A 121896-nucleotide genomic window follows, 5' to 3' on the forward strand; every position below is an offset into this window, starting at 1 on the left:
CTATCTTCTTCCTCTCCTCTTCCTCACTTATTTTTCAGACATACTTTTATCCATGAATAAAAAATGCTTGATCCATTTCCTAATATTATGCTAATTATTATTAATTTTGACTGACTATCTGACTGAAGAACTGACTGAAGACTGAAATGATGTTAAAATATTCATATTCTTTCTCTGGGCTGTCCACAGAGTTGTCCATGTTAGCAACCCCTAGAGACTGACCGATCAGATCGGGAGCTTCCTAATCGGGCCGATTATTAGCTTATCGGTAGTGATCTGCATCGGCCGATTTTTCCTTCATCCGCCGATGTAATGCACCGATCACCCAATATCATGAAACTAATTGTTGAAGCTTAACAAGTATTCATTTATTGGTATATTTCTTTCTTTAAATCAAGCGAAATTTAGCAAAAGAACAAGCTTTGTAGGCGATAAACATATATAAAATCAAACCGTGATTCAGGCACGCAGCTGAGATAATCAGGTAATTTCCCGCATGCATACTTCCGGGTTACACACGTGCGCCAGTGTCAGATTGGAGAGAGCTACGGGCCGCGTGCAAAACTCAACACTTCCGGGTTACACACGTGCGTGTCAGCTACGGGCCGCGTGCAAAACTCAACACTTCCGGGTTACACACGTGCGTGTCAGCTACGGGCCGTGTGCAAAACTCAATACTGACTTGAACGTAAACTGTAAACACAATATTAAAATGGGGCGATCGAATGATTCGACGGACTCGGATATCAGGGGAAAAGGTAAATTGAACTTAGAATAATCATGGTCAAATTAAGTATTGTAAATGAGCACGCGAGTGTAGTTTTGTGCTCAGAGCATACATAATTATGGTAATACTTTATGCACAACTACAAGTACCCTTTCAACATACAGGTGAAATTTACTCATGGCGATGGCAGCCATTGTTTACAATTGGGGAATTGGTAATCGGTGATCGGTGATCGAATCGGCAGATCAAAGAGGGAATTGATCGGCCAATCGGCCGATTCAGATAGGGACCTGATCGGTCAGACACTAGCAACCCCATTCCACTCCTCAGCCTTTGACTTTTGCAATGTCACTTTTACATCTGTTCCATCTAGCTTGATCCAAAACCTGCCAGTTGGATTATTCTTGACTACCTCCGTATTACACTAACACATAGGTAGGCACCCGACTGTGTAATCATGGCTAGTGTTGCCTTAGTATCAGCCTTGGTATATTAAGTCTTTCAGCGAACACCAAACTATGCTTACAGACATGATTGTACGTGAATGCTTGACAGGTGCAAGTCACCTGTTCTTTATTTACTGTCAACTCATGTAGGCCTTTTTTGCATTGCTTAGCTGCAACAAGCCACTGTTTACCACTTTCTAACGTTGGTTTCATCTGCAGAGCTTCTTTCTTATTTAAGAGGTCTAGACCTTCACTGTACACGATGTCTGCAATGGTTGAGTTTAAACCAACAGATCTGGTTAACTCATTTTTCAAGTCAAACAAAAACTTGTGATGACCCTGTTGATTTGGCCCCCCCAATACTTTTCTTGCCCTCCCCCCCCAGTTTGCCCCCTCCAGTTTTGAGGCAGCCCCCCCAATTGCGTAAATTTCTGCTTTTTGCGGCAATTTTGCGCAAAACGACACAACGACTTCTCATACCATCCCCACGTCCACTTATTCTTCGTACTTCCCTCGATTTGTTTCACAATTGTCGCTATGATTGACAACTCTGAATGACACCATTTTCCTGATGACGCTATTTCACAACTGCTTGTGGAAGCTGTTATACATTGCTTGGTGTGCGACCTACTGTTTTGTTTTTGTTTTTATTCAGTTTATTGTACGTCTCTATATCATAAAATGAGCTTCGCCATGTCCGGAACCACTAGCGAACTTTCTAAAAATACCTCGCCGATGAGGATTTTTTTGGCATCTGAAAGGATACTTTTTCGGGCTTTATTATGGAATCAGAGGTCAGACCTTACCCCCACCCCCAAATTTTATTTCAAATTCACATTGAAGTCAAAGACGACAAATTTTGAGGCCAAAAAGCCGGATTTCATGTCTGCATATAATCATACAAATAGTTCAATCATGCTGCACCAATTTTGGACGTGGGCAGGAATTAATTACAATTGAGTTGGGTAACAGTTGATCATAATGGTCACAGGACTTAGTTTTACAGGTTCTAGTTTGACAGGTCTTAAGATTACAGGTCTTATGTTTACAAGATATTTTTTCAAATGTGAAAAACCTCAAAGTCCTATTCTTTACCGTTGCACCACAGTGCCCTAATGGTTTAACTCCTGTCAACATTACACTAGTGTTTTGCATACATATTTGCACAGAAACAAGCTGTAAATATGTGTTCATTGTCAACAAATTTTTAGTTAGGAAAAGGGTCGTGTTGATATCCATCAAAGAAAATGCATATTTCACCTTAGTTCGCCCACTCTTGGAGTACTCATCTTCAGTTTGGGACCCCCATACACAGGATCTTATTAACAAATTAGAAAAAATTCAACGCAGAGTCGCAAGGTTTGTCGTCAATGACTACTCCAGACACAGCAGTGTTACTGAAATTCTCACCAACCTTCAATGGAACTCACTCAAGAACAGAAGGACAGTAAGCAGATTATCAGTTCTCCAGAAGTCAAGACAAAACCTCCTCGCCCTGCCGGTGAATGACCTCCTTCTGCCGGTCCGACGTCTGTCACGGCACCAACATCCCAACTGCTATCAACTCATCACATCTAACAAGAACTGTCACAAATACAGTTTTTTCCCCAAACAGTCAAAGATTGGAACTCACTTCCCTACTCAGTAACCACCATAGAAGACACCAAGCAATTTAAAACAGCCGTCATAAGCCACCTCAACCAACAAGACTAGTTAATTTCATGCGCACACCTCATCCTGCGTGTATGACTCCACCAGGAGTGTTATGCAGTATATATTCAGATTCAGATTCAGATTCAGATAACAATGAATCATGTGTCATTTCATTATTAGTATAATTTCTATACACATCAGCAAATTTGTGTAATATGTGACATAACTGATAAACTGTTTTAGTTCTTGTCAAAATTGCTAGGACTTTTTATATTTATTTTAAAATACAAGTTCAAGATATTTACCTGCACAATCTGAAGATCCAAAACCTTGCCAGACCCCAGGTCCATCATGGTGTAGGTTCCATACTTGGCGCAATGTCCGGGGCTATCAGCCCATCCATCCCCACCAAGTATAAGCGGCTCACCCTTGGCTAAAAGCTCTTCTATCAGCTCCAGCTGATACTTCCTCCATGTGTTGATGACAGCTGGTTGTAGATACCTGGACTGGTGATTGTGAAATGTGTATGGTGTAATTGTTGAAATCCTCATGTTCTTTAATGTTCTGAAAAATTTTGCAGGGCTTTTTCACCTGCAAAAAGTGTCCCAGATGAAGGGAGCAAATTTCCAGCTGGCACATCTCCAACACAAGGTTGTGAATCCCAGCTTCTCTCTTTTGCGCTGTAGTCGCACGTTGCCTTCACCCTTATCATTGACCCAAAGGATCTTGGCTGCAAGATACTAACGTTGCAGCGTCTATCACATTTACCACACGTCCTAAACAAATCCATCAGTTAGTCCTGGTAAACAATATACTTTGGCTGTTGCAGAGGGTCATCATTTTCCCTATTTGGAAAAGAGAGCAAGAGAAAGAAAAATAAATAAATGTAATTTGACAATTATATAACCCTCACACATTACCTTTACAACACACTCCTGAAATTTATTTATTGAAATTATACAAAGAAAAGCATACTTGAAATATGAAAGCCCTACAGCGATTGCCACATGAATACAGTGGAAAACAAATTTATTGATGTTTTTTATGGTGCCAAACAAAGGTATTTTTACTGCATCCTGTTAACACAGGTTAATGGGTTTCCACTTTATTTTTGCCCTTATTTTGTGTTGGATATACTAAGACATTTGCACGCAACAATTTCCAATGTCCAACTTTTTTTTAGCACAAAGTAAAGATTAATTTTGGCATTTGATGGACAAGTGCACTGCATGTAAAAGTCTGCAATTTCTTCCCACAAAGCATTTTATTTTGTCATGATAGATCCAAAGTTAAAATGAAATCACAACTCACACATAGGTTCTTCTACTTCCACTTCATCATCCAAGTTGTCATCTTCCCAATTCAAGTCAATCTGATGGTTCCCATTCACTGTCCCCTGCTATTACTTAATACCTCATCTTCATCATCAATTGCATCATCATTGTTGTCTTCTTCAACAGCTTCTGACAAATACATAGCTTCATTGATGACATTGACTCCACCTGGTGAACATTGCTGTGCTTCGGTTTCCATAGACATGGTCGATGTTGGTGGTGATGGTTGTAGATCTTGTTGTGGGGGAATAGCATGCAACAAAACTGGAGTCAAATGCTTGATTGCTGGCATTGGTTTTGGATCTTCTTGTTGTGGGGGATTAGCTTGTGATGACACAGTAGGCACACGCTTGATGAATGACTCTCCAAACTGTATAGCTGTAAAACACAAATATTACACTATAATTCGCACTTCAGATCATGCTTGCGTGTTGGTGTGGTGTTGGGTGGGTTTTGCGAGGATGTGTACATACAATCATTACATTTACATATAATTTATGTTGAACTCAACTTGACAATTGTGCATACATTGTAAAATGCAATATTTATTGCTCTGGAGTAAATAGGCATAACTTGTAACATTTTGTGGTATAAAGGGTGTCTTTCTAAGAAGCGTGGGAGCTTTCTTATTAGCATTAGAAGACTGCTTGCATCTAGATAGGATAATGAAGGCTTTCAGATTGGTTTGTGGTTGGGCTTTGAGGCTTGTTATCTTCACCTAGAGCATTCCTTCATTGCATCAAGCTTTAATCATGGATTTATTGATGATGTGTAATTGCTTAAAAAATATATTATGGTGATAGAACACTGCTCCTCCATCTTTGAAAAGAATGGTGAATCGCTTACCTCTGAAAGGCTTCAACTTACGCCTATGCCAGCTAGAAAGTTCTCAAAAGGGCCCATCACCCCACTAGCCTCGCACCCATGCTCCTCAAAGGCCTTCACAAATGTCCTGATCAGTCGTTGTGTTCCTGACTCTCCTTTGCTGGATCTAAATCCCTTTGCCATGGTGCCGCTAATTATGTAATGCCGTCCACAGTAAAGGTTGTTTACCTCTAGTTTTTTGCTGTTGCTCAGGAGACAAAGATGCCCAATTGTCCACTGCTTTAGGTACGTGCTCCTGGCGGGCAGCTTCCAGCAATTGACAAAACTTCGTGTTGACAATACATCGATCTGTCATCATATTTTTGAAGGAAGACACGATCTTGGATTTGTTCAAAGTTCTATCTTCATGATCAAGAACTCCTGAGATGTCTGACACTATATTATCAAGGGTATCATCGTATTCTGCCATATCTTGTAACCCCAACACAAAGGTACTAGATTCAGTGCAAACAATAAATGTTCCAAAGTGATCTCCTCGCTTGGATGTGCCATGTGGCATCTTCACTGTGGAGGAGCTCATCTAGAATTTGAATCTGTGAAAGGGTCCTCCCTCGTATCAACACCTGTGTTACCCATGTGTACTTGGGTAGACGCTCAGCTTCCATGCAACCGAGTTCTGATACATAGGGCCTATCAATTATTCACTAGTTTAAACTTGGGATCTTTATCAAAGTGAAATGAAACTATACCATTGCGTCCATCTTCCATTTGCATTTGAGCATGGTGGTATCGAATATGGGAAACAGCACTTGGACCGGTCTGAAAGATTTTCCCACAACATTTGAAAGTTAAAACACGATTGTTAAATTCACCTATTTTTCTACCTGTCAAAGATTTGAGGTGAAAAGATTTTTCTTGAAAAACCCCCTTCATGTTTTGTTGATTCTCTCACCTTTGTTGTTTTGGTTCGCAATTAAACTTGTGCACTAGTAGTCCGTTTAGCCAATCCAGTGAAGCCTCTTGGGGTGGTACACTGTAATCAATTACTAGATGAACCTCTACAAACTTGGGCTGTTCTGGTTCTGACACAGGTTTGGGTTCTTTCGCTTTTTACAGTCTTCTTCTGATCTTTTTCTGGTTCCATTTCACTTACACAGGTGAAAAAGGACCAGGTAGCTATCCCAACTATGGTTGCAGGTAATTAATAATAACTTAATTCTGGTGTGGAAAGAACTGGAGAATATACTGTATGCCCTTCCATTCAACGACAATGACACAGCCGGATACACAGTACAGTATAATTATAGTATTAGTACACTTTACAGATAATACACAAAATACTTCCTATGTGTGTAAGTCATAGAAGTTGGCAACCCTAGCATTTTAGTACATTGTGTGCATTACTAGCAACACCGGCCCCAACGCAGCCGCCCAATATGTACCCAGGAGGGTGAAAGTGCATAGGAACAATGCCGGGAACTATGTCACACTATTGTTCGACTAAGGCTACATCATTTTTAACGCATGCGTGTTCGTCAATACAGCTTTAGTCTCCTCCACCTTCGCAACACGGCACGTGGAGTGACTGGAATCACACTGACGGCGGAGGAGAATACTAACTGGTCAGACAATTTAATTCTATATTCATATAATACCTGAACAACCACCGTCATTTGATCGATTTACTACAGAATATATTGTATACACAAAATATAATTTTAAAATTGTAAACCTGTTGAGTGTTGACTTATATATTTGTGTACTAAAGTATAAGGACACGTGAATAAAATCATGTAGAAGACAAAATGGCCGCTAATCCGCCTATTGTCTAGACTTAGACTACATCTTCCGGTTTGTTATGTAATACTAGGATGCCTATCCCTTTGTATCGATCCCTGATGCACCCTGCCAGTACACTTAGCCTTTTAGAGGTATGGAGGATCGCACAATAGGATGGCGCTGCACAAATTGGTTGAATTAAGGCTTTTGAATTTGGCGGGTTTTACCCATATTGAATAGTGAATACTAGTACTGCCCTCCTATTGTGTATGTCATACTTCGAAAAGGCTAATAGTACTGCATACATGTGCAATGCGCATACAGTTAACAGTATACAAAAACCATCATGATCATGTCCACCATTTTCTCCACCGCAAACAAATGAATCAAGATTACAAGTACTTGTTTATGCTACCTGATAGCTGATGGTTGGTCCTCCTCTTGTTGCATTTTGCCACATGCCTTCAGTCCGGAACTTACATACTTCACCGTTTCTTTACACCAGTCGCAGTAGGCAATCCCTGGCTGATCAATCTTTTTGATACACATGCTCAATAAATGCTTGTTTCACATCGTCGCCACGATTGACAACTCTGAACGACGCCATTTTCCTGATGACGTCATTTCACAACTCCTAGATAAAGTAACAGTGGTAAGAAGTCAAGTAGGCCTATACTTTATCAATTATTAATAAATCATTTTACCTGCAGCAGTCATTTCTGTCCCGTGTTGTGTACCAATATCAAGTCCTTTCAACCGATCAAGGTTGTTAAGCTATGGGTAATCTGAAAATGGTTGGTGATGCTTGGCTAGAGCGTGTACAGACCGGAATAGGTGACCCAGCTGGCTTCTCTGTTCCTCTGTAAACTTGGCTATCATGCGGTCAGCTGGCTGTCTCGAGTCCACCACACTGCTGCTCGCAGCATCCGCTGCATCTTGCTCCTGCAAATGTGCTGTGCTTGTTGCATGCGTATTTTACCAGACCGATGTAGGCTCTTAACACCAGTTGTGGCATATGCTGATGTTAAATCGGCTAGCTTAAACTTGTTCAGCTTGCACGTCTTGCAAAATATTTTCCCTTCTTCTCCATTATATTCAAGGCACGGGCGGCCACGACTCCATGAATGTTGAAATGTACGTACTCTTTTGTTCTAATCGTAATTACGATCATTAGCTGTTTTAGCTCTTTCGGCTGCTGAAGCTTCATCATTATCACCAGCGCCGCTGCGCCCACCAAAAAACGTGTTAATGGATAGTTACCTCGACATTTTCCACTGCATCAGAACAGCTCATACACATGTGCAAGCCCACTTCCCAGCAACAACGTTGTGACAACGTTTTACCATACCAATCTATCGCTGTTCCAAAGGCGCGGTTCAAAAAAAGTGTATCATGTATGACGGCAATGTTCAGTGGATATGGATATTTCAACTTGCGGGGAAATCCCATGCTCACAGGCCAAAGGTCAACATGATAATAAAACAACAAAGCCACAGTACTACTGTATAAGTGGTAATTTTCGTGAGGGTTTTATTTTCGCAAATTTCGCGATTAGAGCTTCAACCGCGAAAATAACACCTCGCGAATGTATGCAATAATGTATTGCAAGTATAGGGAAGGACTGGGCAATCGCTAAAATAACATTCGCGAAAATGTGTCTCTCACTCCAAATCGTGAAAATTACCACTTACAGTAGTTTGGACTGAAAGAAGGCCACACAGCGCACACGCGATTCCTAACTAAGTATGTGGGGATGCGGTCATTTGAAACTTGGAAAGCTTTGAGGAATACGAAGACCAGACGGAACTGGAAAGCAATGTGATTTTTCGTAAGCTTTTAAAATAAAATATCGGGAGTTCAGAACTAAATCTTTTTGTATTTTAATACTGCACGAAGGTGAAAAAAGTGTGGGCGTCCGACGGATAACCTGCAGTGAATTTCTGGTCATCCGACGGCAAATCTGGGCGTCAGGCCGCCCGGATTACTACTTAATTTGTACACTGTTCTAGAAGCTGTTATACTTGCTTGGTGCACGACTCACTGGTTTTTTTTATTTTGATTCAGTTTATTGTACGTCTCTATATCATAAAATGAGCTTCGACATGTCCAGAACCACTAGTGAACTTTCTAAAAATACCTCGCCGATGAGGATTTGTTAGGCATCTGATAGGATACTTTTTCGGGCTTTAGCATGGAATCAGAGGTCAGACCTTACCCCCCCCCCAATTTTATTTCAAATTCACATTGAACTCAAAGACCACAAATTCTGAGGCTAAAAAGCCGTATTTCTGGCAAATACTGGAAAATTCTCATGCTTGCATATAATCAAATCATAACAAATAATATAATGCAGCACCAATTTTGGACGTGGGCAGGAATTAACAATTGAGTTGGTTAACAGTTGATCATAATGGTCATAGGTTTTAGTTTAACAGGTTCTAGTTTTACAAGTCTTACAAAATGTAGGTTAACAGGTCTTATGTTTACAAGTTTCTTTTTCAAATGTGAAAAACCTCAATTTCCCATTTTACTGTATGAAGTGTTGTATTGAACAATAAAGTGATGCTTGTACTTTCAGTCTTAGTCAAGTTGTACTTTCAAAATACTGCTTCTGTTTGTCCAACAGTAAGTAACATAGGCAATTCCATCCATACATCTGTCGGTGTCGAGCCCTTCACTTTACAAGTAGCTGTTATGCCGAGGTTTAGTTTTACAGGTCTTAATTTTACAAGTCTAGTATGATTTTAAAATATAGTATTTATTGCCATGTAGCATTCATTGCCATAACAATGAATATTCCATAAAATGAGGCATTTTTACAATCCATTCTAAGAATACCAAAAAACAAGAACAGTGAAATATAAATTATGCACTTTGGACTTTCTCACATTCCGAGGAGAAATATATATAATATATTATTTTATGGACTCAACCATGTATTTCTGTTTTATGCAATCAAGGAATTGGTTTCAGAGAAGATGGAATCCACATTGTCATGAAAATTGTGGGATTATCACTTTCCCCTCCATGAGTGACACATAGAAAGTAAGAATAGTCAAGTCATGGAATTCTTTGTATACAATACTAGCAAACAATCACATCCCATTAATAATATTTTAACATTGCTCTGCCTCGTAATGTTGTCACCCTTTATTACATCATAAATAAATACAGGTTTAGAAACAGTAGATTGGTCATCCCAAAGACAAGAAATTGGGTTTGTTTTATTTGATATTTCTTTGTAATGTTTATGTATCTGTGAAATTGGAAGGAAAAATAATTCAAAATCATTTTTATTTTTTGATTTGAAATTGTCTGTTCAAAGACCTGATCAAGTTTGTAGCTGTAAAAATGATCAAAATTAATTCATTATGTAGCAGTTCATGCTTAATGCTCTGCATGCAAGCCATAGCTAGGCTTCACTATAAAAAGTCCATGTTTCAAGATATTTTATCCAAACATCAAGAGCCATCTCGAGAACCACTGAACCAATACTCGGCTTGTTTGTGCTCATTTTAATGCATTTTCCATGCTGATTCCAAATATGGTCATAGAAAATTTTTGATTTTTTAAAGAAAATTTGAAACTTGTCTTCTGCAGTTGACACACATGGCATTAGCCTTGTGATCTATGGGCAAGCTATGAAACAACTTTTTATGACCTCACCAGGGTGCAACATGCCCCAGTTTGGCTCTAAAATGCAAAATCCCTGAATTACTTCCCGGGTTGCAGCTATGCAATGTTGTAAGGTGCTCTCCGGTATTAGTAAATATAACCAAAATGTGCCTAATGTATCATGTGTAAATGAAAATATTTGTATGTTAAAATATTCTGCTTGAAATTAGCTTTAAAATGATGTACGAGGGGGTATCCAAAAGTTTTTGACATCACGCAGAAGTGAAAGAGCTATACCAATAAAATTTTGTCAGTGTAATCACTGGTCCTTATGTACATTATGGTCCAAAAATGGTCACATAAGTATGTTTACTTTCTTCACAAGTGGCGCTAGATGGGAAGTAGGTGCATAACCTTTTCATGATAAGATCCTCCACTTTCTTGAGTTTTTTCACTGTGGCGATCATCCGTAGTTTATGGATGTCCACTTCTTGGCTCATCTGTGAGGGACATGTGGCCAGTTTGGAAATTCCTTTTTCAAAAAGCAATAGTGCCATATGATGGGCAATCATCACCGTAGATTGCTTTCATTTCATCATAGATTTTCTGAGCATTGTAGGCCTAACCCTTCAAAATGCAAGAAATTAAAATCACGCTGGGTGCCTCAATTTTCACCATATTGCAGGTTATGCACCTACTTCCTATCTAGCACCACCTGTAAAGAAAGTAAACATACTTATGAGACCATTTTTGGACCATAATGTACATAAGGACCAGTGATTACACTGACAAAATTTCATCGGTATAGCTCTTTCACTTCTGGGTGATGTCAAAAACTTTTGGATACCCCCTCGTATATCATGTCTATAGTACTTGACATTTAAGTAGTGAAAAATCAATAAAACAGTCAATAAATCCTTTGTTTCCTATTGTTTATTGTTAAGTTCAATGGAGCATATCTCAATAGTGGCACTGGCGACATCCGGGCTCAGTTGTGGAGGATGGTCACATATTGTACCAAAATGAGTATACAAAATCTGTATTCATTTGATTTCCAATACAGTTCCCAAAATATTTTTTTAAACTGTTTAGATGTTTGTCATGTATTTGGGACACTGAGAAAATGATGTGTATTTGAATGTTTGATAATTTCAGTGTTATGAAATGACTTAATTATGTTACAAATGTGACACAGTAAATGAAAAGAAGGAAGTCACAGGTTCATATAGTAAAATGTATAAGAACATCATATTTTATTAAATCTCAATTTGACATATTGTAGCAAACGAGTAAACAAAATCTGTATTTACTTAATAAAGATTTCCATTACAGTTCCCAAAACATTCTCAACAATGTTGAGATGTTTGTCATGTTTTATGGACACTTGGGAAAGTGTTGTGTTGAGTGTTGTTAAAAAATGATTTGAATTATGTTTACATATGTGATGCGATCAAGCAAAATCAGTCAGAACTCGGAATAATAAATTTTCAGTTTCTTATAGGTTTGTAAAAAGCATTTACAAATCTGAATTTTGCAGGAAAACGCATTGAAATTGAACAACCAGTTTCAAAGATATGAGCAATAAGAGTTTCCAAAACAGGAGGAAACAAAAGGAAACATCATATATATGACAGTCTATCCAACCAGTCCAAATTAAAGGAGACAATTTTGACAATTTATTTATTGTCAATATCACATTAATTTGCCCAGTAACCATGCATACAATATTGGGTTATTCCAGTTGAAATCCATTCACCCCTATAGAAGATACCCCCATTAAATGACTAGCAGTCAAGTTAGCTCAATCGATAAGGCGTTCGACTATGGTGCGAGAGGTTGCGAGTTCGAACCCTGGCGGTGCCTATTACGCCTCGTGGAAAAATTGAGTTAGCTTGAAATTCCGTGGACAAGGAACTCACTGCTAATTTGTCTCGTTGTAACCGTGCATCTAAACTCGGGAGCTGATCCTGGTTGCGATGGTTATTTGTGGAATGTCTAGGGTGTGCGCTCTTGAAGCAGCAAAGTCCCTAAAATGTTGTTTAATGGTTTATGGAATGATGTGGGGCCATAGTGGTCAGCGACAACCTGTAAAGTGTGCTGAGGCTTGTGGATCAATGTCTAGGCGTTGTGCCTCAAAGCGTAGCGCACTATAAATCACTGCGCTTTTTTTTTTTTTTTTTTTTTTTTTTTTTTTTTTAAATCTCTCATACAGGTGTAGATTTCAAATGGAACAACTTATTCAGTTAACTCTATTTGAAATGCATACTCCATGTGGAAGATTAAGGTAATGCCTTCTTTAGGAGGTGAATGGATTTCAAGTGAAATAGCCCATTGCTGAAATTCTTACTTCCCTATATAGTCTTTGACAATTATTTTTGCTCCCTATTTAACATGTATTGCTGTATAAATTAGCCTTTGGCCTGATTGGATTAGACCGTGACATTAATATGAATTAGTAATCTCAAATAATGAGATCAAAAGAGTATTGTCACTATTGTGCATTTGTAATATCAATGATTGTTCAATTTTTGATGAACAAATATTTTTGTCTTTGAAGAACATGCAGTTTAATAAAAATATGTACTTTATACATGATGTGTGGAGGTTTCCTTCTGTTGATGTTGGTGTGTGTGGGTGGGCCACTTAATAATAGTGAACATAACAAAAAAAGTCCCCACTAGTGAATGGTCATAACTTCATGCACAAGCAAAAATTTAATATCAATGTTTGGAAAATGGTGCTGGCTGCAGTACTATACCACACTTGTGTGAAATGATATTGGAATGATAGGAAATTCACGATTGAATGAAATATGTGATTCAAGAAGTTGCAGCATCATTTACTTTGTGAGAGGATACATATCGTTGTGAGTTTGGCAGACAGCCAAATCTGTATTTGGCTTTCGATAAATTCATGGATATTTTTGAATTAGCAAACAAGAGATCAATGCTTAAGGGGCAGCATATGAATTTTTTAAATGGTAAAAAATCATATACGGTACCCTCAAAATTGATTGATCCCTTGTTTCTCTAATTAAACAAATTCATGTGTAGCATAAATTAAAAAAAACCAAAAAACGAATCCAGATTCACCTGTTTGTCAACCATGCCCAATGCTCTCCAAATTGAAAAGACAACAATCAAAACCTCTTATTAATTGATGACACACACTTCTTGCCATTCACTTCAGGTGTGTGGAACATGTAGGCTACACAATTTCATGCTGCATAATCATTTTCAAATTACACCAAATCTAAGTTTATTCATTTATTTGTTTATCTCCATTTGTTTTCAAGTGTGGTATCATACTATAAGTAACACAATTCTCTAAACATTCATCAGTTTTATTGCTTTATTAATTGTGTTATGAATACTTTAATCTAGTGCAAACTTTTCCTTTTGATGTATTTGTGTACTACACAATACATGCACAACCAAATCACTTTCACAGAACCCCTAAACAAGTTTTACCAAAACAAATGTTTTCTTAAGGCAATTGGCATAAATGTGTACCATTTTTGGACTGAATTTACAATCATTTTGAAAAACTGCAAGTGCATCATGATCAGAAGAAAAAACACCTTTCAATTTTCAGCCCCAATGGTTACCAAAACAAACCCATTTTCTTTTTGATCATGCATTTTCCCCCTCCCCTTGCTCCAGTGCAAGACCTTTTTGTTATCAATGTGATCAAGTAAAGTAGCTTGTCATTAGCAAGTAAACTCTGAATTGATAGAGAACAAAAAGAAGAAATCCAAACCAAAAGAAAATTAAAAGTGTGTGGTCCCATTGCAACACATGGTGTTGTTAACCTCACATGGAGGCACATCACCCAAACATTCTTATTCCAAGTTTTGAGTTCAATTATTGCTCCAGCTGTTTGGAATCTAGAAGCAAAAATGTTTATTTCAGATTCATGATAACCACCACACTTGCATTTTTTTGTCCATACTGCCAAAATGAAACACTATTTCAGACCTTAAATTTGACCGGGTTGAGAAAAAAAATCTTCTAATCTAATACCCAAATCGGCATTTTGAATGCGAATTCTATTATAAACTGTTTGGGACCATGATAACTGGACCATGTAGTTTAGCTCCTATTAGTCCATTTCAATCCCTTGAGTTGATATTAATTCACATTGCAGTATTTCAGTTGAAATCCATACACCCCCATGGAGGACATGCTCTTGATCTCCCACACACGGAGTATGAATTTCAAATGAGGTTACCTTAATGGGTGACGCCATTTGAAATCTATACCACTTATGTTGGATATAAAAACATCTTTCATAGAGGGTGTACGGATTTCAACTGGAAATTGAATAACCCCCTTTGACAGCCGAATGGTTTTTTTTTCTGTACTGTGTAACAATACAATAGCTCAAGCACAGCTCAAGACCATGATGCACATTGTTTCTAATCCTAGTATTAAATTGGAATCATAAAACTAATCAACTGGACTCACTTTTATTTTGAGAGGTTACGGTATCGCACCTTATCTAAGACAACGTAACCTCTCAAGATAATAGTGAGTCCAGTTGATTAGTTTTATGATTCCAATTTAAAATTTATTATATCTGGATGAATGACAACCTTCATAAACATATCATCCTAGCACATTATCAGAACAACTAAGAATTTCTTCTCAAAACATTAATGCATTGCAAAATTTCATCTTTGAAAAACTGAGTAGAAGCTCCTGAAAACAATTTGCCAAATGACTTTGGCAATTTTCTAATCAGTCTCACTGATTTTTAACTCTTGATTTATTCCAAAGAACAGGCTATTCCAGTTGAAACTGATACAGCCCCTATGGAAGAAGTGACCTTAATCTTCCACACATTCAAACTTTATTTCTCCTGTATGTTTGTTCCCAGAGAAGGAAGTAGGAGAAATAGGATTTGCAACTACTTGCTTCAATGTAACTAAACCATTTTCACCCTGGTGTGGCAGTGACGTCAAGGCATTGGCAGCTGTTTTGTGCACACATCTATGCAGCGTCTTTCAAAGTGTGCATGTATACGCCAGCGCTTTTGACTTGACACTAGCGATTTGTAGCTGCGCCCAATGAAACAGGAACTGATGTCACTGCCACATCATGGTAGACTTACAATCAGAGTTTGAGTTTATATGTCTTGTCAATTACCAATAAACAATCAATTCAGGTAGAAGCTCCAGATATGAAAGCATTTTTCAATGGTGTCATTGCATTAGTTGCTTGTAATCCAAGACTCCTCACCAACACAACAGCTTGATTATCAGTAGAATATAAGCGCTTGAGTCCATCTACGGCTGCCATGATTGGGATGATATGACGCTGTCTGGAACTCTCATATTCCAACAGGTGATGTAAACTTCCTGTAGGTAGGCAGGGAAAATAAATGGACTGAGGTTTGGAATGATTCAGTGTTTTGATAGGATGCTTGATAGAAGAACATGTTTCATCAAGACTTGCGATCAAGCTTACAATTGATTTACTAAAGGTTTACAAGCTGTATCAAAATTATTTGTACCCATCAATTTTGATGTTTATTGGAAAGCCTGCCTCTTCCAAATGCAACACTGGATACTCTTGAAATGTCCAGAATGTTTAGTTTATGACTTGTTATACAATTAATCTACAAATTATTTGGATCTTATGTTGAATTTACAATCATTTCGATACAGCTTGTACATGTGGTATATCAACTGTAAGATTGATTGCAAGGTCTGTAAAATGCATCTGCAAGTAGTATGCATCAATAGGTAATGGAAGCAGGAGCCATAACAAAGTGACACAGTTATGCTGCTGTGTAATTCCAATCTGTTTACATTGCCTTGTAAGTGCCATAACTGACAATATTTCTAAAGGGGGGCAAAATTGCAAAATTGTCCTGCTGATCTGATATCAAAATTACTTTGTAGGGACAAATTTGCAATTTCAATGCTAAATTTGGTCAATTATTTTATGAGAGTATTTCGAGCCGAGGAAGCAATCCCAGTCAGTACACCACTGGGCTTGTCGTAACATGGTTGACCTCAATTATTATCGAGCGCTAAAAGAATGTCCACAACTAGACAATTGTACCTATTAATTAACCTTACCATGTTGTTAAGTTGCATAATAGATGAATAGATTCATCAGGTTTGAAGGTAAATAAATATGTACTCTTTCAAACAAAACCAAAATTTACTTACTAGTTGCTTAATGCTTTTCGACTATGAAACCGTCAGAACATTGAGTGACAATTGTACACTCTCTGTGGTCAGGATTCATCCCACTAGAAGTGATCAGCAATCAATATTCTGATGATTCTTTTCAACCATGAAAAGCAAAACCGTTAAACTAGTGAGTAAATTTTGGTTTTGTTTACAAGAATTGATGTATTTTTTTTATGTATGAGTGATATTTACGACATCTATCACCTTACCTAGATCTTTACCAAGCTTCGCAGCTTCAACAAGTTTATCTGCAAGACATTCTACATCACCAAATCCCAAGTTGATTCCCTGGCCAGCTAGTGGATGGATACGGTGGGCTGCATCTCTGAAAGGGACAACAAGAAATCATCAAACTATCTCTGAAAGTGTAATAGTTTACTCCTAAATTTTACTATCAGCAGCATTTTGACAACCATTAAGGCAAGTGGGATGGCAAGGGCCATACTTTTCAATTTTAGCCATTTGATTAAACAACTGCAGTGTACTTCAGTCCTGCTGACTACAGACCATAGGTTGCCCATGCCTGGTCTAAGTACACAACACAATAGCGCCCCTGCCTGTGATTTGAACATGCAACCCTCTGATTATGAGTCCGACCCATATCACTGTATCCTCCTTATATTTAGGACAGGATTGTCTTGTGTTTAATAAAATGTCCACATTAAAATGACTAGTATGGATAACATTTTAACCCTATGAGCACTACATGTACTGCCTAAATTATTGGCCTCTAAGAACTATTTTGATTGGTTTCAAATATCATATATTGAGCAAATCAGATTTATAACGGTTATAATAATCAGTGGGACTGAAGTGGATTTAACTGAAAATTGCTGAGATCTAAAAGCTGTATTTTCATTGGTTACCTAAATGATTACCTCATGTAATTACCCAATCAGGGGCTCTGTAAGAAATGCAATGCAAAAGTGCACATACATGTAGGGTTAACCATCTCAGCCTTCTAACATAGTGGCTAGTGACACATCTATAAGCAACTTACCCAATGAGTGCTAGTCTTGGTTTAACATAATGCATCGCATGACCTAATGCTAACGGAAAGCGCCCTCTACTGCCAGGATCAATACTAATCACACTTGGTGGTAGTTGTCGTACAGAGGAGCCTTCTGGGGAAATTGTTGAGAGGATACCTTGAAAAAACTGGCTTATGCTGTCAATGGTTGGGTCATGGTGGCTATTGTCCCACTGTAAAGCAAGCAAAGAAATCAGAGAATAATAGTGCTATAGCTACAAAAACAAAAAGTTCATAGAAATTAAATTTCCTTGAGATTAAGCAATCAAATGTTGGAAGTACGAATTTGCTAAGTTAACATTGAGCTTTCTTACTAATACTATAATATATTAAATGTATAGTAAGAAACCTGAGCAAGGTTTACCAACTTTATATGGGAAAACGTAAACTCAAAAGAGACATGATCAACTGGGGAAATAAAGTAAAAAAATGCAGAGGATAGCCCAAAATTACCAATTCTAAAGCATGCAGAGGCTAAATGTCAATTGAACAAGCATATAACAAGTAAGTACACTAGGTGATAAAAAAACCCTTTGAGGGTTGATCGGTTGGGCTTTTTTTTTTAGGCTAAAATTACCCTAAAATTTCTTCAAAACCTGACAAAAATGTGAAACATTTTCAGCCAAAATTAATAATTTTTGGCCCAAAACGGCTAATTTTACATGATTTTAGCAATCATTTTTTTCGTTGCCTAATGGTGCAATAATTCTGCCTAACTCATTTGTATGTTGCTTTAATTCATCATCAAAGTGAATACGTCAGAATTTGGTTACTGGTTCATGCTTGGTTTGCACACCTGTTAGCAACCATTAGTGTGAACCAGTTGACTTAGCAAAGATTGATTTTGATATCACACTACAACAGCAAAGATTTGTGGTGAAGTTTAAATCTGCCTAACTGTATGATCTAGTTAACAGTGTTTAAAAGTTACTTAACTTTACATATATTGTGGTCACTTCACATTTTGCCTAACTCTACCCTCCAACATGCTGGTACAATAAGCTAGAAAACAACGGGGACCAAGAGCCAAGTAACACTAAGTGCATTGAAACAAAATTAATGACGACTGCACACCTGAGGATATAATCAGACTCAACCAATAATAAACCAAAAAGTCCATACTGGATACATCTAATCAACCCTCATAGACAAACCCTACACACACGCCCCTACACTTATGTATCGTTAATAACACAACATTTCGTCCGAAACCATAGGACATCATCAGGTGACTGAATTAGGTTGATTGGTAATGTGAGACCTAATTCAGTCAGCTGATGATGTCCGATGGTTTCGGACGAAACATCGTGTTAATGAAACGTAAGTTCCAGTATTTGATTTATTTCTGTACTCTAGATTTACCAACTGGATGAATAATCTACACCAAGACATATGTGTATATATATATGTAAACTTACAAATGCATTGTTGATCTCTTCCACAAACTCTTCATCTGTCAATTGCATCAAACCTTTGGCTTTGTCAGTTGTAATGGACCACACAAGTGAACTCTGAGTATCACTGAGCTGCAAAAACGGTAACAAGATTTTATACATGTAAGTACATTGTTCTTTTTTCAAAGCATAATACTGGTTCCCGATTACACATAAACAACTGAAACATATATACTACCACATAAACAAGACCAAATTGGCTAGGATATGTTCCTAAAAGTTTATGAAGTTAGGCCTTGCTGTCCAAGAGAGCTTTATGAATTTATCTTTTGACATATACCTTAGTGAAGGAAGCTGCAAACGAATGTATTTTTTAAAAACGTTACTTAAACGTAAAATAAGGATACAAAATAAAGAATGCTATGAAACTTACCGGGAGCATAGCAATTGGGCCTGTTGGAAGGAAACGCTGCCAGGCGACATTATTTTCCGAAGGCTATATTGATGGAAAGAAGAAAAGGAAAAGACTTATTGAAGCAAATAGTCGGCACTTTGTTACATTGAATGACATACATGTTTTTGCCAAGTAACGCTTATAATTTCAGCTTATATTGCAACATATATTACGACACCATCACAGCATCTTTGTTCAGCATAGTGTTTACACTCATCCGCTCACTTGAAAGCAGAGGCTGTGAATCTAGCCTCCTCTGACAGCGGTCGGTGAACACGCATCAAATCACAAACACAACATCAGTTTGGAACCATAAGATCAGAGAAGCCTTGGTGATCAAGTGATTACATCGCACTGCTCATTAGAGACACTGAAAAAGTAACTTTTTAAGCTTATGTCAATATGACATGAGTCCAATATCAGTCCACATACTGCTAAAAACACTACTTTATTTCTAAAATATTCTTGTGAACATACCTCTGATAGATGAAGTGTAGCAACGACACCACTCTGTCCATACTCCCATCCCAACACATCTATACCACACATCTTTCTTATAGAGGAGTTAGCCCCATCAGCCGCTATTAATAACCTAGCCTTTACACACTCTCCATTATGGAGTTCTACTTCTGCCCAATTTGCCTCATCAACAACATTCTGCTGTGGTATATGTACATTTGTCACTAATGTTTCATACTCCACACGAACATTACTTGAGAGTTTTTCAAGCTGTGTTGACAGAGCCTCTATGGTGACATTGTTTTCAACAATGTATGCCAGGTATTCAGACAGATCATCATTATTCATTGTAATGACTGCATCTGAGCATGCATCCCAGACTTGCATACGACAAAATGGTTTCACTCTCTGCTTCACCATTTCTTCCCAAGCACCAACACCTGCACAATATGGATAAAAATAAAATCACTTAGGATATTTTTCACACTAGTTCATTTTATTGCAGTGTGTCATGATCAGGTTTTGTTTGTTTCAAGGCCGTAATGCTCACTCTGTTGTGATAGCCACATTTTATTTTAACTATTCATTTTCTTGTGGGTCAACCTTTTTTGCCACAAAATGATGGCTATGCACAAGTCTTGCTATGCACATGTTCCTTATTTTGTTCTTTAGGCAGCACACAATTTGGTGTGAATTTGCCACCTAAACAATTTCAAATTTCATTGCTGACAGTCAAAGTTTATAAAGTGGTTTTCAGAGCTGCTAAAAGTTTCAAAAATACATATTTTTCCCATGGTCATAAGGATTCAGAAAAAGTACTTACAGTTTATTCATAACCTCCATGTATTATGCCATTATGTATATGCTAATCAAATTGCTTGTTAAGTTGTTACAAACATGAAATAACTTTGCATCAGTTAAACATATATGTTGGGTGCTCTAACCATTTTGCTTTTGACTTGTGATTTACCTCTAATCATTACACAGAATTGCATGTCAGATTTCTGCACAATTAGTACTTACTGTCCAATAGATCAACTGCACCAGGATTAAGAGCACACACTCTGTTACTGTAATGTTCTGGGAGTTTTCCCATTTCAGGCTTGGCAGCACCTTCTAGCAAAAGGATTTTATGGTTTTGAAGACTTGGTTCTTGACCTGTATCAATTGTAATCAAATTAAAGAAAGATTACAAGTTAAAATCAACACAGTATTGTGACCTGTGGGTCAACCCATAGTGCCAGGTAAGACCATGGTCCAAAACCCTGGCATGTTGACAATTGACCCAGATGATTAAGAAAGGTTTATGAACAATATAAAAGCACCAAAAATAATTTAAAAAAATAAAAAACAACATTTGATATACTGGACTACCCAATGTTTAAGCCTATACCGGTATTTGACACATAAATGTAATTTATGTATGTAGTTTAACAAGCTGTTACAAAGTGATATATCTGCAATAAATGCCTAATCAATTTTCCATTGTTCCAGGGTCAGAATTTCGGCTTGAATCAGAGAATCGATTCTCGCAAAGATTCTCGTAAACAGATTTGCGTGAATCAAAGTTGATTCTCGCAAATGTTTGTAGTTTACACAGAAGTTGATTTGCGAGAATCAAATGATTCGTGCAAATGTATTCGGCAAGAATCAAGATTGATTCTCGCATTGTGAAACGAAATTCTGACCCTGTTGTTCATTGAAGTCATTGCAATTGAGACACAATGGGCTATTTCATTTAAAATCCACACTCCCCTGTTGAAGATTTTGGAATTTATATCTTCCACAAGGGGAGTATGAATTTCAAATGGAATGAACACATTAGCAGCTCTATTTGAAACTCACCCTCCTTCAGTGGAAGATTCATGTTGAATCTTAGAGGGTGTATGAAATTCAAATGGTGCTGCATGTGTTATTTCATTTGAGAGTCATACTCCCCCTGTGGAAGATATTTCCAAAATCTTCCATAGGGGGAGTGTGGATTTTAAGTGGAATAGCCCAATACAGGGTATTTTAAATGTTATAGTATTTACAGACCTATAATATTAATATTCATTTATAAAATGGTCTGAATAGAGGAAATAAAGGTTAAAATCATTCAAAATAATGTAGTTTCTGTTCTGTACGCAACAAATACCCACTGAACTACATAAAACACTCCATTGGGCATTGCTTTACTCTAGAACTCTAGCTTTGAATTTGCACACGATAGTTACGCATTCGATGCTAGAGTGCTTTGCTATGGTTTTTCGGTTGGACAGCGGTGCAATTATTTGCACCGGAGGTTATTTATTCTATTAATGTTGAAATTTGGATGAAAGTTATTTTGATGAGTCAACTGTATCTTTTGACTTTGCCTATTTTGGATAGTCTAAAATTTTGCTGAAGTGTCATTTTTAGCAACATTTTTAATGCAATCGCCTGTCGTGATCGGCTGTGTTTACTTCTGAACTTCCATTGCTGTACACCGTGTCATGCTTCAGCGAATCTGACTAGATTTTGAATGCAATGGTCTCTAGCCTAGGCTAGAATGTGAAGCTATCGGTGAGCAAATTCTTGGCTAGACTTCTCGAGCAAGCGTTGCTATTTTGAAAAACTGGGGGAAAAACTTACCCAATGCACATGCCATTGCGCGCCCTGCCATGCCACCTCCAGCGATAACAACATCATAGAGCTCACTTGATTCTCCATTATACACAGGCCTTCCCTGATAACGCCTACTACTACTGCAAAGACATCTCACATCTACTTTTGGTGTGAAATTTGATTTAAGCTTACTTGATGAGAGTTTGTTGATGCACTGAAACACAGATTTACACCGTTTAAGGGTTGATACAACCGCAACCTGCATTTTCAAAACCTTTAAAAGGTTCTATGAAGTTGTTTAAGTGTTAACTTGGAATTTTACACAATTGATTTAGCATGAAAATCGCTTATTTTTCAAGATTATTTACTAATAATTGATGGCCTACGAGCTGATTAAGTGACAGGCTGTATTTAACCGATACGGTGTTTTTAAACAAGAATTCATTTTAGTAAATCAATCAAATTTGCATTTTTGCATTCATATTTCATGGATTCAGAAAATAATAAATACTAGTTTATAATACTAATATAATACTAAAAAAATATTGTGAATTATAAAAAAAAATGATATTTAGCCTTCATTTATTAACGAGAGTTAGTGAAAGATTACAGTATAGTAACACTGTGGAGAAGAGTTGTGGAAACAAACAAATTTAGCAGACGACAAAATGGCTGACGAGGAAGAAATTCGTCGTGTAGTTGGGTTGTTAAATGGCCTAGCAAAACGAGAATACTATGGCAACAAAGACATAAGCGATGACTTCCTAAAGACCGAATTATACCCAGACGATAGTGAAGAAGATTTCAGTGTCCGGCTCACAAAATGCAAGAATTTACTAAAGGTACTGTGTAGCCTAACTAATCATGTATGAATTAGACACAGTCTCAGACTTTCAAGGTACATATTTCGAGGTGCATAACAAACACCAAATTGGTGTCATAACAAACACCAAATTGGTGTCGATGACCTGACATGCATGCATTCTTTTGTCGAGAGTTCACATGGTCTTTCAATTTGTGCCGAGTGTCCTTGGCAGACTTGACTATGCTTCAGTGGTCATGAAAGGATTCAATAGATAACCTCTGCCCCACTAATCCCCAGCTATTGTCTGAAATTACACCTCGGAAGATATATTATAACAACTCAGTCCCTCAAATGATAGTCATATAACGACCAAAAGATAAATGACTGACTATCATTGAGGACTGAGTTCCATAGTCTAGTAATGAATAGTATTACTATTAGTACTACTGAGTAGGATTAATGAATGAACGCAGTTGCAGCTTTCAATAGTGTGATATGTTTTTGCGTACACTGCACGATCATGACGAAGTACGCCAGCGTGTGCGACTGTGCGTGAGTAACGCGGAAGTGAATCCAACCATACCAACGCACTTGTGATTGGTTAGCATTGTATCCAAGGCCAGGGGCCAGGGCATGAAGGGCAAGGTCGTGTGTTCGCGTTGTAGTTTGTTAACTTTTTATCCTGTACATACGCTATTCAAGTGGAGCATGTTGTGCGCTTCTAAGTTGTATGCTTCTGGGGCAGAACATGTAAAATCTTTTCAAAACCCAACTTGCAAAAAAAAACACCAGGTGTTGTTTTAATTTTGTGATATTATGTAGAATTTACCTGTATAAATCAAGTTTGATAACAATTTTCTCCATACAGTATTTTGCCTGGCAGACCAACAGAGTGTGTACCAAATGTAAACAAAAGTATTCTTTATCTTAATGTTTCCTCTGATACATTTCAGAGTATTGCATCTGCTGATATGGATTTTAACCAGTTGGAAGCTTTCTTGACATCGCACACAAGGAAAAAGGAAGGGGGAATTACAAAAAATCAAGCAACAGCATTCAGTAAATTTTGGAAAAGCAACAAAGTCAAAATTCATGAGAGTATGGTGGCAAAGGTAAGAAATGTCCACTTTTGGGCATTTTATCCAATATATACTTATCTGACTGCTCTTTGTTTCACTTGTTTCAATGTTATTATGGATATTTGCCTGTTATTTTCTAGAAGAGCCTAATCAACCTATTTACTTTTACTGGGCCAGGTGAATTTTAACCTCCTCTGTAGCAAAGAGTGATTCAGGACTAGGTCATACATGGTAGACTGAATGGTTGGGGTTTGGAGCTGAGTTAGGGTTTGTCTAGATGGGATGGTTGAAGTGGGAGGCTAAGTGTGGGCATGTGTTTTACAGAGACCCTACATTTATTTGAGAGCTTTGGAATCTTTTTCGAATCCTTTCCCTGTTTTCTTTTAATTGCTTTTTTGGCCATCTTTGTTCTTGAGCTCTGCAGTGGCAGGGGGGCAATGTGCCCCAGGCACCACCCTTAGGCTAAGGTGAGCACCAAATTGTCCAATTCAGCATCAAGTCAACATTTTCAGCACAAAATCAATTGAAAGAACATTTTAAGACCGATATTCAACTTCTAGTAACCAAAATTAATTGTTTTAGGTATTAGGGGAGGGGCATTATGTATCCTTAGCCCTGGGCGCCACACTCACCCCTACGCCACTGCCCGCGTCTAAGATATTCTCGGGGGAGCTCTGGACTAGGTTACAATTGTAGCCCTATGGTGAATCCAGGCTTGGTAATTAAACAATCATGGACAATAAAATTGACTATGACATTCAGTTCTATTTTTCATTGCATTCTTGATTCAGAATACTTGGGGGAATACACTGAAGAGTCTTAGTTGGAGGATTGATATAAAGAGCCAAGCTAAACATATAGACCAACTCAATACACCAACTGCCATTGTGGAGTTACAAATAGCTGAAAGTCAGGCCTCTGACAAGGTAGGATATGTACATCATTTTTGTTTTGTTATACAGTGGAATATATTGTACTTGTAAGATGAGATTGTAATGGTGAATTGACCATTCTTTTAAGGCCAGAGTAATGGAGGACACATTCGTTCACGCCCGAATTTGAGATTTCTTGATATTTATCAACACTAAGATGTATTATTTCACTTGAAACTGACAAAAATACAACTTCCTAATATTTACTCGTATTTTTGCTTGATTTATCTCACTCCTTTCAACTCTAAAATGTCACATGGCTCAAGACAGCTTAGTAAATTGGCGGGAAATAATGAGTCAGAAATGCGTGAATCGCGAAATATTGTGATTACGCTCGCTTAATTCGGCGTCGGCGTGGCCGTGGCGCAACTCTCTGCGTATGTCCGACGCAGTCAAGGCGCATTCGGTATGTTGTTAACGCCAGCAAATGTGATGTAAACAAAACAAAAATTTGCAGTGAAAAAGCCACTTAGATTTTTTAATTATTTTGGATTTTGGCGCACTAAAAGCAGACATTATAGATTCATTGGTGCAAAAAGATGCATATTTAGACCATGCACCAGATACAGCTTTTACAAGCGTGAAAGTCTTACCGCTTTTAAAATATAAGGACGTTTTGTGCATAATTTTGACATTTTTTTACTAAAACGTCGATTTCTCAGAGTTCATTTTTGACAATATTGCACAATTTTTGTGACAAGATAACTCGAAAAATATGCAAGCAAAAGGTAAACATTTTGCACTATCGTTTAGAGCACATCAAAGTCTAGGGAAGGTTTTCTCATTTTTTCAAAATATTTGTTTTAAACAAAAATATACACCATTATGTGCAATTTTTAGCTTAATAGAGTGACAAAATAGTTTTTTTCACATGTTTTTTGCAATATTTTGAAAAATAAGACAAATTTCAAAAAAATAAAAAAACCTTCCCTAAGTTCATGTCTCTTCTCCATGAAAAACTAACCAAAAAGTTTTTACTCCGAACGGATTTTTTTTAACTTGTCACAAAAAAATTGGGGTAAAAAAGTGCATTTTTGTGATTTTTTCAAAAACTTGAGATTTTTGAACAAATCTGACGTCACCATGGGATTCCTTGAATCATTTCCTTTCCAAAAATGTATAGTTTTATATACTTTCGACATACAATTAAAAAATAATGATGCTCGAAAAGGTCCATGTTCTCTCCCATTACTCTGCCCTTAAACAGTAATACTGATCTATCCCGATATGAAGTAATAACTGTACATTAATTATGCATTCCCTTCCCTATGTTTTAGATCACCATTTGATATGAATATTGCCCCAGTGACATATTTTAGTTTACTTATCTTGGAGCATGATATGCTTCTGCATACAGTCCAACATGAATTGAATCTTACCACCCATGACAGGTTGTCAATGAGATCCATGGTATCAATATCACCCATCAATTTTGTTTGCTCTGTCAGGTGTAACAATTCAAAGGTTTCTGGAGAGAAAGTCCTATCTACAATAGCTGCCTTATATATATTTTGACAATTTCTGCATTCTATATTGTATATATCTAAAAATATGACACCTGGCAGCTATTGTAAATAGGACCTTCTTGTCCTAAACTCTAGCTTTGTGCAACTATCTTGTACATGTAAATATACTAACATCATTTTTTTCTTCTATTTTTTTTTGTTCTTTTACAGGAAGCCGATGTTGTAAGGTTTGAAATGGATGAAGAAAAACTAGTTCAAGTTACCCAAAGTTTGAATGAAATAGAAGAAAGACTGGCTGCTTACACTAAATAAAGACAAAACCATTCCTCATTATTCAATTGCATTGCAATTGAAATATGTGATGTGATCAAGCTAAATGAGTCCGATGTCGATCAAAATCAAAATTTAGTTTTCAATTTAATTACATGGGCCATTCTCAGAGCTTTATTTTGCTGAAAACCCCATTAATAATTAGACTTACAGTTACAGACTTACAATATTCCGGACATCTGACTCACTTTGGATGATCACATCACATATTTTGTTTTATTTACCGTACTATTTTTGTATACTGATGGAAGAGAAAATTAGGAAAAGTTGTAGAATTAAATGAAAGAATAACCAAAAGTGGGACAAAATAAAGTCTATAACCATACATACTACTATCTACTAAACTATGATCTGGGTGCCTCCCCTGGACCAATTGTGGACAACCCCGGTGGACAAGCAACACATAGACCACTTCCAACTGAACAACCCTAAGGGTTAATGGAATGGGCTATTCCAATTGAAATCTATACACCTTCTATGGATGATATTACCTTAAATCTTCCACACTGGGAGTGTGATGTAAGTTTCAAACAAGGATTACCTGAATGGATGACTCTATTTGAAATCCTAAAGCTCTGTGTGGGAGATTAAGGTCATGGCTTGCATATGGAGTATATAGATTTTAACTGGAATACTAGTAGCCAAATGTACATTTGAAATTTAGAGATTTTAGAGAGCTATGTAATTAATACATAGCAGCTATACTTTGTGTGGCTGGGTACGGTAGTATGGCATTGTATTTTTGTAATTAAAGAAATTATGAACTGAGAAGATTGTATTATGTAGAACACAAATTTATAATATTTTCATTCCATGTAAGTTTTAAAGGAACTTGTTTACACACATTAATACATTAATATGTGTTCAATTTACTTTAAAAAGTTGTAATTGCTTATTTTAAAAGTGGTGATTGGTACCATAGGAGACATACATAATAGCAATTGAATGAGAGTAGTTTTGTACCTCCGAACCTACCTGACTCACTCACTATTAATATTTAAAAAGTCTCCTAGTAACACTGAATCTGGTTTTCTAATAAAGAAATACTAACTTTGAATGCTTACATCCAAATCTTAAGACTTGTATTGTAAACACCTGTTATAAATGATTCATGTTTTAGTGAGAACCTGCTATGTAAAAATAGCAATTAATTGAACATAATGGAGACTTCAACTGAGCTGCATAATGAGAGAAAGAACTAAAATAGCTGCAACTGAGCTACATAATAAGAGTAAAAATGTCTCCATGCGTTTATTTTGCGGGGGGATTTGGGGGCGGGAGCCCCCGGAGTAAAACCAGGGGGCAGCAAAAAAGAAAGGATGGCAGAAGAACTATGGTCGTGTGTCTTGAGCTCGCCACCAAAAAAAGGTGGCGACGTTACATTTTGCCAAAGTCGACTCAAAACAAATGATGATATCTCTGTCAAGCAAGAAGTTATTGTCATGCTTGTGGTCTCATTTTATTGCTAAATAAAATGCACTTTCAACCCTGTAAAAAGAAATACTTGAACTTTTTTAATACTGACACTGTGCTTCATAGAATTGAGAATGGGCAGGGTGGCGGTGGTGGGGGATGTGGTGGTGGGGGATGTGGTACACACAAACTCTATGGGATTGGTATTTTTAGTGCGTAATCTGCTTCTGTAAAGGCTGTAAATTTCATTTGGACTCTATTTAGCATCTAAAAGACTCATGGCCTTACAGCTAAACAATTCTACTAATTGTTTTTAATCATTTATGATTGGTTTAGTCTAGAAAATGCAAACTTTTTCATACAAAACTACCTGTTGTCATATTAAACACTGTAGTAAGTAATGCAGATGTCTTCAAAATCTAAAAGTTACTGTAAAATTTTAATTACTTATCCTATCATAGTCAAAGTATAGATTTTCTGAAGGGAAATTTGACGAGGAATCTAAATATGGACATATTTTCTCTGTATAGGTTAGGGGGAAATGTTTAGGTTTAAAATATGTTGAATTGTAAAAAAATCTAACATACCTTGGGACACCCTATATTCCGAGATTACCAAACAGCTGTGATTTTAGTTTCTTCCAAAGTCAGTTGGCTCTCCATATCCTCTAACCAAATGAATGTTGTTTACTTCCAGTTTATTACTGTAAGTTGGTAATAAGCAATGCATTGAGTGACCCATTTTTATCAAAATCTTTTTTATTCCACCCTGTATAACTTGCAGGTCACCCTGTATAATGAGTTGAAATGTATATATTTGAATTGCTTATGCCTTCAGCTTTTCAAAAATGTATACTATTGCTAGTTTAGGGGTGATGATTGTCGAGATAATCTAATTAGAAACCCGGTTGGTGTAAAAATTCATAATATTTGTCATGTAACGCTAAGGGTGGCGAGTTCAGGACACACGGCCCTATTAAAGAAAGGTGTAAAAATTTTGAAAAAAATGAGACTATACATCAAATTTTCTTTGCTTTTAGGTCGGTTTCACCTAAAATCCCTTTTTTAATCTCTTCTTTTTTTTGTTGCTCTTCACTTTTTCAATCTATCGAAAACGAAATGGGTCAGCCTTTTCGGGCTGTTGATGAAAGGGGCGACAAAATTGACCTTTTCTGCAGCCCCCCGGGGGATAAGCGGTCACGGTACGCAACTGGTCTCATTCTTTATTATTTATCATGATATTATTACAGTATATGATTATTGCAAAGATTTTTTTATGCCTTACATATCAAGGAGATTATTTAGGAATTTGATTTTCCCCATTTTTTTTATAAGAGATCTCACTGCAAATGGGTAAAACATCATGGACAGTTAATAAGCAAATGTGTAACCTTTTTACATTGAAATAATTTTACAAATAAACTATTGTAATCTATTGTAATGAATTGTCTATACATTGTATTTGATTCACTGGTAATTCAGATCACTTTTGAATGATAACATCACCTCCTAGTACCAGTCCTGGCACTGAAATATATCTGGAGGCCCATCTGGAGGGTTAATGAAAGTAGACCATATCTGTAATAGCTGCCCTATACTACATGTGACAAAGTCTGCATTCTACATTGTACACATCTAAAAAATATGACACATGGCAGCAATCATGGCAGATTGGGCTATCTTGCATATATTTTTCATGAAAACAAAAAAAGAGAGAGGGGGAGAGAGAGGGATAGAGGGAGAGAGAGAAGGGGAGGAAAGAGAGAGAGAGGAGAGATGAAAAGTTGAGTAGGGAAAGAGAAATACAGACAACAGAGGAGAAATGAGTTAAAAGAAGAGGAAAAAGGAGACTAGATCTATTTTGAAAAATGGCGTTCCAACTGGCAAGTTTGTGTAAAAAGGTTGGCAACCAGCTTGTGAAATTGAGTATGCTGAACTCGAATCTGTTGTCTGCCAAGCAGTATTTTGAACTGACCCTCAAAGAGACCCTAAAATAACCCCATAGGATCATATAGGGGGCAAAAATTAATTTATTCCAATAACACTTTCAAACATCAAATTATTCTTCAGGCCCCAGGATCCTAGAAATGTAAAGTTTGTGCATACAACCTATTAAGAATTTATTTGGCACAAAAGGTCTAAGGTCGATTTGCTAATAATGTGCATGGGTCAAAAGTCAAAGTTGCTCCAAGTTTCCTAAAAATTAAGGCAAATTGTTCTCCTAGCTAAGAGGTTTCAGGAAAAGAATAGTTTGCACAACATTCAACATTGTGTATCTGTGATATCTAGTTACATGTAGTATGTTACAACCCAAAGTGTTAAAAGATGTAGGGCAATTGTAATCATCTATCATCTGAATTTCTCATCGCAGATAGCAAAACTTCTTTTCCTAAAACGCTTGAATTTGAGTAAAAGTTTGCCTCCATTTTAATTTTTCACCCCTGTACAACATGCAAATTGACCTTGGACTTGTTGAGCCTCATGGCATAGCTTGTTAACTATACAGGGTGTCCCAGAACCAATTACTGCAGGGTCGGATCCAGGAATTTTTGATAAAGGGGGCGCCTTTTGGTCGACGAAGAAAAAAATGTGTTAAAGGGGGTTACCCCCTCGAAAACTCAACGGTTTTGGCCCATTGTTTGCTGTTCATGGCCGAATTTGTTCCTTTTTTTTTAATTTCTTACAATTTTTGTATTTTTACGTTACCGGCGCCCTTTGCTAGTAAAAAAAATAGAGGGGGCGCGCGCCGGCTGCGCCCCCCCCTAAATCCGCCCCTGTACTGGGTGAATGAATTTGGACACAAGTTGAGAAATAGATATTGGAATCAAGAAATTTAAAAAGTGCCTACTATCCTTGCGGCAAAATTCACCTTTTCTCTAGCCTCCTAGGACCGGCCTAGTTAGGCCACTTTTAAATGCATCGTGTCGGAGAAATTATATCAATTTAGATTCATCGTACCAACAAATATTCACTTTGGAGAAATTAGTTTTTATACAGGCCTAGTAAATTGCGTTAAAGATACTCATGTTGGATGAATAGGTAGGCCTAGGTATGAAAATTGTCCGGTAGAATTATAGCAGTCATCATAAAATTATAATAATACTATCATAGGCTTATTCATAAGTGCGCTTTGCCACACAATGCGTTCGGTCATCGCGGCTGTGTAGGCCTACTCTAGACCCGCTCTAGACGTAGTAGTTTATTTCGAGAAATTGAGCCTTTTTGATACTTTGTACTTTATTTGCTATGTATTTAAAAAAATATAAATACAAGGAAAGAAAATCGTAAGAAAGTTGTAAACCCAACTGCATTATTTTATAGATTTTATTTCACTAGTCACTCGTGTTTTCTCTTTTTTCCTTTTTTTTTTTTGGTCTATTTTAGGTGCATTATTTTGTGCCGATATGCGTTTGTGAATTTTATAAAGTTCATTTTGATGCCTTATGCTGTTTTCATACTTTTTGTCGCTTGCCGCGCCGCTTTGCCGCTCTGAAGATGATTTTGCTTCACTGCGCAGTCGCACCAGAAACGCTAGCGGGCGGCAAGCCGATATATCGACCACTCCGCCGCTTTGCCCAAGCGGCAGCACAGCTGGGAGTTGAATTCAAGTCAACTCGGAGCAGTGCCGCTCTGGTCGGAGAACAAAAATACGATACGCTCATTCGTGTGCCGCTCCGCTTGCAGACAAGTGCCACGAGCGGCATGACGCTTCATCACGCCGCTTGTACTTCTCTGCATGCGGAGCGGCATGACTATGAAAGGCAATGTTGCCGCTCAGCACCGCTCCAAAATCGTATTTTGTTCTCATACGTCAGAGCGGCCGCTCTGAGTTGACTTGAATTCAACTCCCAGCGGTGCTGCCGCCGCGGCAAAGCGGTGGAGTGATCGATATATCGGCTTGCCTAGGAGGGTGGGCTTGCCGCTGGTCACCGCTAGCGTTTCTGGTGCGACTGCGCAGTAAAGCTAAATCATCATAGCGGCAAGCGACAGGAAAGTATGAAACCAGTATTACGTTTGGTGTGACTGCGCAGTGAAGCAAAATCGTCGTCAGAGCGGCAAGAAAGTATGCAACCAGCATATTATGGTCAATATCTCAAAAAATAGGCAAATATCAAAAATATTTGTTATGATGTACCAAATAAAAATTTTCTTCATAATCATTGTTTTACACCAAATCTGTATTTTACATTAAAGGAGGATTTCGTGATCCTAGGCATCCTCTTTTTATGACATTTTCAGTTGATATCTACGAAAAAAAGCTTATTCCCAAAATTTCAGTTGATTCTGATTTTGCGTTTGTAAGTTATGCATGATTATGTGTATTACACTGCTCCATAGGCCACTGTTGTAATTTCGTTATGGTATACCAGAACGAAATTCAAATTTGACGATATTTTTGCTAAACGAATTAATCTGCAAGAAATATTTGGCACATAAGCAAAATGTAGCCAGAGGTTTCCAGTGGTATAAAAATCTCAACCTTTTTTGAGAAAAGTGGGGGATGAGACTGTGGATCACGAAGTGCCCTTTTAAGATTGCTGTTTGCCTTTAAAAGAATGTATTGCATAAATAATTACAAAGTTATGACACTTTTACTGCATGCATATCTGAGAGAACACAGCTGAAAATTGCGTTAGCAAACACTATATGAGAATAATTTAAACATTTTTGCTTAACAACTTAAGGTTGTGATGAGATGGAAAGGTGGAAAAAGAAATTGTTGCTACACTCTTAAAATGAATTCCTCACAAATGAATAGAATCTATTCAAATTTGACAAGTATGGCTATTCCGAGGGGGATATAACCGAATCTTTTCAAAATGACAAGGCAATCTATTCAAATTGAATCCAAATGAATCGGATGACATGGAAAACAAAAACGATTCCCGGGCGGATCGCTTTTTCTACTTGTTCGGAAACTTATGTTTATTTTATGAATCCGATATTCTCATCAAAATTACAAGAAACTCCTCAAATTTGATCAGATTTCTTTGTAATTTTTAAAAACTGAATAGGTTCTTCTCAAAAATGACAAAACAAAATCTAATTTGAATAGTTTGTCTTCCGATGGGGATATCAGAATCAGCTGAGAATCTTTTGAAAATGAATTGGGTAATCTTGTCAAATGAGTTTGGGATCTTGTTAATTTGAATCTAGATACTTGTTAATATAAAACAGAAACTATAAGATTGATGGTTCAAAGTGATAATATACCTAATCAAAATGAACAGTATTTAATCATATATCTCATCTGAACGATCAAAAATGAATGCGTATCCATGGATATAAAAAATGAATAGTGTGAAGTTAGAGTGTATACTCCCGGGGTATACTGTAGCAAGTCTGAGCCTCGTGTCAAGACATTTTCTGGATGAGTCACCTTTAAGTGATAGATGAGGCTACCGTTTTCAAATTGATAGACCGATCTTGTCACATGACTAGACTTTGACGGAAGTTGTGAAGGGGAAGTTCCCAAACGTGACTAGGAGTAAATAACCTGCGGCGCGTAATTACCAAACCTGCGAGTTGGTGGCCCAATTGGGCGAATTCCGGGGGCAAATTTGGAAGATTTTTCCTGCGACTTTATATAGAAACCAATGGTTAAAAAAGCGAAATTGTGCATGACTTGGCTCCTGCGACTGTCGATAGTTTCCTTCGGATAGGGAGCAAATTTGGGCCGTTTCCGATTATATGATGAAGAAACGAGTTCGGACTGAAAATGTTTGGCAATTAATCATGGTGATTCACGGCTTAATGCTCTGCGTGCTAGCCATGCGCTTCAACGGAAAAAGTTGAAGTTTTGAAATATTTTCTCAAAATATCAAGAGCTATCTTAAGAACTACTGAACCAATGCTAGGCTTATTTGTACTCATTTTAATGCATTTTTCATGCTGATTCCAAATATGGTCATGAAAATTTACATTTCTGAAATCTTTGAATTTTTAAATTTTTTTTGAAACTGTCGTCTGCAGTCGACACCCGCGTGAAGAGAGTTAATGGTTTGATCACATATCCCCGGTTTTTTTCTAGGACAAAATTGTTCATGTTGTTATTGAAAAGTGAAATGAATAGAAACAGGTCAACAACTCATAATGAATTGTGAAACCGAATTTAAGCAATTATTGTTACAGTAAAATTTACGAAGCGTAACACATTGCTGTCGGATCGAGATACATTACTCAAAGCCCACTTCAAGATGGGTAAAAAGAAAAAACGTAATCGAGCTGAAGAAAACGAGCCTGGAAAATCTCCTGATCCGTTTCTAGGAGTCGTGGAAAACAACGATATGGAAACTGCACAATTTATGATGAAAAGCCGAAAAAGTCTGGCCAGAAGGTTAAGTTGCATGAGGGATGCATTTGCTCAAGCTATTCACGACAACCATCTGGGTAAGTATGTTGTACTGTTTTGCTATATAGGCCTTTACAATTATTTTGTAGTTCATTCAAAGTAGGCCTAGGCCTAAACATATAGGGTACCTGCAGGTAATATGGGACCATTCCCTTGCAGAAATAACTATATCAAATTCATATCAAATATGTATCAAAACTGTATCAAATCCTGATTTGATACAGTTTTGATATAGTTTCAGTATATCAAAACTGTATCAAATTGTTTTTGATATGAATTTGATAGTATCAAATCTATATCAAAGTGTATCAAATTGGACTTTGAAATTTTTTTTGTATCAAAATCATATCAAATTGTATCAAATTGGACTTTGACAATTTTTTCTGTATCAAAATCATATCAAATTGTATCAAATTGGACTTTGATAAAAAATTTCTGTATCAAAATCATATCAAATTGGACTTTGAAAAAAATTTCTGTATCAAAATCATATCAAATTGGACTTTGAAAAAAATTTCTGTATCAAAATCATATCAAATTGGACTTAGAACATTTTGTTACATAAATTGCTATATCAAAATTGTATCAAATTGGACTTTGAATATTTTGCTATAGAAATGACAATATCAAAATGTATCAAATTGAACTTTGAAAATTGTGTTACTGAAATGGCTATCAAACTAGTTTTTTTTACATTAAACATTGATGAGCATGCACAGGGATTTGGACATTAAATTATAAACATTAAAGCATGGAAGTGTGTTTATCGTCCCACACAGGCATGGGGGAAATGCCCCCAGTCGAACTCTTCCCCTACTGTTCCCCCAGTAAAACCCTGAAATTACAAAACTTTCCATTTTTGATGTAATTTTGCCAAAAAAATAATAAAATAAAACACACAAAAAAAAACACCAAAAAAAACAAGGAATATACATGCATGAACATAAAGGATTTGATTGGTAAACAATGAACAGCTATCTTTTTTTTTTTTTTTTAGAATTAATTCTTTTATTTCTATCTATGCCAAACAAATGTCTTCATTTTTTATTTTTTTCTTCTGGATTTTTTCAACCTACCAACCCCCCCCCATTTTTTTAAATACAAAAAGGTCTAATTAATTTTATTTTACTTTATTTTTGTTTCATTTTATTTATTTACTATTTTTATTATTTATTTTATTTCATGATATTTTTTGTTGTTTAATGCGCTCTTTTTTTGGTTTGGAATTCTTTTGTTTCTCTTTATACAAAATAATTTCTTCAGTATTTTTTTTCCTTCCGTTATCATAAATTTCATTTTTTTTTGTTTATTTTCATTTATTTATTTATTCTTTTTTTGTTTATGTTTAATGCTCTTTTTTTCGAATTCTTTTTATTTCTAAAAAATTTAATAAAAAATCATTTTTATTCTGATTTTTTTGAACAGAATTGCTCCCCACCCCCACACACTTTTTTTAATACACAAAAAATAATAGTAAAAAAAAAAAAATTAATTTAAAAAATGCAACCATTTATTTATATTGTTATTATTTTTTTGGTTTTTAAAAGCTCTTCTTTTTTTATTCAAAGGTTTTAATGCATTTTTTATATTGCCCCCCTTTTTTTGGGGGAGGTGCTTACTAATATTGAATTATCCCATCTTGCAGCCCCTGAGAATCTTTTTCTCTGACATTGCTGATTACTCTACAAGTATTCCTTCCCATATGACCAGAAAACTCTGATGTAGCTAACCATCCCCTTTTAAAGGAATTTTTTTGTACAGTTTTTAAAATGGCAGCCAGTATGAAATAAACGGTTACAGAGCTCTGCAAAACTTTTCGAAAATAATAATTGTTATGGAGGTAATTTCCACATCAAAAGTCACTGTGTTAGTTTCTATGGCCATTGTGCATTTATTCTCAAACAACCATGACAACTGAGAGCTGTTATTGGAACTTGGAAGGAAGATCGAGCTAGATCAACATCGATGTAAGATGTAAGCTTAAACATGTTAAAACACATGAACATGTGCATACAGCTACAGTCATCACACAGACGTACAATGCAGTCACATTGCAGTGGTGCTACGATACTACACTTCTGCTCATCAAGGTCAGCAGTCGCGGCACAGTGTTGATCGACATTTTGATTACGGTAATTTTAAATAATGATAATTTAATATACATATTTAAATTATATAAATTCAGGGACAGGGACATGTCTTTTGCAGGAGAGCATTGAATCCCGGTGGGTTCAGTCTTCACTGACAATGTGTACGCATGATGGTTCCAATTAGGGGTACTTTTCAAGAAATGTCCATGAATTTTCGAGGACAAAATTGTTCACGATTGTCCAAATTAGGGGTGTTTTGGAGCAAAATTGTCCTTGAAATGAAAAATAGGGTATATTTCTTGGACTTTCGTCTGTGTTTTACCGCTACAGTTTTTGTTATTGTCCTCATTTCCCCATGAAATAGGGGTAAAAATTCAAAAGCGTCCTTAAATGGTAAAAATAGAGGTATTTATTTCGAAAAAATGTCCTTGATTCCTCGTGATAAGGGGGTGAAATGAAAATGCGTCCTCAAAATGATAAAAATAGGGGAGGTATTTGAGGGCAAATTGTCCTTGATTTCGCGCAAAATAGGGGGTAAAATTGCTGCAAATGTCCTTGATTCCCCGTGAAATAGGGGTCATTTTCAAATCCTGGAACGGTCATACGTCCTACCTTTAAATACAAACTGAACCCACCGGGCATTGAATAGCTCTTCTGGAGCTTTAAGCAGGGCCTCAATTTCATGCCAATTTGCGAGAATCAAAAACATACAAGTCGCTTCAGAATCAGACTTTACTGCATGAGAAGCTGATTCTCGCAAATGAGAATCATCATATTATTTACTCTGTATAAAACCGGGAATTGATTAACATGATAAGCACACAAACGTGCTTTGTCTTGACTTTGTCTTTCATGTGATATAAAAGGGGCTAGGATGTACCACTGGGCGTTAAAATCATGCAAAAAAGTATAAATTCAAGAAATATTGATGTCACTGTGGAGCAAATCACACATTAAACAAGGCTGTCAACTTTTTGGAATTGCTTGGCGTGAGACAGCCGTACCAGGATTTGCCGACTACAATGTTCATTTTGACCAGTGATTATTTGAGCCACAGCAGCCCTAGAATATGTACATGTAGGGGGGGGGGGGGTTGTATGGAGTGAGGCCGTGAGAAAGTGACCCAATGCGTGAGAGTTGACAGCCCTGCATTAAATGGCTTTAATAATAATAATTGCTTTAAAAATAATAAAGGCAAAAAAATGCTATGTGCATGGTCTGCAATTGAGATGCTCTTTTTAGAATAATGAGTAGGGTCAGTCCATCTCAAATCACCTAGTTTTCACAAAAGGTTCGCTGGTCACCCTCTCAGGTTTTGTTTAAAATCACTTATATCATAGCCCTACATGTATGTGCCAAATGAACACATTTCAAATAGTAGGTCTAAACGAAAAAAAAAAAAAAGGGGGGGTCTGACCCAATTTTTAATAGGCCGGTTCTCGGAAACGACAAGGAGTAGAGACCTACCGTTTGAAATGTGTCCTTTGGGCACATAGGGCTATGGTATAAGTGATTTTAAACAAAATCTTAGATGGTGACCAGTCAACCCATTTGGTGATTTGAGAGGGACTGACCCAGTAAAATGACTGTCTCTCCACGAACCAAAAGGCCAACACTTATGATAAGAGACTAGATTGTCAAATACCATTTTAATTTTAATTATTTTTTTTTCATACAGGTTCTGTGATATGCAACCATGAAGTTCCATACCTGTCGCAACACCAAACACCAACATATAAATCACTATACTGTAGTCTGGAGGATTACCAAAGGTGCGGTATTTAAAAACCGCTTTATCAAAATTTTGAATCTGAAGAAAATTCTTTTAATTTTCTCATAAATCCCAGTGAAATTTTAAGTCTGATATACTTACCGTTCTACGTCCACTGTGATTCTGTGAAACACATTTTGCTTCTAAATATTAAAACCACTACTGCTAGTGCAATTTAGCTTTTAAAAAGTCAAAACTTAAAGGAAGGGACATGGTAAAATATTTTGTATTCTTATTTCTATACAGTGTACATATTGAGCCTTTACAAAAAAAATGTACCATTAAAATTATTGTTTCCAAATTTTGAGTTGCTTAAGCTTGTTCGCGCAGTTTTGATGAGAAGCAAAACGTGTGTTTAACAATGCCTCACAGGATATGCAGAATATTGCAGATTATGCACTAAACGAAATTTATCTCAGGCGATAAATTTTAGTATTACCGTACTTAATGTTAACGAGTAAAATATGAGCTTTATGCCAATACCAAAAATCTCTGTTTTTATATAAAAATTAAGGGGAAAAAAGGGGGAGGGGTTAAGTTAAGACAGTACTCTACATGTATGTTTGTATCCTTCTCTGGCGGACTCTAAAAGTGATGTGGAAATACCTGGCTAACCATAGACCCTTGATGATTATGAATTTCTCGCCGACACAAAATATTTTTTCAGTTGTTTTGGAAAACGGCCAGATGTGTAAGTGGCAATAAAATATAAATTTTGTTAATTTTTAAGTTAAACTAATTCGTAATTTTATGTACAATTTTCTTTCAGTTGCTGCTGAAATTGGACCCAAGCACTGCAAACTACAATGGGACATGAATGATGATAGAATACATTTACCAGCCCTGCAAAACAGTGACGAAGATAGATATGCAAAAAATAAATGCCTCCAATTGATGACAAAACATGAAAAACATAAATTTAAAGACTGTTTTTCTCACAGTCTTAATTGTGGAAAATGGATTCATCAGATTCAGAACTTTTCATTAGGGATGCCGTTTCTTAATAAGGAATATGAGTGACAAACTTTAAGACTATTTTTCCCACAATCATGAAAATATGGGTACATGTATATCATGAAGATCGGGGCCACAATGTCGAGTTAAAAACATGAAAATGGACTGGACTACCTATTGTCAATGCTGTTTAAATCGCAAATGCATTTTAAGTTGTGTAGACTGAACACTGTATCACTGACATTGGTTTTAAATGAGTTTTGTCAGATATGAGGGGTCAGACTCCAGCCCCAGTCATGCAACTTATATTCAGAAAGATTTTATTTAATGGTTAATTTGAATAAACCAAGATGTCATGTATATTACAGAGAGCTGATACATAATTTATGTTTGCAGTACCGTATTTAATTTATTCAATTCTGTAAGTGCAGCAGGGTATAATGTATGATGTTATTGCCGTAATCACAATCTATTTTTTATATAATTTTGATACAGATTTTGATAGGGCCCCAAGGAAGATCAGCGTTTCATTGATGGGGTTACACTGCTTCAAGAAAGTATAAATAGATGCATTAGTTTTTGATACACTTGGAATACATCCTGTTATCATATGATATCAGCTAGTATCAAAATATAGTGTATCAAAAAAAAACTGGCTGTTGAACAATCAAGTGTATCAAATCGTATCAAAATCTTTTAATTGTATCAAATTCTTTCAAGTGTATCAAATCGTATCAAAATTGTGCAAGTGTATCAAATCGTATCAAAATCTTTCCAGTGTATCAAATTGTATCAAAATCTTTCAAGTGTATCAAATTGTATCAAATTCTTTCAAGTGTATCAAATCGTATCAAAATTTTGCAAGTGTATCAAATCGTATCAAAATCTTTCAAGTGTATCAAATTGTATCAAAATCTTTCAAGTGTATCAAATCGTATCAAATTTTTGCAAGTATCAAACTGTATCAAAATCTTGAAAGTGTATCAAATTGTATCAAAGTTGATATGATTTGATACAATTTGATACTTTTTGATATGTTTTGATACAATTTGATATATTTTGATACAATTTGATATATTTTGATACATTTTTGATATATATCAAAAACGTCCCAATTTGATACACTTTCGATACAGTACTTTTTGATACAATTTGATACAATTTTGATACTATCAAAACTATATCAAATTTCTGCCAGGGTTAAGGACGTTTAGCTTATGTGCATAAAAACTATAGAAGATATGCCCAAAAGAGATTGTTATGATGAACAACCTGTCCTTTAAGATTAATAAAACAGGCAATGTTATCTTGTTTTTATGTTTGTTTGACGCTATGACGTCAAAATGCGTCATCGTCAAGTGTCCCATATTACCTGCATGTGCAGGTAATATGGGACACTGTGTTATCTCTATGGTGAAAATCAAAATGTTCAGAAAATCACTCTTTTGTTCTAAAAACATTTTTGTTACATGATTTTGAATGTTAAATGCAAATTTCAACAAGAAAATTCAATTTTCTAAATAGTTTTGCTTTTCGCATTGACAATGCACACAATTTCCTATGTGTCCCATATTACCTGCACCCATTCAGTTGAAAATCAGAGAAAATAATCATTTATAAAAGGAAAGTGCCACTTTTCAGTTGAATTTTACCTGCTGATAAGCTTAACCCATCACCTAAAGATTATAAAAAGTGACAAATGCACCCTCAGTACCAGAGTATTTGGATACACAATCATAAAATGTGGCGTCATTGATTTTATATCAGGCCAAAAAAACGACGTAAATTTTTGGGCAATTTCACTCTTTTTGGCATTGATTTCCAAGAGTTTGATACACAGACTCCAAAACTGCATTTCTAGAAGTAGGCATATCACCTCAAAAATAATCGCAGCAGAAACACGTTATTTAATGTTCCTACATTATTGAGCTGTATTAAAGCATCAAAAATCAAAAAACAGAATTGAAATCGGTCAATGCATTGTGATGTAGCGTCAATTTAAAGATGCTCGTAGATGGAATGAAATCCTGCCACAAATGGCTGTAATGACAAAATTGGCACATTTCGAGATTTTGAAGGTATATTTAGACGCTTGCTTGAAAAAGCAGCATTAATTTAAATATCACATGTTAAATTCCTATCTTTCCTGACTTCGTTACAGAAAACAAAATTAAAAAATCTATCTTTGAATAATCATAATAAATTAACCAAATATACTATTTTAGCAATTTCGCCAATCTGCAGACAAATTAAATCTCAAAAAATGACTAAGTTCAGCTAATTAATATGCAAAATTGATGCCAATAGAAAACCGTACATGATATAAAGGTGCGGTTTTTTTTGCACACATATGTATACAACGTTCTTTCAATTGATAACAAAAAATACACAAAAAGTAATTAATTATGCAAATTAGGTAATTACAGCTAATTAAGTATTTATGCTATTATTATGCAAATTAGGCATGAGTAATTTTAGGTTTTTTCAATATTTAATGAACGTCTGTTCATTCATCATAATTTTTAAAGTATGATCCTGTTATGAGGTTGAATAAATGAACTGCAGTTAATTATTTAAAAACAATACAAAAAAATAAAAAGTTTGACATTTTGACGGTGTCTAGAATATAATTTTAATTTTTACTGTAAACATGGTATGTGTCACCATTACTCAAAGCCAAGTCCGAAAATTAAAAATTAAAATTCAGTTGCAATGAGACTTTAAATTAACATTTTGTCATCTGGATTAACATGGGAGGACAATCGGAAAAGTGAACAGCAATTTTACTGTACCTCGTATACAAAAATAGTATGGCCTTGGACACACACAATGGCTTAGAGCTATTGCGGTTTGGAAAATTACTCCCTAAAAAACACATTGATTAATGTTTTGCTTCAACTGGTTTTAGGGAAGTGTTTCATTTGTTGTCGACGGAATTAATTTACATGCTAAGAAAGATTAGTATTTCAGCTAAATGGTGGTAGTTCCTTTACTTCAATAGGCCTATATTTACTGATTTATGAGCGATTTTCAAAAATCCATAAAAACAGGCAGTAGCTCTTAAACAAAACAATTTTAATTTTGGAGGAACCGATGTTAGCCTCGGAAAGGCTTCACACATCATATATTAAAAATTTAAACAATTTGGATAAATGAAGCATATGAAAAAATTCATTTATCGACATGGATGTTTTCTAAAATTGGCCAAATTTGAATCGCGCCATTTTCAATTCACTGTTATGCTTGCATGCACAGTGTAGCAGAATTATTGTGCAGCCACTGTGACATACCTACTAGAAGCACAATTGATGTCTCTAAACACTTAACAAATCAACTTAAAGTGTGTACCTTCTCTAAGCTACTTTTTGTTAAAATGAAAACAGGTGTCCCATATTACCTGCTGTCCCATATTACCTGCAGCTACCCTACATGTAATTCAGGAAGAAAGGTGGAACTAGAGTCAATAGATTCTGAGTACAAGCCGCCGGCAGTAAATATAACATTAATGGGTCAATTTTGACCAATTTCAAAATTTGACCTTTGACCCTTAAACTTTGACCGTCACCATTGACTTTTTGTTTTGTCTCACTAAGGTCTATCATATACAGCATTCAGATTTGCCATACCTTGCTGTTTGAAATTTTACACATTTTGACCTTTTGACCCCAAGTACAAAGAGGTCACCATTGACTTTTTGTTTTGTCTCACTAAGGTCTATCATATGCAGCACTCAGATTTGCCATACCTCGTTGTTTCAAATTGTACACATTTTGACCTTTTGACCCCAAAGTAAGCATTGTACAAAGAGGTCACCATTGACTTTTTGTTTTGTCTCACTAAGGTCTATCATATGCAGCACTCAGATTTGCCATACCTCGTTGTTTCAAATTATACACATTTTGACCTTTTGACCCCAAAGTCAACATTGTACAAAGATGTCACCATTGACTTTTTATTTTGTCTCACTAAGGTCTATCATATACAGCACTCAGATTTGATATACCTCATTGTTTGAAATTTTACACATTTTGACCTTTTAACCCCAAAGTAAACATTGTACAAGGAGGTCACCATTGACTTTTTGTTTTGTCTCACTAAGGTCTATCATATGCAGCACTATAACTTGACATATCTTATTGTTCAAATTTAGTTTGTATTGCATACGGGGTCAAAGGTCAAGCAATGGTCAAGCTGTGAACACCCTGAATGCCCATGCCACTAGTGACCAACATGTATTAATTAGAGCTTCGGCGCATTTTGTTTGTAGAAGAAGAGGCAGATTGCCAGAAAGAAAGAAAGAAAGAATTAGCGTAAAACAGAACAAGCCGACTTTGTCGTCGGCTTGTAATATGCGGATTTAGTACGGCTGGTTTTATTGGATTCAAACTTTGGTACCAATCAAAGCACGCAGAAAGAGTGACTTGACCGTAGGCCTAATCTAATCTAATCTGCATATCTCTTGGGGAGAATTGCCAACCATGACACATAGATTTTGGTAATGGCCACTGGGCTCCTGGGTATTAGGTGTGTTTACGGTAGCCTACTTTTGAATGTAACTTACAAGCGAGCCAGCAATTAAATTATGCTACAAGCGAGTGTGTGTCCACACGATTTTTATTGTGAGTATAATGTGTAAAACCGATAGAAAACAGTAAATATGACAAATCAAAGCCAATCATGTGATTGTCTTTGTATATGTATTATACTATACAAATGTCCAACAACGAATGTTCCTCAAAATTTGCAAAATACCCTTTTCCTCTAATCTCCCCCACATAACATCTTACCCGAATAATAGTTGATGTATAGGTCAAGTTTCTAGGGGCTAACCTGACAAAGGTCGACATGAGACCCCTAAACTGCCCCTAAACATGCTTGCCTTTGATGTAGTGGAAACCAAGTAGGTTACAAGCTAATAGACTTCCGTTATGACATAATGACATTATACGGACTTTATTTTTGGTTATTAAGGTAAGCAGCTATTTTAAACTGTTGCGATTTGATAGTTCACATCATCTTGAGAATGGTAGTGAGCTTTGGCAAAAATTGCATTGATCATTTCATAGTGAGCGTGTAGAAGAATTTAAATATCACAGATATACTTGAGTTATGTTGTAAAGAGGGCTGAAACAACAACACTTTTGTAAAACGTACATAACTCATTAACAACAATAAATCAAGCACGTTTTCAAAGTATATGATTTGTAGAATTAACTTTTGCAAAACATCAAAGTGTTATTTTTCAATAATATATTGATTAAGATAATGAAAATCGATATATTGGCTGCTTCGAAGTTCGGCCAATAGTACCGCGTCTACCTTTTAATATATTATTATGCAGTCGAAATCATGTCTGTATTCAAACTGTGTTGTATTTTTTTTCTTATAAAGTAAATTTTTCTGTGATTGTGGACAATTACATCAAAAAGCAAATAGGGCCTACATTTACACCTATTTAACCATCCAGGCGATTCAATACTGACATCAAATATGGGTAACAATCATTTGAATAAAGCTTGTAATAGATTTAGCCTGTTTATGAAGGCTAAACATGCTAAATGGAGACATAATTACCCAATTTACCTGTTTTGAATAACAGATTAATATAAGGCCCGCTGCATACTTTTGATTGGACGTAGAATATTTCTTTGCAACATGTCTTACTAATGCCCTACCCCGGATCTACGCCTATGACCTTAATATTTTAATCTCTTATACTCATACAATCCATGGGAATAAAGGTATGATTTTTACTATAAGAAAGCAAAAATTATAGGTCTGTAATATTCTATAGCAAGAAATATACAAATTGGAAAATAGTATACGAGGAAAATGTTATCAACTAACAATCCATATGAAAACTAGGAAATCATGCTTTCCATGTACAGCAGGGTTTTTTTTTGTACAACAAGTGACTTACTTACCAATGTCTTTTGTTGCTAAACTTGATTAGAAGAAATCCTTCTGTAAGAATATTCTTTTGAAATAGCAATTTGGTTGAAATTTGTTGCCAAAAATTATGTATAAATGTTTTAATTCCACCACATAAATTCTTCTGATCATACTTGCCGCCATTAACATGTGGCAAACTGCAGCCTGTAAGCCTTTACGTACAGCATGTAACCTCATAGTCTGTATGAAGTCTTAAAAAACCTTTTTTTTTTTTAGATAGGCATTTGCCTGACATATCAGAGTGTTTTATTGCCATTACTGTTCTGTTTCACTTTACAAGTAGGCAAATATATTTTTGCAAAAATATGTAATACAAATACACGAATATTTAATAATTATCAACAAGTATCCGGAATTCTTACACAGAAAGATATTATTAAGCATTATACTCGTTATTCCAATTCAATTAAATACAATCAAATTAAGTTTTTCAATCAAACCGAAAATGTCTCCAAAGAATGAAAATATCCAACCAAGTTCCTCACTATTGAGGGACTTGCAATTACCCCCGCCCTTATACCACGGGTAGAAAAGGGGACCTCAATTCTACCAAAGAGTTCCCTCAGGATATAAAGGAACTCTGCTATTTTTGTCTTCCTGATATATCAACAGCATTGGGTGGGCGGGTGGGATACATTTTTCCAACCTTTCTGGTGTGACAGACAAAAACCAATGATGCCAAAAACTGACAAAAAACGAGAGCTAACCAATACAATCAATCAATGCTGTATCTAGGCAACTCCTTTACAAATAGCTCGCAACACCCTCACCAGGGGCCCAAGTCCCAAAAGCCCCAGGATAATATGCATAACTGGGGACTTAGCAATGAGGATTAGAATAAAAACCCAAAGATTTAGGTTTGCATGACTGCTCTTAAGAGCCCTTAACTGGCCTTGCTTGACTAACCCTAGCATTCCTGGCCAAAATGACCCAAAATCTATTTGAGCAATAATCATGATAAAAAATAAGTCTTAAAAAGATTCATAAATTCACTTTTTCAAACCTTATTGCTCATAGATAAAATAATGGGACACAACAAAAAATTACTATTTGAGATAGGCATTTGCCTGACACACCAGAGTGTTTTATTGCCATTACTGTTCTGTTTCACTTTATAAGTAGGCAAATATGAAGAATATGAAGAATATGTAATACAAATACAGGAATCTTAAATAATTATCAACAAGCATCCGGAATTCTTACACAGAAAGATATTATAAAGCATTATACTTGTTATTCCAATTCATATTAAATACAATCAAATTATGTTTTTCAATCAAACCGAAAATTTCTCCAAAGAATAAAAATATCCAACCAAGTTCCTCACTCTTGAGGGACTTGCAATTACCCCGCCCCTTCTCCTCCTCTTCACCCTCCCCTCCCCCTCCCCAAGCCTATCCTGGTGGAAACTTTAGCGCCTTGGGGTGCCTGTTAAAGAATACTAAGGCTTGCCCCAACCTTTCTCTGAACTTAATGTTGCCCATGTTGTCTGACATATGGATACCATCCCTTCTAAATGGATCAAATCTTGAAGGCAACTGGCGTGAGGAGATTCAATCCCCATAGATAATGAACATTTGTCATCCCTTTGATAAATTGCTTGATTCTTACATGACAATACAACTTCATGCATAATGCAAATTAAGCAAATTCTCATGCCAATCTGGCAACAATAGCATTATGAGCCCAAATTAAAGATGTTATTAGACATAAATTCCGCCAACATTGGGTGTAATGAATAAAGCAATTAAAAGATAAGAGACCCACATAGCACCCAAATGGGCTATTTGTAAGTGCAAATTCCATATGAGTGTCGCTCCGTGGCAAAAACAGAATACTTTGCTCTGGTAGTCCCAGGCGGCTGAAACCGGCTGTGAAGGAGACTATGTGCACTAGATAACTTTCTTATAATTAAGTTCGTTTTTGAGCATAATAAAGAATGTCTTGCATATATATGCAACTTGGTAAAATGTATACTCGTAGCCCAATCTTGTACTTCATAGCACCCAGTTTCGTTTGTGGTTTCCAAAGTCTGTCAAAAACTCCATATCCACTTTTAAGGAGTCTCTCAAGACTCAGTTATTTATGCATTAATTGTCTTTTTATTCCATTGTTTCTTGTGTTTCCAAGCGCATCGTTCTTGATGTGCTTAATGCTTAATTCGAGTGATGTCCTCGAACTGTGATGGCTTTCCACAACTTCCTGTCCTCCATTACTGTCTTGAAGTCTGCTGCCTCCAGTCCAGTGTCGTCGTCCAGAATGTCAGTGTAGGTCAGAGCAGGTCTTCCAGGTTTCCGCCTCCCATGCTTGGGTTTCCAATAAACCATTTTTGATGCGGGCTCCTCACTTCTGGAACAGTGGCCAGCAAACCGGGTTCTTCTTTCCCTGATCTCGTGGCTTATTTTTGGAAGATCTCCATATAGGTCTGCATTTGACATAAGTTCCTTCCAATGCACAATCAAAACAGTTCTTAGCATGCGGGTATAACAGCCATGCCATCCAGACCCTTTGCAAGTTTAGGGACGATGGTCCATGCTTCGCATCCATAAAGCAGCACCGACTCCACTGTTGCAGCAAAGATTCGATGTTTGAAACTCCTGGTAAGGGCACGGTGGCTCAGTGGTTACGGCCTTGGACTCATAATCCGAGAGCTTGCTCGACGTGCGTGGGTTCGATTCCCCGTCCCACCACCGTGTTGCGCCCTTGGGCAAGGCGCTTTACCTCGCTTGTCTCACCCTACCCAGGTGCAATGGGAAGCTGTTAGGGGTAGTCACAGTCGTTGTACTGATGGACCCTGCGCCACTTGTAGGCTGCAAACGTGGTTCCGACATATTCTAATGACGGCGGAATAAATGTAAAGCGCTTTGAGGCTGTTTACGGCATAAAGCGCTATATAAATATCTACATTTTTTTTATTTATTTTTTTTGGTAAGAGTTGACCTCCAGATTTTCTTAAGTTTACTGCCCGCCCTCCATGCTGCTGCTTCACGTAACTTTACATCCCTTTCTGTGCTTTTCATCCAAGCGCCTAGGTATTTGGAATCATCGACCTCCTCTAGAACTACACCCTCATGTCTTGTGATGCTTTCTCTCCTGTTATTGTATGTAGGACATATACTTTGTTTTAAACTTCCATTCATCTTCAGGCCCACTTTAGCAGCTGAAGTCTCCACTCTATGAAGCAGTTCTTGTGCTTTATTTCCTCAGACAACAGTGCAATGTCGTCAGCAAAATCAAAGTCTGTCACCACGACTGGGCCAACTCTCCTGCTTCGCCTCTTTTCCAGATGGAATCCTAGCTCCTCTTCATTGCCATCAATAGTTATTCTCAGTGCAAAGTTGAGGACAATCACAAACAGGTATGGGGCAAGGGTATCCCCTTGAAATATTCCTGCTGAGATTTCAAACAATTCTGTCTCGCCATCTGGTGATATTTGGCTATTGTGTTTTGGTACATTTCGCCAATAGCTGCAACAATAAGTTCCGGGATACCGTAAGCATGGAGTATCTTCAACATCTTGCCTCTATGGATGGTGTCGAAAGCTTTCTTGAAGTCGATGAATGTTATTATCGCTGGCAGGTTATGCGCCTTTACCTCTTCAATCAGCCTACATAGTGCAAGGATGTGTCCAACAGTCGTTCTACCAACTATCCATTCTGATTTGTTCTTAGATGCTTGTCAATTTCTGGTCTGATCCTATTAAGTATCATTCTGTTGTAGGTTTGGGCTACAATGGAGGTTAGACTGATACCGCGATAGTTGCTTCCTGAATTAAGATCTCCTGTTTTGGGGATAGGAACAATATTAAGTACAATGTCATCTAGGTCGCATCTCTTCAGCACTTCTGGAGGTATGTTGTCCTCTCCACAGCTCTTTCCCTCAACCAAAGATGCTTTAGCATCTTCATATTATTCTTTGTCAAATGGCCCCACTTTAATATCAAGCTCGTCTAAAATTGGCGTTATTTCTTCTTCCTCCTCATCAATGTCAGGAGGGCTTCTGAGAAGGCCTTTGAAGTGGTTGTACCAATTGGCAACCCTTCAACTGACCTGAACTGCATGCCTTTCTACCAGTGATGTCGTTGATCAGTTTCCAACTTTCACCATGTTTGGAGTTGACATGCGTTCTTTCACCCTCCTGTAACTTGCCATTTAGATCTGCCTCGATAACTTTGTTGTATGCATCAAGGTTTTTCTTCGCCTTCTTGTACTCCTCTCTTTTACAATCAGTAGTGTCCAGTTGATACACCTCATACATCTCCCTGATATGGTCTCTTGCCTTTATGACTGTTGGATCACGAGAAAAGTTTGCCCTTCGAGATCGCTTCTTTGCAGGGATGATCTTCTCAGCTGTTTCTTTATTGGCAGCGATTAATCGGCTATATTTATCCGTGGCTGTTTCCTCTATGTCTGCAAGGATTTCAAACCTGGTGTGTCTTATTCTTGCCTACACTATTCTGTGATCGGAGCCCACACCAGCAAAGGGTTTGTGTGCCTCAGCGTTCTGCAGACAGTGCCTCCATTTTCTTCGTATGTGTATATAGTCTAGTTGGTATTTATTCCCTCCTCGGCTTGCAAATGTCCATAATTTTCCAGCTTTCTTACGAAACTGTGTGTTCGCAATTATGAGATTCTTCTCTGATGCTAGTTCCACAAGGTACTTTCCGTTTCTGTTAGTGGTGTCGTGGTATGTAAATTTAGCGTCTTCCAGTCCAACTCTAGCATTGAAATCAACCATTACTATCAAGAGGTTATGAGCTGGGATGGATTCAGTGGCTCTCCTCATACTATCGTAGTGATTCTTTACTATGTCTTCATCAGCTACGTTGGTTGGGCAATATCGTTGACAGTTGTTGCTGGGATACCCTGGAAGTTTGCAATAAGAATTCTGTTGTTATGTGATCTTATACTGGCTGAATTTTTAGCATTTTTGTTCAGTAGGATTCCAACCCCTCCAATTGCAGCTCCCACATCGTTCTTAGTTCTTTGTAATCAGTGTCCTGCCCAGTATGTTTGCGTATCTAATTGGTTCATCGTGAATAATACGATGCTCTTGTAATTCCCGATGCTTCCACATTGTACTCGATGAGATTAGAAAGAAGCTCCTCTCTACACTGCTGTTCTTGAATTGTCCGTACATTCATTGTGGAAATTGAGATGACTTTCTTGCAATTTACAAGGTTTCTCCTCCTGCAGGCACCTTCATCAGACTTGTCCCTTCCATCGGGATTTCGAGGCAAGGCGTCATGTGATCTTTGCAAATCGATGTCTGCACCAGGAGATGTTAAGACTGAATTAGGGACTTTAACCCTAGTGTACTTTTGGTTCGCCATCATAGTTTTGCGATTGCTGAGCTGTTCTTGATGTAGATGCGTTATATAAATGCTTGTAATGTATGTATGTATGTGGTTTCAAAATATTGCAAATGAACATTGGTTCTTTCAAATATGAGACGCAAAAACCCAAATCTAGTACAAACAATCATTATATTTATACAGATATAGCAAACTTTCCATGGCAGAGACCGGGGGCAGAGATTGGACCCAAGATAAATTATATGTAAATTCAGGGTTAGTCCGCCATCGCGTGATGGTGTCATGTCTGTGTCTGCATATCTACGTCCCATCTACCAGTCTATATCTTGAAGGCTTGTTAATTGTTTATTATTATCCCGCCTCAGAGCCATTCCATGTCAACTCCTGGGATGCGCACCGCAGCACCTCTTCAATTTTTTTCTTTTTGTGTGTGGTGGTAGATATTGATGAGAAAGTAAAATCCTGTTGTCCAAGAACATATTTTCAACATACCTAAAGTTGATGGTGGGGCAAATTGTCTGACATTGGTTTTCAGGGGGTCAAAATGTACAAAAAATGTACTATTGGAGTTTTGCATGGGTAATATCTCAGCTAAAATTATCCTAATTGACTCCATATTGGATAAGAGTAATGTCCTACCAAAGGGTTCCGACTGGCAAAAAAATGGACAAAAAATTATTTTTACTTTTGGAGTTCTGACCCCCCGATGTTGGTCCTGGATGGACAAAGTTGCATTTTGAGGGCCCTATATCTTTTAAAGTAAAGGATTTACAAGTTTTCTGATGCCAGATTTGAACTCTACACAATTAAGTACCCCAGGATACATACTTTTCAAAGTTGTAGGGGGTTCTCTTTATACATTATGGACCTCCAAACATCGTCTTTCGCGTTGCGACACATTTTTTACGCTGATCCCCCTAAATTTCAAATTGATGCCACGGGAAAACGAAATAGCGTATGAAGCTCAAATTTTCAGGATTTTACTTTCTCATCAATATCTACCACCAAACAGAAAAAGAAAAAATTGAAGAGGTGCTGCGGTGCACATCCCAGGAGTTGACATGGAATGGCTCCTCATAGTTTCGAAGTAAGTACATGGCGACTGCTTTTGATTAAGATATGAAACTAATTACGATGGCGCGGGCGAACAGCATCAACATTAAATGTTTCATTTCAGATCTCCATCATGGGCCCCCATTGGCCTCAAACTAGTTGTTTCTACTTTAAAAGACTAACTTTGTGGAATATCGTAATGAACTTGTGTTGAACAATGTTGAATCAAGTGACTGAAAAGGTTCATCAGGTCTGTTGATTAAACAGCTAATTAAAGTTCTCTGCCAAGACCAAAGGAAAAACTTACGTTTTTCTGCTGACAGTTTCGCCAGAAACCTTCTGGCTTTCTCAAAGCGATTGATGTTGGAGACCAACGTTGGAGACCAACGTTGGAGACCAACGTTGGAGACCAACGTTGGAGACCAACGTTGGAGCCCAACGTTGGAGACCAACGTTGGAGACCAACGTTGGAGACCAACGTTGGAGACCAACGTTGGAGACAGGAGTACTTCCGGTAAAACAATAACATCTGGCCGGGATTCCCGCTCCAAGCAGATGGATCAATAACAACATCAATCGCTTTGAGAAAGCCAGAAGGTTTCTGGCGAAACTGTCAGCAGAAAAACGTAAGTTTTTCCTTTGGTCTTGGCAAAGAACTTTAATTAGCTAAATGTTGAATCAAGTTATTTGGATTATTATCATGATTATAATTCTGTTTCAACTGGACCTACTGTTTTAGATGGCTACAGTATACGGGACAGTATCACGTCATGTCCACGACGCATCATCAGGCCTACTGATCTTGAATTAGCTCTGTATTCTTGACATACACGGGAGTCGTCGAGGAATTTTCCTGATAGAAACTCCTGATGGTTGATTCGTAACTCTTGGACAAGTTGTAGCCTGAGTCCCCCTCCACGATTCAAAGTTGGTTTTGTTGAACATGTTAACTCGAGTTTACTAAACATCTCCCCAGACCTGATCAACACACTCATTATTTCTGTTTATGGTCTGTTTTGAACACTTAGACTAAAACGTATGAAGAAGGCAAAATAACAAGTTATAGGCCTATTTCTTTTCAGAGATGCTGCAACTCTTACTGGAAGGTAATCTGACAATGGGTGGCGCTCTTTTTCACGCGATTGATCAGAATTCCGTCACTGCTGTTGAAATGATCTGTAAAAAACTTCAGTCATCTAAGGTAAGCAGGGGGACTGTTAGCTATTAAAGAAGGCAATTTTTGGACAATCAATAACCATTGGTGCATTGATATAACAATTTAATTGGTGCATTGATATAACAATTCACAACCAAAAATACCAGACTATGGGGTGGAAAGTGGCAGCTCTTATTCAAGTAATATTAATTTTTTATTGCAAGCATCATTCAGAGGTTTATGCAGTTACCGTGATAAGTCGAATGAAGATGTCTTGCATGAGATGAGATGAGAACTCATAATGTCGTGTTTTTCCGTTGCTGTGTCCACCGTTGTGATGGTAACGGCGGCCATATTGGATTTTTTCATGCTTATAGTTATTCAGGTATTTTTTGGAAACACCAAATAATGAACTAACATGAAAGCAACTGTAGTCGACAGTTAAAAACATTATCTTCGGCAGTTCAGAGCCCTTTTTAATGTTTTTTGATGTGTTTGAATGAAAACGATTAATTATGCTAATTTTGTCAGAATTGGAGGGGAATTCCAAGAATCTAGAATTTTTTAGATCTATTAAAAATACACCTTCAAGTTCCTAATAAGGTTTAAGTCATTTGGACTGACAATGGTTGAGAAATCCTGGAATTCCTGATAAAATGACAATTTCGAGATAAACGCATTTTAAAAATTACAATAGCCAGGTGAGTTATTGTAAATATGAATTTTTTGAGGCAAAATTCATTAAAATTCATAAATGTATAACAATAAAGTAAATTAATGTGAAGTTTCCTACTGACGTTATGATTGTAGACCTAATTGCCAGGTTAACATTTTGCTAGTAATTCTTTTACATATCACAGCTTGAAAAACAGTAAAGTACATTAAAATTGAATTGCATATTTAAGAATAGGATACGAAAGAATGTTTTTTCTCGACACCTTGTTCACTTCAAAAAGTTGTAAATTTGCAATGCAAAATCCGATTGTAATGGGGTAAACATTATTTTAAAGCCAAAACTCTAGTTAAAAAACTTAGTTGACTATTTTTGTTAATTTTTTTGGTTAAGGCCTCTGGTATGAACGTTTGGACAGTATTTTTGTGGGACATGAGAGCTCATCAGACTAGAGATATCGAATTGAGTTCTAAATACGAGGAGTTTTTATGCACATTTAATCCTCAGTTCAACTCGATGCTTTATACCTCTTTTAGCTTGCAATGAAAACTGCTCTGAATGCATTTGCTGATGATGATGAGTTTCCACGGTACACTACACCACTTCTGTTTGCATCCTGTCATAACCAAAGGGACATTGTCCAGGTAGGCTATTATACTAAACTAGGCGATTACCCGTATTTGGCGGTTCTCGGCTGTTGCGATTACCTGGCTGTTGCAATCATACGCAAGACGCTATACCCATACCACAGTTTATACTAAGTTGACCTCAGAAATGACCTTCCAAAATTTAGCTCTAAAAGGCGACTGTACCTACCAAGTTTCATGCCCATACGACAGTTTTTACTAATTAGACCTCATAACCCCTGGTGACACCGAAATGACCTTTCCAAAATTTGACTCTTAATGTTGACTGTGACCACCAAGTTTCATTCCCATACAACAGTTTTTACTCATTTGACCTCAGTTGACCCCTGGTGACCTGAGGGTGAAATGACCTTCCCAGACAGTTTTTACTAATTTTACCTCAGATGAACACTGGTGACCCCAGAATGACCTTCCACAATTCTGGCTCTAAATGTTGATTGTATCTACCAAGATTCATGCCCATAAGACAGTTTTTACTTATTTGACCTCAGATGACCCCTGGATGACCTCGGGTGACCTTGACCCACTAAAGACAACAATTAAAACTTGTTCTGTTACGGTCAAGATGCACCCACCCACCAAGTTTGAGAAACGTGCATCCCCTAGTCTCCTAGAAAATAGGCGGACAGACAGACATATGGACAGATAGACATTGGGATATAGATCAGGATCTGTGTAGGCCTATAGATTAATATTAAATCCCAATTAAAGCATTACAAAATTTCGATAGATTGATTGATTGATTGATTGATTGATTGATTGATCGATCGATTGATTGATTGATTGATTGATTGATTGATTGATTGATCGATCGATTGATTGAATTTTAATTGTGTATTTTTTAGATATTGATGGAATTCGGAGCAGAATTTCCGAGCGTCGATGCAATGATTTCAAGGGCTGGCGAGCCCCATTATGATTGCGCCCTAGCACGATTACACTATTACCAAGCGATCTCCAGTGAGGCATATTTGCTAGCAACGGAGGATCCTATGGAATCGGCATTCCATGCGGGAAAATTAATCCGGGCTTTTGAAATAGGTCAGGTGACTTCATTCAGTAAACAATATCGACATATTCAGGAAAATTTGGATATATTCCTATCAAAACTGTTGACGAAGGTTGACGGCACGAAGGAAATCAAGTTGTTGTTGTGTCATGGAGGCTTTAACAAAAGTAGGCGACAACAGAAAAGGACAATTAAGATATCAGAAGAGCCTAATAGCTATTTAGAATCAGAGTTAGCCAGTACTTTACCAAGAAGAATACAAGATGCTATCAAGTTGAATTACAAGCAGGTGAGTTGTATTCTATTAGTCCTATCCATTAATTAAACCCCATGCATCATAGAGCTATTTAGAATCTGAGTTAGCCAGTACTCTACCAAGACGAATACAAGATGCTATCAAGTTGAATTACAAGCAGGTGAGTCTTGTATTGGATACGATTAATCCTATCCATGAATAAAACAACATGCATCATAGAGCTATTCAAGTTGAAATCCATACACCCCTATGGAAGACATGTCCTTATCTCCGCAGGGGGTGCAGATTTCAAATGAAATTTGAAATCACACCCCCTGTGTGGAAGATTAAGATCACGTCTTTTGTAGGGGGTGTATGGATTTCAACTGGAATAGCCCATGTGTATATGGATAAACAAATCCCCCCTTTGGACACTCAACACTATAAGTTTGAAGCAATAATTTATACAAAACTTGTTAAAGAATTGCTTCAACGTGGGCTTTCATTTAACCCAGTTTCGGATTTTTACACCCCTATCAAGTTGAATTACAAGCAGGTGAGCGCTGTATTTGATTCCAGTCCTATCCGTACATAAAACAACATGCATCATAGAGCTATTACAGTTGAAATCCATACACCCCTATCAAGTTGAATTACAAGCAGGTGAGCGCTGTATTCGATTAGTCCTATCCGTACATAAAACAACATGCATCATAGAGCTATTACAGTTGAAATCCATACACCCCTATCAAGTTGAATTACAAGCAGGTGAGCGTTGTATTGGATTCCAGTCCTATCCGTACATAAAACAACATGCATCATAGAGCTATTACAGTTGAAATCCATACACCCCTATCAAGTTGAATTACAAGCAGGTGAGCGCTGTATTTGATTCCAGTCCTATCCGTACATAAAACAACATGCATCATAGAGCTATTACAGTTGAAATCCATACACCCCTATGGAAGACATGTCCTTATCTCCGCAGGGGGTGCAGATTTCAAATTAAATTTGAAATCACACTCCCTGTGTGGAAGATTAAGATCACGTCTTTTGTAGGGGGTCTCTCTTGGGTCTGTCCCGTCTTGTCCTGTCTTGTATTGTTCAGTCTGTCCATACCCCATTAATTTATTTGGCACAATATATTTGATTCCGATCTTGTCCAAATTATCTTTATGTGAAGGAATCATACGCTTCTCCTTTCATTCAGCTTTGTGTCAAAATATGTGATTTATTATATATTTTTTTATTATTGTACTTTTGATTATCTGATTTAATGATTCCGTTCAATTAAATTTCATTTATTCTTATTTCGGCCACATGATATCATCATTGTAGTACATATTAATATTGTAGCGTAAGTTAAATGTCCATCTTGTTCAGATTGGGTGCCACAAGCTTCACGGTCTGCGTCTTTGCGGCATCCACATCTCTTCACTTCTCACAATAGCCCATGTGTATATGGATAAACAAATCCCCCTTTGGACACTCAACACTATAAGTTTGAAGCAATAATTTATACAAAACTTGTCCAAGAATGGCTTCAACGTGGGCTTTCATTTAACCCATTTTCGGATTTTTCATACTAAAATTGGTACACAATAATAGGGCAAAAATGGTCTACCAAATGGCTTCAATTAATTGGGCCTTCAGTTTGCAAATGTTTTTCAAATCTAAGGGGAACTTCCCTCTAAGACATCCCTTTTTCGCTTCTGCTTTGGACACCCAACACTATATCTTTAAAGCACATCCCCCCTCAGACACCCCTACTGCCCCCCGCAAGGTCCCCTAGAGAATTTATGCGTTACAACTTACAAACGAATCGATATTCGGCAGTTTGTTAAACACATTACGGTATGATATTTTATGTTTAAAAACTTAATTACAATGCGTCTTGTTGTAGTTTTTAGTGAACCCTAATTGTCAGCAGTATATTCTGAGTCGGTGGTATCGTGGAAGGACGAGCTGGCTGAATCTATCCAGAAAAGCCTTCGCCATCTGGACAATACTGGTTATTATCTTCAAACCAATCTTATGTCTTCTTTACATCTTGGTTCCAATGAAATGGGTTCAAGGCAATCTAAAGGCACCGTAAGTAGCATGTGAACGTGTGAGGGATTCTTATATTTAGATTTGGGTTCCTATGCTCCTTTTGCGTCAATGGTGATGACAATTGGCAGAGCTTTTAAAGTTGATACACCCATTGTCCACATTATACATGCAGTGTTTAGTATTTTTAAAAACACGTGCCAACAGATTGCGTTTAGCACGTGCCAACAGATTAACCACGTTTATTTCTAAGCACACCCTTTTATGGATGACAAAAGGTTGAAATTGAAATTATTTAAACAGTTAAATTTGGTTAGAATTCCAGATCTGATTACAAAATTGATTAGCCCAATTCAAGCAAGACAATAAACTAGCTTGAAAAGGTGACATGTGTCCTTCTGGCGTCTTCGAGGCAGTTTCGTCACTACGTTTCAATATTAATGTCCATTTGTTACAGGTACGTACGATTCTTATTGCACGTTACATCTCGCGCTTGGTTCGTGTTCCTTTTGCTTGAGTCCACCTTATCGGCGATAATCAGAGACCACGAGATTGAAAAGAATTACGAAGGATTGCCACAGATTGCCAAGTACATCCAATACGCAGCCGGCCCACCTGGGTACCTAACTATAGCTATCTATATCATGATTATAGGTAAGTAAATTAACAGATTGCCAAGTACATCCAATACGCAGCCGGCCCACCTGGGTACCGAACTATAGCTATCTATATCATGATTATAGGTAAGTAAATTAACAGATTGCCAAGTACATCCAATACGCAGCCGACCCACCTGGGTACTTAACTATAGCTATCTATATCATGATTATAGGTAAGTAAATTAACAGATTGCCAAGTACATCCAATACGCAGCCGGCCCACCTGGGTACCTAACTATAGCTATCTATATCATGATTATAGGTAAGTAAATTAACAGATTGCCAAGTACGTCCAATACGCAGCCGGCCCACATGGGTACCCAACTATAGCTAAAATCCCAAGATCCAACCTGGTCAGCCACCAGAGGTCATTCCTTCCATCGCTCTACCTGGTCCAATTATCTCTAACCAGAATCGGCTGAGCTTCAAACGGGAGGTTAACAACTATCTTGGCGCCAACCCATCAGCGCTATCATACCGATAGCAGCTGTTAATGCCTTGCATAGTTTAGACATAAAAAAAAAAAAAAAAATACGCAGCCGGCCCACCTGGCTACCTAACTATAGCTATCTATATCATGATTATAGGTAAGTAAATTAACAGATTGCCAAATACGTCCAATACGTAGCCGGCCCACCTGGTTACCTAACTATAGCTATCTATATCATGATTATAGGTAAGTAAATTAACAGATTGCCAAGTACATCCAATACGCAGCCGGCCCACCTGGCTACCTAACTATAGCTATCTATATCATGATTATAGGTAAGTAAATTAACAGATTGCCAAGTACGTCCAATACGTAGCCGGCCCACCTGGTTACCTAACTATAGCTATCTATATCATGATTATAGGTAAGTAAATTAACAGATTGCCAAGTACATCCAATACGCAGCCGGCCCACCTGGCTACCTAACTATAGCTATCTATATCATGATTATAGGTAAGTAAATTAACAGATTGCCAATTACGTCCAATACGCAGCCGGCCCACCTGGCTACGTAACTATAGCTATCTATATCATGATTATAGGTAAGTAAATTAACAGATTGCCAAATACGTCCAATACGTAGCCGGCCCACCTGGTTACCTAACTATAGCTATCTATATCATGATTATAGGTAAGTAAATTAACAGATTGCCAAGTACATCCAATACGCAGCCGGCCCACCTGGCTATCTAACTATAGCTATCTATACTGCGCCAATAAAATATCCTTACACTCGGAAAATTAATCACAATTTCAAAACTGAACAATATTGGGGTTAATTTGTTTTTTTAATAGATGCACTATCTAATTCTGCACATTATGACACCACATTGAATCCAATGTGACCTCAAGAAGTAAAGTTACAAGCTTTGAATAGACGAAGGTCCAGTTTTAAAAGTAACAAACTGGCCTATACAAGGTGCAAAAAGATTCCAACAAGCGCAACAAAGAGACAACACAGTTTCTTCAATGAAGCGTTATTTAAAGCAGTTTTTATTTCAGTTTTTGCTTCCCTGTACTTTTAGTAACTTTTATTTGTCAGTTCTTTTGTTTCAGTTTTCTTTTGTTCCTTTTGTTTCAAATTAAAGCCAAGTGCATAAATTAGCCATTCACCACTCTCAAACCAGATGTCTAGTCTGTGGAGTTTTGAATAGGCCAGTTTGTCACTTTTAAAACTGGACCTTCGTCTAATCAAATGCTTGTAACTTTGCTTCTTGAAGTCACATTGGATTCAATGTGGTGTCATAATGTGCAGGATTAAGTAGTGCATCTATTAAAAATAATAAATTTATCCAAATATTGTTCAGTTTTGAAATTGTGATTATTTTTCCAAGTGTAAGGATACTTTATTGGCGCAGTATATATCATGATTATAGGTAAGTAAATTAACAGATTGCCAAATACGTCCAATACGCAGACGGCCCACCTGGCTATCTAACTATAGCTATCTATATCATGATTATAGGTAAGTAAATTGTGACCATATTATAGTGGATTCTAAACATTATAATTTTTTAATAAGTTTTTTGATACCATGGGCAAAGGCAAATGTGGGTACCCAGTACTTCACTTTGATCATTAATTGTCGTCAGAAGTCATTAGTTTCTCCGGTTTAATTAAGTATAAAGAGAGGGGCGCGGCCTCTGTACAGTTTCCTATCAGGACATCGGTCAATGTGCATGTGAGACATTAAATATTAAATGCGAGGATCACAGAGGATACATGCCTGAGAAAATATATTAAATACAGAAGTGAAGCTCAGGTAAACTGGCAATATAATAAGATAATTTTGTGAGATTTTGAGTAAGTTTCGTTAACTTTGTAATATTTTCAGTAATGTTCAGGTAATTGCCATGAGCAATTTTATTCATTATTTTGACTTTACCAAAAACAAAAAGAAAAAAAGGGCAACAGTCGTGTAATGAATCGTCACAGATGAAGGATAGGATTACTTCAAATGGAGTTGTCATCGATACCCAGTCGGTATTCGGTACTGGTTAACTTATTTTCAAGAGCCAACAGTCTATGACCTTTAAATAGCTAATGGGATGGGAAATCTACGCTATTATATGGAATTGGCAAACTAATCTGGAAGGATCGAGGAGACACTTTAAAGCCACAATGTACGTTCTTTTCAAATGAAATCTATTTTTTGGCATAGGCCTCTTTGTAATGTTTACGCATGTCCCAAAATACCATCTGATTGGAATCATCCAAATTCGATGTGTTTGTACTAGGACAACAGAGCAATTAGATAATTTCGTAATTGCGACATTACTTCTCCCTATAATAGAGATCCACGTAAACGGCCAAGCTAGCAAGCGGGCTTTCTTTCATTAATAAGAAATCGTACATTATGGCTTTAAGATAGTATCCCATGGTCTGTGTCTTTAAAATTAGCACACCATTAGAAATTTCAGTGACAGACATTAAGTGATTTGGCTTTCTCGGTCAGTGTCGTGAGCAAGATAAAGCGTTCAGATTAAGTTATAGCAAGATATAACCTGACGTCTTTGCATGTATTGCAACCAATGGGTATAATATATATCTGTGGATGCGACAGACATCACGTTTCTTCGCAGCGATTTCAGTTCTCGACCTTGAATTTCAGCTCAAGTGACTAGCTTTGTTCTAATTCTCCAGGTTTGTTTGCAAGACGCTGAGGCCAATTTTAGCCGCTGCGAAAGACGGAAAATCGCCCGCAAAGACGCAGTGGCGTACCGGGCAAAATAGACGCACATTGCAAATTATTTTTGTTATTTTATCCTGGTATTTCGAGCCGGGGGAACTTGCCTCTGCCCCCAATCGGTCCACCACTGAAAAGACGACGAACATTTCCTGGCCGTTAAGTGCGTTTTCCAGTAGTACAATATACGATACAAACCAGTATAACGTTGAACGGTTGCGTGCGTTCCCTCACCAGAAACGGCAGGCCTGTACTAAACATGTTTTTAGCCTTAATTAATATTTAACCTGCCATTTGCCTGAAATATAGCCAAAATACTTCAATTAGGCAGGCTAATTATAGCCTGTATAATTTACACATTTTAGCAGGCTCTGCTCATTAACCTGCAGATTTGTAACCTGTTAAATTAACCTGCAAATCAATGGCAATCTGCCCTTAGCCTGAAAATTAGCCTAATTATTAAAACAAGTTAGCTATATGCCTGCACTAGCTTGAACCAATTACATAGATAAACGTAGCTAAATTAGTACGTTGCCGTTTCATTGTAAATCGCAGATTGAAAAACCCGTTACGAAATGAAGCGACCTAACAACAGCCCCAAATACTATGGTAACTGAATTTACTTTAGCACTTATTAATATAAATATATTTTAAATGAATTTCATAATTAGCAAAGTATTTACTGCATAATAAAGGCAACGCAATCCTAAATCTAGCATATTAGTCCCGTCTACCATTGTTTATCTTTCCGTTGTCTCAATTTTGTATCCTTTGAAGTTTTTCCTCTATGGAAATCAAAGCGAACCAAAAATCTCAATGGGAATAAACTAACGCAAAAACGTCGAACTATTATGCTGTCCTTAAATCAGCAAAAGTTCGATGCAAACTAGTACGTTTTGTATTGAAAAGAAAAACTGACACTTCAGAAATCATCTATAGATTTCAAGACACATGCAAATGATATTTAAAACATAAAGGTTGGTTCCATTTTATGTTTAGACCCAGATTGCTCAATGACAATAATATAATATTAGCTGTATTTAAGTATATCAAATGTAAAATTGATAGTTATACCGGCACATGACAGCACATACCCTAGGGTTTGTGTTTACAGGCTTGCTGGGGAAGTGGGAATATATTATATGAGATAAAATAAAGTGTCGGTGACTACTACATGATGACAGCGTTTTAAACGATTTGAACAAAAATTCACATTTGTAATAATAACTACTGTCAAAGCAACTGCCAAAAATAGAATAGCAAGATGACACATTGTATATAAACAAATTTAAGAAATGATATTCTGTGTAGAAATATTATATTGGATGAGTTGGAATTATATTATATCACATAAAAAATGAATACCTGCCGTGGTTCAATGCATCGTAGCAAACGACACTTTGTGGGTAATGCAAAGTAAGAAAAGAATCAGGTTAAATTAAAAGCACCTTCTTTCAAAAAAGACAAGATATGGGTTTAAATAAAAACGCGGAGATACGTGCAGGCTTCACCACACTTTACAGGTTGTCGCTGACCATTACGGTCCCATATCGTTTAATCCATAAACCATTAAACAATACAACATAGGTGCGCACACCCTAGACATTTCCACAATTGGTTACTTAAAGCCATATTATAACATTTGCTGAGGAAGACGCCCTCACTGAATTTTTAAAATTCCCTTTCTTACACGATTAAATTGTACTTTATTAAACCAATATACCCTGCAAAAATCAAGACTCTAGGTGCTGTAGTTTTGTCAAAATCCGAGATTTTGAATAAAACACCGGAACCGGCGCTTTATTATTACGATGGAATTATTATTCGAACGCATACACGATGTTCATAACACACATGCGTACACGGCGTGCGGTACGGTGATATACACAACAAAGGGTCGTACCACAACATGACCGAAGGAGTGATACGTATTGGCGACATGTGCGCTGGTAGTAAATTCCAATTTTCTTTGCTTTGCCGTATTTGGTCGGCTCAAAAATAAAAGGGGATATATCTGACAGTAAAAGCTAACATTTTATGGCAAAGAAATGCCAATCTATTTTGTTTGAAAATTTTATAATATTGCTTTAAATAAACTGGTAATATCAGGGACATGGTTCCTTTAGGAACTATATGCTGTCAAGAAGAATCGAAAACTTCAAAGGGGCATAGATATAGCGTAACGAGCCTTATACGTATACGTTGAGATTGGACACTTACAAATTGATGCAACTTTTAAAGGAAAGATCGGATAATTGCTTTTTTTTTCTTGTACAGGAATGACTTGGAGGGAAATCAAAGAGCTTTGGTGGATTGGTCCTCGTCAATATGTGCAAGACTGGTTCAATTGGGTGGATATTTTCCAACTAATCTGCTACTGGACATCTATTATATTGAATATCGTCTCCTTTGCTGTGCGTATGCCTTTATGAATTTAATAATACTTCACAAAATAATGTACTGCAGAATTACATCTACAAGCATTTGACAGGTTGAATCATATATCATGGACTCGAGTCCCGGCCGCTCAATGAGTAAGACACTTAATCTCGATTGATACTCTCCACTCATGTGTATAAATGGGTAGCGGTATATAATTGCTGGGAAGGTAAACAGACTCCACGCCCACCCACAGTAACATCACACGGCAGTGGGAACGGTAGCTCACGGATCGGTAGCGGGCCTACTGAAAGAGTAGTGGGTATGCGGGTTGCAACGGACAACTGTGGACTCAGGACACCCGGGGGACACCCAAATCTACTCTGCCTTACCCAGTGGCATCACCAGGAATTTGGGAGGAAAAGTGAATTTCAGGGGAGGCAAAATCAACCAATTACCACAAAAATGGAAATTTGTGTGATTTTGGGTCAAAAGTGTGTGGGTGTGGGTGTGTGTGTGGGGGGGGGGTCAAACTGGGGAGGGTGCAAGAAAAATATTGGGGGGTCTTCTTGCCCCTTGCCCCACCGTAGAGCCGTCACTGGACCCATCATACACTATAGCGTTTTGCCCCAAATGTAACATTGTGTTTTCTTTTTTGAAACTAGACCTTATACGAAAAGCAACGGCAACAAAGTGGCGATACCATTTTCACTAATCCAGTAAATGAAAGTATCCAGTATCCAGTAAATGGATCGTATCGACCAAGGTAAAGTTATATTATTCATAATTACAAACAGTTTAGCCAAGATTATTCCCCATAATTTTGCCTCAGCATGTCTTGAATAAAAAAAATCAAAATTGAACTTGAATAGCCTTGATGTATGTATACCGCCTAAGAGCTGTGCAATAATTATGAACGGGAGGGGGATAAAAATGGCAACCATATTTGTTGGCAGTCCGAAAGGGGGAGGAGCAAGCAATTTGCAGGCCGAGAGGGGAGAGCAATTTCTGGCACACATTTATGGGGTACCATTTAAATATTACAGAAACGTTTCAAATATGCAAAATTCCCTGCTCGCTATGCTCGCATCATAATCTAGACCATTTTAAGTTTGCAAATTGGGAATCCAAAAACTTGGCATGTGCTGTGCAAAGGGGAGGGGGGGGGGAGTGGGCAAGCAATTTTTGGCAGGCTGATGGGAGAAGCAATTTTCACTTGCAATGCGTCGCAGCTGTTAAAAAACTGGTGAAATCGACCATCAAAGTCAATTACCAGAATCTAATTTTGAGGTTTAGCGCAAAGCAGAACACATACAGGCTGAGTCAAAAAGAAGTAAACTCATGTTTGAGGGGCTGTAACTCAAGATCTGCAAGGAATCTGCTAAAAATGAAAATACCACTGGAAAGAGCAAATTCTACACGTCTAAATAAAAAAGGAATTGTCGCAATTGCAGACAGCAAACTCGAGTTATACTCATTTAAATACAAGCACCCATTTTTGTAGCTGCACACGGTTTCACTTCCCAAGTAGGGGCATACCTGTTATATTGATTGGTAAGGCGCGATATTCAAATGCAAATAAAATTCTGTGGCAGGTGTGGTTTCGATCAATAATTCCTACATGTTAAAGGGCTCTTTTCAATATGAATTTTACCTCATTGCACTACATTATAATAAAACGGGCCAAATGACAACATGGCACCACAATTTACCGCACGGGAGCGCACGTTTCTGTCGACGAAGTATCATGAAACTAAGAGTCCCACTGAAGTTCAGCGTCTTTTTCGTCTCCAATTTCCTACAGCTAACCGGGTTTCATGTAAGGTAGCAGTATATAAAAGTGTGAACAAGCTCAATGTGCATGGGACACTAAGGAACAGACAGCCGGAAGCTTCAGGCAGACCACGAACTGCTAGATCACAAGTGACCATTGCTAGAGTTAGACATGCGTTACAGCACGACCAAAGATCAGCTCAATCCTTTACCCAACATTCCCCAATCAAGCTTCTGCTGGATCGTTCGTAAAGACTTGAATTGGTATCCCTACAAACTATAGTACCGTAATGGACTTTGTTGAATATTAATTAAAAGCAAAAGTTGTCTTTTCAACAATAAATCCTGTTAGCACTTTGCCGATTCGTCGAGATTGAAATGGATGAAAATCAATCAGCCGTGTGCAGCTACAAAAATGGGCGGTTGTATTCAAATGAGTATAACTTTAGTTTGCTGTGAGCAATTTCAACAATTCTTTTTTTTATTTAGACGTATAGAATTTGCTCTTTCCAGTGGTATTTTTATTTTTAGCAGATTCTTTGCAGATCTCGAGTTGCAGCCCCTCAAACATGAGTTTACTTCTTTTTGACTCAGCCTGTACGTAGGCATAAACGCAAAGTCGCAATATTTGACAGGCTCGGTTAAATCGCAGCCTAAATTCGGACTCAAAAGCATGGGTCCATGTCAAAATTGAGTAACGCAATAGATGGAAACCAAAGGAAGTCATGTATAAACAACAGAATGAGGGCAGCACAGAGGAAACCTATGGAATTGTTTCTGGAATTGATATTCTCGGCACTATCATGTATATATAAATTTCCTTTTAACCATTTCAAATATTGGTTTTTAACTTTCAACCTTCACAGAGACATGACAACAGAACCCTTTAATGTAAGCATCATAAATCTTAATCACAGCAACAAAACGCAACATTTGCATCTTTTGTTGGACTGGAACACTTACGATACACTCTTCATATCAGAAGCAACCTTTGCCATTGCTACAGTGCTGACATTCCTTGCTGTACTCCATGATGCGGTAATACTAAGTTTTGTCGGCCCTCTGCTAGTGTCGTTCGTTGGGATGATAGCTGATATTGCCAGGTTTCTACTCATCTTTGTATTTGTCTGGGTGTCATTTGGTATTGGCTTCACACAATTGTATCAAACATTTACAGAATTGGAGGAGGCAACGTGCCAAGGACCAGACTGTCAATTACCGCCTTTTGCTAAGTAAGTACTTCCAATCTGAGTGACTAGTGAATGGTATTTGACCATTGAGGTAGCGCGAAACAAAAAGCGCACCGAAAAGCACACTACCTTATTGGCTAGAAACCAATCACTTATTGCTCAGCGACGGAGTATAAATTCAACTTAAGTACTAATTGCACTTAAACTAAACTCTAGATCACCTCACTGAATTATTGTGTCACGGAACATTAAATGGTAGGCATAGGCCTACTATCCCGATGCACAGTGGCATCGCCCCGATATCTTCATGGCAGAAATCTCCATGATGGTAGGTCGAATCCACTAGTTCTTCAACAGCCACGCATGGACATTTTGTTCCGACCTGTTTAATAGTTTTGAGACTATTGGCCGAGGGACCTCCGACTACGGCTATTGACTATAGCCTGGTCACTGACCTCGGTAGATGTCAGTGAGCCTGGTACGTCATCTGCTTTAGACTACCTCCACCAGTGATCTAAACTGCGCTGCTAGTACCGTGTTGTGAGTGTTGACGAATGAGGGCAGCAGTCATTTTTATTTGTTCTGCACATATAAAATCTGAATTGTTGTCAGTTTTTAATTTCAAAAGGCACGGTTGAAATTCAATACGCCCACTTAAGATTATCATGTTCTTTCAACACATATATTCAAGTGCAAGCCTCCCAGCAAACATAAAACGTTTTCGACATTATTCGCAAAAGGTTATAAAAGGTTGTCAGAAAACGTTTAAATGTCGGGTTATGTAAAGGGTATATTAAGGGATGGGTTTATATGTGTGTAAATGGAGGAGAAATGGGAGGATTTTGGCATGTTTGCTGTGATTGTTTGCCTAGCAATATTGATCACAAGTACACAATTGATGGTGCATATCAAGGACCAAACTCTATAGTTTTATATTTGAGCACGATCACTTCTGTAAGGTCATGGGAAATTATGTAAATCGGCTTTTATATTTGATGTTGCATATCGGCTCACGCACTTTATTTTTGTACCCAGTATTTCACAAAGTCCCTGTACTCTGATGACCCTATGACTTTTTGCTGGTATGTAGAGCACTTTAAACAATTAATTATAGTACTTACCTCCTACTTTAGGAACATGCGTATGTCTTTATGTATGTCGACCATGTCAACAACCCAGTGTAGTTTTACATGGTTGGAAAAGTCTATTTCCTTTCGCTATTTTGCCAATCATAATTCATAAATTGTCCAACTTTTTTGACAAAAAAGAGTTTTACAACTATTCCGCCAGCAAGGAAACACAAATTTATGTGTATCCAGTGCGTCCTTTACGTTTAAATAGTTCAGTTTATTGTCAAGTTGTGCCTCTATACGCCATATTTACGGAATTGATGATACGAGCTGATACGGAATTTTGAACCCAAATTTCTTGAAATATACATTACCTTTTTTAACTTCTCGCCACGAAATTGGATTCATAAGAAGGTCAAATACAAGCCTTCCATTATGGCTGGTATCATCATCTCGATTGGTGTCTTGTGTTAGTATTATTCCATATTTTGCTGGTAGAAGTTCAATGAAACCCTCCATAATTCACGACTACTGTCACTTGTGTTATAAACTCGATGTGTTTACTATATTGTCGCTCGGGTCCGCGACTAATCGCAGGGACCAGTCTATCATTAGCTATTCTATACACTTTTCAATAGCCTTATTGTGATGTGTGGGAGTTTTAAAAGCCGAGCCATGAACAAAATATAATGCGAGCACCGGGGGCATCAACTTTAGAGGTGACGGTATGTGCCTGTCAATATATGCCCCTCTTTTGAAGCCGACTATACCCGATGACCAGGCACCTTCAGTTTTCAAAATATTATACCCAATGACCCCTTTTTCATTTTGATTGTACATAATTGACCCTTTTTTTTATAAAAAAAAACCCCAACGTTTTGTACTGATATGCGCCTACTTCGCGACGCTTGTACAAAATGTAGGCACACATACCCATCAATTCTAAAGTTGAGTGCCCCGGGGCGAGCGCATACTGCGGGCCAATGAACAATGAGATAGTGGCTTTTCTGATATCACTTTGAGGAACTGTTGAAGTATAAATCAGCCAACGAGTAGGTGTGTCCAAATTGCACATCTTGAATTGAGACCAAGACATGCTGTTATTTCAATTGTTATATCGTTCCGGTTGGTTTATTACCTACCATTGCCTACGAGATGCAGTTCTAAGGTGACAGAGGGACAGGTCTGCAATTCGATTCCACAACCATTCATACCTTTCATCTGTTTTATTGTATTATCGTGCGAATTGCTCCGTGGTACCTTACGGGTACCTGAATTTTATTTGAATGAAGATGACTCTGTCATGCTCGACGTCATATTGCATAATTTCTATACAGTATATGCAATAAACCAACCAGAACAGTATAACAATTGAAATAATAGGCAGTTCTAAGATAGGTTAAGAAGAATATAACGTCATTCTGTATTATTATTCAAGGTTGTAACGTGTGTCTATGCTGTCATGCAGGCCTACCTGGCAACCGACACACCCCCGGTACAAACAGATGAAATTTGTAGAAAAGCGTGATTATGACAAAAAACATTAAAAAATGATACTTTGAGGTATTGTTTTTTTAATTTTTGTATGGCAGATCATACATACACATGTGCTGAGGTCAAAAAGGTAAAAATTTTGTTTTTGACCCCTGAGTCACCTGTCATTCCAAACAACCCCTTAAGAGTATAAAACGTTTTTATAACCTTACAAAACATTTTTTGATAATCTACTGCTCAGCAAACAAAAATGTTTTACAGAAAACGTTTAAATGTCAGGTTATATAAAAGGTATAAAAACGTTTTAATAACATTCCAAAAACATTCTTGAAAACTTGATACAAAACATTCTAAACAGAATGTTATTTTGGGAGTTGAAAAAATATTTTGCGAAAAATGTTTGCCCAAAATATTTGCAATAACGTTTAAAAAACGTTTTGATGACCTTTATATAACCCGACATTTAAATGTTATTAAAAGGTTTTGAAAAAAACATTTTAAGAACATTTCTGTGTTTGCTGGGTTAAAATATTTTAACATAATGTTATTTAGGTATTGACAAAATATTTGGCAACAATGTTTGCAAAATAGTTTAAAATAACATTTTTGAAAACATTAAAAAATATTGTTGTAGTGTGTTTTCATACAAAACGTTTTAAAACGTTATCATGACCTTTATATAACCCGACATTTTAATGTTATTAAAACGTTTTTACCTAAACCAAAAGCCAAAATATAACTTATTTAAAACGTTTTTAAAACGTTTTTGTGTTTGCTAGGCTTACAATTGGTTTCTTTATAAGCAAAAACAGGGACTCTTTATATCCAAAGATCTATCGTCTGAATATCAAATAACAGATACACCACTTTACGCTAGTGCACAACACGGCTGCCCAATTCCCCTGGCCCACATAGAAAGGACACGAGCGCGAGCGGTTACTTCAAATTATCGCATAATGTAGATTTTCATGCAAAATCAGCCCGATGGTGATCGTGACCTTCATACATTTTACGAGTCAAGACCGGTCTTAATTGTTTATTAGATTTACGTTCAGCTGTGCAATGTTCATTTAAAGACGCTACTTATCGTTCGATTTCGGTGTCCAAGCATGACAAACCACGGTGGTGAATTTACCATATCGTTAATATGCACGTGCAATCTGAGTCGGTACTCTAAGCTCTCTAAAAATTATAATACTTGTGTAATCATTATACTTTGTTTCAGCCTAGCAAGTACCATGCGAGCCCTGTTCTGGTCACTGTTTGATCTCATGGATTTGGATACTTTAGACAGTAGGCATGAGAACATGTTCTTCACAGAAACGGTTGGAATCATTTTATATGGAGTATATATGATTATAGCATTTATCATTATGCTTAATGCGTTGATTGCTATGATGAATAACACATACAACAGGGTCGAAGTAAGTTACAATGTAATGAATGATAATATAATGCTTACTTACTTTTGTATATATTTATACATCCAAAATATCTAATATTATTGGAATGTATCAATCCACCATGTGATCCTTTTTGTGATTTTTGTTTAACGTCTAACGAAGAGGGAGGTGTGGGTAGTTCGCTATAAAACGCCCGATGTCTATGATTTTGGTACCAGTGGATATCATATGGGCCTGCTCTTTCCCAGAGGATGATTTAAGCACTTCCCAGCAAGTCTTGCGGTTAGCACAGCTGTGTGAGTGAACATGACACCACTGCCGCCCACTGCATACACACGTGCATGGTTAAATTTGAATTTGGACAGATATAGTTACAGTAAAAACACCTTCAAAAAGTTGGTCGATTTCACATTTTATGTTATCTACAGAAGGTGTGAATTATCCTTCATGCATACATCACTTTAGATCTGAAATCGACCAAGTAATAATGACACACGGGCAATTCTAAAACAACATCTTTTGCACAGAGTTCAATGGGATTTGAAAAGTAAAGTGGCAGTTGAAACTCTAGTGATAACACTTTTACAGTGCATGATGGGGCTTCCTTAAATCATCCTCTGGCTCTTTCCATGATATCAAAAAAGTACATGCATCTAGATTGATGTAACAAACTCACGATGACACTACATTGTATATGATGGTGGGAGGGAGTCATCATTTTGAAGTTGGACGGCCTACTATAATTAAAGACAAAGATAAAAAGACTAGTTTGCGTCTGACGTCACTGTCAATCAAATTCTCTACGATCCTTGATTGGCTAATAGCGCGTATAAGGAAGGTCGATTCATCTGGCTGGTGCCGATCGGAGAAAAGGAATAGCAGTGAATGGCTAAAATTACGTACTCTTACAAGGCAAAAAGCAACTTTTTTAGGCATTGTGGACATGGTGCCTTCGGTTAAGAAAGTTTCCTACTATTAAGACCTAACTTTTGAGATGGTTTGTATGTTTGATGGTGCAAAATTAACAATAAGGCGCCCGGTTTTACCGCCGTGTTCAGCAACTCATATCATCATGACACTTGTAAACAAACCGTGCTCGGAGTTTGATTGACAGATGACGTCAGACGCAAACTAGTCTTTTTATATAAAATTGTAAATTCATACGTAGTGGTATAATTTAAATTAGAAGAATTTTTTGACTTCAACACTACTTAAAATTTGATCGCTTACCAGGAGCGCTTTCACAGTACCAACTGCGTCCTCAGCCGGATGTTATGGCTCTGATGGTTTATGGCTTGTTGACAACCTTCGATGACGTCACAATAGAAGAAGATGACGTCAAAAGTGATTGCCTTCGGCTTGTTAGACAGTTTGAAAAAACATCACTCAAACTCGCTCGGTTCAAGAATCATTTACGATTTAACCTGACGTGCTTTAATAATCGTGTGACACCAAAATATCTTCGTCTGCAGACCCCGGAAGTAAAAGGATTTCGTGCGAGAAATATCATCCAAAAAGCACAAAGATCTTTACTCAACGAGCGGATACGGCAAAATAATTTTACTTTGGATATTTTGAAGCAAAAACATCAAGAATTAGAAACCAAATTACGCGGTTTATCACCGGAAACAGCATGGTTGAGAGTCTCGGAGTTCATCGCCCATGCGCAGAAGCGAGAACATGACTTGGTAAAGGATCGCCAAATTCGGAAGTTTGGACGGTTAAAAACAGAGAAAGAGAACGCCGATAATTTGGGTAAAGACGGTTTTACAGCGGATAAGAGGAATAAAGACAAGTGGGTGGTGAATTTGTCATCTAGGAAGCTTACGCAACCGGAAGTTAATGTGTTAGAACGCGGTCTTAACTTCGCGGTAAGTCCAGAAAGTTTGCCCATCAATGACATTGTAGTTGCCACTGAAAGTGCATGTAAACAAATTGCAAACGATAAAGCGGCTGAATTACGTGCTCGTGTTGTGAACATTGCAAAAATGCTAAACCCCCGGTAAGCAATATCAATAAGGCAGAGCGATCGGCGGTTGAATCTTTAAAGAAAGACACAAGCATCCAAATCTTGCCAGCTGATAAGGGAAGAGCAACTGTTGTGATAGACAATTCAGTGTATGAAGAGAAAGCTTTAGCTCTACTGCAAGATGAAAGTGTCTATGAGACTCTGAAAAAAGACCCCACTCAGAAATTTCAAAGCAGACTTATCAAGTTGTTGAAAGAACTCAAAGAAACAGGTGCGATAACTAGCAAGACATATTGGGACTTATATCCTACCGTAGCTGATGTTCCCAGATTTTATGGTCTCATAAAGATACATAAAGCCGAGGCACCGTTAAGACCCATCGTGTCAAGCATCGGTGCTGTGACCTATAATCTTGCGAGATTTGTTGCGGACATTATATCACCCTTGATAGGAAAAACGGAACATCACATCGTTAATTCTCAGGCCTTTGTTAACCAGATCAAAGACTTAAAAGTAGAGCCTGATGAGTCCATAGTGTCCTTTGACGTGTCGGCATTGTTCACTTCTATCCCGGTGAAAGAAGCTCTCGTCGTCGTTCGCAGTTTGTTGGAAAATGACGAAACCTGGAAAGTAGGGACAGCGGAAGATCTAGAGGTGGACGATATCATCAATCTCTTGAACTTTTGCTTGAGCACGACATATTTTGTGTTCAGAGAGAAATACTACCAACAGAAGGATGGATGCGCAATGGGCAGTCCTTGCAGTCCGCTGGTGGCCAACGCGTATATGGAGTATTTTGAAAAGCGAGCTTTGTCATCCGCTCCTCATCCACCACGCATGTGGGTTCGCTATGTCGACGACACATTCTGCGTTATAAAAACTTCGCACGTGGATGAATTTACAGATCACATAAATTCGCAAGATAATAACATTAAGTTCACCAGAGAGGAAGAGGAAGACGGGCAACTTCCTTTCCTAGACACTCTGATCGTGCAGGCTAGCGATGGCAGTGTGAAGGTCAAGATCTTTAGAAAACCAACTCACACTGACCAGTATTTAAGTTTCGATTCCCACCACCCACTAGAGCACAAACTAAGTGTGATCAAGACATTGCTTTATAGGAGTGAAATTGTTACGGATCCGGAGGATAGAGCTGAGAAATTGAACACGTAAAAGGAGCGCTCCGAAACTGCGGTTATCGCGACTGGACCTTTTTCAGAGCCCAGGAGAAGCGTGAAAAATCAGCTTCACAGGACGAACCGGATAGTGAAACTTCCAAGGGGTTCACAATAACTTTACCTTATTTGGAAGGAACTTCGGAGCAGCTTCGCCGAGCATTCAAAACAGCAGGTGTTCCCACAGCCTTTAAACCATACCGCACACTCCGGCAAACACTTGTGTCACCGAAAGATAAAGTAGACAAATTAAAACAGTCAGGGACCGTCTACGAAATCTCCTGTTCAGACTGTGATGCTATGTACATTGGTGAAACAGGTAGAAAGTTGGAAAAACGGCTATCTGAACATAAATCAAAGGCTGCCGGTTCCAAATCTGCTGTACATGAGCATATTTCCAGGAGCAAAAACACCCATCAAATAGACTGGGAAAACGTAAATGTGCTGGAAAAAGAACCCAAAGAATTTTCCAGAAGGGTCCTAGAAGCCATTCACATCAGGAAAAAAGGACCCAACTTGAACAGAGACACTGGACTGGATTTAGATCCAGTTTGGGACAACCTACTCATACCCAAGACCACCAGGGGGACGAGGACAACACCTTTGACGTCATCTTCTTCTAGTGTGACGTCATCGAAGGTTGTCAACAAGCCATAAACCATCAGAGCCATAACATCCGGCTGAGGACGCAGTTGGTACTGTGAAAGCGCTCCCGGTAAGCGATCAAATTTTAAGTAGTGTTGAAGTCAAAAAATTCTTCTAATTTTAGTCTTTTTATCTTTGTCTTTCATTATATACCACCGGGTAAAGGTGGTAGGGTCAAATTGTCGCTGAATAAGCGCAAAGGATGGCCAACAATTACCACGAGCCGTTTGGCGGTTTGTTTGAGCGTTTTACGGCGACAAGGGCACCTTCTTTGTTAGACGAGGGTTAATAGTGTACCATGATGATGCAGGGGGGTCATCATTTTGAAGTTGCACGGTCTACTATACCACCGGGTAAGATGGTAGGGTCAAATGGTCGCTGAATAAGCGCAAAGGATGGCCAACAATTACCACGAGCCGTTTGGCGGTTTGTTTGAGCGTTTTACGGCGACAAGAACACACTCCTTTTGTTAGATGAGGGTTAATAATAGGCTATACGTAACCATATGGTGAAGGGGTAGATGTATGAGCATAAATGACTTGATAGCATCTGTTTGTCGGAAATATTAGAAGGCATTGGACCGTAAATGGCATGAATTAGCGATTCTTATTCAATGGGTGCGTCTTGTAAAGTGGATCATAGTGGATACCGGCTGCGCCGGCATCCACTACTCAAAATATTGGCCAGCCCATCCATTATGACACGATATTGGATAGGCAAAAGACAAAATCCTATCTTTTATTCTCTAAATACGCTTTGACATTTGATATTTATAGGTTAATGAACGCGTATTATTTGTTGGGAGAGAAGGGGGAGTACATTAGACGTATCAACATCAGCGCAAGTGCATTATTTTGCACAAGTAATAACAAGTAATATGCGTTCATTAACCTATTTCATACACGAGAAGAAGTTTTTAATTGCTTTGCTTCAAAATCATCACTAAAAATGTTGGAAAATATAACCAAATAAAAAATAAAAAAATCAACCCACCCACCCGAAAAATGAATCATTGAGGAGTCATTATCGCGCTTAGTCCTTAGAATGCAAGTGCCGTAGAAATGGATTGTGAAATACGACTATACGAAAATAGACAAAATTGAAAAAGCATAGCTGGTTTCAATTCCACAGAATGTTCTTAACTTCTTGTCATTATTCTTTAGGAAAATTCAGAAGTTGAATGGAAATCTTATCGCACCAAGCTAATGGCACAGTATATGACGAACAGTCCAACTCTCCCGCCGCCTTTCAACTTAGTACCAACAGTCAAGACGCTATTGTGGATGACATCTTGTACACTGTTTAAAATCCATCACATTAGAAAGGTAATACTATGCTTCAGGGAGCAAACAAATTACTCAAAATATTCCACACTGTTCACCAGTTTGTTCAAGTGGTGTTAGATAGATAGATACATTTTATTTGGCAAATTCTATATTATAATGATGTATTTTCATACGTAGCGGTAAACGTAAATAGAAAGCAAATTTATACTTCTACGCTACTCAAATTTGGTACACTAACCGGAGGTGTTCTAGTACTACGTCACTAGCAACAACAATCTTCATCCGCTGAAGACGCCGGTTGCCCGGTGAAAGCGCTCCGGTGAGTGTACCAAATTTGAGTAGCGTTGAAGTATTAATTTGCTATCTAAATTCAATATTGTTTTTTCTAATATTTTTTATTATAGTGATATATTTATACACCCCCTAATTTTTTACATTGAAATATTATTCTTTCGTGTTTCTCTTCATCATTTTCTTCATCTTTATTATTATTTTTTATTTCCCTCTTCCACTATACTTACAATAACACCACGACAAATTATGGGAATTAATACGCCTAAACTTTCTGTAGATTGTTTTTTCAATGACAATGTTTATTTTCTCATATATTGGCAGAACGACTCTTACGATAGTAGTATCAAGGAAGAACAAGGAGACAAATATGAAGTAAGTTAGTATAGCTATAATCAAGACCTTTAACCGAGTACATAGTAAGCTTAAATGTCGGAGATCATTCATTGTTTAAGACTTAGCAGGCTCATTGAAAGATCTATGAATTTTACAAGATGACAATAGTGTTAAAGCCAGGGCGATATGCGACCCAGTGGGGAATGAGTTATCAGTAGACGAGTGTTTGCAATCCATCGCCACAGGCAATTGCCAATTGTTAAATGTTAAACTCTATTATCTTTTTTGAAGGTCCTCTGTATATAGTGGACCATTAATGTTATCAATTGTTAAAGTTCCTAATAATAGCCAATAATAAATATTCTATTACCCCCACGACCCATTATTCAAAATCGCACTGTGATTTGTTGAAACGCGTCACGTGAATTATAGGTTAATGAACGCGTGTTACTTGTTGGGAGAGAAATTAGACAAAAACAATGCACTTGCGCTGATGTTGATGCGTCTAATACACGAGCCCCGAAGGACGGGAGTAAAAACGTTTAAATAATGGGTTCGGCTGCGCCTCACCCATTATTTACGTTTTTACTGCCTCATACACATTATTTGCGTGTAAAGGATAATGCATTACCCTTTATTTCTTAATTGAATGGTAAGGCTTTACTAGTGCAGCCATGGACATCAGTTTGGAATATTTTTATTTTTTTGCATAACCCTGTTTTTAAGTGCAGATTTCTTTTCTTACCATCAATGACCCGTCAGCCATTCAAAATGGATCACAGTCGATGCGAAGAGATGAGGTCCGACCAACAGCCACAGACCGTCCGCTGGAATTAGTTAGAACATGATCCATTCGTTATAATGAATAAAATGGCTAGTAAGGAATCGTCTTTGACCATGCGCAGATCTAACTGGTCAGGAAGATATTTAATATCCCGAATTTATAATGTGCCTACCAGTTCGATCGTATAACCGATTTGCTAGAGAATATTTGTTACTATGTTTAATAAATTCGTATTTATCGTACAATAAAATGTGGCCAAAGGTATATGTGTACATAGTATGTGGATCACAAGAATAATAATCTTCTGCGGACTTGGCTACTAAGCATGTCGGGAAGGATATTGACCTATGTCAGTTATCATGTTGGAGATGAGGTCCGACCAATTCCTGTTTCATACTTTTGTCGCTGGGTGGCGTGACGCACGCGCATTGCAGACAAACGGACAATTCAAGCTTGTCATTTGTTAATACGTCTTGCCGCTTGCCGTAGCGGCAAGCGGCATGGAAGTATGACGGGGCATTGTGGCCCACGTCACTGTGTGCGATCATGCGTGACAGGCGATTCCCGATATGTTAAGTTCCCTGGTACCATTTCATATCACACAATACCTAATGTAGGACAATGGCTTATTATGCCTGACCAATGAACCATCGGGCCTCCTTTTCGCAGTTATTTTAGCGATATGATTCATAAGGTTACATTGGCTTTTACATTACGGTGTGAAGAAACCAGCTTTACTTTGTTGCATCTGTCTGTTGTATAAGATATTTCTGATCATGGGGTACGAATTGAGCGCAGATTTATACGCCCGCCGCGTCATTGACTTACGTAATCGCGGCTACAGACAGAATGATATTGGTGCCACTTTAGGAATTACATAAGGTGCAGTCTCTAAAATTTTGAAGAGACGTCGAGAGACCGGAACTACTACACCTAGACCAAAGTTAGGTCGGCCCCGAAAGTCAACCGCCAGGGAAGACTGATCTCCCCTGAGACTTTGCCACAATGGCCGCACGAAGTCTGCATCTCGGCTACGAACAGAATGGCTGAGGTCCATAAACGCGCCTGTTACCAAGAAACATGTGAACATTAGACTGGTTAGTGCAGGTGTTCGCGCAAGACGACCAATAAGAAAGCCGGTACTTCTGCAAAGACATCGGCATGCGCGCTTGCTTTGGACACAGAGACATAGGGATTTTACAGTAGCCCACTGGCGTAATGTGATCTTCAGTGAAGAGGCCCAGTTCATCCTCTCCAGACAAGATGACCGACTTAATGTCCGAAGACATGTTGGTCAAGCCCTGCTTGAGGATTGTATCCTTCCTAGAGTCCAGGGAGATGTTGGTGGAATCACAGTGTGGGGATCATTTCACAGTAGGTCGAAATCACACCTCTACACGCTAGAAGGACACGTGAACCAGGACCAATGCCTGTTTGTTCTTGATACAGTTATGCTTCCGTTTGCAAGAAGAGACTTCGGGAACATTTTCGTGATCCAAGATGACAACACCACGGCGCACAGAGCTCTACGCGTGAGGGAATTTCTTGAAAATGAGAATGTAGACTGGTCTGGACTGGTCGGCTTTGTGCCCGGATATGAACCCTATAGAGAACTTATCGGCAGAAGTATCCCGCAGGATAGGTAACATGGACAACCAACCAATCACCCTGCAGGAACTTAGACACGCCCTCATTGCTTGCTAGCGAGATATTCCACAAGGGACCTTGGAAACCCTGGTCGAGGGAATGTTACGTCGCGTAAATGACCTTGAGCTGGAAAGGGGTGGACACACGAAATATCGAGATGTGTTTTCTCAAGCAAGAGACTTATCTGAACATGTCACAGTGAGAGTTTAAGTTTTTGTTTAAACAATTCAGTTTGCTAGTGTCTTTAATCTCATTTTGTGATACAAAGAGATCGCCAAAAAGTGTTGCGATTGTGTTATCCTTCCATTGTAATGCGCTTCCTCAGGTAATTCGTTGTTTAATTGACAAACTGTGTGATGTTAACATCAAAGGACATTCATATCTTTCAATTAAATTCAACTGAGCACTACTCTAGAACAATAAATATGTTCCTTATATGATTGAAAACTGCATTTGATACAAAAATAAAAATACTAGTATTCCAAACTTTTGTCCATGACTGTAGTACGAGTCATGGCATGGACTGTAGAAATAAACAGTCCATAGTCAGGGGCCCCACTCGTTGAAATGAGCTTTCATAAGTAAATTTAATATATTTAATATTTAATAATATTTTAATACAATACATTTTATATATTTACAGAGACTAATAAGGCTTGTCATGGAACGTTACATAGATGAACTTAATGACAATGTCGAACGAGATGATCAAGAACAGACAGACATGACACAAGATATGGCTACGATGAAAGAATCCATTCAAAATATTCGGTATGTTACTGCCTTGAGCTAATTAGAACGATAAGGCATATTACGTAATGAAACGTGTAAACCCCATTATTTTCATGGCATTTCTCTATGATCTCATAAACACTGTAGCTTTGTCTTTCAAACAACACATTGTACACATGATGCCATACACTTAAATACGTAACAGCATTGCATAAAATCAATGGTCTACAGTCTCTGATATGCTGAAAATGAAGCGGTAAGGAATTAAAGTATGGAGAGTGCTGTCTTTTGGAACAGTAGTTAAACATAATCTTTTATTTCATAAAACCACCTTTTTGTCGCGTTGGAAATGTTTTAGTTTAATTAAAGTGTGTTGTTAAAGTGTATACTGCTTCCTTTCAAGTCTTAAATTTGTTGAAGTTTAAAGACGTCCCGTGTTTATTGGCAAGTCTCATTTTACCAACCATGCCAACGGCAGACCCACGACCAAAGCTAGACATATTCACCACGTGCCTTCACTACAATTCAACTTTTGCGTGATTTGGCAGTGTCCGCAGTCTAGTGATTTTCTGCTAATACTGGTACGTAATCAAATATGTGGTATCGTTTATACATAATTATGCGGTTTGAAAGACAAAGGTAGAGTCTTTATGTGAACAAAAAGAAATTTCATCAAAGTATTCAAAATATGAGGCTAAATGTCAACTTTCATTATATACTGATCGAACCTCGTATATACATAAATAGTAAAGTACCTTTCTTTCTAAACGAAGAAAATAATATAACCTGCTTCAGTGATAGTCCATTTAAAAACATCCTAAACTGCTCAAATAAAGAAAGTCCGCAGTCATGTAACCCGTCCTACACCATAACCTGATCTTGTTATGAAAATTTGATTGATACGGTTGTGTGCAGAATCTTGCTAGCTCTAATTTGATACCAAATTTGATACCAAACACAAAGACTGATACCAGTTTATGGCATTTGGTGCATTTTCAAAAGTTGCAAATCAAAACGATAACGCGGTCGAAATTGCATAGCGTGGCAATGTGGTCAAGCTTGCTTGCCCACGATGAACCCATGTCGACTATCCCAAGTGCGCGCTTTATTCAATTGTTAATTTAAAACGCATGGATTGCTACAGTGCTTTACTGATGAATACTAGGGCACGATGCGATCGATATGACCTAGCGGTTGTTTCGGGCTATGTCAATGGTCGCGCTGTGCCATTCACCTCTACAGTTCCGCGTGGTCCATTTTTAATTTGCAACTTTTGAAAATGCACCAAATTTCATATACTGGTCTCAATCTCTCTGAATTTAGAGTTCTTGGTGGCAAATTTGGTATCAAGTTGGAGCTAATAAGATTCTGCACACGACTTTATCAATTAAATGTTCATAACACGATCAGGTTTTGGTGTAGGACGGGTTACATGACTGCGGACTTTCTTTATTTGAGCAGTTTATATTACATTTACTGGATTAAACAAGGACTTAATAAGCAGCTGCTGATGCTCCCAAGTCCATGACAATTTGTATAATACAAAAGTAAATCAATATTATGAGAGTGCTGCGTTTATCAGATTTAAGACACTTAATATTACCAAGATTACGGATTTTATCAAAGAAACATTGTGTTTAATGCCATGTATGTTAGTTAAAAGCTTTTTTGTATTTTCAGATATGAATTGCAAGAAGCACGAGTGGAAGCAGCAAACACTATGAGAGAGATCAAGGAACTTTGTAAGGCCGTGATAGAGTTTAAGACTGAGTCTAGGACAAGGTCTACGACGGGGTCTGAGACGGGGTCTAAGACGGAATGGCAGACAGAGTCTCAGACGGGCTCTCAAACGGGGTCTGAGATGGAGTCTGAGACAGGGTCTAACAACTCAAAAAGAATACGACCAAAAGGAATACTTCGTTTTAAAAAGTGGTGACATTATCCATGTTATCTGCTTCACAATTTTTTATATTGTTTTGCCAAAGCTAAACGCACAAAATGATTGTAACCCATGAAGAAAATGTTTAAAACTTTATTTACAAACAAAAACACCAAAGACAGATCTAAAGCATATTTTTAGCTCTTATTAAGAAGTATTAATAACCTACACGTTAAAAATAGTATTTTAATGGACTACTAGTACTCCGAAAGGATAAAATACATTGCCGATTGTTCTACATTATTTTGATATTACTTTCCACTCACTATTCTATAATTAAATTATTTGATTGTAGGGTTACGCGCAATATTCTCTATACAGTTTTTGACAAGATCAATAGTATTATTTATATTTATTAGCTACATTTGCTTTACAGACAAGGTTTTTAACTCAAACCTTAATCTCAAACAATCCATTGCTCAGTCTCTCCACGGTTCGCTTTAGATTGTTGAGTTCTTCAGTAATCTTATCTGTTTGTTTTCTTCTGGCGTTTTCTGCTTGCTTTGTCCTCACATACCTGGCAGTCAATATTCCGATAAGTACCTGCGTAAGATAGAGTACTGTGAGCAAGGGGGTAACTCAAGTACCTGCGTAAGAGAGAGTACTGTGAGCAAGGGGTAATTCAACTTTGGTTTGGGTAGGGAAAAGGTGTCGCTGAGAATTTGAGTATGGACCCGACGCTCAGGCGGCGGATGACATGATCGAGCCGGCAACTCGTGAAACCGCCCGGCCGTATGGCATTTTCCATATACTCGGTTAGTTTTGTGGGGTTCATTATCGAACCCCAACGGTTTTAGCTTGTATTTATATTATTTATCAACATAGGCCTATTTGTTTGTGATATTTCAAGCGTTTTAAAATTTCAAAATAATCCCATTCAATTACACGGTTGACGATGAAAATTTACTGAATTTAGGGACTGCACGTCATACACCACCTGCGACGCTATTCCAAATTTCTAAGAATTTTTCAAAATTCTAGAAGTTTAGATACAGTAAGAAAAAATTGGGTTGTTTGTCGAAAAAAATGAGAAAGTTACAAAAAACGACATATCCATATACCAAATTGTCGACAAAATATACAAAAATACAGGCATATTCAGGTAAACTGGAAAAGACAGGACTGTGTTATAAAGTGTAGCTCTAACACATCGCAATAATCATATCTGTTTATATTGTTTCCGAAAAGGGTTGTACATTTAAACTGTCTTTAAAAATACTAACACACAAACACATAAACTGATATAAATACAATCGGCATTTTCAAGTTTTCAGTTTTTCATAATGCTTTTGGGTCTAGTTTTAATTTCTCTATTGATAGGTCCCAGATTTGATTGACTTGTTTGGCCCTCGGTAGATCTCAGAAAGTCCCTTTAATGTGGCGGGAAAGGAAAGGTAAATGAATACTAACTTGGTATTGCTGCTGACCCTCGTTCACTTTCTTCTCGTCTTTCTTAGGTGCCTAAAATCATTAAAGAATAAGATTGAAATTTAAATAAATGTTGTTGCTGTCGAAGTCTCAAAATGTGTCACGTAAATTCAAAATAATTTTTATTTTAACATTTGTATAATACAACATGTGCGATGTCTCATTTATTTCGAGTATATCAAATGGCAACCATTCTATTTATAGCTATAAATCCTTTGTTTTCAATGGGTTGCCACGGGATTATTTAACCACTGTGTCTTCTTTAAGTACGCTTGGATCGTTTTTCCTCCATTTATTAAAGAATACAAACAGTCAGTAAACATTCTCGTTCAGATTCTGTAACTTAAACAACCTACCGAATTACTTGTTCGTAGTCTGTAAAGGTGATACAACTTTCTAGAAAAATAAATGATGTCATTGATCGATGGTATCAGATTAAATGGTGGTGGAAGAGTTCCGACATTCCCACACATATATTGCGTCATCAGTGAAGTACGTGCTACCATCCACTCAGTCTCGGCATTTTGCTGTGAAAAGAAAACAATTTGAGTGGTTTTCATGTTCAATGAAACTTATCAAAAGATACGCAAGAGCTACTCTACTAGGCCTCGTATCACAGAAAAAATGCACGAAGTCGACAATACATTGACACAAGTTGTCCAAAAGTAAACAAATTTGCTCTCAAATGTATCAACTTTTTGCTTTGATTTATGCAACTTTAACGCAACGCTAATGCAATTGTGTAAAATGTTTACGCAAGTTTACGCAACTTTTGGCAATTCGTGGCAACTTTGGATAGGCAGGGGAGGATGTATGCCGACAGATTAGACAGAATCACCATTGACAAGCAGTTGATGAATAACCAATGAGGAAAGGCGTTACTGTTGCATTTGAAAAATAAACTCTTTCATTTGACATGTTTGAGAAGAATCAATCAATCGTCGCTAGTATTTGGAGTAGGTCTATATTTCTAGCTTAATGCAAATTATTCCCAGAACTATAGACCATTCCTATAACAGGAATAATAAAGAATGGTATCACGTTACGTGATTATAACATATCGAAAGCGAGGTCCAGGAGGGCATGGTACAAAACAAGCCCCATCAACGGCAGGAAAATGCCAATTGTGTGAACTTACCTCTATCTTGCCGTATGTGGTGCTCATCATTGCAATAAGAACATTCAGTAGAACTACAACGGCCACCACAAGATACACCGTATACATGCCATAACCAACAAATTCTGTCAAATGCAAATGATGGCTGATTGGTATGTCAGAAGCTATCTCCACAGATTCCATGTTTATTTGTCCGAAGAGTGACCAAAACAGTGTGTCCAGTGAACGCTGAAATCTGCCAATTAACACCCACGAGAATTGGTAGGTTTTATTTATTGCCCAGTTTGAAATGATGCTTGTATTGATACATTGACAAAACAAACCAAACTTATCATTGACATTATCATGATTAAGTTAAGGAGCCGATAATACGAACAGTGTTCTGAACCCGGGTTCTGAACTCTGATCGACACCAACACATCTTGAACAACAACTCACACATGAAGTGAGTCATGTGGCAAGCAGTAACGACACCAGATGGCAAGGAGAATTAAGAACTGAGAGATAGAGAGGCAAGTGGCAAAAGAGAAGGACTACATAACAATATATCCTACATCAGAGACACAATATGGACAAGGGTCGTACGAGAGGCGTCCTTCAAATTAGATCTTCATTCTTCAGATAATACAATTGTGTGCCAAGTGAGTGCGGTGAGGCCGTGAGGGCACCAGCAATAACAGAGGACCTTGTTTTTTATCTGTTTTTGGCCAGCATTCCTATTGCCTTCTACTACACGGTAAGTTGCAAAGGAATTAGAATTACTTCCTAAGGGAAAGAAGGGTGTGAACATTCTGAATTTATTAATACAGAAAAGGCTTTGATATTTACTTATAAGATTAACCATATAGTATTTGCTTACGTATCAAACGAAGGTGGAGCACATTCATACTCTGGTTTGCGTGTACAAATTTCAATTTCCAAGACCTCAAAGGTTCGATAAAGCTGCGTAAATCCGATTGCAAAGGATATCCACACCAATGAGAAGAGAAGCAGAAATTTGAAGATGTCCGTCAACATTCTACCAAGAGATATTTGAAGTGGGCCAACAAAACCTATAGCGAGTGTAACAAGGATTTTTTTAAAAATTATTGTTTAACATGACGTTAATGAGGAGCAAAAGTATATAGTTATTGGATTATGGATTATTAAGGTTTACCAACTGTTGATGGAAAATAAATAGTAAAAGCAGTTTGCTATGTAAATCTTCATTTTCGTACCGCATCATAAGAAAGATATTGATTGTCCGTTCACACACACAAAATTTATATTCCCTAATTACGGCAAAGAACTGTTTTCAAATGGAAAATAACGGTGACTCCTTCGTGTTTCGTTAGGAACTATGGTTTAACCATTTTCCTTCAAGCTCCTAATCTGAGTCACAGACCATCAAATAAATTAATAAATCGTGAGATAATGTGATATTCACTTATTGCCTTTATCAACTGACACATCACGTGATCACTTACCAAGGATGACCATACTACGCATGATCCCCAAGAAAGAGAATACATTAGCCAGAGCAAATGTAGCCTCGGCAAGAAGTAGAGGATCCCAGCCACTCCAACTTAGACGATCTTCATCCTTGTATGATGCCGATAGAAGCCCAGGATATCGACTGCCTATCCCTCTTCCACTGTGATCGTGTAAATGTGGCGAACTCGTTGTAAGCGTTGATAAGGTTGTTGTTGGTATTGACTCACTTGAAGAGTTATTCCAATATATAATATCGGTGATTGTTTGCACCCTGATCAAAATAAAAATAATAAATGTTGGTTGATTTTCACAAGTTACTATGTTGAACTCGCAATAGTGTACAATAGTAGCTACTTCATTGCGTTTATAGGTTGGAATAAATTACAAAAACAAACATCCGCTTAAAGATTTTAAGAGTATCGTTAATGCTTCACACTACTCAGTCTCAAACAAAAACACTAAAGAAAAAAATATCGGCACTCTTCGTACGATTCATCTGTATAACAAATGCGTCTCTACAGAAGTTCGCTTGTTAACTGAAGGCAACATATTAAAAGTATTCCAGATACTTACGCCTCGGTTGTATCGGTAGCAGAAGTAGTCGATCTGTTCACATAACCTGGTGCAATTTTCAAAGCCTATGAAGTTGTAAAAGAAACGTTTTATAATGATCAAATGAATGCTAAATTTTAAAGTGCAAGACGTCAGTATACAATAGGGTTCCAAAAAGGTACCAATTGTAGTTTGCAATGCTTCTTGAAGAGATTGCTCCTCCAAGTGCAATATTGAATGTCCTTACAAGGTTACATTAAGTCATCTGGTTACAGATCAGATCGGTAACTTGATGTTAATCCTGTTCGTAATCACTGCAAATGTATGATCACCAACTATTTTGATAAAAGCTTGTGTCGATTGATTTACATTATTTTGGATTACATTCATTAACTTAATTACACACCAGGCACAAAAAGAAACTCGTCAGTTATAGTCATCCGTGCTGTTCATCAACCTGGTAATTCTGAATTATTCTGAAATATACATTTTGTTAATGGGACTTTGCTTTCTCATTTGACACCATGTTCATGAAAATCGAGCAAGAATTGACCAAGATATGCGCCTCCAAACCCTCAAATCCCAAAATCAAAATTTGCACTTTTTTGTTCATGTTACATTGTGATTGATTGATTGGCCCGTGGTGCTTGTGTGCAATTACAACGATTCGCTCCCATTATAACTGACGAGTTTCTTTTTGGAGCTATTTTTGAGGATATGGTCTTGGACAATTCAAACCAGTCTCCAACCATGACAACCATAACGATTCAATTTCCGTGAAAAGATTACCTGAAAGTAAGCGATTGTATTCATCACTATATAGATGATGTAGAGTAGAAGTTGCACGGAATCGACCCAATTCCATCTAGTCTTCCAGTACGACGTGAAACCTTGACGACATACTTGCTTCAGTTGTTGCCACAAGATACCTGTATAATAATAGGTAACAACACACTGAAGGTAACAGCAAAACTATTTGGATTACCATTGTACATGACATGAGATGACATGACATTTTGGAATTAGATCTAGTTGGGGTCCAACTACCATCGAGCATGTTTCAAACCCCAAGTTTAGGCATGACCGTTTATACTTTAGGTTCGTATACCCAAAACAAGTTTCTAATTATGGAATTTTAGAGAGGAATCGTTTTAATCTCCTCTTTCCCTTGGTAAATCCTACCAAAAAGTCCAAACGCTAAATTGGAGCCATTAAGCTACATGTACTTACCCTTAAGAGGATCTACAAATATAATAGAATACGTTCCTTCTTCCTAGGACCAATCTCCATATTTAGACCAGGTCTAAACTTGTTTTGCACATGTGAGCTTAGTGTATATAGATATTTTTATAATAATTCACAAACACGGTTACAAATATCTGGTCTACTAAAACGACCGTTAAACTTGCTCACCAAAAATCCATAGATAAATGACAACAGTGAGTACACTTGGTGGCGGTCCTTTGTACGAAAGAAAGATGGCTAACTCGCTGGCGAAAAAGAATGGACTGGTGGTGGCGATGTCAAAGAATACGCTAGTCGTCAGTGTGGAGATAATGAGAATACCGAGGAAGAAGATTCGAGATGCGGTGTTCATCAGGAATCGTATGTATCTGCAATAAGATAAGTAAGTATACAGTGCTATCTTAGTTGGCATGATGAGAACGTATTAATTATTGAAATTATAGCACAAAGTTGTTTCTTACAAGACCAGCGTTGCTTTAATTGGAATACTTGGATTTATTGGCGCCATTTCCCAATACCTTTATTTATCATAATTAATATGGCTCATGGGAGGAAGGACAGTTTTAGATACAGGAGAAAACCTGCGAGAGCGAGACGGTCAGTTTCGGGAATTGAAACCATTTGCACGAAGTTGTTTGGGGGCTCGATTCCGGGAAATAAGCTGATGCAACGCGAGGACAGAACCGCTACACTCTCTAGCTCGCTACCATGTCCGTAATTGTGTGGACAAAAATTTAGGTAAAAATTAATATGTATACCGATCCTCTTAAGGTGGTACTACACCCCTGATAAATTTTGTGTCTAATTTTGCATTTTTCTCAACAAATAACTACACACTGGTAACAAAACTTATGTATATTATAGGGGCAAGGAATCCAATTACTTCACTGAAATTTCAGTGATTCAAGACAAGTGGTTCATTATGGTAAGAAATGAGGTACATTCTAGCGGTACCTATTTTCTTATCATAAATAACGATAATTTTGGCTGCCTCGACCAACAATACTTAGTAAACCCTTAACTAGATACTATTAAATAAAAAGCTTCGATTATCCGTAACACTTGAGTATATACTAGGACTTTATTTTTCGAATCCACCTCAGCATTTCAAAGGTACCTACTCATAATGCATTTTCATAAGAATCACATTAACCATGCAAACTTACGGTGTTTCCATGAAGTTTACGAAAACCGCCCATGGGATGAGAATGTACATGACAGAGAGAACAGGAAAGAATACCATGATGAGGAGCGACAAAAGAGAAAATTTGACCGAGGAAACTCTGTGCCAATTCTTCCATCCAAAATACCAATCGCTCAACAGGTACTCTTGGAGACTTGGGTGTGCGACGAACTGGTGAGAAATAAAAATAGAAAGTAAGTGATAAAATACAGTAAGCCAATGAATTAAGGTACCAGTTATGTTCACCCCTGTATATACTAAATAAAGACAAATATGTCAAAATTAAAACAAGCAGTCAATATCTGCACTCTTTAGCTCTGATTTCAGACCTTATTTGTTGAAATTGATTGAGAATTAAAGAAACGGTGATCTAAAAACCTACTGAAGAAACGAAATCAAAAGTTGCACGTTTGTGTTCTAATCAATGAAAGCACGACGCTATAGTTTTAACGTGCTAATCAATGGTAGCGCAACGCTAGTTCTCTTGTTCACGAACGCTTTGTGTACAAATCAATATGGCATGCAACCTTTTGGTATCTTCCTTGGGTTTTGGGATCGCCGTGTCTTTATTTCTTAAACAATTTCAACGAACGAGGTTTTTAATTCGAGCTAAAAGATACAGCTATTGGCTTATGGTTCCAATTATGACATATCTGTCTTTGTTTAGGATATACAGGAGTTGAACACAATCTAACTGGTACCTTAATTTGGTGGCTTACTGTATTATTGAACTTCGTTTGCTCTAAATTAAAGCGCTGCTGCAATCGTTAGCCACAGTCATTATCATGATTGTGGGTGGGTTAACGGCTACATTTATTTGCCATGGTGGTATTGGCGACTGCGAACCTCCGTAGTATAGCACTATGGTTGTCTTTGCCATTGTGAACCTCCGAAGTAACTACTATGGTAGTAGCTACTATAATCGTAGTCTTTACAAAAGTAACTTTCAAAGTAGCTACGATGTGGCGTCCGTTGTTTTAAGTCTGCATGGATGTACCTACGTGACCTATGAGTAGGGATAACCATCAAAATTTCATGTTGACCCTATTGCTACAAAAGATTGTTTTCTGAGTAGAACTAATCAACAGAAGTATTTTGGTGGTTAAATGGTCAAAATCGGTCAAAAACTTTTCGAATTATGAATTATCAAAGTTTCCCATTCTGACCGGTCATTGGAACGAAATAAAATGACAAGGTCCAAAAATAGCAGTTGGGAGCAAAATTGGCATAAGCATATATTTACCTTTATATATTTCTTTATTTTAACATATTTGCAAACATGAAACAAGCATATTGTGAAAGTATCAAAGGGTTTCTTATGAAATGGCACTTAACTAGTCACTGGCATAACTTATTTTTTCAAACCAAGGCATTGAAATCATGCATTTAGAGGACATTTGCCAAAAATCATCCAAGATAGCCGATATGGCACAAAATCAAAATTGCACTAAGTAGGTGAACTTTTTTTCACAACCAAAATTTCAATGTTATTGGGTTTAATATGACCAATTAGTAGGTGTATGTAAACAAAATCTTAAGTTTTGAAGGTCATTGACTCATTCACAACAATAGAGATTATCCTCATCATGCTCATGTGTATTCCTGTAGTATTCCTCATTCAAACCAAAGTAGCACTCAATACATTATGAGTATCTTTGTTCAAACCAATTCAATGCTTGACCTCCGAGTTACCTGCATGAATATCGCGGGCTATTTTGAAACAGTTATGGTTGCACATTCAGGTACTTCTTTTGAAAGTCCTAAACAAGGTATAGCCAGCAGCAAGTTGTAGATATTATAGGCCTAAATATAAGAAAACGTTTAGGGTTAAGATCAGGTGAACAATACATCGAATGAGCACGAAACTTCACATTTATGTTCAGAAAGGTGTCTTCTTAACATGATTTGAAAGGAATATAAAAATTCCAAAGGGAAGCTGGTGATTTAATTTGTAACTCGAGATCTACTTGTTCAATTTTTTAACCTTTTTACAGAGGGTATGATAGAGGTATTACTGGCAACTCTGCCAAATTACAGCTCAGTAGGCCACGTTTTCACCTGATCTTACTGATTTGAATATTTTGTGCCATTCTTGAGCAGTGCTAAACTCAGCCACTGGCAATTAAGCGCACTGTGGCGATGGACCAATTTTGACTCGCACTTACAGAAAAACAAAATAAGTTATGTTGCTGTAATTTGCAAGATAGTTACAAAATATAATTGGCAGTAACTTCCCCAAATTTTACAGAAAAATATTGAAAAATAAAAGAATGAGATCAATTTAGAAATGTATGTGCAAGCAGTGCACAGTTGAGCTCCCTGCATGTCTATGGGAGTGTTCTAATCAAGTTGATGGTTCATTGGTCATCCCTACTATGAGTGACAAGTTGCATTGAATTTATGTAACTAATATAGGTCACTTACGCCGATCATTGCAGCGATTATATTAATATTAAAGATAATGTCCAGTGTAGGTAAGCAGAGGAGTGAAGACATGTATGGCAATAGAAACAAAAGACCTTTGCGTTGAACTCCAGTTTGCAATATTTTGCTTCCACTTTACATTCGGGTTTGACTGTGTATACGGAACAGGAGATCATTTACGAAATAGAGGATAATTTCTAAATATCTACCTTTTTTAAATTTAACCTTAAAGCTAATTCAAGCCTGTAAGGAATGGAGACTCGTCGATCATTCCCTTGTGTTGCTCTGTCATCCTTTTCACCCAACACGGCTGCTATTTCGTTGTTATTTTCGGCCAAGTTCAGGATTTTTGTCACAAACAAGATAAGTTTGTCATACAATGCGTCAAATTCCGGTTTCATTTGTGGCAATCGACTGCAAAAGGGTAATAAACATTGTATAATTTCGACATGAAGTGGTTTTGTACTTATTTTCTGATGATCAGCATGCATGTGAAAACAAAAATTATCAGTCTCAAATTACAAATACAATACTTGCAATCCATATGCTTACGAACAATAAATAAATATATATCAATCACTCTTTATTCATTAAAAAACACAAAGAATGGAAACATGAAACCCTGTATAATATTTACGAACAATAAACACGATACTTGCGAACATTAAATACGGCACTTGCGAACAATAAACACGATACTTACGAACAATAATTGCAATACTTACGAACAATAAATACGATACTTACGAACAATAAATATAATACTTACGAACAATAAATATGATACTTGCTAACATTGAATACAATACTAACACTAAATACGATACTTACGAACAAGTAAATATAATACTTACGAACAATAAATACGATACTTGCTAACATTGAATACAATACTAACACTAAATACGATACTTACGAACAATAAATATAATACTTACGAACAATAAATACGATACTTGCTAACATTGAATACAATACTAACACTAAATACGATACTTACGAACAATAAATATAATACTTACGAACAATAAATACGATACTTGCTAACATTGAATTCAATACTAACACTAAATACGATACTTACGAACAAGTAAATAAAAAACTTACGAAGAATAGATATGCTACTTACGAAAAAACCCGAAACGTACGAACAATTAATACCGCATTTTACAAACTTCAAACATTACTACACACCTAGAAGCCCTTGCAATTTGGTGAGACAGGTGAAAAGCTTCCTTGATAGGATCATCACAAGCTAGTATCAGATATGAGTCACATGTAATGGCTTTATACCAACAGATACGAGCTAATGATGCGCTGAAACTATCCGGACAATGCGATGTGACTTCCTCCAGGTCGGGCATCTTGGCGCCATGATGAAGCAGAATCTAGTCAAGATTATTCAACATGGTAAGTATTGTTTTGTCTTTGTATTATGTTTATGATTGAACTTCAATAAATTAAAGTGAATGCTAATAAATTTACCTATTTATTTCAATACGTAGGCTACATTATGCTTTATTTGCGAATCTCAATGTCAATATGAAATTTAAATTGTAACAGATACATGCTTTACCTGTATTATTTCGGTGTTATTGCGTTCCCCAGCCAACATTAATGGTGTCACTGATGGAGGGAAATCAGGCCCACAAGCATAGCGATTAATGTGGTCACTACCGAATTCCTATAAAATGATTGCAATGTCAAGAATTATTTTAGGAGGAATAATATTACGACAAAGGAAAAGTTCACAACTCGTTCGTGATTGCCACCGCCATTGCAATGACATGTGGCGATAAGCATGATAAGATCAATATCAAAAGCTGATCAATATACGAGTATAAAAACGTTCTATTCATGCGCGAGCGGTCGTGTGAGTGGGATAGGATTGGTTAGTTTTGAGTGGGGTGGGTGCGTGTACAACTTCTGTGTGTCTATAGTCTGGGTATTACCGCACACAAAAACACATGTCCGTATTATATTATATTTATACGCATTGGAATAGTTAACAATATCAATTATTATCAACAGTTGAATACAAATGATGTTACCTTAGCTAGCACAGCGGATTCGCACAAGACACGCACTCCTTCTGTGAACTCCACATTAACTGCATGCAGAAGAGAATCCCCGAATTCTACTTCAAATTTCAACAGCAGCTTAACCATTTCTGGAAAATTGATTGAAAATCACTAGTAGTTTTGATGAAGAGCAGCGTGGTCCAGCGGTTAAGGTCTTTGACTCTGGTGTTAGACTACCCCGTAGTCCACTTGCCCATTGTGCATACTCTGGATATTGTATTTAAGCTTAAAACTCTGATTTAATTAATGTGTGCACAATTGATAGATTCTCACACCTGTTCTTTTCAGTCACCCTACTCCCTCTGTTTGTTAGCTTCCCAAGTGGACTACTGACTTTGGATTGGGCTATTCCAGAAAATAGGTGCACACCCCCTATAGAGGAGTAAATTTTCAATCAAAGAAATGTCCGGATTTCCAAGTCTGCTTTCTGAAAACGACTGGATTTCCAGTTGCAAATGTAACTGGAAAAAGCTTGGAAATCCAATCAAATGAAGGAAAAATCACGGAAATGTTGAAAATGAGCTCGCAAAGTGAGGATTTCTGATTTTAAAATATTTTTCTGGCGGATTTTTTTGCCTTCGGGCACTTTAAAAGTCTGGATTTCCAACAGTCACGACTGGCCAAAAGTCCGGATATCCGAACTCCTCTATAGGGGTGTGCATCTATTTTCTGGAATAGCCCATTGCGGTCAGAGATGCTTAACACGGCTGTCTTTGAGCTTCTATGGATGAGATTGTCGGAAATCTGGCCTAATAAAATTGGCCATGATGTAATGCATCTTTAAATGGATCTGTCTTGTGATTGGTCGCCCCGATCTCGTTATGGTTTAAATCCTCCGGGTACCTGTCATTACCATTAATAACTACATGGTACACAAGTATGTGGCCTACCCCGCCTTTGTGTTGTGTAATTGCATGAACGCGTCAATAAGTGCATGAACGCGTCTTGTATTTGCTTGCGGTTAAATTTGATTGATAAACAAGTATGATTGACAGTGTGAGTGTTAGGGACTTTGCCCGTTCAAAATCCCGTTTAAAATTTAAAGTCCATAGTCTATTTTTAACATGGAATTTCGCGATTAATAAACTGGCAGATTCTAAAATCAGAATTGTTCAGTATTGAAGTGCCAATACAATTATGACATTATGATATATTCAATAATATAAGCCTACGTACAGTTTACTTTTACTGTCACTAATATAATTATATAAACTTTTTCATAACAATTTTTACTAGTATTTTGATGTAATTGATGTAATTAATATCAGTATAATTTCGAGTTCAACTGAATGTTTTCATCATGATTAACATCAAAAATAGACTATGGCATAGTCTACTCTGGTGTAAGAGATTCCCGGTTCAATGCCCAGTAGAAGCAAAAATCCCAAAAAAAAATTATTATCCACTCTCTCCATTACTAAACTCAACCCAGAAAGTATCGAAACGATTATAGATGGTCAGATATATCGGGAACTGAAATATATAGCAAAAACTTATTTAATGTAGGCCTATATAAAGCGCAGCTTTCTCCTGCGCAGTTTGATACCTCTTTTGTTGCTCTACGATATCATTTGGTCGAGTTATGCTTGAGTGGCTTCAAGTTGGATTTTGAAAGTTGCACTTAGCTCCTATTCAAGCCAAATGCGTTGTACTGTGACCAATAAATGACCATTGCAGTGATATACACCAGGCACAAAAAGAAACTCGTCAGTTATATTCATCCTTGCTGTTCAATAACTTGATAATTTTGTTAATTGGACTTTGCTTTCTCATTTGACACCCTGTTCGTGAAAAACGAACAAGAATTGACCAAGATATGTGCCTCCAAAGCCTCAAACCCCAAAACCAAAAGTTGCATTTTCAACGATTTTCAATGGGAATGCATCGTTGTATTGCACACAAGAACCACGGGCCAATCAATAAAGCACACAGTGTAACAGGCACGATTGAATCGTTAAAATTGCAACTTTTCATTTTGGGGTTTGAGAGTTTAGAGGCGCATACCTTGGTCAATTCTTGCTCAATGTTCACGAACAGGGTGTCAAATGAGAAAGAAAGGTCCAATTAACAAAATGTATATTTCAGAATAATCCAAAATTATCAAGTTATTGAACAGCAAGGATGAATATAACTGACGAATTTCTTTTTGTGCCTGGTGTACAGTGATGGTGGGCACACCAAGTATTGAGATGTCAGCAGAAAGAGTCCATGAGATAAGTCAGAGATAAGTAAAGGGTAGCAAGTATTGAAGTTGGGAGTCGAAGGAGTAAAATTAAGTAAAGTTCATGGTTAAGTAAACAGAGCACATCGGTGTCCCTTGTCTTGATGTGGTGTGTGGGTGGGTGTGTGTGGGGGTGTGTGTGTGGGGGTGTACACGACGAACGCATTTGGCTTGAATAGGAGCTTAGTGCAACTTTCAAAATCCGACTTGAAGCCTCTCAAGCGCCCATAACTCGACCAAATGATATCGTAGAGCAACAAAAGAGGTATCAAAGCGCGCAGGAGAAAGCTGCGCTTTATATACATTAAATACGTTTTTGCTATATATTTCAGTTCCCGATATATCTGACCATCTATAATCGTTTCGATACTGTTCATGACAAAGACCTCGAAGTCATTTAAGATCAGAGTAATGTCTGGCTGTCTGTACATCCTATCTGGGCAATATGGAAGATCAGTGCCTGACATTTAATGATTCAACCAGGTTAAATTAGAAATCAGAAAGAAAAGTATACAGTAAGCCAAAGAATTAAGGTACCAGTTATGTTCACCCCTGTATATCATAAACAAAGACAGATATGTCATAATTGGAACAAGCAGGCAATAGCTGCATCTTTTAGCTCGAATTTAAGACCTCATTTGTTGAAATTATGCAAGAAATAAACACACGACGATCCAAAAACTCAAGGAAGATGCCAATTTAAAAGTTGCTGTTTGTTCCATTGAATGCCCTATTGATTTGTACACGAAGCGTTCGCGAACAAGAGAACTATCGCCGTGCTTCCATTGATTAGCACGTTAAAACTAGTGCCGTGCTTTCATTGATTAGAACATAAAAGTGCAACTTTTGATTTCGTTCCTTCATTAGGTTTTAGATTACCGTTAAAGAGTACATGTATTGGCTGCTTGTTTTAATCTTACATATTTGTCTTTATTTAGGATATACATGTACAGGGGTGAACACAACTGGTGCCTGAATTTTTTGGCTTACTGTACTCGTACTTGAAAGTATGGATACTTAAGCAAACAAAACAGGAATTCTGGGTATAGCCTAGCCTACCCCGGGAGCCTACCTTAAGTACCCAGTCAACCTGCCACCCACTCCCTACTTGTAACCTAGGCTCAAAGTACAATCATGAAGTGTACATGTACGTCACTAGGTTCCTCTAATTTACTTCAGTTGATTAGTAACATTATAATTCAAGGAAAATAATACTGTTCACTTACAATCTGGACGAAAAAGATGAAAATTCATATGAAATAAGTCTAGCCTTTTCTTTCCCCCGAAAATATAAACTTTGAACAGGATAGTATATTTTCCGGTTCAGCATTTATTCGAGTTGCCTAGCCTGGAACTGACAGGTTTACCAAAGCACCTATTACCGTATTTAGCGAGCCAATAATTGTGCCTGAATAATTGACAATGAGTAAATATGGTATGAAGAACATTGCCGAAGTAACCATTTGATGATAGCTTGAATTTACTTTTTGAATCGTAGAATAAAGTTTTCATCCTTAATGGAGATTATACAAAACGAAATAACAAATTTAAAATAAGCAACATAATGTTTCTAAACATACTAAATGACACAAAATATGAAAAATAAAAAGAACGTGCTTCTTACCGATGTTGCCATCTTCTACAGCTATAGTCAATGCAGATCTTCCATCTTCGTCCGCGGTATTGGCATTCATTCCTTGAAAATTCGTTGATAATATTTTCTCAACAGCATCTGTGTCTCCTAAAGACACCAGCGTTAGGTATGGTATCTCCATAATAAAACGAATCCGGGAGAGATCCACTATCCAGAACCTTAGAAGCCCACATATATAATAGAGATAAATAATTGTGGAGGTCTGAGCTACAAGCTTGCTAACTTACAAAACTATTCTATATCTGTGCCTAGAGTACGGGAGTTAGCACTAACTCATGATGATGGTCTGCAAACGTCTAAAACACTCTTTGTTGCAATATTTGACACAAATTAAGACCCTTCACTGTATACGAATCCATGAAGAGATTTGCGACAAATATATGCCATTTCATTAATCAATAATCGGGATTAATGTTTCCTAATTGCGAACATTCCGTAGGCGACAGGAAATAGATCGTTAACGAAGCTGTAACGGCGACGGTAAAATACAACCTATGATCATTTGTTGCTCAGTATAGAAATTCTGAAGAGAAAGTATTTTTCTTTTCAATAACATAACAGAGTAAATATTCTATCTGCGCAGACAGACAAGGGGCAAGTTTGCAGCCCGGGTTGGCAGATCGTCACAAAATGTAAAGAAATTTAATTTAATAAGAGGTCCATTTCAATATAGACGAAATTTGATTGGCAAAGCCGGACATGGGACAATTTAAGAGCTACTAAAAATGTTTCAAAACGTATAAAGGGGCTAATGTTTGAAAACTCTTTCCTGTGTGGCTTTTCACCTTTTTTTAAACTTGGTCCCATTTATATAATAAAGTCGTAAGAACATGAAGAACGGGCCACAACTGTTATTTTTACATTTTCCACAAGTGTGATGTGCCCTGAGTAACTTAATTTGATTATTTATCTTTGTTTACAATTAAAATCTATTTCATGAGACATTTTAGGGATTCCCCTCTCCTCATTGAATCATTACTATTTTTGGATAGCTGGGAATCCCCCTTTTCAGTGTGTTGCACAATTGGGAAAGTCCCTTAGATTGTGAAATGGATATGATGACATCATATAGGAATCCCCTCAGGAAGTGATATAATGTGAAAGGTTAATTTTATAATTAAGGCTTGGGAATTTCCAAGATTACATCGTGTGCTGTAAAATAGCAATTGGCTATTAAAATAATGGGATTTTCCCGTGCTTGGTAAATAGGCAAATGTAAACACAATTCAGCACAGTTTGTAGCGTTGTTCTGGGCTAGCTAATGTGCTTACAGTCTATTTCATTCAAAGAAAGGAAATTGCGAACCAGAAATATTTTATGTAGTCTATGTACTACCTGCCAGTAGTGTCGGAGAAGATCTAGTTTACGTCACAGCGCGTACCTCTTCCATATATATATTCTTCTGTCGACTTGCTGAAGTCTGGTTTATGAGACGACACATCTGTCAATAAAGAGAGCTGAGCAAGGAGTTGGAGAACAGCGCAAGGAGTTAGTGTTTGGAGAAAGCAGCACCATTTTTGTGTGAGGATTTTACGCAAAAGGATATATAACGTGGACTTCGCTGAAGTAGCCTAAACAGTGATCTTCGCAGGACAAGTGAGCAGAATATGCATCAAGAACATAGTGAAAAATAATTTTACAATCATCAACAAGAAGAAGGCTGCTGGCTAAGTAGAATTATTAAAGAGTATATCTGTATTATTGGTTATATGTATTTGTGCTCACTCACAGTATAATTGTGAAGTCATACCACTTTTGATTAAAGACTTAGATATTGTTAACTTAATTAATCAGTGTGTTTTGTTAAAGTGAATTTGGGAAAAAGGTGCTTTTGGCCTTGAGTCACATTTTCGACTGAATGTTCGAAAGCCGTGCATTATAATACAGTAGGCTGTTTGTTATCAAAAACATTTTATAGGTTTATGTTTTATGATACTGCGTGTTCATAAAGTGCAGTAGAGTATTATGTAGACTTAGCAAATTGACTGTCTCTCAACCTTCTCCTTATCATGATAAATCTGTACATAAGGCGCAGAATTCCACGTGACGATGAGGATTTTAACAAGTAGTCTTTGCTCCTTCTTCTTAAATCAAAACACATTATAACGTCTATACGGAAAACTTCATTAATTCATTCACTCTACGAAATGCTTTTCAGAAAACACTGCCAACTAAGAAAACCAACAAGTATGATTTAATATACGTCTTAAGACACTTTCATAAATGGGACCAAGTTTTTAAAAGGGTGAAAAGCTACACAGGAAAGATTTTTTAAACTTTGGCCCCCTTTTACGTTTTGAAACGTTTTTTGGTAGATATTAATGCTTTCTCAACTAGGCATTCTAAATTGTACTCACCATTTACATCCCAAGGTATATTAGTATATCCACCTTGCACTTCTCGATATATATCCAGTTAAAGACAGAATATCAAAATTATGCCTCAATATGATATCACAGACTCTCACATGTGTATTTAAAATGGATGCTTCAATTTGACCTGACGCAATTGACCTATAACCTGACATACGGTGACCTAATAGCCTTTTCTTCTCCTAGCAACACATCAATAGTATTAAATTGACTAATGACTATGCATCCATTGTGTAAGTGTTTATTTAATTTATTCAGTGTTAATATTAACTGTTATTTTGCATGGACCACTAGATTTTCTATAGAGAGTATAACAAAGGATTTAATGTATTCTATTCATGTACACTACTTGAACATGTTGAAAAGAATAAATTATGGTTTGTTATGAAACACACATCTGAGTTACTAGGATACATGTAAACAAAAAATATATAGGGCTAAAATGACTTACTATACAATGGTTTAAAAGCAACTTTTTTTTTCTTTTTTTTTTAATTTCACATGATCCGTGCATATATCGCCTAGCTATAAATGAAAAAATATTTTTTTAGACCAATCAAACCAATATATGGGTGTAGTACGCCCTTAATATGATCTAAAAAGCGACTGTAAGTCTATAATTGTAAGAGTATTGGGGCATTCTTTATGTTAGTAATTGCGAAACGTCGGCGGTAGAGAAAATTAATAAATTTGTAGTCGAGCGATTGACGCGATTCCTGCATTACGATTGATGAATAGAAATGAATGGAATAACAATGGTGGACTTCAATAGATTTGAAGTGGAAATAATAAACCTGGTCGCGTTGCTAAATTTCACTTTTTTTCTTTTTCATTAACTAACCGTTATTATTATTATACGTTGGCAAAACTCAACCGAGATTTTCAATACTAGTATCTCTTATTATAAATGATAATAGCCATTTTGTAGAGATATTGTAATACGGATATATTATTTAATGATATTTTGAGTAATGTAATACCAAGATCGCTTCGATATTATACAGCAATAAATTTTTGAATTGGTTCACTAATAACTGTAACGTACATTGGTTATAAAGATTCATGATTAATGGACGTCAAGTTATTACAATGTGGCTTGGTAATCATTAACTATTTAAAATTATAAAAATACATTTTACGTAAGTCTAATTGTGTACTATATCTATGGACTAAAGAATGCACAGTTTTATGGATGTATTATATACATGAAATTGATGTACGTACGGGGGATCCACCAATTTTAGTCAAAATCGCCCTGTTTGGGACAAGGCCGCATACTTTAAGGAAACTTATTTTTTACAGTCCCCAATTTTTAAATTGGGGGCTGTGAAATAGCTTAAAAGCTATTTCACTTCCCTCTTCTCCCGCAAACAAAAACTCCTGCCGCCACTGTTATTCCCAGTTACTACATATTTATAAAAGGTACTGAATGCTAAAAATCCCCAAAGTCTCGTAAAAATTATCACAAGAAAACACACACACACACCCACCCCTGTTTGTAAATACGTTCAAACGAGGACCTCGACTTTAGACGGATCTAACCGAGGACTTACACACCCGTTTTTAATCGACACACCGTGGACCTCACGCAAACACACCAGACAACTTACTATCCAACTGAGACCCGTCCTATACCCGCTATGGGGGACCTGTCTTATATGCTATCTTATATGCATATTTGCATCATTTACGTCATCCTGGGCCTAGTTTCAAACCGAGGACGTCCTCGTTTGGAGATGTGTCCTCGTTTTACGGTGTGTATCCATATGTAGGTCCTCGTTAGACGGCATTTACAAACGCCCACCCACCCACCCTCACCCACCCCAATACCCCTCCCCCTCCATCCCCTCCCCAGCGCACCCCTGCACATACAATCCAACGTCTTTGAATTCTTCTTATTCATCAATCAAACAATAAAACACAACTGTCTTTTCAAGGAAACTTGTAATGTACAGGTAGTAATGTTATTCAGGTTAGCCACTCTTCGTATAGCCTGTATATTTGATTGTAAGTCATGAAGTATTCAGTACTCTTCAAACACTATATATACGCCCTTTCTCTATGTAATATTTTAAAGATCTTTATTAACAAATCCATTGTTCATTTTTTCCACGGTTCTCTTCAAATTGTTAATTTCTTCGCTCGTTGTATCCATTAATTTCCGTCTAGCGTCTTCTGCTTGCGTTGTCCTCATATATCTAGCAGTCAGTGATCTAATAATAGCCTGCATGATTTAAAAATGAAAATGTCATTGTTAGTTTTATAATTATATGAAGCTTGGTTACTTGGACATGTTGGATATGTGTATATCTAACATATATGGTTCTGTATTATCCTTCAACAAAACCTACTTTGTTCCTGTCAACATTGAACCCTGCTTGATAGAGTTTATTATTAACAATGACAGTGCACTTTCACTTTGACTGGTTTTGTATCAAAAATAATTTGAAAATAAATAAATGAATTCATGTTGCGTATGTACAATGTTTATGAAACATGGCGAACCTTGAACCGAAAACAGCCCATTTTAATTTGTTTTAAAGAGTCAACAGTGGTGACAGCACAACTGAAATTAAGAGTGATATGGAAAGACAGGAGAACAAATTCCTGGATCCTCGACAAGATTGGTACAAGTCTAACCATCAGAAACGGCATAATGGAGAGAAAGCTGAAGTACTTTGGCCATATTGTCAGGAAACATGGAGGTGTAGAAAAGCAAATTTTGCAAGGGGCTATGGAAGGCCGACGAGGTAGAGGACGTCCACCAACATCTTGGACAAATGACGTGAAGCTGGTTTTTAACCAAGGAATGCAAGGTACAACGCACTTGGCATCAGATCGAGTGAGATGGCGTACTCTTGTGAAGACCACAGCAGCGATACACAGCGCCACCTGACACACACACACCCCCCCCACACACACACAGAGAACAGAGAGAGAGAAAAGAGTCACATGCACACCCACGGCCCTGATTTGGTAAAACGATCTAACTTGAAATTTGGACATTTTGAGATAAATCCATACCATGGGTAGTGTGAGGGCGCTCTTTCCATTGGTGACATCCTCAAATCACCACCATGCAAACAAATAATGAGATTTTTATATTTTCTAAGACATTAGATCTGTTTAATAATTAATTTTATTAAATAAGAAAAACGGCAAGTGTTCAAACTTTAAAGCTGTTTTTTTTTAAACAGCGATTTTAATTTCAAGTTAGATCATTTTACCAAATTAGGGCCGCCCACCACTCTCCACAGCCCATCCCATACCACATCCACAATCCCATATTAGTAAGTTTTATATAAAAATACTAACTTCGTATTTTTCCTGGTTTTTCTCTTTGCTATTTTCTTGTTTCTGAGGTGTCTGAAATTAATAATTGTGTAAAGACAAATTCATAAGAATACAAATGTTATTTTGTTAGATGATCAGTGAAGTACAGTGAAGTTACAATAAACCGACTGGGATGTTAAGAAATTTAACTAAATTTAACTAGACTATAAAATTATATCAAAAATCAAACGTATTCTCGATATAACACATTATTGGTTGAAACGTAAAGTGATTATACACTGATAATATTTCGATTGTTTTATTCTGCAGTTTTCTGGTTACATCACAAATGGTCAAATCATCCTTCACTGGTTTTAAACCCAATAGGTCTTGAGCTGTACACTGAGTAATTAATTTGATCATTTACTTTGTTTACATTGGGAAATTTATTCCTTCTCATGTAATCACAATAATAAAGTCAGTCAGATCTATTATTATATTGCGAATTCCCAAATAATACAATATGATCATTGCATTGCATCATATGGAAAACCATGTTGCTGAATAAGAATATAAACTGTTAATGTATATAATAATTAGTCATGGGAATTCCTGGGTGGTTGTTAATATGAAGTAGAGAAACAAAAATAAAATATAAATATGAATATGAATGAATATGTATACAATCTTGACAGAGTGTTCCAAGTATGAACTGTATAAGATTTCAGCTATATACGTCTTCAATGGTTCGTAGTCAAAGAGTAATTATTCCAACCAGAACGAAAAAGATTTGGAGTACGCCAAAGTACCCCCAAAAGGGAATTTGTTTTATCTTCATAGTGTGTAGATTGCATTGCTACTTACAGGTTTTCTTAAGAGATAGATGACATCATTGATTGATGGTATTATGTTGAATGGTGGTGGGAGGGATCCGACACATTCACACATATATTGCGACATTAGTGAAGTACGTGCGACCATCCATTCAGCCATTGAGTTTTGCTGTAAAAAAGAATCAATCAATATTTAACATTTTCTTAATATTATATTTGTCTGAATATTTTTTTAAAAAAGCAACATTAAAAAGATCCATATTAGTATTAAAGCCATGTTATAACATATCCATAAAAATAGATTAGTATTTCTTTTCCATAAAAGGTTAGCTTTTACTGTCAGATATAATTTTAAGCTAAACAACTGAGGTAAAGCAAAGAAAATTGGAATTTGCTACCAGCGCCGATGTCGTCAATGCGTGTCACTCCATTCTTTGTGTGCGACGCCATGTAGGCCTACTGTACTGTGTTGTCATGTTATGAACATCGTCGAGGGGGGGGTAGAGGTGCGCAACGTGCCCCGGGCGCCACCCTTAGGAAGGCGCCAAATTGACCAATTCAGCATCGATTCTACACCCCTCCAAGCGATTAAAGTCAACATTTTCGCGCGCATTTCAGCACAACATTTTAAGACAGATATTCAATTTGTAGTAACCAAAATTAATTAGTGGTAGGCCTTATTTGTCAATTGTTTCATGAATTGCCCGCGTCTAAGATATTCTCGGGGGGGTAGGGGCGCCAATTTTGTTTCTTGCCCCGGGCGCTACCAACCCTAGTTACGCCACTGGCTGACACTGAGCCCTGCCGTCTTCGCTCTCTTCTTTCTTATGTAACACACTACAGTATCTTTAAATATCTACAGTATCTGTGAAATCACAGACCTCTGTGGAAATGTATTACGTGATTGTGGAATTTCGAATTTGTAAGTTAATCTTAAGAATTATGTCATTTTATCTAATCTGGGAATTATTACAAAGTTGAATTGTGTGACCTACCTCTACCGCACTATACGTGGTACTCATCATGGCAATAAGTGCATTCAAGAGAACAACAACGGCCAACACTAGATATACCGTATACATTCCAAACCCCACATACTCTGTTAGGCTTAATTGATGTTTAACATCGGGTGCTATACGAATGTTATCCAATCGAATTTGTCCAAAGAGTGACCAAAACAGCGTACTTAGCGAACGAACAAATCTGGTGAGAAAAACAAACAGTTAAATGCTACATACAAGCTTTCGACAAAAGCTTTCGAAAAGTTTAACTTTCGCCGATTGGAGAGGTCGCAGAATCGATGACGCCTAGAACATGTGCCTTCTCTTGCCCCCTAGCTGTAGGTCCCATTTCAAGATTATCAATCCCGGAACTGCATACATCGTCTACCCAACTTGATATTACATTATAAACATTTGTATTTAATATAACTTTTTCAAAGGGATTAGAAACAAAAATGTACCTCGTTTGGTTCATTTGTATCGCCCAGGACTAATTATTGATATATCTAACCGTAACATTATTATGGAATTGTAAGTAAAATTGAGTATGATATAGAAGTTAGAGCTTACGTATCAAATGCAGGTTTATCACATTCAAGTTTTTGTTCACACAGCTCTTTTTCCAAGACCTCAAAGGTTCGATAGAGCTGCGTGAATCCGATTGCAAAAGATATCCAAACCAATGAGAAGAGAAGCATAAATTTGAAGATGTCCGTCAGCATCCCGCCAAGAGATATTTGTAGAGGGCCAACAAAACCTATTGGAGGAGTAAATGAGTGATAGTTCAAGTTGGGTGTTTTACTGTATCACAATAAATCCATTAATTGTAGTAAATTACAACGGAAATTGAAGCAAACTTGTGGTAAATGGTTGGGAGCGGTGCTCAGTGGTGCTGGTAAACCACATCAATTGAAATTTGGGTAAATCATAGGAGATTGTGCTAAATTGTGCCTAAATTGTTGGTCAAATGCTGCTAAATCACAGAAAACAGTGGGAAATCTTGGAAAATTCTGCTGAATTGCAAAAACAATGGTCTGGATTTTGCCCTTTTCTGTTAAATTAGTGAAAATAAGTGTAATATGCGATTTTATTTCCCCAGTGACATCGTTTGATCTGAAAGTAAAATCCGTTGCATGCTTGTAAAGGTGTAATAACGACGTACCTAAGAAGACCATATTGTGCATTAACCCCAAGAACGAGAACACATTAGCCAATGCAAATGATGCCTCTGCGACGAGCAGAGGATCCCAGCAACTCCAACTTAGACGATTTTCACCCTTATACGATGCAGATAGATCTTGATTGATCTTGATTTTGGGATTGGTTGGCCCATTGTTCGAGACATCAGGTGATAACGATGGGATTGTAATCATTTCGTCTGTACTGCCCAAGCTGATACAATAATTGTAAACAAAAAATAGGAATATGAATTTAATGCTTTTGATAATGATGATGATCACGAATTAAAGGTGGTTTATAAATTCTCATACAATTTGTAGAGGTATCAATTATCAATAGTGTATAGTACGTACGTTTCAGTTGTGGTTGATTTGTGCGGTTTAATATCCACATATTCTGGTGAAATTTCCCAGGCCTACAAAATTAAAGAGATTTGAAAAGTTCATGCAAATCTGTGAATTATGTTGGAATAAGTCGCCCTTTTGTGTTAACCAAGTAAAACGTAGTAATCTCATGATCTCTGTGGTTTCGTATAATTAACGCTGGATTTGTTACATGTGCTTGTAGGAGTTGGGGTGGGGAGTGGGCGTGGTGGGGTGGGTGTGTTTTTATATGCAGTATATCTTCTTTTGTATGAATCAATATGTACAACACTAGTGAACGAACGTGAACGCAGTATGTAAACGTAAAAAAAAAACCGTCTGACGACAACCTCATAGTACGTCTTTTCTGATTGGCTGAAAATGAATCACTAAAAATTTTGGCTGTCACTCAGCACTGGGCTTCAGCGCATGCAGCAGTTGATGGACAGCTATAAATCCACACTATGTGCGTAAATACGCGCTGCGAGTCGCTGACGTGAAAGGCGACATCGGAACGATTGTTGCCTCAGTGGCTGCTAAGCTAGGGTAGATTTTGCTTTTGCGGTATAGTGGAGGGTCTATGATGTTTAGTGTCACTTACACTAATCACTTCCTATAGCCAATTGAAAACAGTTTTATTTGGAAATTCATTAACCAATCAGCTTTCGTCACTTCACGGGTTGTCGCCAGATGGTTTGTTTAGTGACGGAGGAACACAAACCGGCTGGGACCGTTGGACAACAGGTGCTGTACGTACCATCACTGTTCACGTTTGTTCACCTGTGCTCTCTGGAGTATTTTCCCACTAGTTTTCTTGTGATCCAAAGTGACAAACACATGTAATTTGTTTTAATATATTGTTACGACAGGTGCCTTAGTCGTATGGTCGCGTTTCGATGATAATCGTTTCTTTGAATACATTTTTACCGATGTTACTACATTAGTGTTACATTGAAGTTACCTCAAAGAAAGCCACTGTATTCATTTTTACGATGTTACTAGTGTTACATTGATGTTACCTCAAAGAAAGCCACTATATTCATTTTTACGATGTTACTAGTGTTACATTGATGTTACCTCAAAGAAAGTCACTATATTCATTTTTACGATGTTACTAGTGTTACATTGATGTTACCTACAAGAAAGCCACTATATTCATTTTTACGATGTTACTAGTGTTACATTGAAGATACCTCAAAGAAAGCCACTGTATTCATAGCTACATAGATGACATAAAGAAAGAGTTGCACCGAATCTACCCAATTCCATCTGTTATTCAAGTATGAAGGAAGGCCAAGACGCCATACTTGCCGTATGTGTTGCCAAAATATTCCTACGTGAAATATGGACAATAATTGATGTCAGAACTACTTTTTAAAGTTAAAACTGTTACAAATATTTCCACAAAAATGGATAATTGCTAGACTAGCAGGTGGGTTACACAAATGTGTGGCACCTGTGGTGCATTTAGTATAGCAGGTTTTATCATGTTCTTGGTTGCTATGTTTAGTTTTAAATTGAGTTATAAACGTACTTATAGAACTTATAATGAAAGAGTACTGTGCACTTTGACCTGCTTTTATCAGATTTTTAACAGTTACGCTACAAATGTATTACAGACATTATTTTCGTTTGGTTTAGGCTGTGATGCGAAACTTACAATTTCTAATTTGGGATATCACTATTATCAGCTTGACATACAAATGTTGTTACGATATTGTTTTTAAAGCAATGGGACAGAATGCGGGATAGGCGTTTTTGATGGGAGCTACCACTTCTTTACTTTTCTCTGTTGACATGAGACGGTCTTCAGTCCACAGCTCTTTTCAGGGGAACTACTCCAGACGAAAGCTTGACAGTTCCCAACTTGTCCGACGGCGAACCGTCGAACAAAGTACCTAAGAACGCTACATACCACCCCTTGCCTACTGACGCCCCTTCCCTATCTGCTATAGCATGACACTCTCACGTGTTATAAAAGTATGTCTAACTCTGTTGTATTTTAATAAGGGCCCGGGAAATAAGGGTCTATTTAAGGACATTATAAACATGGTACAGCCCTAGGTACAGCAATTGACGAATAACGATTTGAAAAGTAATCCGAAATTTGTAGTCATGCCTACCAGCTATCCACGAATATACAACAAGCATAAGCAAATCTGGCGGTGGTCCTTTGTAAGCTAGAAATTCCAGTACATCATCTGCATAGGAAAGTGGACTGGTAGCCGATCCCAAGAAAACGCTGGTTGTCAATGTGGAGCCTAATAGGATCCCGAGAAAGAAGATCCGCGACGCTGTGTTCATTAGGAATCGTATGTAACTAAAATGAGAAAGAATGAAAACTTCAGTTACTTTTCCACACTCTCTTATGAATTAAAGTAAATAATAAAACTGCTCATCTGGACTCCCTATTTATGATGGTTACAGTATCACCATGATCACGTTTCATACGAGACGCATCAGGCCGAATGATATGGCGCTGATCAGATGGGTTTTCCAGTCTTTTGTCGATTTTTGGAAGAGGAATCTGCCTTGAGATTTTAAAACAAAAAGTCTGAAGCACCCAATAGTTGTATTACGAGGATTTTCTGTATCAAACTGATAAGTACCCATCAGTTTCCGATGTTGACATAAATTCCACATAAATTACAAGAAAAAAGTAAATAAGATATCAACAAGTATTGGTCGTAATGAATAATTCCGAGTGAACCAGCGTTTATTGGTAACTCACAACATCAAATTTGAGATCACCCCATGATCCCTACACATCATCTCACAATTAGATCATGTTCCTTAGTATTACATTTAATACTTACGGTGTTTGCATGAACTTCACAATAGTTGCGCTAGGGATCATAATGTACATCACAGATAGAAACGGAAAGCAAACGATGATGAGCAAAGACACGAAAACAAACGCCGTATTTGAAAGCTGGTGCCAATTATTCCATCCATAATACCAATCACTGAGCAAGGACTCTTGGAGAGTGGGATGCGCAACAAACTGTGAAGTGAGAAAATCATTTATGTCATATGATTATTAATCTGTATACCAAATTAATGAAGAAACAGTGGTAATTAGTCATTACAACATACATCGTTACCATGATGGTTTCATTCTGATTCATGATTTACACGTACACAAAATGGATATCCTTGTTGACCTCATCGAAAGCAATAATTGCTCAGTTATGGGAAATGGAAAAATCAACGAATGGTTTGAAGAAGTAGTTGGTGTTAGAAAGTAGCCCAGGTAGTATTAGTAATGCATGAAATGTGTCCAAAGTAGAGGTGGATGTCAAACGGCGTACCAGATTAGGAGTCTGTGCATTTGGGAGACTAAAAAGCACCATCTGATCAAACCAAGACATCTCAAGGTCACTCAAAGTGAGGATATACAGAGCCACTATTCTCCGTTTTGCCACCTTCGGAGCCGAATCGTGGACATAATCTTGAACATTGTCCAAATCAAGAATTTGAGATGAGATTTCTTCAGTGTGTGGTCGTCGAATTCAATTCAATTCAAAGTAGTTTATTCACGTATTATTCACGAATTATTCTGGGAGTTGTTCTTGGTACTAATGTTGATGGTCAGATTTTACGAAATACCTGCAGCACCACTTACCTTCTTGAAGTTTAACCTCAAAGCTAAGCTAAGTCTGTCTGGAATGACCACCGTCGCTGTGTTTAGTGATCCCTGTTTCGTTCGAATATTTTCATTCTCACCCAAAACGGCTCTTATTTCGGTTTTATTTCTGGTAATATCTAGGATCTTTGTCACAAAGGAAACTAGTTTCTCATACATTATATCATATTGTGGTTTCATCTGAGGTGATCGACTGTCAAGAATTATATAAAAGAAAAATTAGATACGGTGTGAGGTGTTTTCTCCAATTACTACAATTTAAAGGTGATAAAATGCGTTTCACAATTTACAAATTAAGTAATGAATTAAATTATATACATGGAATGCATAACTACCAGTACATTATATTGTGTGATCTTGTAAACATGGTAAAGTTGGTTAACTACGTGAAACAGCTTTTGTCTATATAGATGAGATCGGCAAGTGATTTAAGACTGGGGGTCTGGAGCAATTCAGCAATGTGCGGACAAAGCCCAAAATAAAGGTTCATGGAATTTGCCTAAATCTTGTGATAGGAAAGGTATTTGGGTCTAATGATTTTGTAACTTGATCAAAAATTCGAAAATCCCTTGTTGCCATGGTAACGGTTCATTTTTTCAATTTTACAGTTCGAAAAAGACACATTTTTCTAGCTAGCACTAATGAAATTGCTAGAAGTATGGAACAATTTAAATTGCTGCTGATAAATACCTATGTATTAGACGTTACAAAAATAGTATTGCCAGTTTTCTCACCCACCTAGAATATTGTGTAATATGCAATGCAAAATCCTCTTTTTGCAATTTTTTCATTAGTAAAAGTGGTATAACTTTGAAATTCAATAACTCTCAAGAAGAAGTTTGCTGATTAAAGTCAGGGGTTGGATGAGAATGACTATGAATGGGGATGATCAACCAACCAATAAAAAAATGGGGTCTTTACCGCATAACGAAGTTTTACTTTGAAGAAAGTTCGCTATTTTCGATAAAAATGAGCTAATTACATGGCACTTTCACAGTATAAAAAATCCTTTATTGGCTTGTGATTTGCAAATAACATACCCAGAATAGTTCATTGACCCATCATAACCATTGGTTATCATTTATTTAAGTAAATTTCACTTAGTAAACTGCCAGTGACCCCTGCTCCAGCCATATGGTTTAATGCATGAAAAATATGCAACGTTGGGCGCAAAATGGTTACCATGGGCATTAATTTCGTGGTGGTGGTTATCTGTCTTTTACAATCTCTACTCTTCCTAAACAATGGATAAATCGATTATAACTATTGAAACCAAATAAAACACATTATATTTCAGTTGGTCACTACTCTGGAGTAGGCTAGGGGGTTTCCATGTATAATAACCATTTCTACTTCTTATTTAGGCCTATATTCACTACTGGACTCATTGATTGACTTTATCTGAAATACCTCACCAATAATCTAGATATGGTTTAAACATAATGAGAATGTGATAATTTCGTGGATTTATAATATTAAATTCCTTTTTACCAGTTGTTTCTATCTTATCTGGGTTTTATAGCAACAACAGCAACTGACATACAAAGTAACATTTTTCTTTGTTTTATACAATGTTATCTATAAATTTAGTTCTAAGACTGCATGATACTGAAAACAAATCTCAAATGTAAGAAAGATCAAACATTGTACAAAACAATAGAAAAATGTTTATAAAACATGGGGGACTGGACAATGCACTTGAATTATTGTTTTAAAATGCAATGTCACAGTTTTCTTTTTTTTTTTTTTTTTTTTTTTTTTTTTTGAAAGTTAAATGTGGACATGGTGAAGCCATTGCCAACCCATCATAAAGTGATGCTCAAGTAGCAACAGCAGAAGGGTCTCTCTATTCCCAGCCCGGATTCCCAGTGACCTCTCCATGCTCATACCCATCAATAATAAATTCTTTCTGCTTCTTGGAAATTGGGGTTGTTTGTTTCTTGCTGACTATAGGTTAAATACCAATAATTATGTATTACACAGGTTTCAATGGCAAAATGGCTAATTTCGGGTGGACATTTCTCATATGCCACTAATATCAGGTGAAACTATATGATTTAGACGCCAAATGATCAAAAACTCAACATAGGTTGACCTGAGACTTTTCTTGTTTTAACGCACTGAACCGCCCAGGCCTATTAGTGGTATATAACCTTTAGGGCCAATTCATGACCTAATCATATCTCTGATTCAGAAAGAATGCATTGCTGTCCGTTTGTATTTCCTCTTATCTTGGCTAGAAGGCTTTTTAATTTTGATGTTTGTCATTTTGTCATATTTTCCTGACTGAATGTGAGCTACTAGCGTCAATGCTTCAATGCTTTATGTATGTCGATGTACATGTTTCCTTGGGTAACTGAATAGCGTTTGCAATACCTCTTGAATCCACTGTAACAAGTAAATTCATCTACTGAAGATAAAGCTTCACATACTTCCTATTGCTGATTGGTGTTCTCGTAGAATTGATGAACACTGTTGCTTGTACCAGGTTAGTACTAGTACTATAGCTGCCTGATGTTAAAAGCAGCACATAGTTCATGATGTTGATGATTTTCAAATGTTTCTTGGTTAACATTTTCTGATGTTGAATTCCCTGAAGATCCATCTGCTGGAGGTGAAACTTTACATGCTTCCTGATGTTGAGGGCTAGGCTTAAAACTTCCAAACGGCGTGCCAAAAAGAATTGCTTGCCCCTTCCGGCCTGCCAACAAATCTTTACCCCCCGCACATGACATATGTTTGAGTTCCCAATTTGCAAACCTTATAATAATGGTCTAGATGTACATGTATAATGCAAGCGTAGTGAGCAAAGAATTTTGCATATTTGAACATTTCTGCACTGTTTTTCTAAGCCCATATCAGAGCGTGTCTGTAGTATAGTCTGCCCTGTAAATGTGCTCCAATGTCAGGCCTTGTCGTTTAGATTTTAAAGGCGAGTGGCTAATCACTCGCTAGAATGATGCTAGGCGAGTGTTCGAATTTTCACATATACCACTTATTTGGGTATAATCAAGTAGAGCTTCGGTCTTAATATGGTATTTATGTATATAGTTGAAATGCGCGCGAAGCGCACAAATATTTGTGACTTTGCCCGCTTGGAGGCAGCACAGGCTCGATTAAATGCTGAATTGGCTGATTCGATGGCTGATGTTAGGAGATTTACAGCGAGTGATATTAAGTGTCTGTAGCGAGTGGAAAATCGCTCGCTAGATATCGAGTTTGGGCGAGCGGTGGCGAGCGAGAGCGATCGCTCGCCTCAAACGGCAAGGCCTGCAATGTCCATTGCCACCACCTAGCTTGCAGTGGCAAACAAAAACCTGGGCAAATCAGATGTGTCGTTTACCGGTATATTGACAGTACCCTATGAGCTCATTTGCCAATGTTTGCGACGGCTAGGAACCATGGTATAGGGTCATGTACTAGACCGCTCACCCCTTTCACCTGCCAAAATTGCCCCCCCCTTGTGGGGGGTTGCCAAAAATTCTTGGACACCCTCCCCCCCCCATATTTACCCTTCCTACAGGGCTTATCATTATTGCACAGCCCCTGATTGGTGTTCTCGTAGAGTTGGTGAACTGTGTTGTTTGTACCGGGTATCTAGCTGTCTGATGCTAAAAGCAGTGGCAAACTTACAAAAACCTGGGCAAATCAGATATGTCGTTTACCGGTATATTGACACTACCCTATGAGTATGAGCTCCTCTGCGACGGCTAGGAACCATGGTATAGGCTCATGTACTAGAACCCTCACCCCTTTGACCTGCCAAAAATTGCTCCCCCCTTAGGGGGGTTGGGGGTTACCCCCCCCCAAAAATTATTTACCCTTCCTACATGGCTTATCATTATTGCACAGCCCCTGATTGGTGGTCTCGTAAAGTTGGTGAACTCCGTTGTTTGTACCGGGTAGCCTGCTGTCTGATGCTAAAAGCAACCTGTCTTCCAAGCGCTGCCCTCTATCTGTATTTGAATAGCACTGCGATCTGTCTAATCTGCTTAACAGTTTGCTTGTACCATTTAAAACTGAGACTCAAACTTAAGAAGTCACTTAATCTTTTCATCAATAGAAATATATTCAATAATTATTTCATTACGGTTATTTAAACACAATCCTTTTAAGCGAAATTTGTATTTTTTGCCATAAATTCCTTTAAAAATACACATTTTTTCTATAACTTGTTACTTTTAAAAAGCCAGAACTTCTTTAGAAGTTGAGACCCCAATTTTTTGAAACTATATATCTGTCAGCAAGGGTTCACTCTAGTTATGCCACCATACAATTACAAAATATCAACTTCTTCTTTACAGTTACACCCCTTCAATGTTGGGGTAAAATGACACTTACAATTTTTGCCCAAAAATGTGTTTTTTCTACTTAAAATTAAAGGATCTTTTAAAAGAGTGACAAGCTCTTTCTTTATTTCCAAGGACTACCAAAGCATGCTGCTATCTGAAGCAAAAAATAAAAATTATATCACATCTTATTTATTTGTGGCATTCGACCAAACTTTGCACTTTTTCAAAAATGAAAATTGAAAATTTTGTTCATTTTTGACTCAAATTTGTTTCGTCCGTTACCATGCCAACAGGCCAAATGCAACTTTTTAAATGTCATTTTTAAAATGTCCCCCCTATACCCTTTCCATGCTAAAAGAATCAAGGATTTCTATTTTTTTGAGTTTGTCCACATATTTAAAATTTTGCTTGACGGTAACAGACCCCTAGTCTTAAGTGTTATAATACATACCTTGAAACATTGGCAATTTGATGAGACATTTCAAAAGCTTCCTTGATAGGATCATCACAAGCTAGTAACAGATAGGAGTCACATGTAATGGCTTTATACCAACAGATACGAGCTAATGATGCGCTGAAGGTATCCTGGCATTGGGACATGACGTAATCAAGGGCTGGCATCTTGGCTCCATTCTGTAGCAGAATCTGATGCATGGAATGTAAATAAACACTGACAAATACATCTCAATAGAGAGGTCTGCGCAGGAAATTTCTGTTTTCAAATGGACAATATTCAGAATAGTCTGGGGAATCTTTTCTTTTATTTTAGCAATTTTGTAACCGGTCCTATTCCGTTTCTATGGCAACGGTCACGCTATTCAAGGATTTTTCTCTTTTTTTGCCCAATGGGTAAGAATTGGGGTGCCGGGTGGTCATCTTTTGTACGGTTACATTAATTAATTTCCTCGCCCATGGGGATACATTATACCCACTAATGTGACGTATAGACACAAACACACGTCACATACACAAACCCACCCCAATATGTAACTTGACCTTGACCGTGGTGACGTTTGAAAAATGGCTTCAAAATCGACATTTTGGCCTCCATTTTCCTCCCTCCCCTCACGATGTGGGTGATGACGGATTTTGTCTGCAGCTTAGGGAACAAGTGGTGTAATGAAAGATCAAGCACAATTATCAATAATATTATCATCATATCCTATGTTTTCAAAAATGCTGCTATATTCATCTGATCCTTTAATTCTTTTGAGGAGTGTATATTACTATAAATCTTAACTTGAAAGTAAGTAATGCAAACTTACCTGTACTATCTCTGGATTGTTTCGTTCGCCAGCAAGCATTAATGGTGTACTTGATGGATGGAAGTCAGACTCGCAAGCAAACTTGTTGACATAGTCAGTACCAAATTCCTTTGCAAAAATTAACATTTTGTTGAATAAATTACAGTCGATATTTTCCTGCTGAGCTAAAAGTGTGTCCTCTCAGTTCGTAAATTGTTATGGAAATAAAAATACACGTTTACTTGACGTTATTTCAAAGCAACTTTCAGCATGATCTTTCAATACGTTAAATAACGGGTTACAAAATAACTCTCCAATAAAATTACCAAACATATCTTTGCATTTCTTAACATAGATGTTGTTGATTTGAACAGTTTAAAACCCATGGATAGAGTAATTTCTTCTACCTTTCCAAAGTCCTCCCTTTTCAAAATGTTTCTTTGCTCAAAAATAATCACATTTTCCAAAAATGATGCTTTCAGAAAAAGTTGCACTTTTCAACATCCTATTCCTACTATACAATGTAATGCACATAAACGTTCTTGATTTCAATGCGATTGATTGATTTAATAGTGTGTTTTTTTTGCTTTCTTTAATTTTTATGTGTCCAATAACTCAGTCACTCATGAAATCATCTTTCAGTATAAAACATACTCTCTACATATGTGTGTTGGTCGTCAAATTGTGGGATAGGCTTTTACGACGGGAATTCATAACAATTAGTGGGTTTTTAGCGGGTTCGCCGTCGGACAAGTTTAGAACTGTCAAGCTTACTTCAAAAGTAGCTCTGACTTCTTCAGGACAAAGTACCTAAGAATGAAACATGTACACCGCCCCTTGCCTATTGATCGTCGTTGTGCTTCAAAAGGAGGTACATTCGGACAAGTTTTCAAAGCCAATAATGTGTAAGAAGGACTTGTTGGAGTCTGATTTATAAAACAACACATCTGTCAATAAAGTGGAGCAGTGCAGAAAGAAGCATGTTTCCTGAAGAAAGAGCGTGATTGGTGAAAGAAACACTATTTCTGTGCGAGGGTTTTATACACAAAGGATTTTACGCAATGGACTATAAATGCAAGTGTATAGTGGACTTCGCTAAACAGTGATTTTCACAGGACAAGTGAATAGGGATATATATATCAGCCGTCCAGAACTCTATGACCACCAAGAAGAAGATTGTCGGCTAAGTAGTAATAAGTAAGAAGAGTGGTTATATTTGATCATATTGTATATGCATTTGTTGTCACGTATCAAGCATATTTTACTTTCAATTAAAGACTTAGATTTTGTTAACTTAATCAAACAGTGTATTTTTGTTGTGCACTTGTGTGAATTCGGGTAAAGGTGATTTTGGCCTTGAGTCGTTAAGGCTCGTAACAAAACACTGAACTCAAATAGGGGTTATTTGCTCTTAGTTGAATGCATTTTGTTCTATATAGATGGTACAAAATAATTACAATCTGCATGCGAGCTATTTGTTTAACTAGTCGGTCCGGGCGGACACACGCTTGGGTCCTAATGTGACTAGGCAAACCAAATTACTCAAGCCAAGCTTTAAAGCTTATAAAAACATAATTGAAAAAAAAAGAACAATTTAGATCTTAGCCATTGGGTCGAGAAATAAGAAATTGGGAATTCCATGTGCTGATACGAAGGCTGAGTTAATTCACTACCCAAAATCTGTGCATCATGCAGTTATTGTTAACTACATGTATGCACACACACAGGGGCACCCCCATAGGTAATTGACCCGTACTAGTAGCGCTGTGCTGTGGGTATATGAGATGAACCAGTTAGCGTCATATGTCAAAAAGTATAAAAGCTCTGATTTTAGTACTTTCTCTATGTTTCAATTACTTATTCTTTTCAGATTTTTAATCCGGTACAAGCTTTAATAAATAACGGGGGGGCATGCATTTGTATGAGAAAGGAAATCTACCATCTTATCAAAACTCCCGTGTTAATCCAATGCACATTTTGCTTCACCGGGCCGCCCTGACTTGGTCGCGTTTCGAAAAGGAGTGCCACCAAACCGTAATAGGTACAAATTTAGTACTTTCTGTCAATCAAGTATGGTTTATTTTCTACATGTCAATCTTTAAAATATTAGCATAGTCCTTATAATAACGGTGGAGCGCCTTGATGAGTAAATGATAGCAAACCAGTGAGAAATCTCCAAAACTCAGTCAGTGGAGCTCCACCCGTACATGTCAATAGCGTCATTATCGATTGGATTAGTCGACCGTAGCGGACAAATCGATCGCTCATTGGATTAATATTATCACGTGGTAAGAAATGTGCATTGGACAATCGATTATTATAATGGTTTAGTACTGCATATTTCGGTTTAATCTTCACTAAGCGGGTTTATGGCTGAAAAGGTCACGGTGAATTTGCCGTGGACAAAACTGCACTATGGTTAATTCATAGCTATTCATTACCTTGGCGAGGTTCGCATTTTCACACAGTATACGAACTCCTTCAACAAATTCTACGTTAACGGCGTGCAGAAGGGCATCCCCAAAATCCACTTCATGCTTCAATAGAAGTTTTAGCATTTCTGGAAAACAATATCAACAGCATTTAATTTATAATTACTTTATTGTATGTTCGTATGCTATAGCATAGCGCAACATTATAAGGGATTGAATTCCCACTTCTGTTAGCACGTTTTTGGCTTTTTGCAGGCACTTGGTGTATTGACAGTTGCAGGGTACATAGTATGTATGCTAAAGAAGAAGTTTATATTTGTCATAATAACTTTCTTCCAAAAAAGGAGAAATTTGGGGGAAAAGAAAACACTCAAAGTGCAGCAAATGCACGAACACGAAAAAATTATTATTAATTATCACGTAGGGAAATGACTTCTTATACCGGAATATATGTACGCATGCTCCTTCGTGTTTATAAAACAGCAATCAAGCAAACAAACAAAAAATGAAACAAAACAAGTTAATATAAAACAAAGAGACTCAACAATGAACATTATACGCCGCGCCACGATGGAGTTTATTGGAAGATACTGATATTAAGCCCATAATATATAGCCCATAATATAAGCCCATAGTGATATTCGTTGGTTCACCCAGAATGGTCAAAACAATCAGTTTTACTGGTTCTCAAATTATGATCGATGTGTCTCTGCGCACTGTTACAGCAAATATCTCATTATGCAATTTTGACAAATATACCTCAATGATACAAATAGAATTTATAACAAGCTTCGTAAGTTCTTACCAATGTTGCCATCTTCAATGGAGATCGTCAGTGGCGATCTACCACTCTCATCTGTTGCATCGGTATTCAATCCTAGGGGGACATTGGTTGATAAAATCTTCTCAACTAAATCCGTGTCTCCAGATTTCACTGCCGTTAAATACCGTGATTCCATAACAATAATACGACAATGAATCTCCAACAAAATAATCATTCAAGCTCGATAGATGACTTTTTAATGAAACTAACATGACTTCATCAGAAAGGAAGTGCTATGTACGCAGTAATGCTTACTTAATTGCGTAAAATGTCCTTCCTAATGCGTTAAAACCCCATTATTGAAATCGGCACTGTGCGCAGCATACGAACTATATAATGTCACCAGCACGGTAATGTGTAACTCAATATTAGCAAAACGTTTTTCCCATTATTATAGACCATATTCGTATCCCATTATCGAACACCATTTCAGTTTCACCCTGACGGTAAACAAGAATTATTTTCACAACAAGGTCATGCTTTAATAGGTGTCCATGCATTAATAAAGTAGCCATCAAATATAACACTAAAAAAATTCGTTGAAGTAACACCGGCTATGTCTGCTTTTAGATTTCTCGCTATGCACTTAAGGGCTGGGGTATGAACGTTTGGACAGTATTTATTGTGGGACATTAGAGCACATCAGACATATCGAATTGCATTCTGAATACGAAGAATGTCATTCTGATATCAAATTATTTTGATTTTTTCAAATTCGCAATTTAATACACATTTTAAGGCAAATCATTAAAATTGATATTTTTGATATTTAACAGTACTTGAAGTAAACTTTATAAATCTGATGATTTATACTTAAAGTGTATGTAGGTGGGATGAAAAGCCGACGATCAATTGAAAATTTTGACCTTTCGTATTGAAGATATGGATTTTTTTCCCAAAACACCAAAAAATTAGGTCTTTTTGGGAAATAAATCCATATCTTCAATATGAAAGGTCAAAATTTTCAATTGACCGTCGGCTTTTCCTCCCTGCTACATACACTTTAAGTATATGTCATTAGATTTATATAATTTACTTCGAGTACTGTTATATATCAAAATTTGAAAAATATCAAATTTTTATAATTTGTCATAAAATTTGTATTATATTGTGATTTTCAAAAATGAAAATTATTTGATATCAGAAAGACATGCTTCGTATTCAGAATGCAATTCGATAGGTCTGAGGTGCTCTCATGTCCCACAAAAATACTATCGAAACGCAATAAACGCTCATTTTAGATCCCTTAATGCCCGACATAAGCCGACATAATCGCATTTTTTACTTCGTACAATGTCGTATGAGATTCCTGAGATAGCTCGTAAGGTGTAAAGTAACGCACTTATTTCCTATTCATATATTTATTTATCGTTTTCGCTCATGAACATGATCATTCGACTTCCGCCGGCTAAGTTTGTCGTTGTTTATAGGCTAAGCTTGTCACATTTTTGTCGTAATTTTGATCATACGATTGATATTAAATAATAGTTATTTCAGAAAATGTAACATTTTAGATTGTTAACAGCATTTTATTGTTTTACATGCATTTGTTAGTAACTCCCTGCACGACATTTACAGTATTTTTGTACAGTGTAAACCTAATAAGATCACACTGATATAGCAAATGGCAGCTGCTGAAGCCGTGGTTGTGTTTCTTGCAATTGTTGCTCCTTGGTCGCCATCAAATAGCATGTCGCCCTTCACTTGCTATTAACGGATGAATACACACAGTGTAAAGATAGATTGTCTGTCATACCTCGCTCGTGATATTTAATCGAAGTCGCTATATTTTCTAAATGACTGTGATTATTGATATTTTCATACTAAAGATTAACTTTTATTGAAAATAATAACCATTTTAAACTATGCCGATTTTTATAAAGTCATTATACCAAAATTACTAACAGTTTTAATACTTTTAGATCCAACAATTTCTATGGAGCAGATGTATAGTAACATAACCTTAAGCAGTATAAGACACATAAAGAGCAGTTAAGATTTAAGATGTTCTCTGAGTTCTCGAAATTCATGGAATAATAATATATTGGTTCTTACCCGTATGATATGACACGATATCACACACCTTAGCGCGTGTGTGTCGACGCGATACTCGTATGCGCTATTTGAACTAATCAGAGGCGCATAGCAACGACAGGACTGATCGATTCTCAGCCCCAGGTAATTCCTTGTAAAATGTAGGATTTAATTTGATTAAAATTTGGAAGCTAATTATTCATATATTTATTTGACTTGAAGTGTTTAAGAATGAGAATAAATGTATTGTTTTTAGCCGCTGTCGTGCATCTATCGTCTCATATGACACGCGACATCATTTTTTTAGCGTAAAATAACTCGGCTTTGCCTCGTTGTTTTACTTTATAAAATGATGACGTCGCCCGTGTTATATGAGACGATAGAAGCACTCCAGCGGCTAAAAACAATACCGTTATTCTCTAATTCTAGGCTGATGCTAGACTAATGCACTCTGTCAAAGTCATGTACCTCTATATATGTTTGTAAATATAAACCACGATAAGGTAATTTAATTGGCTTTTGACAGTCATTTGTTGGTATTTGAGCGATTTAATATTTCTGTATCATTGATTTTCATCCAGTCAAGACGTGTTTCACACGTTGCTCCCATCTAATGGGAAAATCAATGTAGTGGTAAACTTAAGCTTATTGACTTGCATTGCCAATGCCTGTAAATATAACCAATGTAGGTGAAGTCTACCAGTCTGCGTATAAGTCAAATTGCAGTACTGATTGCAGCATTCGATACAGTGGATCACGGTTTGCTACTTGATCGTCTGAAAAATGATATAGGTGTGTCTGGTACTGTACTTAAGTGGTCCGATAGTTATCTTAGTTCATAAGATGTAGTCATGGTAGTAGACTAGAGCATTGATAATGTGTTTTTTTTCTGAACAGTAAAAATTAGTTTATGCTGTCCCACAGGGTTCCGTCATTGGACCAGTTCAATTTGTTATATATACACAACCGATGGAAGCTATAATTCATAGTCACAATGTTCCTTTTCATTCATACGCTGATGATACTCAGGTTTCAGTGTATCATTCAACCCAAAGATAGCAGGTGCAGCTGAAACAGTACTTGTGAAACGTGAACAGTGCATCGCCGAAATAAAGGAATGGATGAATCAATACAAACTCAACTAGAACAATGATAAAACTGAATTTTTTTAATTTTTTTTATAGCCGGGTCATACTAAAGTACAGTTAAAGGTCGCTGACATCCATACTGAACCATCTTGTAACATCCGAAACATTTTTGACTCAAATATGTGACCGTACAGCACGAATGAGCCGT

The 121896-nt window shown here is 37.2% G+C and overlaps 7 protein-coding genes and 1 long non-coding RNA gene across 10 annotated transcripts; 4 read left to right on the forward strand and 4 right to left on the reverse strand.

Annotated features, from left to right (window-relative positions):
• Positions 1-13452: 13452 nt before the first annotated feature.
• On the reverse strand, positions 13453-22905 carry LOC140152432 (ubiquinone biosynthesis monooxygenase COQ6, mitochondrial-like). The gene is made up of 8 exons (XM_072174746.1): positions 22532-22905; positions 20942-21076; positions 19937-20358; positions 19439-19501; positions 19030-19137; positions 17582-17784; positions 16791-16906; positions 13453-15738 (listed from the first exon to the last, which is right to left on the reverse strand). The coding sequence occupies exons 1-8, from the start codon at positions 22767-22769 to the stop codon at positions 15542-15544; spliced, it is 1482 nt and encodes a 493-aa protein (XP_072030847.1). The 5' UTR covers positions 22770-22905; the 3' UTR covers positions 13453-15541.
• Positions 22906-23141: 236 nt separating this feature from the next.
• On the forward strand, positions 23142-28451 carry LOC140152433 (COMM domain-containing protein 1-like). The gene is made up of 4 exons (XM_072174747.1): positions 23142-23346; positions 24263-24421; positions 25180-25314; positions 26997-28451. Exons 1-4 carry the CDS (start codon positions 23173-23175, stop codon positions 27096-27098), a joined length of 570 nt encoding a protein of 189 aa, XP_072030848.1. The 5' UTR covers positions 23142-23172; the 3' UTR covers positions 27099-28451.
• Positions 28452-34634: 6183 nt separating this feature from the next.
• LOC140151777 (short transient receptor potential channel 4-like) lies at positions 34635-58462 on the forward strand. The gene is made up of 6 exons (XM_072174113.1): positions 34635-34918; positions 53097-53215; positions 54380-54487; positions 55336-55788; positions 57638-57825; positions 58241-58462. Exons 1-6 carry the CDS (start codon positions 34726-34728, stop codon positions 58443-58445), a joined length of 1266 nt encoding a protein of 421 aa, XP_072030214.1. The 5' UTR covers positions 34635-34725; the 3' UTR covers positions 58446-58462.
• On the forward strand, positions 36491-40876 carry LOC140152434 (uncharacterized). The gene is made up of 3 exons (XR_011859018.1): positions 36491-37012; positions 38649-38742; positions 39511-40876. It is a non-coding gene; the product is annotated as an uncharacterized lncRNA (long non-coding RNA).
• A 186-nt stretch (positions 58463-58648) lies between the features above and the next one.
• On the forward strand, positions 58649-82407 carry LOC140152435 (short transient receptor potential channel 5-like). Of its 3 annotated transcripts, none has more exons than XM_072174750.1 (9): positions 58649-58704; positions 63896-64032; positions 64663-64763; positions 66637-67002; positions 70750-70948; positions 75880-76041; positions 76618-76668; positions 79704-79831; positions 81473-82407. In XM_072174750.1, the coding sequence occupies exons 1-9, from the start codon at positions 58695-58697 to the stop codon at positions 81726-81728; spliced, it is 1410 nt and encodes a 469-aa protein (XP_072030851.1). In that variant the 5' UTR covers positions 58649-58694; the 3' UTR covers positions 81729-82407. The 3 variants fall into 3 exon arrangements, with proteins under 3 accessions (XP_072030851.1, XP_072030850.1, XP_072030849.1); XM_072174749.1 differs by lacking the exon at positions 58649-58704 and adding an exon at positions 59298-59385; XM_072174748.1 differs by lacking the exon at positions 58649-58704 and adding an exon at positions 60327-60397.
• Positions 82096-84498, reverse strand: LOC140152436 (short transient receptor potential channel 2-like). The gene is made up of 4 exons (XM_072174751.1): positions 84298-84498; positions 83516-83686; positions 83142-83192; positions 82096-82274 (listed from the first exon to the last, which is right to left on the reverse strand). The coding sequence occupies exons 1-4, from the start codon at positions 84457-84459 to the stop codon at positions 82122-82124; spliced, it is 537 nt and encodes a 178-aa protein (XP_072030852.1). The 5' UTR covers positions 84460-84498; the 3' UTR covers positions 82096-82121.
• Positions 84499-84886: 388 nt separating this feature from the next.
• On the reverse strand, positions 84887-97230 carry LOC140151722 (transient-receptor-potential-like protein). The gene is made up of 10 exons (XM_072174060.1): positions 97080-97230; positions 93205-93323; positions 92730-92837; positions 92348-92541; positions 91379-91567; positions 87715-87914; positions 87091-87230; positions 86323-86387; positions 85743-86020; positions 84887-85041 (listed from the first exon to the last, which is right to left on the reverse strand). The coding sequence occupies exons 1-10, from the start codon at positions 97228-97230 to the stop codon at positions 84887-84889; spliced, it is 1599 nt and encodes a 532-aa protein (XP_072030161.1).
• A 5548-nt stretch (positions 97231-102778) lies between these two features.
• LOC140151723 (short transient receptor potential channel 4-like) lies at positions 102779-118978 on the reverse strand. The gene is made up of 14 exons (XM_072174061.1): positions 118549-118978; positions 117753-117871; positions 115333-115440; positions 114519-114712; positions 109755-109968; positions 108946-109133; positions 108253-108449; positions 107323-107462; positions 106121-106182; positions 105751-105980; positions 105159-105345; positions 104583-104790; positions 103619-103756; positions 102779-102847 (listed from the first exon to the last, which is right to left on the reverse strand). The coding sequence occupies exons 1-14, from the start codon at positions 118739-118741 to the stop codon at positions 102779-102781; spliced, it is 2247 nt and encodes a 748-aa protein (XP_072030162.1). The 5' UTR covers positions 118742-118978.
• Between the last annotated feature and the right edge of the window lie 2918 nt (positions 118979-121896).

This window comes from Amphiura filiformis, chromosome 5 (genome assembly GCF_039555335.1).
Source record: "Amphiura filiformis chromosome 5, Afil_fr2py, whole genome shotgun sequence".
NCBI lineage: Eukaryota > Metazoa > Echinodermata > Ophiuroidea > Amphilepidida > Amphiuridae > Amphiura > Amphiura filiformis.

Bases quoted from the DNA above. Each gene is read 5' to 3' on its own strand.
- LOC140151777 (XM_072174113.1), top strand. From the start codon at position 34,726: ATGGGTAAAAAGAAAAAACGTAATCGAGCTGAAGAAAACGAGCCTGGA. The intron at 53,216-54,379 runs GTAAGCAGGGGG...TACCTCTTTTAG, and splicing joins AAAAACTTCAGTCATCTAAG to CTTGCAATGAAAACTGCTCT. The intron at 54,488-55,335 runs GTAGGCTATTAT...TGTATTTTTTAG, and splicing joins ACCAAAGGGACATTGTCCAG to ATATTGATGGAATTCGGAGC.
- LOC140152436 (XM_072174751.1), bottom strand. From the start codon at position 84,459: ATGGAATCTGTGGAGATAGCTTCTGACATACCAATCAGCCATCATTTG. The intron at 83,687-84,297 runs GTAAGTTCACAC...TTCTTTTCACAG, and splicing joins CCACATACGGCAAGATAGAG to CAAAATGCCGAGACTGAGTG. The intron at 82,275-83,141 runs GTTAGTATTCAT...TATCTTACGCAG, and splicing joins AGGGTCAGCAGCAATACCAA to GTACTTATCGGAATATTGAC.
- LOC140152432 (XM_072174746.1), bottom strand. From the start codon at position 22,769: ATGCAGGTTGCGGTTGTATCAACCCTTAAACGGTGTAAATCTGTGTTT. The intron at 19,138-19,438 runs GTAAGTTTCATA...CCGTTTTTGCAG, and splicing joins GCCCAATTGCTATGCTCCCG to CTCAGTGATACTCAGAGTTC. The intron at 16,907-17,581 runs GTAAGTTGCTTA...TGTCCCTTTCAG, and splicing joins CCAAGACTAGCACTCATTGG to AGATGCAGCCCACCGTATCC.
- LOC140152433 (XM_072174747.1), top strand. From the start codon at position 23,173: ATGGCTGACGAGGAAGAAATTCGTCGTGTAGTTGGGTTGTTAAATGGC. The intron at 24,422-25,179 runs GTAAGAAATGTC...TTCTTGATTCAG, and splicing joins ATGAGAGTATGGTGGCAAAG to AATACTTGGGGGAATACACT. The intron at 25,315-26,996 runs GTAGGATATGTA...GTTCTTTTACAG, and splicing joins AAAGTCAGGCCTCTGACAAG to GAAGCCGATGTTGTAAGGTT.
- LOC140151722 (XM_072174060.1), bottom strand. From the start codon at position 97,230: ATGGAGATACCATACCTAACGCTGGTGTCTTTAGGAGACACAGATGCT. The intron at 87,915-91,378 runs GTTAAATTTAAA...ATCTTATTGCAG, and splicing joins AGGCTTGAATTAGCTTTAAG to ATACATACGATTCCTGATGA. The intron at 86,388-87,090 runs GTAATCTTTTCA...ACAACTTCATAG, and splicing joins ATACAATCGCTTACTTTCAG to GCTTTGAAAATTGCACCAGG.
- LOC140152435 (XM_072174750.1), top strand. The intron at 64,764-66,636 runs GTAAAGTTATAT...CAACCTTCACAG, and splicing joins AATGGATCGTATCGACCAAG to AGACATGACAACAGAACCCT. The intron at 76,042-76,617 runs GTAATACTATGC...ATATATTGGCAG, and splicing joins AAATCCATCACATTAGAAAG to AACGACTCTTACGATAGTAG.
- LOC140151723 (XM_072174061.1), bottom strand. From the start codon at position 118,741: ATGATTATTTTGTTGGAGATTCATTGTCGTATTATTGTTATGGAATCA. The intron at 115,441-117,752 runs GTAATGAATAGC...ATTTTTGCAAAG, and splicing joins AAAATGCGAACCTCGCCAAG to GAATTTGGTACTGACTATGT. The intron at 106,183-107,322 runs GTATCTTCAATG...TTAATTTTGTAG, and splicing joins ATACAGTGGCTTTCTTTGAG to GCCTGGGAAATTTCACCAGA.